Source organism: Bombina bombina, chromosome 1 (genome assembly GCF_027579735.1).
Source record: "Bombina bombina isolate aBomBom1 chromosome 1, aBomBom1.pri, whole genome shotgun sequence".
Taxonomy (NCBI): domain Eukaryota; kingdom Metazoa; phylum Chordata; class Amphibia; order Anura; family Bombinatoridae; genus Bombina; species Bombina bombina.
Genome location: NC_069499.1, coordinates 1,215,065,104 through 1,215,209,282, shown reverse-complemented (window position 1 = coordinate 1,215,209,282; position 144,179 = coordinate 1,215,065,104). Strand labels below are relative to the sequence as shown.

General features: G+C 40.0%; 1 protein-coding gene across 1 annotated transcript; it reads right to left on the bottom strand.

The window, feature by feature from the left end:
• Positions 1 to 49,246: 49,246 nt before the first annotated feature.
• On the bottom strand, positions 49,247 to 116,015 carry LOC128642042 (protein NLRC5). Its single transcript, XM_053694693.1, has 5 exons — positions 115,936 to 116,015; positions 107,513 to 107,596; positions 97,566 to 97,649; positions 70,902 to 70,985; positions 49,247 to 50,252 (listed from the first exon to the last, which is right to left on the bottom strand). Exons 1-5 carry the CDS (start codon positions 115,968 to 115,970, stop codon positions 50,180 to 50,182), a joined length of 360 nt encoding a protein of 119 aa, XP_053550668.1. The 5' UTR covers positions 115,971 to 116,015; the 3' UTR covers positions 49,247 to 50,179.
• Positions 116,016 to 144,179: the final 28,164 nt, after the last annotated feature.

The following is a 144,179-nucleotide window of genomic DNA, read 5'->3' as shown; positions in this document are numbered from 1 at the left end:
AGGCGGATTAGGGGTTAATAACTTTATTATAGTAGCGCTCAGGTCCGGTCGGCAGATTAGGGGTTAATAAGTGTAGGCAGGTGGAGGCGACGTTGTGGGGGGCAGATTAGGGGTTAATAAATATAATATAGGGGTTGGCGGTGTTAGGGGCAGCAGATTAGGGGTACATAGGGATAATGTAAGTAGCGGCGGTTTACGGAGCGGCAGATTAGGGGTTAAAAATAATATGCAGGGGTCAGCTATAGCGGGGGCGGCAGATTAGGGGTTAATAAGTGTAAGGTTAGGGGTGTTTAGACTCGGGGTACATGTTAGAGTGTTAGGTGCAGACGTAGGAAGTATTTCCCCATAGCAAACAATGGGGCTGCGTTAGGAGCTGAACGCGGCTTTTTTGCAGGTGTTAGGTTTTTTTTCAGCTCAAACAGCCCCATTGTTTTCTATGGGGGAATCGTGCACGAGCACGTTTTTTAAGCTGGCCGCGTCCGAAAGCACCGCTGGTATCGAGAGTTGAAGTTGCGGTAAATATGCTCTACGCTCCTTTTTTGGAGCCTAACGCAGCCATTCTGTGAACTCTAAATACCAGCGGTATTTAAAAGGTGCACCCAGAAAAAAGCACGCGTAGCTAACGCACCCCTTTGGCCGCAAAACTCTAAATCTAGGCCAAATAAAATTAAATAAAATGATCTAAAGTACAAAAAAACAAACACTAAATTACAGAAAATAATAAAATAATTACAAGATTTTTAAACTAATTACACCTACTCTAATCCCCCTAATAAAATAAAAAAGCCCCCCAAAATAATAAAAAGCCCTACCCTATACTAAATTACAAATAGATCACTCTACCTTGAAAAGTCTTCACCCAACCGGGCCGAAGTCCTCAACGAAGCCGGGCGAAGTGGTTCTCCAGATGGGCAGAAGTCTTCATCCAAGCCGGGCAGAAGAGGTCCTCCAGACGGGCAGAAGTCTTCATCCAGACGGCATCTTCTATCTTCATCCATTCGGTGCAGAGCGTCCATCTTCAAGACATCTGACGCGGAGCATCCTCTTCTTTCGACGTCTTCAAACAGAATGAAGGTTCCTTTAAATGACGTCATCCAAGATGGCGTCCCTTCAATTCCGATTGGCATCAGCCAATCGGAATTAGGGTAGGAAAAATCCTATTGGTTGATGCAATCAGCCAATAGGATTGAGATTGCATTCTATTGGCTGATTGGAACAGCCAATAGAATGAAAGCTCAATCCTATTGTCTGATTGGATCAGCCAATAGGATTGAACTTCAATCCTATTGGCTGATTGCATCAACCAATAAGATTTTTCCTACCTTAATTACGATTGGCTGATAGAATTCTATCAGCCAATCGGAATTGAAGGGACGCCATCTTGGATGACGTCATTTAAAGGAACCTTCATTCTGTTTGAAGACGTCGAAAGAAGAGGATGCTCCGCGTCGGATGTCTTGAAGATGGAGCCGCTCTCCGCGCCGTATGGATGAAGATAGAAGATGCCGTCTGGATGAAGACTTCTGCCCGTCTGGAGGACCTCTTCTGCCCGGCTTGGATGAAGACTTCTGCCCGTCTGGAGGACCACTTCGCCCGGCTTCGTTGAGGATTTCGGCCCGGTTGGGTGAAGACTTCTCGAAGTAGGGTGATCTTCAATGGGTTAGTGTTAGGTTTTTTAAGGGGGGATTGTGTGGGTTTTAGAGTAGGGTTGGGTGTGTGGGTGGTAGGTTTTAATGTTGGAGCGGTATTGTACTTTTTTTTTCAGGTAAAAGAGCTGATTACTTTGGGGCAATGCCTCGCAAAAAGCTCTTTTAAGGGCTATTTGTAATTTAGTGTAGGGTAGGGCTTTTTACTATTTTCGGGGGCTTTTTTATTTTATTAGGGGATTAGAGTAGGTGTAATTAGTTTAAAAATCTTGTAATTATTGTATTATTTTCTGTAATTTAGTGGGGTTTTTTTGTACTTTAGATAATTTTATTTAATTTTATTTAATTGCAGTTAATTGTAATTATTGTAGGTAATTAATTTAATTATAGTGTAGTGTTAGGTGTAATTGTAACTTAAGTTTTATTTTATAGGTACTTTTGTATTTATTTTAACTAGGAAGTTATTAAATAGTTAATAACTATTTAATAACTATTGTACCTAGTTAAAATAAATACAAAGTTGCCTGTAAAATAAAAATAAATCCTAAGCTAGCTACAATGTAACTATTTGTTATATTGTAGCTATCTTAGGGTTTATTTTATAGGTAAGTATTTAGTTTTAAATAGGAATAATTTATTTGGTATTTAAATTATATTTAAGTTAGGGGGTGTTAGGGTTAGACTTAGGTTTAGGGGTTAATAAATTTAATATAGTGGCGGTGGCATAGGGGGGGCAGATTAGGGGTTAATAAATATAATGTAGGTGGCGGCGGTGTAGGGGGGAGCAGATTAGGGATTAATAAATATAATGTAGGCGGCGGCAGTGTAGGGGGGGGCAGATTAGGGGTTAATAAATATAATGTAGGTGGCGGCGGTGTAGGGGGGCAGATTAGGGGTTAATAAATATAATGTAGGTGGCGGCGGTGTAGGGTGCGGCAGATTAGGGGTTAAACACTTTAATTAGTTGCGGCGGGGTCCGTGAGCAGTGGTTTAGGGGTTAATACATATAATGTAGGTGGCGGTGAGCTCTAAGGGTTAATACATTTATTAGAGTTGTGGTGGGCTCCGGGAGCGGCAGTATAGGGGTAAACAGTATAGTAAGTGTGGGTGTTTAGTGACAGGGTAGCAAAAAAGCTGTGAAAAAGCAGAAGAGCAGCGAGATCGATGACTGTTAGTAAACAACAGTCCGCTGCTCATCACCCCGTACTTGGTGCGTGGCTTTTTGACAGCTTTTTTGATAATTTTGGAGAACGTATTCAGGTCCACGGCAGCGATGTTAGGCGATCTTAGGCGAGCGTATTGGTGCTGTTGAATGCAGGTAAGTTGACGGCTTGATAAATAGAGGCCATAGAGTCACCCACAGAAAGCACACAAAGACATACATAAACACACCCTCACTGAGACATCCACAGAAAACACACACACACACTCATAGAGACACCCACATAAAATGCACAGACACACACACCCTCACAGAGACACCACAGAAAATGCACAAAGACATACACACACATACACCCTCACTGAGACATCTATAGAAAACACACACAAAGACATACACACACACCCTCACAGAGAAACCCACAGAAAACACACAGACATATGCACACACCATCAGAGACACCCACATAAAACACAAAGACATATGCACACACCCTCACAAAGACACCCACAGAAAACACACAGACATATGCACACACCCTCACAGAGACATCCACAGATAACACACAGACATACATACACATACACACCCTCACAGAGACACCCACAGAAAATGCACAAAGACATATGCATATATCCTCATAGAGACATCCACAGAACACACAGACATACATACACACACACACACTCACAGAGACATCCATAGAAAACACACAGACATACACATGACCGCTGCTTCCTAACTTTTGTTTCAGAAACAGCTTTTGTTTCAGAAACACACATACCCTCACAGAGACACCAACATAAAACACACAGAAATATATACACACACCTTAACAGAAACACCCACAGAAAAAAGACATATGCACACACCATCAGAGACACCCACATAAAACACAAAGACATATGCACACACCCTCACAAAGACACCCACAGAAAACACACAGACATATGCACACACCCTCACAGAGACATCCACAGATAACACACAGACATACATACACATACACACCCTCACAGAGACACCCACAGAAAATGCACAAAGACATATGCAAATACCCTCATAGAGACATCCACAGAACACACAGACATACATACACAAACACACACACTCACAGAGACATCCATAGAAACCACACAGACATACACACCCACCCACCCTCACAGAGGCATTCACAGAAAATACACAAATACATACATACACACACACACACACACACCCTCACATACACCCACAGAAAATGCACAAAGAAATACGCACACACCCTCACAGATACACCCACAAAAGATGCACAAAGGCATATGAACATACCCTCACAAAGACATCCACAGAAAACACACAAAGACATATGCACACACCCTCACAGAGACACCCACAGAAAACTGCACAAAGACATACGTACATACCCTCAGAAAGTCATCCATGGAAAACACATACATACATACAAACACCCACCCTCACAGAGGCATCCACAGAAAATACACAGATATACAAACACACACATCCTCACAAAGTCACCCACAGAAAATGCACAAAGACATATGTACACACCCTCTCAGAGACATCCACAGAAAATGCACAAAGACACTCATAGAGACACCAACAAAAGCACAAAAACATAAACACAGACACCCACAGAAACACTCACAGGAGGTAAAATTTCTGCACATTGCCAACCCCTAAATCAACAGTGTGTGACATGCATGATAAAAAAAAATAGCAGAAATTAAGAGATCACTTTTGGAAGAATCATATTTGTAAATGTGCAAATAAAAATAATTCTGTGAATTCAAAATTGTACATTTATGATCTGTCAGAATGGGTAGATAAAGAAAAGTACTTTTCAAAGTTTGACATACTGTATGTTTGGGGGTTTTTATTCCATCATTTTCCTCAACCAAGAGCACCATTTCAAATCTGTCAGCTGTACTTATGGATTTTGAAAATGCTGTACTCTATATGGTCTTGGTGGAACAATAAGCTGTGGTACTCAGTCTAATACCATTAGATCGGGTTAAATGTAGGATTTAGGCTTGTTTGTACAGGGAGTGCAGAATTATTAGGCAAATGAGTATTTTGACCACATCATCCTCTTTATGCATGTTGTCTTACTCCAAGCTGTATAGGCTCGAAAGCCTACTACCAATTAAGCATATTAGGTGATGTGCATCTCTGTAATGAGAAGGGGTGTGGTCTAATGACATCAACACCCTATATCAGGTGTGCATAATTATTAGGCAACTTCCTTTCCTTTGGCAAAATGGGTCAAAAGAAGGACTTGACAGGCTCAGAAAAGTCAAAAATAGTGAGATATCTTGCAGAGGGATGCAGCACTCTTAAAATTGCAAAGCTTCTGAAGCGTGATCATCTAACAATCAAGCGTTTCATTCAAAATAGTCAACAGGGTCGCAAGAAGCGTGTGGAAAAACCAAGGCACAAAATAACTGCCCATGAACTGAGAAAAGTCAAGCGTGCAGCTGCCAAGATGCCACTTGCCACCAGTTTGGCCATATTTCAGAGCTGCAACATCACTGGAGTGCCCAAAAGCACAAGGTGTGCAATACTCAGAGACATGGCCAAGGTAAGAAAGGCTGAAAGACGACCACCACTGAACAAGACACACAAGCTGAAACGTCAAGACTGGGCCAAGAAATATCTCAAGACTGATTTTTCTAAGGTTTTATGGACTGATGAAATGAGAGTGAGTCTTGATGGGCCAGATGGATGGGCCCGTGGCTGGATTGGTAAAGGGCAGAGAGCTCCAGTCCGACTCAGACGCCAGCAAGGTGGAGGTGGAGTACTGGTTTGGGCTGGTATCATCAAAGATGAGCTTGTGGGGCCTTTTCGGGTTGAGGATGGAGTCAAGCTCAACTCCCAGTCCTACTGCTAGTTTCTGGAAGACACCTTCTTCAAGCAGTGGTACAGGAAGAAGTCTGCATCCTTCAAGAAAAACATGATTTTCATGCAGGACAATGCTCCATCACACGCGTCCAAGTACTCCACAGCGTGGCTGGCAAGAAAGGGTATAAAAGAAGAAAATCTAATGACATGGCCTCCTTGTTCACCTGATCTGAACCCCATTGAGAACCTGTGGTCCATCATCAAATGTGAGATTTACAAGGAGGGAAAACAGTACACCTCTCTGAACAGTGTCTGGGAGGCTGTGCTTGCTGCTGCACGCAATGTTGATGGTGAACAGATCAAAACACTGACAGAATCCATGGATGGCAGGCTTTTGAGTGTCCTTGCAAAGAAAGGTGGCTATATTGGTCACTGATTTGTTTTTGTTTTGTTTTTGAATGTCAGAAATGTATATTTGTGAATGTTGAGATGTTATATTGGTTTCACTGGTAAAAATAAATAATTGAAATGGGTATATATTTGTTTTTTGTTAAGTTGCCTAATAATTATGCACAGTAATAGTCACCTGCACACACAGATATCCCCCTAAAATACCTATAACTAAAAACAAACTAAAAACTACTTCCAAAACTATTCAGCTTTGATATTAATGAGTTTTTTGGGTTCATTGAGAACATGGTTGTTGTTCAATAATAAAATTAATCCTCAAAAATAATAATTCTGCACTCCCTGTATGTATCTCAAAATTAAGTCAGCTGTAGTGTAAACTGAACAGTGTTAAGTTAACCTGTCTTATTTCAAACACTGAGCATTCTTAGCCTGACAGTATAACGTTTTATGCTGATGTAAAAATCTTAGATAAAATGCCTCTTGGCAAATGGGAAGTCTCTGCATAACGGGGCACTAAACTGTAATGTAATAAAAATATATATATATATATATATATATAATATCTGCCAAAAGGGCACCTACCATTTGTGTATTGAGGAGGAAACATTTATGCATTTGTTTTAAATATAGAATTTCTACAGCATTGTCAAATAATAATAAATACACTGCTGCATATTGCTAAAAAAATAGTTTTTATGGACCCCTGGCACCACCATACAACTACCACATTAAAGTTACAATCCGAAATTGCAAAAAGAAATAAAAAACATTTACCAAGTAAGTCCTACATCCTCTGCCATCTGACTCAGGCACACACTGTAGAAACTGAAGTGCCAAGTCTGTCTCACACTGTGCATAGAGATTTAGTGCACACTCACAAATCATCTCAAATGCTAAAGCTTTACAGTACTCCTTGTAATGACAATTCCCATGCTCAATAGCACTCTGCTGTAGTGCCCTCTGGTGGCTGTCAAAATGTACATTATTTTTTTTTTTAATAATAGCTGTGCTTGCCTCATGGGCCCCCCTGGTGGGCATGGTAAATCCAAGTTAATAGTTAAAACCCCTTAATCCATGAGTGAAGGTTATTTCTTTCACACTATTTGATTTATTATGTGTTAAAATGGCCTCTGTCTCATGATATTAAGGGTTATCCTTGATTTTTTTTTGTGTCAGACATCAGACCTCCCAATGATATTTGAGAAACCGTGTACTATAAGAATAGTTTAAGTTTAATTTTGCTGCTATTTACCATTACTACATTTTTATACAATGTGTGTTATCCTGTCTATACAAATTAAATGTTTTTTGTTGCATCAGATTTGAAAGCATATTTAAATAGGACGTCCTTTATGATCTGGTATTTAGCAGATGTAAATAACCTGTTGATGAGTTTATTGGGCAAAATATAATACTCTCTTCTCAATAATAATACTTCCCTCAGTAGACAAATCAGCCATATTTGAAGCATTTCATAACCCCCATGAGACACATAACAAGTGTTGGAACACTAGCATGAAATATACATAGAGACATTTTTATACTTATTATGGTAATTTATATAGTTTCATACAACAGTGTTTAATATATTCCAGTTAGAGTGTTTTCAGCGCATCTTGTAATCCTTACCTGGGGATTTGTTAATGTTCCTAGCAATGTTTACTGTAAATCCAGATCTCATTTAAACTCTCCTCATACCACACGATTATCTGAATTTCTGAACAGATTAGAAATAAATGAAGACCCTAAAAATATGTTTCAATTTGAGATCAGAAAGTAATCAGAGCTATTTTGGATTACAAGTGCTATGGCTGGATGCTTTGCAGGCTGCAGATCCTAGTCTCTGTATTATTAATTTTTCATAATTTTATCAAGTATTAAAAATACATAATCCATTATTAAAGGGACATTAATGTACTTATAGGACCTTTCAGCAAAATAACAACAAAATATATGCAGGTCTCCCGTATTACAAGTCTCCATTTCATTGTGCCTGTATTACAGGTTGTGCGGTCCGGCTATTACACTAGCGTTATAGCTTATACCGCCGCGATCGATTCCGCTATCTGAGACCAGTAGTTATGGATTTTGCGAAACAAAAATATTTCACAAAACTTATAACAAAAATGTTACAAAGTACACTAACACCCATAAACTACACTATTTACCCCTAAACCGCCATCCCCAGCATCACAAATACTATATAAAACCTATTAACCCCTAAACCACTGCCCACCCACATAGCCAACACTAAATAAACCTATTAACCCCTAAACCACCGGCCCCCCACATTGCTACTACAATAAACCTATTAACCCCTAAACCGCCGGCCCCCACATCGCTACTACTATAATAAATCTATTAACCCCTAAACCGCTGGCCCCCCACATCGCTAATACTATAATACATCTATTAACCCCTAAACTGCCAGCCCCCTCATTGCTACTACTATAATAAATCTATCAACCCCTAAACCGCCGGCCCCCCACACCGCTACTACTATAATAAATCTATTTATCCTCTAAACCGCCTGCCCCCCACATTGCTACTACTAAATTAAATCTATTAAACCTTTTACCGCCGACCCCACACATCGCAAAACACTAAATTAAACTATTATTACCTAAACCTAAACCCCCCACTAATTTTAAATTAAAAATACAATATAACTACCTTAAAATAAATAAAAACTTACCTGTGAAATTAAACTATAAATGAACCTAACATTACTATTTAAAAAAATAAAAATAAACTAAAAATAAAAAAACCTAAATTGCAATATTAAAAAATCCTAACACTACGAAAAAAACAACAACCTAACATTACATAACAAACAAACACTAAATTACGAAAATGAAAAATAATCTAACATTACAAAAAACACTAAAATTACAAAAAATAAAAAAACACTAAGATTACAAAAAATAATAAACTAAATTATCCAAAATAATAAAAATTAAATCTAATCTAATAGCCCTATAAAAACAAAAAAGCTACCCCAAAATTAAGCACCCCTTAACCTATCAATAAACTACCAATAGCCCTAAAAAAGGGCCTTTTGTAGGGCATTGCCCTAAGTTTTTTACCTACAAAAATTACAAAGTACCCACTAACAATAACCCCCCACCCAAACAACCCCCCAAAATAAAGAAAACCTAAGACTAAAAAAACCTAAGCTACCCATTGCCCCTAAAGGGGCATTTGTATGGGCATTGCCCTTAAAAGGGCAATTGGTTCTTTTGTGTCCATTAAAATAAAAAAAAGCCCTAATCTAAAAATCAAACCCACCCCAAAAAACTAACACTAATCCCAGAAAATCTAATCCGGACATCCATCTTCATCCAGGCGGCGACATCTTCCTCCATCGTGGGGACATCTTCTATCTTCATCCCGGTGGCGCAGAGCTGTGGTGGCACGGAGCTGACCAGGACCAGCGGCGGCTACGACGACATCAAGAGAAAAGCCTCCTTTTCATGCGATCACCGCCACACACTAATGCTTAAATGCAAGGTACCCCTTTTATATTGGGGTACCATTACATTCCTATTGGCTGAAAAATTCAAATCAGCCAATAGGATGAGAGTTGCTTAAATTCTATTGGCTGTTCAATTAACTTGTAAACTTGCTGTAAGTGATTTATTAGTACAGTTTCAGGACCTTGTCTTCTTTCCTCAAACAGTATTCCAGCAACTGTATTCTTCTTACCCATAAGAAAAACATAGTATCCTAGATTACAAGTGGAGTGATAATTTTTTTGCATTCAAGATAAAAAAATATCACTCTCTGGCTATTGCTGGTATTACAAGTTCAAAGTAATAAGTTAGCTAGTGAGCAAAAGACAGGAACGCTAACTTCAGGACATCGGATAGCTTGACTGCTCTAACTCCCTCTCCCCAAAGACTGCTAGACCAACTGCGCTAAAGCTGAAGGTGCGTAAGGAATACTATAAATACCTTTTTTCTTCACTTAGATATAGACATAAAAAGAACCTATTTTTCTAAGTGAAGAACTTACAAATTTAAAGTATTTCTATTAAAAAACAAAAACATTTGAAAATTGATTTAAAATGATATTGCATGTTTCAAGGTATTTGACTTGAAAGGTCTCAAATGTATATAAAAGAAACATAGAGCTAGATTACAAGTGGAGCTGTATTTTGCATTTTCGCTATTGCGAAAACTCTGCTTGGATTATCATTTTTGCGCTAGTCGGGTTGCGCTGGTATTACAAGTTTAAAGTAAACTGTTTTAAAATCGCAAATAAAGTCGTAATCCAAAAAACGTGATTGTGTTTACACATTCGCCCATAACTTAAAGGGATACTGTAACGGAAGCTTCCAATACTTTTGTACTTGGAGAGGACTGCAGGCCAGCCTCCTCCCCACCGACTATGGACCCAGGAACTTGAGGGGATTCTATGATTTGGGAGGCGGGTGTCCAGGGTACATTTGGGGTACTTTTTCCCAGAGACTCTAAGAACTGAAGGGCCTTGAAGATTCCTGTGTTTTGTTGGAGTATAAGGTGACAGCCCAATCCAGCATTGTCTGCTACAACCCCCCCCCCCCCCCCCAGACTCAGAATGTTTGAGCTAATTGAAACCTCCTGCTCTAATGCTGGGACCCCCTGTTGTTATCTAGTCTAGGTGTGAAGTGTCTTTCTGTTATTGTGTGAGTCATCCATTGTCCTTTTGTAAGTCAGGATGTGATTAGAATCTTGTTTAACTAACCATTGTCTGATGTTCTCTCATTGTATAATATTTGTTTCTATTGATTATGTAGCAACTATCCCCATTTGTTGGAAATGTATAAAAGCTGTTTTTTCTGTGCAATAAAGCAGTTCCTATTTTGACCCTCAAGCATTCAGACTTGGCTAATGTTCTTGGGGGTAGCTATAACAACTTGCAGCGGCCGTTACTCTAATAGCGGAAAGTATTCAGTGGAGGTTCATGGGTTGGCGTTTGGTGGGAGGAAGCTGACTTTACTGGGTATACTCAGTCTTGGGTACCGAGACCCGCTACAATTGGCTGGCAGCGGTGGGATCTGCTTCCTCCTTACGGAGCAGTTCCAAACTTCCAGTTTGACCTTGATGGAAATGGAGGCTGAATTCCAGTGGAGTTTGCAGGCAGTGCTGGCCCAGTTTGATGGCCCTGTCTTGGCAGAGGGCAAACTGGCCTGGAAGGATATAGTTTGACGGAAACTCTGGCACAAGGCTCTCCAGTTCGAACAAGACTACCAGGGGAAGCCACGGGAAGAATGGATGGCCGAATTGGACAGATTGGTCCACACAGAGATGGAGGTGGATGAAGGGTACCGGGCACTGCGGTGGTATGTGGCCCAGGTGTGTCCGGAGATGGAGACGGATGATCCTACAGAGGGCTATGACTACGGTAGCCCAGGAATGCTATTTGAAAGTCTCACACAGGACCCCCACTGCGGGAGTACGGCAGAGTGGCGTCAGGAGGACATACTGGAACACAGAGAGCTGAGGCTGAACCTTACAGAAGTACCCGGACTGAGAGACGATCTTTATTACCTAGCTGCCCACGAGTGGGAGATAGAAAAGGCATATAAAAGGCTGTTAGATCTCGTTCAGCAGCCTGCCTCAGAGCCTGAAGAGGGCTATGGTGCAGCGATCAGGGATTTATTGGACTTTTTCTCAGAGGAGTGGCAACCGGTAATGAGCTACCATGAGCTGCTAGACCACAATCAGCAGCCTGGCCCTGAGCTTGCCACACCATTAGAAGCACTGACAACAGGGCAGGGCACCAATGGCCTCTGTCCAGCACCTGTGATATCTCTGGAGTCCCATGGAGAGGAGGTAGTCGATTTCTCTACACAGCCACAGGCTCAAAAGATTGATAATTTAATAGACTTTTCCTCTGAGTAGGGACAGACTGGTGAGCCTCCAGCAGAAGAGGTGGCCACAGGGCAGAGCACCCCTGGCCTCTGCCCCGCACCTGCAGCAGCTCCGGGAAGCCAGGGAGAGGAGGTAGCCAACCTCTCTCCACAGCAGCAGAGTCAGTTCCAGGGAGAGGAGGTAGCTGACCTATCTCCCCAGCGGCAGAGCGGTTTCCAGGGAGAGGAGGTAGCCAACCTCTCTCCACAGTGGCAGAGCGGTTTTCAGGGAGAGGAGGTAGCCGACCTCTCTCCCCTGCGGCAGAACCAGTTCCAGGGAGAGGAGGTAGTGACCTCTCTCCACAGCAGCAGAGTCAGTTCCAGGGAGAGGAGGTAGCTGACCTATCTCCCCAGCGTCAAAGCAGTTTCCAGGGAAATGAGGTAGCCGACCTCTCTCCACAGCAGCAGAGTCAGTTCCAGGAAGAGGAGGTAGGTGACCTATCTCCCCAGCGGCAGAGCGGTTTCCAGGGAGAGAAGGTAGCTGACCTCTCTCCACAGTGGCAGAGTGGTTTTCAGGGAGAGGAGGTAGCCAACCTCTCTCCCCATCGCCAGAACCAGTTCCAGGGAGAGGAGGTAGCCAACCTCTCTCCCCAGTGGTAGAGCGGTTTCCAGGGAGAAGAGGTAGCCTTCCTTTCTCCCCAGAGGCAGAGCAGTTTCCAGGGAGAGGAGGTAGCCAGCCTCTCTACCCAGCAACAAAGCAGGTCCAAGGGAGATGAGGTAGCTGACCTCTCTCCCGAGCAGCTTAGCATGTTCCAGGAAGAGGAGGTCAGCATTCTCACTCCCCGGTGGCAGTGGCCAAAAACAAAAATGGAAGAAAGGTTTGGGCTGGGCCATCCGACTAACTCAGGTCCAAACCAGTGGGAGGTCTGGTACCTGGTTAGTCTACCCCAGGGGGGGGGAGAAATGTAATGGAAGTTTCCGTTACTTTTGTACTTGGAGAGGACTGCAGGCCAGCCTCCTCCTCACTGACTATGGACCCAGGAACTTGAGGGGATTCTATGATTTGGGAGGCTGGTGTCCAGGGTACATTTGGGGTACTTTTACCCTGGAATCAGGTTTACACAGTTTCCATGAATTCCCAGAGACTCTAAGAACTGAAGGGCGTTGAAGATTCCTGTGTTTTGTTGGAGTATAAGGTGACAGCCCAATCCCCCCCCTAGACTCAGAATGTTTGAGCTAATTGAAAATTCCTGCTCTAATGCTGGGACCCCCTGTTATTATCTAGTCTAGGTGTGAAGTGTCTTTCTGTTATTGTGTGAGTCATCCATTGTCCTTTTGTAAGTCAGGTTGTGATTAGAATCTTGTTTAACTAACCATTGTCTGATGTTTGTCTCATAATATTTGTTTCTATTGATTATGTAGTAACTACCCACATTTGTTGGAAATGTATGAAAGCTGTGTTTTCTGTGCAATAAAGCAGTTCCTATTTTGACCCTCAAGCATTCAGACTTAGCTAATGTTCTTGGGGGTAGCTATAACAACTTGCAGCGGCCGTTACTCTAATAGCGGAAGGTATCCAGTGGAGGTTCATGGGTTGGTGTTTGGTGGGAGGAAGCTGACTTTAGCGGGTATACCCAGTCTGGGGTACCGAGAACTGCTACAGATACAAAACCCAATTTTTTTATTTTATGATTCGGATAGAGCATTCAATTTTAAGTTACTTTCTGATTTTCTCCTATTATCAATTTTTCTTTTTCTCTAGGTATCTTTATTTTTGGTTCAGTTCCCCGAATAGCGCTTGCTGATTGGTGGCTACATTTAGCTTTTAAAATACATGCAAAATGTGTCACATAGACCCTTGGGATTGCCCCTAATATGCTTTAAAATATGTTACATAGACCGCTGGGATTGCCCATAATATGCTATAAAATGTGTGACATAGAACCCTAGGATTGTCCCTAATATGCTATAAAATGTGTTACATAAACCCCTGGGATTGCCCCTTATATGCTATAAAATGTGTCACATAGACCCTGGGATTGCCTATAATATGCTATAAAATGTGTCACATAGATTCCTGGCAGGGGCGAAACTACAGGGGATGCAGAAGTCGCAATTGCGACTGGGCCCCCAAGGGTGGGGGCCCAGCTTTTAAAAAATAAAAAACATTGACCTGCCACTGCCTGCACTGATATCATGTGAGTGTGACATGATGCTTGACTAGTGTCTCTGACTACAGGGGTTAGTGTTTCTGTTTTACCCATTGGTGTTTATGTGTGTGTATGTGTGTATGTATGTATGTGACTGTGTGTATTCATGCATGTATGTGTGTGTGTGTATATTTGTGGAACAAGCAAATTACAGACCTTGCTACTACAGCATGGGGGGGGGGGCGGGGGTAAACAGTGTCACTATCCAGTACCACTATATACAGTACGGGGGGGCTGGGCCATGTCACCGGCTACTGTGGTCACTTTATAAAGTACTGGGGCGGGTAGGGTCAGGCCAGCCATTTCACTGGCAGAATACAGACTGTGTCACTGACTCACTATATACAGTACTGGTGGGTTAAACAGTGCCACTATATACAGTAATAGGGGGTCATACCATCTCACAGACTGTGGGCACAGGGTACCTCCTTTTGCAGACATGTAATCTGATTCACATTCTTTTTCTGTGTTAAATGTAAAAAAAAAAGAAGAAGATATGTATCAAATTCACTTTTTTGGGGGGTGAGGGTGGGGGGTGCCTTCTTAGATTCTTGGATCTGGGCCCTGTGGTTTCTAGTTATGCCTCTGACCCCTGGGATTGCCCCTAATATGCTATAAAATGTGTCACATAGACTCCATGGATTGCCCATAATAAGCTATAATAAAGAATCATACCTTTCTTTAGGCAAGATTACAAGTGGAGTGCAATCGATAGCGCATAGTGCGTTATGTTGCATTGGGCCACACGCTAAAAATAGCTTACAATTTTGTATTACAAGTGGATAGATAAAAACCTTACACAGAACATCTTAGATTAATTTTAGCTAAAAAATAGAAGCGCTATTGATTGCACTCAAGAGATGTGAACAAACAATAGCACTAATATTTTGGTGCTCCACATTTCTAAATCTTCCATGTAGTCTAGTCATCTGTGCCTCTGGTTTTATTTTTTATTAATGAACAGCAATCAATAGTAGGTATTTAATTTTCTTGTTCAACATTATGGAACTCTCATTGGAATGGAGCATATGAGTAAAATTCCTTAGTCTTTGGACAGCACCATGGGAGAAAAACCTGAAGGAATAAGAACGAGAAGTCTGAAAAAAAATCTTTTTTTTAAGTTGACTGAGTGGAGAAAAACAAAACTGTACATGTTGACAAGGAAAGTTAGGAGCTGCTTAATAAAACACTGGAGGGTTCATACTTTCTAGCTCAAGAAGAAGCCACAGATCTAGTGGACTATTTTGTAACCTTAAAGGTTTGTGTCTCAGCTCATATGCCACAATGATGGCTGAGTGAAACCACGTAGTCATTCAGTCCCTTCAAAGGATTATAATATAGAATTAACTATTCATTTTCCTAATATGCTTTGTAGGCTCATGACCATATTTCATAGAATTTCCTGAAAGATTGAATCATAGTATTTTATGTACTGAGCTGACCACCTTTGGGGGGAAAAAGATAACTGTTCTGAGAACTGCTTTATCCTTATAAAAATCACAAAAGAACAAAGAAAGGCTGGAGCTTCTGTTTATAGCTTATTCATGTTTTTGGACGAGGCTATAATTGTGCAGCTGTGAAAGTTAACAGCTTCAAAGACAGATTGTTCTTTGGTACAGATGTAAACTGCAGAACTCGGAAGACTAAATTCAGATTTGCAAACCCTTATTAAAAGACAAGGCATCTGGTTGAAGAGCTTCTTTCCTCTAAAGTAACACTGCAAGAACTCAAATTTAAACATTTAGAGATAGAAGGTAATTGTTTTCATTGGCATAATCAAGTGATTCCCACATATGCTGAGTGGATATAAGGGAGCCTAATTAAGATTCTTCTCTTTTCACCATTTGGAAATACAAACTTAAAGGGACATCATTAAGAAGTCAAAAATATTTTGTGATATAGCAAGACTGTAAACTTGACTAATGTAATGAATATTGTTACCTTTGTGGATATTTGCAATGTTTGTCTAAACACTTCAATAAAAAATTATTTTGAAAAAAAAGTCAAAATTATATATTTATGAATCCAATAGAGCGTACAGTTTTAAAAGCTATCCACTTTAATTCTTTCTCTTGATCTTCTTTGTTGAAATGTAGCCCTTTACCATAAAAGCATACTGCGGTAGACACAGGACACATGTCTTGAGACCTTTATGTATCAGTGTTACAAATATTAGGGTTCATTCCAATCTAATAGATCGTGTTTTTACGGCTTCTCAACATCAGAATGATCACACCGCAAACAGCTACACCATTCTCATATTAGGAAAATATCAGATAGATGCAAGGACAGCATCAAATTCAGCCATCTCAATCCACATGACCACCTGAATAAAGATCGACAACATAATGGACACTTAATTCAACACCAAAAGGCACTTGCTCAACACCCACAGATCAATCACACACCGAATAACTAATAAAATATATCAGCCATCATTCTGTGCATGCTAAGACCTGAACATGTGTTGTTCAAGCCACCAAAAGAGAACTTTTTAATGACGCCTGAACTGTGCCAAATAACAAACAACAATAAATATAACATAATTATCAATTAAATGTAACAATGCAAAGAAAACATATCTACAATATACCACCAGTTGTGTCGTGCAAAGAGATCCTTTTTTCATAGTAAATGAGAATTTAGCCATTATAGTAAACACAGTTCCCATATAGTGCTCAAAACACTCCTAAGCCTATCTATATATGTTCCTGTGGAAAGCTTTAACAAAGGATACCAAGAGAAAGAGGTTAATTAGATATTAGAATTAACTTCTTTTTTTTTAATTCTATACTCTGCATGTATCATGGAAGTGTAACTTTTATTTTAATATTTACTTAACACCCATTGTAAACCTTAGTAAAAGTATAAATCATTAGTTTTTCAGGGAACTTGTAACAAGGCCATCGGTGCAAACACTTTCAGACCTTGGTAATAAAGTGAACTCTGGCATCAAAGCCTGCGAAATGAAAGAAGTATTCAAAGCTTGTACCATGATAAGGATACTAGTTTATGCTGTCAGGCAGGAATGATCCTTCTCCCCCCCAATTAAAAAGGTATAGAAAAGTCAAAATGAAACTTGCATGATTTAGATAGAGCTTGTCATTTTAAGACACTTTTAAATTCACTTCTATTTTCAAATATACTTTGTACACAGTATCCTTTGCTGTAAACTACCAGCTAGATTACGAGTTTGGCGTTATGAGTGAAAAAGCATTGTTATGCTTCATAACGCTGCTTTTTCCCTAGCGCCGCTATTACAAGTCTTGTAGGTATAGGTGTACCGCACACATTTTTGGCCGTCACGCAACGTCAGTACCGCACTTTTAAAAAAGTCCTTTTTCAATGGGACTTCCATAGCGCCAGTATTACGAGTTTGCCTGGGAGGCCAAAAAGTGAACGGTAAACCCTATACTGACAAGATCCGTTCCGCCATCTAAAGTCAGTACTTATGAGTTTTATGTTACAAAGCTGTAGCATAAAACTCATAACTAAAGTGTCACAAAGTACACTAAACACCCATAAACTACATATTAACCCCTAAACCGAGGCCCTCCCGCATCGCAAACACTATAATAAATTTATTAACCCCTAATCTGCCGCTCCGGACATCACCGCCACTTAAAAAATGTATTAACCCCTATTCCACCGCTCCCCGACATCATCGCCACTATAATAAACCTATTAACCCCTAAACCACCGCCCTCCCGCATCGCAAACACTATTTAAATATTATTAACCCCTAATCTGCCATCCGCGCACACTGCCACTATAATAAACCTATTAACCACTAAACCGCAAGCCCCCCACAACAAAATATATTAAAAAAAAATAATTAACTCCTAAACCTCTGGCCTAATATCACTACATAAATATATTAACCCTATCCCTAACACCCCCTAACTTAAATATAATTAAAATAAATCTAAATAAAATGTAAAATTATTACCTAAATAATTCCTATTTAAAATTAAATACTTACCTATAAAATAAACCCTAAGCTAGCTACAATATTACTAATAGTTATATTGTAGCTATCTTAGGTTTTATTTTTATTTCACAGGTAAGTTTGTATTTATTTTAACTAGGTAGACTAGTTTGTAAATAGTTATTAACTATTTACTAACTACCTAGTTAAAATAAATACAAAGTTACCTGTAAAATAAAACCTAACCTGCCTTACACTAAAACATTACAATAAAATTAAATAAATTAAATTAATAAAATACAATTATCTAAATTACAAAAAATAAAAATAAACACTAAATTACACGAAATAAAAAACAAAATTACCAAAAATAAAAACGAATTACTCCTAATTTAATAGCCCTATCAAAGTAAAAAACCCCTAGCCTACACTAAACTGCCAATGGCCCTTAAAGGCTGATTGGAATAGCCAATAGAATGCAAGCTCAATCCTATTGGCTGATTGGATCAGCCAATAGGATGAAAGCTCAATCCTATTGGCTGATTGCAACAGCCAATAGGATTGTGTCCCCTTTAATTCCTATTGGCTGATAGAATTCTATCAGCCAATTGGAATGTAAGGGACGCCATCTTGGATGACATCACTTAAAGAGAACTTCATTTTCCAGCGGCGATAGGAAAAAGAGGATGCTCCGCGCCGGATGTCTTGAAGATGGACCCGCTCTGCGCTGGATGGATAAAGATAGAATATGCCGTCTGGATGAAGACTTTTGTCCGCTTCCATGAGGACTTCTGCCCTTTTAAGGTCAAAGCCCATCCAAATGCACTTTTCAGGGCAATGGTTAGCTTAGGTTTATTTAGATGGAATTTTATTTGGGGGGTTTGGTTGTGTGGGTGGTGGGTTTTACTGTTGGGGGGATGTTTGTATTTTTAATTGCTATGTAAAAGAGCTGATTTCTTTGAGGCAATGCCCAGCAAAAGGCCCTTTTAAGGGCCATTGGCAGTTTAGTGTAGACTTATTTTGGGGGGCTTTTTTATTTTGATAGGGCAATTAGATTAGGAGTAATTCTTTTTTATTTTTGATAATTTCCTTTTTTATTTTGTGTAATTTAGTGTTTATTTTTTTTGTAATTTAGATAATTGTATTTTATTAATTTCATTTACTTCATTTTATTGTAATGTTAGATTTTAGTGTAAGGCAGGATAGGTTTTATTTGACAGGTAAGTTTGTATTTATTTTAACTAGGTAGCTAGTAAATATATAATAACTATTTACTAACTAGTCTACCTAGTTAAGATAAATATAAATTTACCTGTGAAATAAAAATAAAACCTAAAATAGCTACAATATAACTATTAGTAATATTGTAGCTAGCTTAGGTTTTATTTTATAGGTAAGTTTGTATTTAGTTTTAAATAGGAATTATTTATGAATATTTTAATCATATTTAAGTAAGGGGGTGTTAGGCTTAGGGTTACGTTAGGGTTCGGGTTAGGTTTAGGGGTTAATATATTTATGTAGTGTTAGTGATGTGGGAGGCCAGAAGTTTAGGGGTTAATAACTTTAGTATAGTGGCGACGACATTGGGGGCGGCAGATTAGGGGCTAATAAGTGTAGGTAGGTGGCAGCAATGTTAGGGCCAACAGATTAGGGGTTAATACATTTAGGTAGGTGGCGGCGATGTTGGGGGCGGCAGATTAGGGGTTAATAACTGTAATGTAGGTGGCGGCGATGTCAGGGGCAGCATATGGCAGATTAGGGGTTAATAACATTATGTAGGTTGCGGCGATGTCGGGGGTGACAGATTAGAAGTGTTTAGAAGTGGTTTTTATTTTAGGGTGTTAGGTTTAAACGTAACTTTTTCTTTTCCCCATAGACTTCAATAGGGCTGCGTTACGGAGCTTTTCATTCCGCGATCGCAGGTGTTAGGCTTTTTTTGTTGCTGGCTCTCCCCATTTATGTCTATGGGGAAATTGTGCACGAGCACGTCAAAACACTGCTTGTATTTGGGTGAGGTAAGGAGCTCAACACCACCAGATCGCCCGCACAAGCCAGGTTTTTTCAAACCTGTAATAGCAGCGCTATAGGGAGGTGAAATACTGCCGCTTTGGTGGCGGTCGTTAATTTCCCTATAGCGCTCAAAACTCGTAATCTAGCTGTATATGTACATATCATTAGCTAGCTAGCTACACACATTTGTCTCTTGTAATTCGCTCACCAGATGTATTAAGCTAGCTACAAGTAGTGCATTGCTGCTCTGGAGCTGACTTTAACCTTGTGTTTAATCCCTTTGCAGGGGTTAAACACACAGTTATGTACAAGCAATAGTATACTAATAAAATGCTCTAAACATTCTTTTTGCACTTTTATATCCCTTTAAGCAGTAGGAAACTTCTCCATCTAATAGCAATGCATCTACAATTATTGCTATAGGATCACTGTCCCCAGAAAAAATATCTACCCACCTAACAATTATTTGTGAATGCAATGAGATCTCTTTTTGGGAGGGTTCAGTTTTTACAGTGAGCGTTTCTGCAATCCTGATCAGTTAACCTGAGTAATAAAATATATTTTAATTCAAGCCATTGAATCTGCTAGAGACTGTGATAGCCATATTTCTTACAACAGCATGTTATATAGATGGTGGGAGTGATTTACACACACATAGAATTCCAGCTTTCATTTGACCGAAATGGCGTAGCCCTTTTTATACACAGTCCTCATGTTTTGCTTTTCATGATGGGGAAGGTGTGTTCCTGTCTAACAATAGTTACAAAATCTACACAAAGCTAGGTCAGACCTCTGGTTAATTAAAAAAATGTCCCCCTATTGCCCCCCAAATAAAGTGTACAGTACTTTTATTCCAATAAAAAATCTGAGCATCTTTTTAAAAAAGCAGTTATAAAGGGTTAAAGTGAGGGGATGTGGGGTGTTTGAAAAAAAGTGCCTTTACATTGCAGCCTATGAGGACTGTGTTCATACTGTTAATATATATGTATATGCTTATATGCATATATATTTATGTGTTAATAAGTGTATATACACATATAAACACATAAATATATACAGTATGTATATAGTCATAAACACATAAATATATACAGTATGTATATAGTCATAAACACATAAATATATACAGTATGTATATAGTCATAAACACATAAATATATACAGTATGTATATAGTCATAAACACATAAATATATACAGTATGTATATAGTCATAAACACATAAATATATACAGTATGTATATAGTCATAAACACATAAATATATACAGCATGTATATAGTCATAAACACATAAATATATACAGCATGTATATAGTCATAAACACATAAATATATACAGCATGTATATAGTCATAAACACATAAATATATACAGTATGTATATAGTCATAAACACATAAATATATACAGCATGTATATAGTCATAAACACATAAATATATACAGCATGTATATAGTCATAAACACATAAATATATACAGCATGTATATAGTCATAAACACATAAATATATACAGTATGTATATAGTCATAAACACATAAATATATACAGTATGTATATAGTCATAAACACATAAATATATACAGTATGTATATAGTCATAAACACATAAATATATACAGTATGTATATAGTCATAAACACATAAATATATACAGTATGTATATAGTCATAAACACATATTTTGAATTTGTAGCCCAACGCTGCGTGATTTACCCCCTGCGTTGCACTAGGTGTTTTGCAGTGTCTCATGGCATCCGAACGAGGCTCCCATTAGAGCCTATGGAAGCGCATTTGCATTGCGCTTAACTTGTAACACCAGCGCACATTTGTGTGCACTGGTATTACTGAGCAGAGCGCAAATATAATTTTGCACTCCACTCGTAATCTGGCCCTTAATCATTTTAATGTAAAACTAATTTGTCCACATTAAATTGCTGCTTTTCATATGTATGAGATAAATGTCTGTCTAAAGCTCACTGTGATTCAAACTAATGCTGACTACAGCTGAACAATATTCAACCTCTTCATAGTTTTTCACCTCATTTAACTTCCACAAACTTCACATATTTCTGAAGCAGTTCGCTAAACTCAGTATTTGTATTTTTCAATAAAACATATCAAATGTTTTCTTTAACCGCAGGCATCCTCTGTGCAGAAGCTACAAAAATATTCCTCATGTCAGATTAGCTTAGAGCTTGACTCCCAGGGCCTCTTGGGCGCTCTGGCTGTGCAATGCGGATCATTCTTCAAGGTCGCTCTCACCTACATATTCTCATATTCTATGTACTTCTATTGTAGAAAACAAATTCCTGCTGTCTGTCCTCTAACCTGTTTGATACAAATACTCAGATTTTTTTGGCAGCCACTGTCTCTCTGGACTTTTTTCATTCCAACAAATTCACATAGTACCCTAGTAGCAGAGGTGCGTAAAATACAAAACCCCCCCCAAAAAAATAAAATTAAAAAAAGTAGGAATTTTTGTCTTTAGGACATAGAATCCTTTTCAATGGCACCCACAACTGATGTCAAGGTATTCAGTTATTGGCTAGGAATACCAGAGGTACCGCACTTTAGTCATATTCTTGTGCTTTAATCTTTCTCTCTTCTTTTCGGCTAGCATGGCTATTGGCTAAGAGGTGAATACGTCACCTCACTGAGGCCTAGATTTAGGCCTAGATTTAGAGTTTGGCGGTAGCCGTCAAAACCAGCGTTAGAGGCTCCTAACGCTGGTTTTAGGCTACCGCCGGTATTTGGAGTCAGTCAGGAAAGGGTCTAACGCTCACTTTCCAGCCACGACTTTTCCATACCGCAGATCCCCTTACATCAGTTGCGTATCCTATCTTTTCAATGGGATCTTTCTAACTCCGGTATATAGAGTCGTGTCTGAAGTGAGCGTTAGAAATCTAACGACAAAACTCCAGCCGCAGAAAAAAGTCAGTAGTTAAGAGCTTTCTGGGCTAACACCGGTTTATAAAGCTCTTAACTACTGTGCTCTAAAGTACACTAACACCCATAAACTACCTATGCACCCCTAAACCGAGGTCCCCCCACATCGCCGCCACTCGATTACATTTTTTTAACCCCTAATCTGCCGACCGCCACCTACGTTATACTTATGTACCCCTAATCTGCTGCCCCTAACACCGCCGACCCCTATATTATATTTATTAACCACTAACCTGCCCCCCACAACATCGCCGCCAGCTACCTACAAAAATTAACCCCTAATCTGCCGACCGCAAAGCGCCGCCACCTACATTATAGCTATGTACCCCTAATCTGCTGCCCCTAACACCGCCGACCCCTATATTATATTTATTAACCCCTAATCTGCCCCCCACAACGTCGCCTCCACCTGCCTACACTTATTAACCCCTAATCTGCCAAGCGGACCGCACCGCTATTATAATAAAGTTATTAACCCCTAATCCGCCTCACTCCCGCCTCAATAACCCTATAATAAATAGTATTAACCCCTAATCTGCCCTCCCTAACATCGGCGACACCTAACTTCAAGTATTAACCCCTAATCTGCCGATCGGAGCTCACCGCTACTCTAATAAATTTTTTAACCCCTAAAGCTAATATTAACCCTAAGTTAAATATTATTTTATTCTAACGAAATAAATTAACTCTTATTAAATAAATTATTCCTATTTAAAGCTAAATACTTACCTGTAAAATAAACCCTAATATAGCTACAATATAAATTATAATTATATTATAGCTATTTTAGGATTAAAATTTATTTTACAGGCAGCTTTGTATTTATTTTAACCAGGTACAATAGCTATTAAATAGTTAAGAACTATTTAATAGCTAAAATAGTTAAAATAATTACAAAATTACCTGTAAAATAAATCCTAACCTAAGTTACAATTAAACCTAACACTACGCTATCAATAAATTAATTAAATACAATATCTACAATTATCTACAATTAAACCTAACACTACACTATCAATAAATTAATTAAATACAATACCTACAAATAACTACAATTAAATACAATTAAATAAACTAACTAAAGTACAAAAAATAAAAAAGAACTAAGTTACAAAAAATTAAAAAGTATTTACAAACATTAGAAAAATATTACAACAATTTTAAACTAATTACACCTACTCTAAGCCCCCTAATAAAATAACAAAGCCCCCCAAAATAAAAAATGCCCTACCCTATTCTAAATTAAAAAAGTTCAAAGCTCTTTTACCTTACCAGCCCTGAACAGGGCCCTTTGCGGGGCATGCCCCAAAGAATTCAGCTCTTTTGCCTGTAAAAAAAACACATACAATACCCCCCCCCAACATTACAACCCACCACCCACATACCCCTAATCTAACCCAAACCCCCCTTAAATAAACCTAACACTAAGCCCCTGAAGATCTTCCTACCTTATCTTCACCATACCAGGTTCACCGATCGGTCCTCGGAAGTCTTGATCCAAGCCCAAGCGGGGGGCTGAAGAGTGACGTCCATCCTCGGGCTGAAGTCTGGATCCAAGCGGTGGCTGAAGAAATCCATCATCGGGCTGAAGTCGGAAGTCCATCATCGGGATGAAGTCTTCTATCAAGCCGCATCTTCAATCTTCTTTCTTCTGGAGCGGAGCGGAGCCATCTTCTTCCAAGCCGACGCGGAACATCCTCTTCAAGCGACGCCTACTCGCCGAATGACGGTTCCTTTAAATGACGTCATCCAAGATGGCGTCCCTCGAATTCCGATTGACTGATAGGATTCTATCAGCCAATCGGAATTAAGGTAGGAATATTCTGATTGGCTGATGGAATCAGCCAATCAGAATCAAGTTCAATCCGATTGGCTGAACCAATCAGCCAATCAGATTGAGCTCGCATTCTATTGGCTGATCGGAACAGCCAATAGAATGCGAGCTCAATCTGATTGGCTGATTGAATCAGCCAATCGGATTGAACTTGATTCTGATTGGCTGATTCCATCAGCCAATCAGAATTTTCCTACCTTAATTCCGATTGGCTGATAGAATCCTATCAGCCAATTGGAATTCGAGGGACGCCATCTTGGATGACGTCCCTTAAAGGAACCGTCATTCGTCGGGAAGTCGTCGGAGAAGAAGGATGGATCCGCGATGGAGGTCTTGAAGATCAGCGGGTCGTCATCGGATTGAAGAACATAGAAGATGCGGCTTGGATGAAGATGTTTGCCGGTCCAGATGTCCTCTTCTGCCCGCTTGGATCAAGACTTCAGCCGGAGGATGGACGTCACTCTTCAGCCCCCCGCTTGGGCTTGGATCAAGACATCGGAGGCTCTTCTGGATCGATCAGTGAACCTGGCATGGTGAAGACAAGGTAGGAAGATCTTCAGGGGCTTAGTGTTAGGTTTATTTAAGGGGGGTTTGGGTTAGATTAGGGGTATGTGGGTGGTGGGTTGTAATGTTGGGGGGGGTATTGTATGTTTTTTTTTACAGGCAAAAGAGCTGAATTCTTTGGGGCATGCCCCGCAAAGGGCCCTGTTCAGGGCTGGTAAGGTAAAAGAGCTTTGAACTTTTGTAATTTAGAATAGGGTAGGGCATTTTTTTATTTTGGGGGTCTTTGTTATTTTATTAGGGGGCTTAGAGTAGGTGTAATTAGTTTAAAATTGTTGTAATTTTTTTCTAATGTTTGTAAATATTTTTTTATTTTTTGTAACTTAGTTTTTTTATTTTTTGTACTTTAGTTAGTTTATTTAATTGTATTTATTTGTAGGAATTGTATTTAATTTATTTATTGATAGTGTAGTGTTAGGTTTAATTGTAGATAATTGTAGGTAGTTAATTTAATTAATTTATTGATAGTGTAGTGTTAGGTTTAATTGTAACTTAGGTTAGGATTTATTTTACAGGTAATTTTGTAATTATTTTAACTATTTTAGCTATTAAATAGTTCTTAACTATTTAATAGCTATTGTACCTGGTTAAAATAAATACAAAGTTACCTGTAAAATAAATATAAATAATAAAATAGCTATAATATAATTATAATTTATATTGTAGCTATATTAGGGTTTATTTTACAGGTAAGTATTTAGCTTTAAATAGGAATAATTTATTTAATAAGAGTTAATTTATTTCGTTAGATTTAAATTATATTTAATTTAGGGGGGTGTTAGGGTTAAAGATAGACTTAGCTTTAGGGGTTAATAAATTTATTAGAGTAGCGGTGAGCTCCTGTCGGCAGATTAGGGGTTAATACTTGAAGTTAGGTGTCGGCAATGTTAGGGAGGGCAGATTAGGGGTTAATACTATTTATTATAGGGTTATTGAGGCGGGAGTGAGGCGGATTAGGGGTTAATACATTTATTATAGTAGCGCTCAGGTCCAGTCGGTAGATTAGGGGTTAATAAGTGTAGTTAGGTGGAGGCGACGTTGGGGGCGGCAGATTAGGGGTTAATAAATATAATATAGGGGTCGGCGATGTTAGGGCAGCAGATTAGGGGTACATAGGGATAATGTAGGTGGCGGGGGTGTACGGAGCGGCAGATTAGGGGTTAAAAATAATATGCAGGGGTCAGCGATAGTGGGGGCGGCAGAATAGGGGTTAATAAGTGTAAGGTTAGGGGTGTTTAGACTCGGGGTACATGTTAGAGTGTTAGGTGCAGACGTAGGAAGTGTTTCCCCATAGCAAACAATGGGGCTGCGTTAGGAGCTGAACGCAGCTTTTTTGCAGGTGTTAGGTTTTTTTCAGCTCAAACAGCCCCATTGTTTTCTATGGGGGAATCGTGCACGAGCATGTTTTTGAAGCTGGCCGCGTCCGTAAGCACCGCTGGTATCGAGAGTTGAAGTTGCGTTAAATATGCTCTACGCTCCTTTTTTGGAGCCTAACGCAGCCCTTCTGTGAACTCTCAATACCAGCGGTATTTAAAAGGTGCGGCCAGAAAAAAGCCAGCGTTAGCTACGCACCCCTTTGGCCGCAGAACTCTAAATCTAGGTGTGAGAAAATAGCGGTTTGCCATGGGTCGCCGGAGGCACTCAGCTTTGCATAAACCCTCGAGCAAATAAAGGTACTTTCAGCATGAAGTTTTTTATACTTCATGACTAAAAGTCCCCTTTATTTATAGCACTGTAAGTCAAAGGGTTTCAAAAAGCAAATGGGTTTGCTAAAGCACAAACTAAATTAGTGTGCATTGGGTTTATGTGAGTGGAGACCTAGGCCTCTAGTTATCAACATGTTTACTTACCTGTCTTCGCTGGCCCAATACGCCCGCCTAAGCTCGCCTACCATCGCCGCTGTGGACCTGAAAAATCTCGACAAAGTTATCAATAAATCTGTCAAAAAGCCGCGCACCAAGTACGGGGCGATGAGCAGCGGACTGTGATAGTTATCACTCATCCGATCTCGCTGCTCTTCGGCTTTTTGACAGCTTTATTGACAAGCTGTCACTAAGCACCCACACTAACTATACTGTTCTACCCCCTATACCGGCGCCCCCGGAGCCCCCCGCAACTAAATAAAGTTATTAACCCCTAAACCGCCGCTCCTAGACCCCGCCGCAACTATAATAAATGTATTAACCCCTAAACCGCCGCTCCCGGACACCGCCGCAACTATAATAAATGTATTAACCCCTAAACCGCCGCTCCCGGAGCCCACCGCCACCTACATTATACCTAGTAACCCCTATCCTGCCCCCCTATAATGCCGCAACCTATAATAAATTTATTAACCCCTATCCTGCCGATCCCGGACCCCGCCGCAACTAAATAAATTGTTTAACCCCTAAACTGCCGCTACCGGACCCCGCCGCCACCTTTATTAAACGTATTAACCCCCACACCGTCGCCACCTATAATACATTTATTAACCCCTATCCTGCCCCCCCTACACCGCCGCAACTATAATAAAATTATTAACCCCTAAACCTAAGTCTAACCCTAACCCTAACACCCCCCTAACTTAAATATTAATTAAATACATCTAAATAAATTTAACTCTTATTAAATTAATTATTCCTATTTAAAACAAAATACTTACCTTTAAAATAAACCCTAATATAGCTACAATATAAATAATAATTTTATTGTAGCTATCTTAGGATTTATTTTTATTTTACAGGCAAATTTCAATTTATTTTAACTAGGCACAATAGCTATTAAATAGTTATTAACTATTTAATAGCTACCTAGTTAAAAGAAATACAAAATTACCTGTAAAATAAATCCTAACCTAAGTTACAATTAAACCTAACACTACACTATCATTAAATAAATTAAATAAATTACCTACAAATAACTACAATTAATTACAATTAAATAAACTAACTAAAGTACAAAAAATAAAAAAGCTAAGTTTCAAAAATTAAAAAATTAAGTTACAAACATTTCAAAAATATTACAATTTTAAGATACTTACACCTAATCTAAGCCCCCTAATAAAATAACAAAGCCCCCCAAAATAAAAAAATGCCCTACCCTATTCTACATTAAAAAGTTACCAGCTCAATTACCTTACCAGCCCTTAAAAGGGCCTTTTGCGGGGCATGCCCCAAAGAAAACAGCTCTTTTGCCTGTAAAATAAAAATAAACCCCCCCTACATTAAAACCCACCACCCACATACCCCTACTCTAACCCAAACCCCCCTTAAATAAACCTAACACTACCCCCTGAAGATCATCCTACCTTTAGCCATCTTCAGCCAGCCAACCACCGATGGAACCGAAGAGGTTCATGACTGAACGACGAATGGCGGTTCCTTTAAGTGTCGTCATCCAAGATGGCGTCCCTCGAATTCCGATTGGCTGATAGGGTTCTATCAGCCAATCGGAATTAAGGTAGGAAAAATCTGATTGGCTGATCCAATCAGCCAATCAGATTGAGCTTGCATTCTATTGGCTGTCCCGATCAGCCAATAGAATGCAAGCTCAATCTGATTACCTGATTGGATCAGCCAATCAGATTTTTCCTACCTTAATTCCGATTGGCTGATAGAATCCTATAAGCCATTCGGAATTCGAGGGACGCCATCTTGGATGACGTCACTTAAAGGAACCATCATTCGTCGTTCAGTCATGGGTGGAAGAAGATGGCTCCCCGTAGGCTCGTCTGAAGATGGCTCCACTCCGCTCCGGATGGATAAAGATTGAAGACGCCGCCTGAATGATGACTTCAATCGGATGGAAGACTTCTTCAGCGCCCCTTGGATGATGACTTCAGTCGGATGGAAGACTTCTTCAGCGCCGCCTGGATGATGACTTCAATCGGATGGAAGACTTCTTCAGCGCCCCTTGGATGATGACTTCTGCCACTCCAGATCTCCTCTTCGGTTCCATCGGTGGTTGGCTGGCTGAAGACGGCTAAAGGTAGGATGATCTTCAGGGGGGTAGTGTTAGGTTTATTTAAGGAGGGTTTGGGTTAGAGTAGGGGTATGTGGGTGGTGGGTTTTAATGTTGGGGGGGTTGTATTTTTATTTTACAGGTAAAAGAGCTGTTTTCTTTGGGGCATGCCCCGCAAAAGGCCCTTTTAAGGGCTGGTAAGGTTTTTGAGCTGGTAACTTTTTAATGTAGAATAGGGTAGGGCATTTTTTATTTTGGGGGGCTTTGTTATTTTATTAGGGGGCCTAGATTAGGTGTAAGTAGCTTAAAATTGTTATATTTTTTAAATGTTTGTAACTTATTTTTTTTATTTTTTTGTACTTTAGTTAGTTTATTTAATTGTATTTAATTGTAGTTATTTGTAGGTAATTTATTTAATAATAGTGTAGTGTTAGGTTTAATTGTAACTTAGGTTAGGATTTATTTTACAGGTAATTTTGTATTTCTTTTAGCTAGGTAGTTATTAAATAGTTAATAACTATTTAATAACTATTCTAACTAGCTAAAATAAATACAAAATTACCTGTAAAATGAATATAAATCCTAAAATAGCTACAATGTAATTATTAATTACATTGTAGCTATCTTAGGGTTTATTTTACAGGTAAGTATTTAGTTTTAAATAGGAATAATTAATTTAAGTATAGTGTAGTGTTAGGTGTAATTGTAGCTTAGGTTAGTTTTTATTTTACAGGTTAATTTCTCTTTATTTTAACTAGGTAGCTATTAAATAGTTAATAACTATTTAATAGCTATTGTGCCTAGTTAAAATAAATTGAAATTTGCCTGTAAAATAAAAATAAATCCTAAGATAGCTACAATAAAATTATTATTTATATTGTAGCTATATTAGGGTTTATTTTAAAGGTAAGTATTTAGTTTTAAATAGGAATAATTAATTTAATAAGAGTTAAATTTATTAAGATGTATTTAATTAATATTTAAGTTAGGGGGGTGTTAGGGTTAGACTTAGGTTTAGGGGTTAATAATTTTATTATAGTTGCGGCAGTGTAGGGGGGGCAGGATAGGGGTTAATAAATTTATTATAGGTGGCGGCGGTGTAGGGGCGCAGGATAGGGGTTAATAAATGTATTATAGGTGGCGACGGTGTAGGGGGGGCAGATTAGGGGTTAATAAGTTTAATATAGGTGGCAACGGGGTCCGGGAGCGGCGGTTTAGGGGTTAATACATTTATTATAATTGCGGCGGGGTCTAGGAGCGGCGGTTTAGGGGTTAATAACTTTATTTAGTTGCGGCGGTGTAGGGGGGGACAGATTAGGGGTTAATATGTATAATGTAGCTTGCGGTGGGCTCCGGGAGCGGCGGTTTAGGGGGTAATAACTTTATTTAGTTGCGGCGATGTAGGGGGGCAGATTAGGGGTGTTTAGACTCGGGGAAAACACACAAGGACATTACCTTTGTCACTGACTTTAGCTCCCAATATGAAGAAGTATGCAATATAGTTAAAAATCATTTCAAGATGCTTGTTGCGGATGACAGACTGATAGATTGTGTACAAGAGGGGGTTAGATGTTCCTATCGTAGGAATCGGACACTGGGCAACATTTTGTCACCCACGGTCCTTAAGAAGCCACCACTACAAAATAGTTCATGGCTTACCCATAAAGGGTCATACAGGTGCGACAGCTCCAGATGTGGGGCATGCGAGTACCTGATAGTATCTGATACCTTTAGATCTTCTAAAACTGGTAAAGTATATGATATTAACTTCTGTCTCAACTGCACCTCTACATGTTATATATTGTATAACGTGCACAGCCTGTGGCAAACAATACACTGGACTTACGACGAGGGATGTTAGATCTCGAGTGAGAGAACATCTCTCTACCATTAGAGTGGGCAAAGCATCTACCCCACTGGTACACCACTTTTCAGTGGTTCACAATAAAGAATTGTCCTGCTTCTCCTGGCAACCCATTGACATGGTCCCTTATCCCAAAAGGGGAGGAGATAGGGATACTATCTTGGGGAAGCGGGAGATGCTGTGGATTTTTAAATAGGAGACCAAAATTCCGTATGGACTGAACTCCGAATTCGACCTTATTAATTATTGGGAATAAATATCCCATTTCTAGCGTGTAGAAATTACATTATTTCTAAGCGAATTGAGCATATTTCCAAAGCAAATATTTCTGCTCCTTCGCTTATTTCTATGTTCCCCAGTTATACACATATTCCTCTCAGCGTGAGATATTTTGTACACAATGCAGTACACTTATCAGATACTATAGGTATTCACTTTAGTTACCGACCTGGTTGTTATAGCCTAGAGAGGGCATCTCTATCCCTAACAAGGATTTATAGACATGTTTAGGTTAACTATACCTTAGCTTTATCTTGGGCTAGGTTCTATGATATATGGCATCACTAGAGAATACCCCTATATATATATTTAACTTTAATTATCATTTTTGCAGAGTTCTATACATGCCAAATGCTTTTGGATTTGTTCTTACACTCCATAGGGGTACCATGCTGAACATACATCTGGTATAGTGTCATACATATTTACATTCATATGCCTTTGAATTTATGGTACCAATGATAATATTGCAGCCCTGATATTAGTATATATGTGTACTGCTCACTTACTATCAATCTTGTGCATACTTACTAGGGACCTATATACATATACATTTAGCTGTACCTTTACCATAATTTATTTTAATCTATTATAGGGCCGTTATAACCATGCTGTTTTACTTTGTAAAATGTCCTATAATATCTACATTACAATGTTTTCATTCATTGATTATTGACCATTTCATTTCTCAATTATGTAACTAATATTTTATATTACTTGTTCTAAGACCGGTTTCTGGCACACTAAATGTTAATTCACCAAGGGGAGTTGTTTTAACCTTTAACCTGTGATGTTTATTAATTATGTGTGTATATAAGCATCACCTGGTATAGGCTACCTCATGCTATGATTACGGCCTAACAGCCAAAACGCGTAAGCTTGCCTACCCCAGGTGCTTGTGTGCAACTTTCTTTGCTGTTTGTACCATCAGCTTTTAACTTTTGGACTATTAAAGACATGGTTTTAATTTACCCTGCCGTTCGCTCTCACAGTTTCTTTATGGTGAAGGTGTAGACAGCTCCCATAGGAATCAATGGGATGTCGGGCAGCAGCGAACATGAACTTTCGCTATGGTCAGACTCCCATTGATTCCTATGGGATCCGCCGCCTCCAGGGCGGCGGTTTGAAAACCAGGTACGCTGGGCCGGAAAAGTGCGTACCTGCTAGTTTTTTGATAACTAGCAAAAGTAGTCAGATTGTGCCAAACTTGTGTGTGGAACATCTGGAGTGACGTAAGAATCGATCTGTGTCGGACTGAGTCCGGCGGATCGAAGCTTACGTCACAAAATTCTACTTTTGCCGGTGTAAAGGGCTTGATAACTAAGGCGAATCAGCCTCGCCACAAATACGCTGCGGAATTCCAGCGTATTTGAGGTTGACGGCTCGATAACTAGAGGCCCTAGTGTAAAATATAAGAGTTAAAAAAAGGGGCAACAAACACAACATAAATACATTAAATGAAAGTGTTACACTCATATATACACTATCAGATACAAATTATTCATATAAATATTAATAAAAAATGTATAACGTTTAAAAGGTATATAGTATATGACAAGGTGTTTGAATGGAAAAGGCTATAGTGTATATGCAGTATATATATATATATATATATATATATATATGTCTAAATATGTGTATTGGTGTGTATATATATATATATATATATATATATATATATATATGTGTGTGTGTATATACTGTGTATATAATATATATATATATGTATACATACAACACACAGAGAAAGTCCAGCAGTCACTTACAAGCTCTCAGCTAAGATTTAAAAGCAAAAATGGAAAGGTTAGTTACCGCATTTGGCCAAATGGGACAAGCCCAGGTACCACATCAAGGTCCTTTCCAATACCTAGGACCCTAAAACACACAATGCAAGCTCTCAAATCCAAACAAACTGGGAACAAGAGAAGGGTGCACAGGCTTATGTAATCACCCTAGACATATACAAAACACGGAAGGGCCAAATGCAGTAACTAACCTTTCCATTTTTGCTTTTAAATCTTAGCTGAGAGCTTGTAAGTGAGTGCTGGAATTTCTTTATGTGTTGTATTAATTTGTTTTGTAATTGTCCCTATGGTGCTTGCACCCAGACCTGTCTGGGGTTAACTGCTTGTGACTCTGGGGACAGCACAGCTTCCTGTGAGTGCCTGTGAGCACCCAGGGCTGAGCATGTTGCAGGGTTATAGGATGTGTACCCGGTCTGGTATGAGAGTGCAGTCCCCTTCCGTGTTTTGTATATGTCTAGGGTGATTACATAAGCCTGTGCACCCTTCCCTTGTTCCCAGTTTGTTTGGATTTGAGAGCTTGCATTGTGTGGCTGTTTTAGGGTCCCAGGTATTGGAAAGGACTTTGATGTGGTACCTGGGCTTGTCCCATTTGGCCAAATGCAGTAACTAACCTTTCCATTTTTGCTTTTAAATCTTAGCTGAGAGCTTGTGAGTGCTGGACTTTCTCTGTGTGTTGTATTAATTTGTTTTGTAATTTTCCCTATGGTTCTTGCACCCAGACCTGTCTGGGGTTAACTGTCTGTGACTCTGGGGACAGCACAGATTCCTGTGAGTGCCCGTGAGCACCCAGGGCTGAGCATGTTGCAAGGTCATGGGATGTGTACCCGGTCCGATATGAGAGTGCAGTCCCCTTCCGTGTTTTATATGTATACATATATATATGTGTGTGTGTGTGTGTATTTTTGTGTTTATATATGTATATACATACATACATACACATGTATATAAGCAAAATAGAAGGAAGCACTCACTGGACTTCAGTTAAGATCCAACATAAATTTATAAATTTATGTTGGATCTTAACTGAAGTCCAGTGAGTGCTTCTTTCTATTTTGCTTATGACTTTTCCTGCATAGCACCCTGGCAGTCGATGGAAGTTGGTGAGAGTGCATATACCCCTCCTTTTGTAATTTTGGCTGTGTACACATGTATATACATATATACACTTTGGAGCCCTTTCCAATCAAATACCTTAAACGCTGAAAATCATTTTAACAATTTTAATATTTAGTAATGTGTTTCACTGGGTTTTTAATGTTTAATATTTAACATTACACTCTTCTTCATTTAGAAGAATTTTTTTTAAACTATATATATATATATATACAGGTATACCCCGCTCATACAGCGGGTTAGGGACCGGAGCCCCGCTGTAAAGTGAAAACCGCCTTAAAGTGAAACAAGGCAGTTTTAGCTTACTATTCACTTGCCAGTTTGTTTAAAAACTTAAAAACATGTTTGAACTAACATATATTAGGGGTGCAATAGGGCTAAGTTTAGTTTAACACTGGCACAGAACAGAATTCAATAAATACTGTACTTGTAAAATAGTGACAATTACTGTAGTAAAATTTGCCAAACTATAGCAGTGAGACACAGATTGCACTGTAATGCTATAAACAGAGTGAACTGCGCATAACAAAATGGTGCCAGTCACTTTTCTCGCAAACTCACAATGATTACAGCACTGTTTCATAATCCTTGGAGTTTGAACTTCAGCTCCACAAAGCGCTGTATTAGCGAATCGCTGTAAAGTGAAGCGCTGTAAAGTGAGGTATACCTGTATATATATATATATATATATATATATATACAGTATCTCACAAAAGTGAGTACATCCCTCACATTTTTGTAAATATTTTATTATATCTTTTCATGTGACAACACTAAAGAAATTACACGTTGCTACAATGTAAAGTAGTGAGTGTACAGTCTGTATAACAGTGTAAATTTAAATAGATACTATATTTATATCGACTTCTAAGATTCCTCAGCTTTAATTAGCGCCACTCATTCAATCTATATTCTTTTACATAAGCCTGTGCACCCTTCCCTTGTTCCCAGTTTGTTTGGATTTGAGAGCTTGCATTGTGTGGCTGTTTTAGGGTCCCAGGTATTGGAAAGGACTTTGATGTGGTACCTGGGCTTGTCCCATTTGGCCAAATGCAGTAACTAACCTTTCCATTTTTGCTTTTAAATCTTAGCTGAGAGCTTGTGAGTGCTGGACTTTCTCTGTGTGTTGTATTAATTTGTTTTGTAATTTTCCCTATGGTTCTTGCACCCAGACCTGTCTGGGGTTAACTGTCTGTGACTCTGGGGACAGCACAGATTCCTGTGAGTGCCCGTGAGCACCCAGGGCTGAGCATGTTGCAAGGTCATGGGATGTGTACCCGGTCCGATATGAGAGTGCAGTCCCCTTCCGTGTTTTATATGTATACATATATATATGTGTGTGTGTGTGTGTATTTTTGTGTTTATATATGTATATACATACATACATACACATGTATATAAGCAAAATAGAAGGAAGCACTCACTGGACTTCAGTTAAGATAAAACATAAATTTATAAATTTATGTTGGATCTTAACTGAAGTCCAGTGAGTGCTTCTTTCTATTTTGCTTATGACTTTTCCTGCATAGCACCCTGGCAGTCGATGGAAGTTGGTGAGAGTGCATATACCCCTCCTTTTGTAATTTTGGCTGTGTACACATGTATATACATATATACACTTTGGAGCCCTTTCCAATCAAATACCTTAAACGTTGAAAATCATTTTAACAATTTTAATATTTAGTAATGTGTTTCACTGGGTTTTTAATGTTTAATATTTAACATTACACTCTTCTTCATTTAGAAGAATTTTTTTTTTAACTATATATATATATATATATATATATATATATATATATATATATATATATATATATATACAGTATCTCACAAAAGTGAGTACATCCCTCACATTTTTGTAAATATTTTATTATATCTTTTCATGTGACAACACTAAAGAAATTACACGTTGCTACAATGTAAATTAGTGAGTGTACAGTCTGTATAACAGTGTAAATTTAAATAGATACTATATTTATATCGACTTCTAAGATTCCTCAGCTTTAATTAGCGCCACTCATTCAATCTATATTCTTTGCTGAACTATTTTCCAACCGTGTAGAGAGATCACAGTATAATTTGTGAGTAGGCTAGGAGGAACTGACTAGGTCCAAGTTTTCCTTGCTTTTTAATTAGTGTAAATTTGCTCTCCCCTCAAAATATCTCAACACACAGACATTAATGTCTAAACCATTAGCAACAAAAGTGAGCACACCCCTAAGTGGAAATGTCCAAATTGGGCCCAAAGTGTCAATATTTCGTGTGGCCACCATTATTTTCCAGCACTGCCTTAACCCTCTTGGGCATGGAGTTCACCAGAGCCCCACAGGTTGCCACTGGATTCCTCTTCCACTCCTCCATGACAAAATCATGGAGCTGGTGGATGTTAGAGACCTTGCGCTCCTCCACCTTCCGTTTGAGGATGCCCCACAGATGCTCAATAGGGTTTACATCTGGAGACATGCTTGGCCAGTCCATCACCTTTACCCTCAGATTCTTTAGCAAGGCAGTGGTCTTCTTGGAGGTGTGTTTGGGGTTGTTATCATGTTGCAATACTGCCCTGCGGCCCAGTCTCCAAAGGGAGGGGATCATGCTCTGCTTCAGCATGTCACAGTACATGTTGGCATTCATGTTTCCCTCAATGAACTGTAGCTCCCCAGTGCCGCACTCATGCAGGCCCTGACCCTTAAACTCCCACCACCATGCTTGACTGTAGGCAAGACACACTTGTCTTTGTTCTCCTCACCTGGTTGCCGCGACACACGCTTGACACCATCTGAACCAAATAATTTTATCTTGGTCTCATCAGACCACAGGACATGGTTCCAGTAAACCATGTCCTTAGTCTGCTTGTCTTCAGCAAACTGTGGGCTTTCTTGTGCATCATCTTTAGAAGAGGCTTCCTTCTGGGACAACAGCCATGCAGACCAATTTGATGCAGTGTGCAGCGTATGGTGTGAGCACTGACAGGCTAACCCCCCAACCCTTCAACCTCTGCAGCAATGCTGGCAGCACTCATACGTATATTTCCCAAAGACCACCTCTGGATATGATGCTGAGCACGTGCACTCAATTTCTTGGTCGACCATGGCGAGGACTGTTCTGAGTAGAACCTGTCCAGTGAAACTGCTGTATGGTCTTGCCCACTGTGCTTCAGCTCAGTTTCAGAATCTTGGCAATCTTTTTTATGTAGAGCAGCAATTCTATCTTTCATATCCTCTCCTTCTGTCAATTCTTACATCAGTGACTGCTTATCTGGCATTTCCTCCTGAATGGCTTCTCACCACCTAAAAATAAACATGTCCAAGACCGAACTACTTCTAATTCCCCCCTCTAACTCTACTCAAGTTTCTAATTTTTTCATCACTGTTGGCGGCACCACTATCTCCCCATCACCCCAAGTTCGCTGCCTCAGATCAATGCTTGACTCAAATCTGTCCTTCATTCCCCACATCCAATTGCTCTCTTCATCCTGCCGCAACCACCTATGCAATATCTCCAAAATGTGTCCGTTTCTGAGTGCTGAAACTACTAAACAGCTAATCCACTCCCTGGTAATTTTCCGACTTGACTACTGTAACAACTTACTAACTGGTCTCCCTTTCTCCCGCCTCTCTCCCCTCCAATCCATCCTAAATGCATCTGCCAGGCTAATCCACCTCTCTCGACACTCTGTTTCTGCTGCACCTCTCTGTGAGTCCCTTCACTGGGTCCCCATTCACCAGCAGAGTTAAATTCAAAATTCTCACCCTGACCTACAAAGCCCTCACCAAAACTTCCCCACCCTACCTGTCCTCACTCATCAACAAATATACTCCTGCCAACCCTCTAAGATCCAACAATGACCTAATTCTTGCATTCTCTACCATCACCTCCTCTCATGTTAGACTACAGGACTTCTCTCGTGCGGCACCAACCCTCTGGAATGCACTTCCTCGAGCTGTCAGACTTCCCCTAACCTCTTCTCCTTTAAATGATCCCTTAAGACCTTTCTGTTCAGGGAAGCTTATCACCCAACTCATTAACAAATTAACTTCACTTAACTAACAGTTATCCTCATCTATATCCTCACTAATTTCATTCTCATCTTTGCAGTCCCCACCTCCTGTTTCCCATTCTCCTACCCATTTAGATTGTAAGTTCCCACGGGATTAGGGCCCTCAATTCCCCCTGTATCTGTCTGTAAAATTGTTTTTTTTTATTGTTTCTCCATTGAACTGTTATCCTTGTACCCATGGGCAGCGCTGCAGAATCTGTTGGCGCTTTATAAATAAAGAATAAAAATATCCTCAGAGAGCTATTTGCCATGAGGTGCCTTGTTGAACTTCGAGTGACCAGTATGAGAGAGTGTGAGAGCGATAACACCAAATTTAACACAGCTGCTCCCCATTCACACCTGAGACCTTGCAACACTAACGAGTCACATGACACCGGGGAGGGAAAATGGCTAATTGGGCCCAATTTGGACATCTCAACTTAGGGGTGTACTCACTTTTGTTGCCAACGGTTTAGACATTAATGGCTGTGTGTTGAATTATTTTGAGGGGACAGCAAATTTACACTGTTATACAGGCTGTACACTCACTACGTTACATTGTAGCAAAGTGTCATTTCTTTAGTGTTGTCACATAAAAAGATATAATAAAATATTTACAAAAATGTGAGGGGTGTATTCACTTTTGTGAAATACTGTATATATATATATATATATATATATATATATATATATATACCTGTATACATTCATATAGATTTATAGGTATAGATATGTATTTACCATTTTTTTTTATCAGATATACATATAGAAATAAATATTTAAAAATAAAAACATTTTCTTCTATGTGAAGAACATTGGAATGCAAATATTTATAACTACCTACGGGTTTATTGTTGGTAGTGCTGCAGGTCTAAAGTGGTGTTGTTTCCCCCCCCCCCGTCAGGGCTCTCTATTGAAGTCTAGGAGAAGAAGTTAATGAGGTACTGAAGTTATCATGCTTTGGGTTTCGCTCGTGCGCAATTTACTTTCAACTTGTAATACCCACATATCTCTGCATTGGCTTATAATCTTTTGTATATTCACCATTTATTGCTTTCTCATTGCCCAGCTATATTCCAGTCTTGTATATAAAGAATTGTAATTAGTAATAATAATAATAACAAAATACACAGCTTTTATAACCTTACATACAATCTTACACATGGACTAGTAATCAAGCTCAGAGCAGCAGTGTATTGTGTCTGTGAAGACTACATTTGTGTCACTCAAACCACTGCTGACTCTCTGAGAATGCTGGTGCACAAGGAACTCACAGCATATGTGCGTATGTAGTAACTTACTAGAAGCATTTTTGCTAATGGAAGTAAAATGCAAAAATTCTGATATTTAAAAGTGAAATATGCCCATTTACATATCAGTTTTGACCTTTCTCTCGGCTAGATTTGGAGTTTTGTCGGTAACGACCCGAAAAACTAACGCCGGCTTTTTTCTGGCCGCACCATAAAAATAACTCTGGTATCGAGAGTCCACATAAAGGCTGCGTTAGGCTCCAAAAAAGGAGCGTAGAGCATTTTTAACGCGGCTTCAACTCTCGATACCAGAGTTGCTTACGCAAGCGGCCAGCCTCAAAAACGCGCTCGTGCACGATTCTCCCATAGGAAACAATGGGGCTGTTTGAGCTGAAAAAAAACCTAACACCTGCAAAAAAGCCGCGTTCAGCTCTTAACGCAGCCCCATTGTTTGCTATGCGGTAACCCTTCCTACGTCTGCACCTAACACTCTAACATGTACCCCGAGTCTAAACACCCCTAACCTTACACTTATTAACCCCTAATCTGCCGCCCCCGCTATCGCTGACCCCTGCATATTATTATTAACCCCTAATCTTCCGCTCCGTAAACCGCCGCTACTTAAATTATCCCTATGTACCCCTAATCTGCTGCCCTAACATCGCCGACCCCTATATTATATTTATTAACCCCTAATCTGCCCCCCACAACGTCGCCTCCACCTGCCTACACTTATTAACCCCTAATCTGCCGAGCGGACCGCACCGCTACTATAATAAAGTTATTAACCCCTAATCCGCCTCACTAACCCTATAATAAATAGTATTAACCCCTAATCTGCCCTCCCTAACATCGCCGACACCTAACTTCAATTATTAACCCCTAATCTGCCGACCGGAGCTCACCACTATTCTAATAAATGTATTAACCCCTAAAGCTAAGTCTAACCCTAACACCCCCCTAAGTTAAATATAATTTACATCTAACAAAATTAATTAACTCTTATTAAATAAATTATTCCTATTTAAAGCTAAATACTTACCTGTAAAATAAACCCTAATATAGCTACAATATAAATTATAATTATATTATAGATATTTTAGGATTTATATTTATTTTACAGGTAACTTTGAATTTATTTTAACCAGGTACAATAGCTATTAAATAGTTAAGAACTATTTAATAGCTAAAATAGTTAAAATAATTACAAATTTACCTGTAAAATAAATCATAACCTAAGTTACAATTAAACCTAACACTACACTATCAATAAATTAATTAAATAAACTACCTACAATTACCTACAATTAACCTAACACTACACTATCAATAAATTAATTAAATACAATTCCTACAAATAAATACAATTAAATAAACTAACTAAAGTACAAAAAATAAAAAAGAACTAAGTTACAAAAAATAAAAAAATATTTACAAACATAAGAAAAATATTACAACAATTTTAAACTAATTACACCTACTCTAAGCCCCCTAATAAAATAACAAAGCCCCCCAAAATAACAAAATGCCCTACCCTATTCTAAATTACTACATTTCAAAGCTCTTTTACCTTACCAGCCCTGAACAGGGCCCTTTGCGGGGCATGCCCCAAGAAATTCAGCTCTTTTGCCTGTAAAAAAAAACATACAATACCCCCCCCAACATTACAACCCACCACCCACATACCCCTAATCTAACCCAAACCCCCCTTAAATAAACCTAACACTAAGCCCCTGAAGATCTTCCTACCTTGTCTTCACCCTACCAGGTTCACCGATCCGTCCTGAAGAGCTCCTCCGATGTCCTGATCCAAGCCCAAGCGGGGGGCTGAAGAGGTCCATGATCCGGCTGAAGTCTTCATCCAAGCGGGGCAGAAGAGGTCTTCCATCCGATTGAAGTCTTCATTCAAGCGGCATCCATCCGGAGCGAAGCGGCAGCATCCTGAAGACCTCCACCGCGGAACATCCATCCTGGCCGACGACTGAACGACGAATGACGGTTCCTTTAAATGACGTCATCCAAGATGGCGTCCCTCGAATTCCGATTGGCTGAAAGGATTCTATCAGCCAATCGGAATTAAGGTAGGAATATTCTGATTGGCTGTTCCGATCAGCCAATAGAATGCAAGCTCAATCTGATTGGCTGATTGGATCAGCCAATCGGATTGAACTTGATTCTGATTGGCTGATTCCATCAGCCAATCAGAATATTCCTACCTTAATTCCGATTGGCTGATAGAATCCTATCAGCCATTCGGAATTCGAGGGACGCCATCTTGGATGACGTCATTTAAAGGAACCGTCATTCGTCGTTCAGTCGTCGGCCAGGATGGATGTTCCGCGGTGGAGGTCTTCAGGATGCTGCCGCTTCGCTCCGGATGGATGCCGCTTGGATGAAGACTTCAATTGGATGGAAGACCTCTTCTGCCCCGCTTGGATGAAGACTTCAGCCGGATCATGGACCTCTTCAGCCCCCCGCTTGGGCTTGGATCAGGACATCGGAGGAGCTCTTCAGGATGGATCGGTGAACCTGGTAGGGTGAAGACAAGGTAGGAAGATCTTCAGGGGCTTAGTGTTAGGTTTATTTAAGGGGGGTTTGGGTTAGATTAGGGGTATGTGGGTGGTGGGTTGTAATGTTGGGGGGGGGTATTGTATGTTTTTTTTTACAGGCAAAAGAGCTGAATTTCTTGGGGCATGCCCCGCAAAAGGCCCTGTTCAGGGCTGGTAAGGTAAAAGAGCTTTGAAATGTAGTAATTTAGAATAGGGTAGGGCATTTTGTTATTTTGGGGGGCTTTGTTATTTTATTAGGGGGCTTAGAGTAGGTGTAATTAGTTTAAAATTGTTGTAATATTTTTCTTATGTTTGTAAATATTTTTTTATTTTTTGTAACTTCGTTCTTTTTTATTTTTTGTACTTTAGCTAGTTTATTTAATTGTATTTATTTGTAAGAATTGTATTTAATTAATTTATTGATAGTGTAGTGTTAGGTTAATTGTAGGTAATTGTAGGTAGTTTATTTAATTAATTTATTGATAGTGTAGTGTTAGGTTTAATTGTAACTTAGGTTATGATTTATTTTACAGGTAAATTTGTAATTATTTTAACTATTTTAGCTATTAAATAGTTCTTAACTATTTAATAGCTATTGTACCTGGTTAAAATAAATACAAAGTTACCTGTAAAATAAATATAAATCCTAAAATAGCTATAATATAATTATAATTTATATTGTAGCTATATTAGGATTTATTTTACAGGTAAGTATTTATCTTTAAATAGGAATAATTTATTTAATAAGAGTTAATTAATTTCGTTAGATGTAAATTATATTTAATTTAGGGGGGTGTTAGTGTTAGGGTTAGACTTAGCTTTAGGGGTTAATACATTTATTAGAATAGCGGTGAGCTCCGGTCGGCAGATTAGGGGTTAATAATTGAAGTTAGGTGTCGGCGATGTTAGGGAGGGCAGATTAGGGGTTAATACTATTTATTATAGGGTTAGTGAGGCGGATTAGGGGTTAATAACTTTATTATAGTAGCGGTGCGGTCCGCTCGGCAGATTAGGGGTTAATAAGTGTAGGCAGGTGTCGGCGACGTTGAGGGGGGCAGATTAGGGGTTAATAAATATAATATAGGGGTCGGCGGTGTTAGGGGCAGCAGATTTGGGGTACATAAGGATAACGTAGGTGGCGGCGCTTTGCGGTCGGCAGATTAGGTGTTAATAAGTGTAGTTAGGTGGAGGCGACGTTGTGGGGGGCAGGTTAGGGGTTAATAAATATAATACAGGGGTCGGCGGTGTTAGGGGCAGCAGATTAGGGGTACATAAGGATAACGTAGGTGGCGGTCGGCAGATTAGGGGTTAAAAAAAATTATTCGAATGTCAGCGATGTGGGGGGACCTCGGTTTAGGGGTACATAGGTAGTTTATGGGTGTTAGTGTACTTTAGAGTACAGTAGTTAAGAGCTTTATAAACCGGCGTTAGCCCAGAAAGCTCTTAACTACTGACTTTTTTCCTGCGGCTGGAGTTTTGTCGTTAGATGTCTAACGCTCACTTCAGACACGACTCTAAATACCGGAGTTAGAAAGATCCCATTGAAAAGATAGGATACGCAATTTACGTAAGGGGATCTGCGGTATGGAAAAGTCGCGGATGAAAAGTGAGCGTTAGACCCTATTTTGAGTGACTCCAAATACCGGCGGTAGCCTAAAACCAGCGTTAGGAGCCTCTAACGCTGGTTTTCACGGCTAACGCCAAACTCCAAATCTAGGTCTCTCTCTTTAATAAAAACTACATTTATTAAAAAAAAACAGTGTGATAAGCTCGAACTATCCTTTTAAAAAGTATTGACATAACAAAAACCAGCCATTTAAATGAAAGTTTTGCTTATGTAAAAACGACTGTTTAAACAAATTCTGAAAAGTATTTTTATTGTAAACTTTAAATACTAGAGTGCAGATCTTTTAAAAATATAACAGAGCATATTTATACCAGATTTACATTATATACATCACATTTAAAACCTATTCTTATTTACATATAATTTAATTTAAATAGTAACAGATTTATGAAGCTAGCTGCCATGGAGTGAAAACTATAACTTTATCACAATTTATCAACTGATTTACTTACAAAAAAAATACCATACACTTTAGTAGAAAAGTCAGTAGTTAAAGGGACAGTCAAGTCCAAAAAAAACTTTCTTGATTTAAATTGGGAATATAATATTAAACAACTTTCCAATTTACTTTTATCACCAATTTTGCTTTGTTCTCTTGGTATTCTTAGTTGAAAGCTAAAACTAGGAGGTTCATATGCAAATTTCTTAGACCTTGAATACTGTCTCTAATCTGAATGTATTTTGACCACTAGAAGGCATTAGTTCATGTGTTTCATATAGATAACATTGAGCTCATGCATGTGAAGTTACCCTAGAGTGAGCACTGATTGACTAAAATGCAAGTCTGTCAAAAGAACTGAAATAAGGTGGTAGTTTGCAGAAGCATAGATACAAGGTAATCACAGAACTGTATTTCTATAACAGTGTTGGTTGTGCAAAACTGGGGAATGGGTAATAAAGGCATTATCTTTCTTTTTAAACAACAAAAATTCTGGTGTTGACTGTCCCTTTAAGCTATTAAGGATTAGATGATGGACACCTAAATAATTCCAGTGAATCAGCAAATGCACAGTGCATCAAGCAGCATTCAACTTGATGGGATTCTTCTCTGGCTTCTGTAGTTCAATAAAGCATTCAAATTTGTGATCAGGCCCCATACAGGAATTTATATTGCAAAAATTCTGATATTTAAAAGTGAAATATGCCCATTTACATATCAGTTTTGACCTTTCTCTCGGCTAGATTTGGAGTTTTGTCGGTAACGACCCGAAAAACTAACGCCGGCTTTTTTCTGGCCGCACCATAAAAATAACTCTGGTATCGAGAGTCCACATAAAGGCTGCGTTAGGCTCCAAAAAAGGAGCGTAGAGCATTTTTAACGCAGCTTCAACTCTCGATACCAGAGTTGCTTACGCAAGCGGCCAGCCTCAAAAACGTGCTCGTGCACGATTCTCCCATAGGAAACAATGGGGCTGTTTGAGCTGGAAAAAAACCTAACACCTGCAAAAAAGCAGCGTTCAGCTCTTAACGCAGCCCCATTGTTTGCTATGCGGTAACCCTTCCTACGTCTGCACCTAACACTCTAACATGTACCCCGAGTCTAAACACCCCTAACCTTACACTTATTAACCCCTAATCTGCCGCCCCCGCTATCGCTGACCCCTGCATATTATTATTAACCCCTAATCTTCCGCTCCGTAAACCGCTGCTACTTAAATTATCCCTATGTACCCCTAATCTGCTGCCCTAACATCGCCGACCCCTATATTATATTTATTAACCCCTAATCTGCCCCCCACAACGTCGCCTCCACCTGCCTACACTTATTAACCCCTAATCTGCCGAGCGGACCGCACCGCTACTATAATAAAGTTATTAACCCCTAATCCGCCTCACTAACCCTATAATAAATAGTATTAACCCCTAATCTGCCCTCCCTAACATCGCCGACACCTAACTTCAATTATTAACCCCTAATCTGCCGACCGGAGCTCACCACTATTCTAATAAATGTATTAACCCCTAAAGCTAAGTCTAACCCTAACACCCCCCTAAATTAAATATAATTTACATCTAACAAAATTAATTAACTCTTATTAAATAAATTATTCCTATTTAAAGCTAAATACTTACCTGTAAAATAAACCCTAATATAGCTACAATATAAATTATAATTATATTATAGATATTTTAGGATTTATATTTATTTTACAGGTAACTTTGAATTTATTTTAACCAGGTACAATAGCTATTAAATAGTTAAGAACTATTTAATAGCTAAAATAGTTAAAATAATTACAAATTTACCTGTAAAATATATCATAACCTAAGTTACAATTAAACCTAACACTACACTATCAATAAATTAATTAAATAAACTACCTACAATTACCTACAATTAACCTAACACTACACTATCAATAAATTAATTAAATACAATTCCTACAAATAAATACAATTAAATAAACTAACTAAAGTACAAAAAATAAAAAAGAACTAAGCTACAAAAAATAAAAAAATATTTACAAACATAAGAAAAATATTACAACAATTTTAAACTAATTACACCTACTCTAAGCCCCCTAATAAAATAACAAAGCCCCCCAAAATAACAAAATGCCCTACCCTATTCTAAATTACTACATTTCAAAGCTCTTTTACCTTACCAGCCCTGAACAGGGCCTTTTGCGGGGCATGCCCCAAGAAATTCAGCTCTTTTGCCTGTAAAAAAAAACATACAATACCCCCCCCAACATTACAACCCACCACCCACATACCCCTAATCTAACCCAAACCCCCCTTAAATAAACCTAACACTAAGCCCCTGAAGATCTTCCTACCTTGTCTTCACCCTACCAGGTTCACCGATCCGTCCTGAAGAGCTCCTCCGATGTCCTGATCCAAGCCCAAGCGGGGGGCTGAAGAGGTCCATGATCCGGCTGAAGTCTTCATCCAAGCGGGGCAGAAGAGGTCTTCCATCCGATTGAAGTCTTCATTCAAGCGGCATCCATCCGGAGCGAAGCGGCAGCATCCTGAAGACCTCCACCGCGGAACATCCATCCTGGCCGACGACTGAACGACGAATGACGGTTCCTTTAAATGACGTCATCCAAGATGGCGTCCCTCGAATTCCGATTGGCTGATAGGATTCTATCAGCCAATCGGAATTAAGGTAGGAATATTCTGATTGGCTGTTCCGATCAGCCAATAGAATGCAAGCTCAATCTGATTGGCTGATTGGATCAGCCAATCGGATTGAACTTGATTCTGATTGGCTGATTCCATCAGCCAATCAGAATATTCCTACCTTAATTCCGATTGGCTGATAGAATCCTATCAGCCATTCGGAATTCGAGGGACGCCATCTTGGATGACGTCATTTAAAGGAACCGTCATTCGTCGTTCAGTCGTCGGCCAGGATGGATGTTCCGCGGTGGAGGTCTTCAGGATGCTGCCGCTTCGCTCCGGATGGATGCCGCTTGGATGAAGACTTCAATTGGATGGAAGACCTCTTCTGCCCCGCTTGGATGAAGACTTCAGCCGGATCATGGACCTCTTCAGCCCCCCGCTTGGGCTTGGATCAGGACATCGGAGGAGCTCTTCAGGACGGATCGGTGAACCTGGTAGGGTGAAGACAAGGTAGGAAGATCTTCAGGGGCTTAGTGTTAGGTTTATTTAAGGGGGGTTTGGGTTAGATTAGGGGTATGTGGGTGGTGGGTTGTAATGTTGGGGGGGGGGGTATTGTATGTTTTTTTTTACAGGCAAAAGAGCTGAATTTCTTGGGGCATGCCCCGCAAAGGGCCCTGTTCAGGGCTGGTAAGGTAAAAGAGCTTTGAAATGTAGTAATTTAGAATAGGGTAGGGCATTTTGTTATTTTGGGGGGCTTTGTTATTTTATTAGGGGGCTTAGAGTAGGTGTAATTAGTTTAAAATTGTTGTAATATTTTTCTTATGTTTGTAAATATTTTTTTATTTTTTGTAACTTAGTTCTTTTTTATTTTTTGTACTTTAGCTAGTTTATTTAATTGTATTTATTTGTAGGAATTGTATTTAATTAATTTATTGATAGTGTAGTGTTAGGTTAATTGTAGGTAATTGTAGGTAGTTTATTTAATTAATTTATTGATAGTGTAGTGTTAGGTTTAATTGTAACTTAGGTTATGATTTATTTTACAGGTAAATTTGTAATTATTTTAACTATTTTAGCTATTAAATAGTTCTTAACTATGTAAAATAAATATAAATCCTAAAATAGCTATAATATAATTATAATTTATATTGTAGCTATATTAGGATTTATTTTACAGGTAAGTATTTATCTTTAAATAGGAATAATTTATTTAATAAGAGTTAATTAATTTCGTTAGATGTAAATTATATTTAATTTAGGGGGGGTGTTAGTGTTAGGGTTAGACTTAGCTTTAGGGGTTAATACATTTATTAGAATAGCGGTGAGCTCCGGTCGGCAGATTAGGGGTTAATAATTGAAGTTAGGTGTCGGCGATGTTAGGGAGGGCAGATTAGGGGTTAATACTATTTATTATAGGGTTAGTGAGGCGGATTAGGGGTTAATAACTTTATTATAGTAGCGGTGCGGTCCGCTCGGCAGATTAGGGGTTAATAAGTGTAGGCAGGTGTCGGCGACGTTGAGGGGGGCAGATTAGGGGTTAATAAATATAATATAGGGGTCGGCGGTGTTAGGGGCAGCAGATTAGGGGTACATAAGGATAACGTAGGTGGCGGCGCTTTGCGGTCGGCAGATTAGGTGTTAATAAGTGTAGTTAGGTGGAGGCGACGTTGTGGGGGGCAGGTTAGGGGTTAATAAATATAATACAGGGGTCGGCGGTGTTAGGGGCAGCAGATTAGGGGTACATAAGGATAACGTAGGTGGCGGTCGGCAGATTAGGGGTTAAAAAAAATTATTCGAGTGTCAGCGATGTGGGGGGACCTCGGTTTAGGGGTACATAGGTAGTTTATGGGTGTTAGTGTACTTTAGAGTACAGTAGTTAAGAGCTTTATAAACCGGCGTTAGCCCAGAAAGCTCTTAACTACTGACTTTTTTCCTGCGGCTGGAGTTTTGTCGTTAGATGTCTAACGCTCACTTCAGACACGACTCTAAATACCGGAGTTAGAAAGATCCCATTGAAAAGATAGGATACGCAATTTACGTAAGGGGATCTGCGGTATGGAAAAGTCGCGGATGAAAAGTGAGCGTTAGACCCTATTTTGAGTGACTCCAAATACCGGCGGTAGCCTAAAACCAGCGTTAGGAGCCTCTAACGCTGGTTTTCACGGCTAACGCCAAACTCCAAATCTAGGTCTCTCTCTTTAATAAAAACTACATTTATTAAAAAAAAACAGTGTGATAAGCTCGAACTATCCTTTTAAAAAGTATTGACATAACAAAAACCAGCCATTTAAATGAAAGTTTTGCTTATGTAAAAACGACTGTTTAAACAAATTCTGAAAAGTATTTTTATTGTAAACTTTAAATACTAGAGTGCAGATCTTTTAAAAATATAACAGAGCATATTTATACCAGATTTACATTATATACATCACATTTAAAACCTATTCTTATTTACATATAATTTAATTTAAATAGTAACAGATTTATGAAGCTTGCTGCCATGGAGTGAAAACTATAACTTTATCACAATTTATCAACTGATTTACTTACAAAAAAAATACCATACACTTTAGTAGAAAAGTCAGTAGTTAAAGGGACAGTCAAGTCCAAAAAAAACTTTCTTGATTTAAATTGGGAATATAATATTAAACAACTTTCCAATTTACTTTTATCACCAATTTTGCTTTGTTCTCTTGGTATTCTTAGTTGAAAGCTAAAACTAGGAGGTTCATATGCAAATTTCTTAGACCTTGAATACTGTCTCTAATCTGAATGTATTTTGACCACTAGAGGGCATTAGTTCATGTGTTTCATATAGATAACATTGAGCTCATGCATGTGAAGTTACCCTAGAGTGAGCACTGATTGACTAAAATGCAAGTCTGTCAAAAGAACTGAAATAAGGTGGTAGTTTGCAGAAGCATAGATACAAGGTAATCACAGAACTGTATTTCTATAACAGTGTTGGTTGTGCAAAACTGGGGAATGGGTAATAAAGGCATTATCTTTCTTTTTAAACAACAAAAATTCTGGTGTTGACTGTCCCTTTAAGCTATTAAGGATTAGATGATGGACACCTAAATAATTCCAGTGAATCAGCAAATGCACAGTGCATCAAGCAGCATTCAACTTGATGGGATTCTTCTCTGGCTTCTGTAGTTCAATAAAGCATTCAAATTTGTGATCAGGCCCCATACAGGAATTTATATTGAACGGTTTCCCTCATTGGAAGCCAAGAATGCTGACCTATTATATTAGAGTTAATCAAAATGTTATCCTTGGCTCTTGTTCCAGTAGTCTCTCTTCATCATCCTTCGAAATCTTATTGCCCCATAAACTGTAAAACAAAAAATAGTTTAGGTGTCTGCAGTTGCATTGCTACATTGTTTTGAAATCATGGTCATGTCCTTTTAAAGGTATGTTAGCCATTTTGTTCTCATTTATTTATTTACTTTATTTATGATTTTACTCTTACATTTTTATTCCCTTCATTGGTTTTAGGCAGAGTGGGCATTTCCCAATATACGACTGATTTGTGGTAGGTGAGGAGCCATATTACATTATCTCATTTTAAACAGGTAGCTACAGAATTATAGGACAAGACATAACGCAAAGAGAAGAAATGGGCATTTTGCTGCTAACACAGCTGAGGAAATATACATGTTTCATACAAGTAATGAACAACCCACCAGAAATCCTCAAAAACTTAAAGCCACCTCATATCATCCTGGAGAAATATGACTAAGTGTAACCTTAACTCATGCCGTAGATGGTTTGCTACTAACTTGATACTCTACTTGGGGGATATTTATCAAGCCGTCAACCTGAAATACGCTGGAATTCTGCAGCGTAATTGTGGCAAGCTTGATTCGACCTAGTTATGAAAGCCTACAGACCGGCAAAAGTTGAAATCTGTGACGTAAAATACGATCCCAATCCGACACAGATCGATGCTTACGTCATTACAGATGTTCCGAATACACATTCGGCACTAAATGACACTTTTTAGAAGTTTTTCAAATAGTTAATCGGTACGCTCACGACTATTCCGGCCCAGCATACCTGGATTTCAATCCGCCACCCTGGAGGCCGCAGATGCCATAGGAATTAATGGGAGTCTGAAAGCAGCGAAAGCTTATGTTCGATGCTGCCAGATATCCCATTGATTTCTATGGTAGAAAACCAGTTACTTTTACACCTAACACCCTAACATAAACCCTGAGTCTAAACACCCCTAATCTGCTGCCCGACATCGCCGCCACCTACATAATGTTATTAACCCCTATCCCGCTGCTCCTGGACCCCACCGCAACTAAATAAATATATCCTCGGTGCTCCTCGCCGGATGGATGAATATAATAGAGGCCGCCCGGATGAAGACTTCTTGCCGGCTGGATGGATCCTTCAAGCGGAACTTCAAAAACTGTAAGTGGATCGTCGGGGGTTAGTGTTAGATTTATTTAAGGTTTTTTTGGGTGGGTTTTATTTTTAGAGTAGGGTCTGGGCAGTGAAAGAGCTAAATGCCCTTTTAAGGGCAATGCCCATACAAATGCCCTTTTTAGGGCAATGGGGAGCTTAGGTTTTTTAGATAGGGTTTTTATTTGGGGGGTTGGTTGTGTGGGTGGTGGGTTTTACTGTTGGGGGGTGTTCGTATTGTTTTTTACAGGTAAAAGAGCTGATTTCTTTGGGGCAATGCCCCACAAAAGGCCATTTTAAGGGCCATTGGTAGTTTATTGTAGGCTAGGGTTTTTTTTATTTTGGGGGGGCTTTTTTATTTTGATAGGGCTATTAGATTAGGTGTAATTCTTTTTATTTTTGATACTGTGTTTTTTTATTTTTTGTAACTTAGTGTTTTTTATTTTTGAACATAGCGTTTATTTAGTAATTTTTAATTGTAGATTTAAATCATTTGTGTAGGGTTAGGTTTTTAAATATGTAATACAGTTCATTTAATTGGTAGTTTAATGTTTTTTTTTTTTTTTTCAATAATCTTTTTATTGAAGACAAAGAAAAAGCAATAAGGTTACATGCATATTATAACGAAGCCATATAAACATAAGAATATACGGAGATGTAAAGTTATACATAGGCTAGATCTGTAGGAATGTTTATAATACACAGACTTGTCAATGAAATGCATTCAAAATTCTCAAAGTAAGTCAAGTATAAACAATAGTTATGGCATACGCTACACAGCATGTAAACAGCAAATGGTCTTCATGTGTCTTCCTTATTTATTTATTTTTTGCTTATAACACAGCAAAACAAGTTTTTGTAATATATAAGTAGTATGGTGAAATTGAACATGCTAAACTCAAAACTTGTAACTCAATTTGTAAGTGAAGCTTAACAATTTCGCTTGGCAAGGTAGTAGAAATAAAGTCCATTTTATGACAGAGTGAAAAGCTACACATAAAAACATAGAAAATAGATGGGGTAAATTGCGGTACTGGTTAGAAAAACCGCATAGGTAGTCCTCCTTACCTAGGAGGTACATTATGAGATGGGGGGGGGGAGGTGGTCATTGAAATGTGAATGGAAATTAAGACTAAAAACCATGGCTAGAGGATAATTGTTAATAGTGAGGAATAACATAGGAGTAGCTGGGCATTTGAATAAGGTGGGTATGATAGAATGTACTTCACATTATTATAATATCTGGTTAGAGACTAGGAGTCAGAGGAAGTGTATAAAATGTAGGGCATCCAATAGATAATGTTGTTATGCTGAGGAGGGGACCAAGTGGAGCTGCTAAGAAGGCAAGGTATGGCTAAGGGTTATAGATTTAGCTAATTAGTATTATTGTTGATCAGACCTGCTGACCTATAAAATTTAGGTAAAGTCCATACCATGGTACTATGGGTAAATACTGAGAGAGTAAATTGGTTACAGTATGGCCACAAAGAACCACACATGTCGCCCTTCTGATCCGGAGGGTTCATTTTGTTGCAGGGGAAAGAAGTGATGTCTTATGAAGGCAATAGGTTATAAGAATTCCTTTATATCTAGAGTCAAAGGGGTTTACTAGGGAGACTGTGCTATTGATAGATGGTTGATCTATGATGCTAAATGTATACATTAATAGACTGTGGGGGGGATCAAAGTTGCTGTTGTTGTGGAGCTGAAGCAAATATCGCTGGGCATTTTTAAATCTGAAGGTCAGTCTAGCGGAGCAAAAAATGGGGAGCTAAGCTTAACAAGGAAGCTAAAGGTTGTGTAAATCATTCTGGGCAGTAAGATAATGCTTGGTATTAGGGAAATATAGCTGCGTACATATAGTATAGACCAGAATGTATCTACAGTGTCACTGCGTCTGTGGGAGTGTGGAGTAGGGGCAAAGATCAGCTGTTGTGACAGTGATGTATTTTAACAGCCTTGCTAGTTGGATACGGGCCCTATACCCAACCGCAGGCTGGCATGACAGAAAGTAGAAGTCTACCCCATCATAAAACAGTGTACACAAATCAGTTGCCTCCCTCCAGCACATATAACATGTAGGTAGTCATTTAAGTCTCAACATGTCTATAGTACTTAGTCCTGGCATGATATATAAAGATTACACTATTATCTAGAAGAAGCTTTTGTAATTAATATCTGTCAAAATAAACTTATATCTTGGTAATCAGGGATTAAAAGATACCATGGCTTTCACTCAAAATACTCATGAACGCAACATATATTCTTGCAGAGATAGGCCTACAATAACAATGCGAAGCAGCAAATTTATAAACTAGTAATGCTTCATGATATTTCAGGAATTGTTACTTAGGGTGCTTTTAGGGAATTGAGAAATATTTTTATTTAATACTGACTGCTAAAGATGCCACAAAAACATACTGTTATTTGAATAGGTCACACCAAATACTTAACACCCTGTAGGCTTAACATAGCAGAACAAACAAATTATAACATAAAAAATGTATGTTGACTTTATAACAGAATAGTCGCAACAAGACCAAAATGAGTATGGAGAGGAGTCATAGCGAAGTTATAACTCCGGTTCGCACGTAGACTCCCCAAGGAGCTCACATGATAACCGGGGCTTTTCAAAGAGCTATATACATCTGTTGGGCTAGAGTCAGTTAGCTCTTTGACTATATACATATTTTTATGAGAAGTGACAGGCTGCTAAATACAGTATTGGAGACATAATAAGATAGCAAGTACAGAAAAAAAAACGACTAAACCATGCAAATAGAATAGGATGAAACAATGAAGATAGCAATCACAGTATTCTAACAGTAAGTCAGTTCAAGCAGCTGCAAGTGTACTGTCAGTGTAGAATTCGACTATTTCTATCCCACTCCGGTTTTAGATTGATGAGGAGAGTCTCCCCAGACATCCTCACCCCGGAGCAACCGATCTCCAAAGCCAGCTGATCTAGATGGTGGGAGCAGGTTCCATAGCTGTCCAGAGTGGCAGATATCGCTAGTGGCACTATGTCCCTTTATACTTGCTTGGATTCTCAGACTTACTTTCTCCGTCAAGACGGCCATGCGGGTAAGATCCTCAATTAGAAAGTGCTGTATGGCCGCGTTGGTAACTAAGGGCTCACAGTTGATCTCCTCTGCCTCCCGGAACATCACGGATGCGGCTGATACAAAGCTAGTGACCCGTGGAGAGTGCCGGGTCCCCGGAGCTGCTCTCCAGATAGTGTTAGTCTCTTCTGGGCTTGGCAGCGACGCTGTCTGTGTTGTGCACAGCTCCGCCGACTCAACATCCCCAGCGAGAGCGGCAGCCAGCTTATTGTGGTGTCGGATTAGAAGTTTGTTAAGCTCCACAAGTAGCTGGCGGGCATCAGCCATAACGAAAGTGGTAAGATGGCCGCCGTCTTTTAGAAAGGCAGAGTAGGTTTATTAAGGGTGAACCACATCCGGCAGTGAAATTACAGAGGCAAGCGACCTCTAAACAGCAGTTAAAAAAGATTGTCGAAGTCGGCTCACAGTGGTAAAGGTTCCCCTTGTGTACTAATACAAGCGGTTTTAGATGCCGCGTGGATGGAGGTAACAGTCATGGCCGCTATCAATGGGTTGTATTCTAACTCTTAGACTCACTTTTGAGTTGCTGCGCTGATAAGGAGATGCGATCCTCTCATCGTTCTGTAGTCAGGTAGTTAACCCATAGCTTCTCAGACTGTAATTTACACTTTGATAGCTATTTTAGTGTAGTTTGTGTGCATTTAGAGTCAGAGCTCCATGAACATGCGACTGCTCCTCTAGGCTGCTGGCTCCGCCCCCCGGTAGTTTAATGTTTAATTGGTAGTTTAATGTTTAATTGGTAGTTTAATGTAATTTTAGTATAATAGTTAGGGTAGGTTAATTAATAGTTTAATATAGTTTAATTTAATTTTAGTATAATAGTTATGGTAGGTTAAATAATAGTTTAATATAGTTTCATTTAATTTTATTATAATAGTTATGATAGGTTATTTAATAGTTTAATATAGTTTAATTTAATTCTACAGGTAAGTTTAAATTTATTATAGGATAGGGATGTTGTAATTTTAATGTAAAGTTAGCGGGTTGTTAGGTTAAGGGGTTAATAGCTTAATTTAGTTTATGGCGATGTGAAGGGCTGGCGGTTTAGGGGTTAATAGGTTTAGTAAGTGGTAGTGATGTGGGAGGCCAGGGGTTTAGGGGTTATAACATTTATTTAGTTGCGGTGGGGTCCGGGAGCAGCGGAATGGGGGTTAATACTTTTATTTAGTTGCGGTGGAGTCCGGGAGCGGTGGGATAGGGGTTAATAACTTTATTAAAGTTGCGACGGGGTCCAGGAGCGGCGGGATAGGGGTTAAACAATTTAGTATAGTGGCGGTGTTTAGTGACAGGGTATAAATAAAGTTGGTAAAAAGCCGAATAGCAGCGAGATTGATGACTGCTAGTTAACAACAGTCCACTGCTCATCGCCCCGTACTTGGTGCGTGGCTTTTTTAATAAATATGGAGATCCTATTCAGGTCCACGGCTGCAATGTTAGGCGAGTGTATTGGTGCCATCGAATGCAAGAAAGTTGACGGCTTGATAGATAGGACTCTTGGATTGAGCTTAAAAAATACCTGAGTTGGTATGTACATTAAAGGGACACTAATGTACATACTTACTCAGGTATTGTTTATTTAATGAATCAGATACGGCATACAATTTTAAGCAACTTTCTAATTTAATCCCATTATCAATTTGTCTCCGTTCTCTTGCTATCTTTATTTGAAAAACAGAAATGTAAGTGTGACGGATACCCTGGCTACCCCGACTGGGTAGCTCCCGCCAAACGGGTCCTGCTTTCTCCCTGCCAACTGCAGCTATGTAGCTGGCAAGTGACCACAGCCTGTAGCCACCCCTGATGCCCGACAGCATCAGTACCCAGGGTCCCACCCTGTGGCAGACTCCAGTTACTCAGACTGGGTAGCAATGCCTGATGATCCTTTCTCTGCCTGGAACAGGCTGCTATGTAGCCCAGGAAAGTGATTTTAGCTGGAGCCAACCCAAATAACTAGACAGACTAGCATTCAGGTTAAACAAGAACTGACTTTATTGTAAAACATACACTCCTTTTATACACACAGTTCATCTTGATAACACAAAGGATATTCCCACAATTGTCCCGCCATTCCCGCCCCTCAAGACTGATCGGCGCCTCCATAGGAGCCACAGTCCCACATAATCTCAATACTTAGGGGTGGCAGTTTCGGGATTATCCCTGTGGAGCGGCGGCACTTCCAGGGTGTCATTTTAAAGCTCTCGGTCCCCAGATTTCACAGTCCAAAACTCAGCATGATTCGTTACTGGGGACCAAAGTTACAGTGCGTTGAAGTTATGGGGTTAGGGGTGTCCAAAACCCCTGATTTCCAAATGAGCTCCCCTCCGGTAATTCCCCCACCTCTTGTCCTCCCTAGGAGCTACTAATCCCCAAAAGAGCGAAGCTCTGGGGCACATGGTTGCTGGAGCGACCAGGGGTAAAGTTAGCGGGTGTCCTGCTGTCCTGTTGCCGACCGGGAGTTCCAGGAGCCTGGACAGCCTGAGAGGGGTTAGGCGGGTGTCCATTGTGAGGAGGCCGACCCGGAGTTTAAGGAGCCCGGCCAGCCTAGGAGGGTTTTCCTGGTCATACACCAGCTCTTTTCTAAACAAGTTTGGAACACAAAACCATGCAACCAAAAGCTTCCAGAGATTGTGGTTGCTCTGAGGAGCCCCAAACCACTGAGATACAACAGGGGTGAGGTTGTAAGCGGGTGGAGGGTAGCCTTAGCTGTCTGGTATCTGTGACATCTCCCCCCCTCCAGTTCGGCAGACCCGGCTAGACCCTTAACGGGTCAGCCTGGGGCTGTCCAACGGTGGCCCTCCACTTCTCGGTTGCAGGGAGAGGTAATCCCATCTCTCCAGAACTTGGGGCATCCTGGGGGGTTCCTGCTGGCATTTAAACCCTGCGCCCTGGGCGCAGGGATAGTCACATAATGCAAAGTCCCAAACAAGTTTGCTAAGGCTGGCTCCCAAACAATTGCTGCTCCACAAGTTCCAGTGTCCTTAAGTTCCATGGCCAAACTGTCTCCCTTTGTGATACTCTGTTGAGTACTGGCTGACCCACCCACAAACAAAGCTAGTGCCAGTTTCCCAGCTGTATTCCCACCCCAGACCAGAGGGGGAGGTTGCTCCATGGTGGGGCAGGTAAAGCTCGGGTGCCCAAACATGTGGCACCAACTGTATACACTTTTATCCTCCTTGCCCAATGCAACGCCTGCCCTTGGTGAAAAATACTCCGGGACAAGAAAAGGGTAGAGACCCTGCCAAGCTACTGAGGGGAGAGTCTGTCTCTTCTCCCGAGAAGGAGATCTACCGCTGGGGAGGGAGGTCTGCTACCTCCGCTCCATGGGAAACTGTGCTGCCGCTGGGGAGAGAGACCAACTGTCTCCTCTCCCAGAAAGGGATTTGGCCGCTGGGGAGAGATATCGATACCCGTCTCTCCCTGCAAGGGCTTCTCTGTAAGGGGAGGGAGAACGACTACCTCCGCTCCTGAAGGATGGATCTGCCGCTGGGGAGAGAGACCGACTGTCTCCTCTCCCAGAAAGGGGTTATGCTTACGGGGAGGGAGGACTACTACCTCTGCTCCCAGGGGATGGCTCTGCCGCTGGGGAGAGAGACCGACTGTCTCCTCTCCCCGGAAGGGGTTCTGTTTACGGGGAGGGAGGACGACTACCTCCACTCCCAGGGGATGGCTCTGCCACTGGGGAGAGAGACCGACTGTCTTCTCTCCCGGCTCCTGGCTCTGCCGCTGGGGAGAGAGACCGACTGTCTCCTCTCCCCGAAAGGGGTTCTGTTTACGGGGAGGGAGAACAACTACCTCTACTCCCAGGGTATGGCTCTGCCGCTGGGGAGAGAGACCGACTGTCTTCTCTCCTGGCTCCTGACTCTGCCGCTGGGGAGAGTTATCAACATCCATCTCTCCCTGCAAAGGGTTCTCTGTAAGGGGAGGGAGGACGACTACATCTGCTCTCAAGTTTCCTGGAGCCGTTACAGGTGCTGGGCAGAGGCCGGCGGCTCTCTGCCCTGTTGTCAGCGCTTCTGCTGGGGTGCCTCCCTTGTCCAAGTCTATAAGCTCAGAGCCAGACTGCTGATCAGGATCCCGCAGCCCTGGTACCCTTTTTCTTTGCTGCCACTCCTCCACGGTCGAGCTCCATGAATCCCAGAGGGCTGCACCCCAGATCTGTATGCACCTGGCACGCTGCTTAGCGAGATCCAGCAGCCTCTTTTATTCCTTGACCAGTGCCTCTTCCTGGTCAATTATAAAATCCAGATCGTCCAGCAGCCAGGTCTCCTCCAAGAGATCCAGCAGTTCCTCTTGGAGCCCAGAGATATCCTCCAGACCCTGGTCTGTCTCGCTCCCAAACTGTGGGTCCTCTGTCCTTTTTGTAAACAGCAATCCAGGGCCGCCGAAGCCAAAGCCCTCTGTGGGGGAGCCTTCCTCCAGCCATGGCTGCGCTTAAATAGCGAGCCATTGGAGGGCTTGATAGCCATCCTCCACCCACATCTCTTGCTGGATCAGTCTATGTAGAACCGCTAGCCATTCCTTCTTTGGCTGTTCTCCCAGGAAAGGCACTCTCACGGTCCACCGAACCTGGAATCTCGTGTCATTCGTGGGGAGGACCTTTCCATTTTCCTGCTCCTGTTGAAGAGCCTCCCACCAGAGGTCTCGGAGGACAAGGTTCCTCCATGCCAGAACATCATGTTCTGAACAAGGATCATTTGTTCCGGTCAGCATCTTTTGTACTCTACCTAGGAACTCTGCCTCCATATTTACCGGCTACTGTGGTACGTCGCCTCTGTCAGTAGAAACCGTGTGAAAAAAGCAGATCCCACCGCTGCCAGCCAATGTGACCGATACCCCGGCTACTCCGACTGGGTAGCTCCGCCAAACAGGTCCTGCTTCCTCCCTGCCAACTGCAGCTATGTAGCTGGCAAGTGACCACAGCCTGTAGCCACCCCTGATGCCCGACAGCATCAGTACCCAGGGTCCCACCCTGTGGCAGACTCCAGCTACCCAGACTGGGTAGCTCTGCCTGATGATCCTTTCTCTGCCTGGAACAGGCTGCTATGTAGCCCAGGAAAGTGATATGATCTGGAGCCAACCCAAATAACTAGACAGACTAGCATTCAGGTTAAACAAGAACTGACTTTATTGTAAAACATACACTCCTTTTATACACACAGCTCATCTTGATAACACAAAGGACATTCCCACAATTTTCCCGCCATTCCCGCCCCTCCAGACTGACCGGCACCTCCATAGGAGCCACAGTCCCACATAATCTCAATACTTAGGGGTGGCAGTTTCGGGATGATCCCGGTGGAGCGGTGGCACTTCCAGGGTGTCCCCAGATTTCACAGTCCAAAAATCAGCATGATTCGTTACTGGGGACCGGAGTTACAGTCCGTTGAAGTTATGGGGTTAGGGGTGTCCAAAACCCCAGGTTTCCAAAGTAGTTCCCCTCCGGTAATTCCCCCACCTCTTGTCCTCCCTAGGGGCTACTAATCCCCAAAAGAGCGGAGCTCTGGGGCACATGGTTGCTGGAGCGACCAGGGGTAAAGTTAGCGGGTGTCCTGCTGTCCTGTTGCCGACCGGGAGTTCCAGGAGCCTGGACAGCCTGAGAGGGGTTAGGCGGGTGTCCGTTGTGAGGCGGCCGACCGGGAGTTCCAGGAGCCCGGCCAGCCTAGGAGGGTTTTCCTGGTCATACACCAGCTCTTTTCTAAAAAAGTTTTGAACACAAAACCATGCAACCAAAAGCTTCCAAAGATTGTGGTTGCTCTGAGGATCCCAAAACCACTGAGAAACAACAGGGGTGAGGTTGTAGGGGGTGGGGGGTAGCCTTAGCTGTCTGGTATCTGTGACAGTAAGCTTAGGAGCCGGCTCATTAGGAAATAGGAATAAATCAGAAAGGTGCTTAAAATTGTATGCTTTATCTGAATCATTAAAGAAAAAATGTGGGTAGTATCCCTTTAATTCACATCTATATGCATAACTTAGGGGCCAATTACCTAAAGGTCTCTGGGCTCATGAGATTTCATAAGAATACTTGCCAGTCTCTATTTTTCCCTGGTAGAATTATATAAAGACACTTTTTACCCTGAAAACAGGGTGTCTCGCAAAGGGGCGTATACTGCATTTTCGTAAAGGAAGGAGAGACATACATTACAAAACTGCGCAATTAAATTCATAATTCAAAAATCATACAAAACAAATAACTGAACTATTCACACAAAAATACACCGGAACAAAAATGTATTGTTAAGGTGAATAAAAAATCATAACAAAATTGTTTGCCAAAAAACGTATTTTATTGAAACCGTAAAATTTGTATTTAAATTACTCAGGAATAAATTTTATTAAACATGCACAGCGTAAACCATAATTCAAGTGCTCTGGACGCGTAAAACACAAACAAAAATTTGTACTAAGTACAAAATACAAAGCATAATTGTTGTTTGTTCGCAAAATGGGCTGAACATGGGCGTTCCATAGGCGTAATTCTCGAAACATTTCTGCCCTATAGTTCTCACTGTTTGTCACAACCTCGTCACCTTTTCATTTGTAAGAAAAAAGTACTCAAAATACTTAATACTCTAATAGGAAAACACATGCATACTAAAAAAAAAATAGAAGAAGTCTAATGTGATTTTTATTGGCTGAAGGATTTAATTTTTATTTTTTTTTAAATGATTTTTATTGAGACTTTCAAAAAGCAAAGGTACAAGTGTAAACCATTACAACAATAAGAGCTAACATCATTATGGATACATGGTTTAGGTTGAGAGATGAATCTTAAACCGTGAGGGATATGTTATTCAACATTCTACATTCTGATATAGAGGTCAGTCTTATCCTGAACTCTAAAAGAATATTGATCCATTACTCTAGTTTGTTTGACTATGGACAGAATTTGTGTGAATGATGGTGGAATTTTGTTCCTCCATGTTCTGGCTATAGCTAACTTCGTAGCCATCAAGAGATAAATCGTAAGTGCGTCTGTGGGATTGTCTAGGTTAGATATTGGCATGTGCAAAAGGGCAATTTCCGGTAGATAAGAGGGTCTGATATTGAGGTTGCTAAGTGTGTTATATAACTTCTTCCAAAGAGGTTGAATTTTAGGGCAAGACCACCAAATGTGAATGTGAGTTCCTGGTAAGCCGCAGAGTCTCCAGCAGAGAGGGGATTGGGAATTATAGGTTTTATGTAGGTTAGTGGGAACTAAATGCCATCTAACTGTGATTTTGTAGTATAACTCCCACAAAGTAGCACAGTGAAGTCATTTTCTAGTTAGCTGCATTCTGATATTCCAGATACTAGTGTCTACTATAAATCCAATCTCCTTCTCCCAGGCACGGTGTTGAGAGATTTTGTGAAGTGGCTTAGCGTTGGAAAGCAAGTTATAATGTAGGGATAAAGGGTGTTTTATAGTGTGTGCTTTGTTCCATGTGTGTTCCCATAATTATGTTTTCCGGAGGGCTCTCTTTGGGTAGCCCAGAGCTAATACGAAAAGCTTCAAACTGTAGTCTAGGGGTATATTAAATTTAGCGCAGAGTTGCGGGTGAGAGATCCAGATATCGGATTCATAGAAGTCAGTGATGGTTTTTATTTGTAGATTCTGCCATAAGTCTGGGTGTGCGTCCGGCAACGAGAACAGGACCCCTGTTAAGGTAAGGGTGGGAGATGGGTGAGGGGAAATGTTGGGATTGTGTCGAATGGAGTCTCAAAATTTTAGTGCGTCTTGAATTATGGGATGTAGGTGTCCTAGTTTTTGTCTGTGGTGAGAGGGTATCCACAAAAGGTCAGCTAGGGTTAGATTTGGAGGGAGCAACGAGGATTCAACCTGATACCAGCCCGGGGAGTTTATTTTATTATTCCACCCTAGTATGTTTTCAGGGCTGTTGAAAGAAATGTTTTGTATAAGAACCCTGACATATGTGTTTTTCATATGTGTCCCTTTTTAAAGCGGAAATATGGTCACCGTATTTATTTCACAGCTTGATAACCAATGTTAAAAACATAATTTATGCCTACCAGCAAAATTCCTTTCCTTCCTGGCAGGGAGAGTCCACAACTTAATTCCTAACTGTTGGGAAATACAACACCTGGTCACCAGGAAGTGGCAAAGACACCCCAGCCAAAGGCTTAAATATTCTTTCCACTTCCCCTATACCCCCAGTCATTCTGCCAAGGGAACAAGGAAAAGTAGGATAAACATCAGGGTATAAAGGTGCCAGAAGAAATAATATAAAAAGGGAGCCGCCCAACAAAAATAAATTACAGGCGGGTCGTGGAGTCTCCCTGCCAGGAAGGAAAGGAATTTATCTGGTAAGCATACATTATGTTTTCTTTTCATAAGGCAGGGAGAGTCCACGACTTTATTCCTTACTGTTGGGAAAACTATACCCAAGCTCCAGAGGACACTGAAGGAATAATGGGAGGGAACAAAAGAGAGGCACCACAGCCTGTAAAACCTTTCTCCTTAAAGCTGCTTCGGCCGAAGCAAACACATCAAACTTGTAAAATTTAGAAAAAGTTTGTAAGGAGGACCAGGTAGCCACCTTACAAATCTGATCCATAGAGGCTTGGTTCTTAAAAGCCCAGGAGGAAGCTACTGCTCTAGTGGAATAAGCTGTTATCCTCTGCTGTCTCGTAAGCTAAGCGGATGATACTCCTCAACTAAAAAGGTAGGGAAGTCGTCATAGCCTTCTGCCCCCTACGCTTCCCCGAATAGATGACAAACAGAGGAAGATTGTCTGAACTCCTTAGTAGCCAGAAGATGAAACTTCAAGGCACGATCCACATCTAGATTATGAAGCAAACGTTCCTTCGCTGAAGAAGCATTAGGAAACAAAGAAGGAACAGCAACCTCTTGATTAATGTTACTATCAGAGACCACCTTAGGGAGAAACCCTAATTTAGTACGTAAAACCGCCTTAGCATGGAAAAAAAGATAATGGGGGTCACATTGCAAAGCTGAAATCTCAGAAACTCTGTGCGCAGCGGCAATAGCCAACAAAAAAAGAACCTTCCAAAATAACAATGTAATGTCAACAGTATGCATAGGCTCAAACGGAGCTTGCTGCAAAACATGAATAACAAGATTGGGGCTCCAAGGCAAAGCCCCAGATCTAAACACAGGACTGATCCTAGTCAGATCCTTAATGAAGGACTGCACATCCGGAAGCTCGGCCAATCTTCTGTGCAGTAACACCGACAGGGCCAATATCTTTCCCTTCAGGGAACTAACAGATAGACCCTTCTCCAGTCCATCCTGGAGAAAAGACAAAATTCTGGCAACCTTAACTTTATGCCAGGAAAAGCCACGCACTTCACACCAGTACAAGTAAGTCCTCTACACTTTATGATAGATACGACGAGTAACTGGCTTACGAGCTTGAATCAGAGTGTCGATAACACTCTCAGAAACACTCTTGGCTAAGACTAAACGTTCAATCTCCACGCAGTCAGCCTCAGAGAATCTAGATTTTGATGAACGAAGGGACCCTGTATCAGCATATCTCTGTGACAAGGTAACCTCCATTGAGGAGATGAGGACATCCCCACCAGATCCGCAAACCACCTCCTTTGAGGCCACAATGGAGCAATCAGAATCACTGATGCATGCTCCTGTTTGATGCAGGCCACCACACAAGGGAGAAGCGGTAATGAAGGAAAAATATATATGAGTCTAAAACTCCATGGCACTGCTAGGGCATCTATCAGTTCCGTCTGAGGATCCCTCGACCCGTACCTGGGTAGCTTGGTAATGAGGCGGCATGCCATGAGATCTATCTCCGGCGTCCCCCACTCGCTGCATACCTCTGCAAGCACCTCGTGGTGGAGAGACCATTCCCCTAGGTGAAGAGATTGCCTGCTGAGGAAGTCCGCTTCCCAGTTGTCCACACCCGGAATGTGGATTGCTGACAGTGTACAGCTGTGAGTTTCTGCCCACTCCAGTATCTAAGATACTTCTCTCATCGCCATGGAACTTCTCGTTCCCCCGTGATGGTTGATGTAGGCAACCAAAGTTATATGGTCTGATTGGAATCTGATAAACTGGGACGAACCCAGAAGGGGGCCAAGCCTTCAGAGCATTGAAGATTGCCTGGAGTTCCAATATATTGATCGGGAGGACTCCTCCTGAGTCCACAGCCCTTGTGCCTTCTTGGCACCCCAAACGGCTCCCCAACCGGAAAGGCTTGCGTCCGTAGTCACAATCTCCCAGGATGGTCTCAAGAAGCACGTGCCTTGGGAAAGATGATCTGGACAGAGCCACTAAGAGAGCGAGTCTCTTGACAGGTTGTCCAACACAATTTGTTGAGACAGATCTGAATGGTCGCCATTCCATTGTCTCAGCATGCATAGTTCTAAGGGTCTGAGATTGAATCTGGCAAAGGGAATGATATCCATACAGGACACCTTGAGTCCAATCACCTCCATACACTGGGCCACTGAGGGTCTCAAGGAGGCCTGGAGGGCAAGACATGCAGTAGTTAGCTTGCAACGTCTCTGATCTGTGAGAAATATTCTCATGGATATGGAGTCTATTATTGTCCCCAGAAAATTCACCCTGGTATTTTAGAGTAAGAGAACTCTTTTCCAAGTTTATCTTCCATCCATGTGATCAAAGAAGACTGAGAAGGGACTCAGAGTGTTCTCCCGCTAAACGAAAAGATGGTTCCTGAACCAAGATATTGTCCAGGTAGGGCGCTACTGCAATACCTCATGTTCTGGCAATGGCTAGAAGCGCCCCCAGAACATTTGTAAATATCCTTGGAGCAGTAGCTAGGCCAAACAGAAGAGCTATGAACTGGAAGTGCTGGTCCAGAAAAGCAAACGTGCTGGTCCAGAAAAGCAAACCTCAGGAACTTAAAATCTTCCCTGTGTATCGGAACGTGAAGGTATGCATCCTTCAGGTCTATGTGGGTCATAAACTGTCCTTCCTGAACCAGAGGACGGATTGACCGTATTGTCTTGTTTAGACACTTTAAGTCCAGAATTGGACAAAAAGTTCCCTCCTTTTATGGAACCACGAAAAGATTTGAATAAAACCCCAAACCTCTTTCTGCTGTAGGTACCGGGACAATTACTCCTAGAGAGGAGAACGCAACCTAAAAAGGCAGTCCCCTTTTCTGGTCTTGAGTCTGGAGAATAGGAATCTGCCCCTGGGCAGATGAGATTTTAATCCTATCTGGTATACCTGAGATACAACCTCCAGGACCCATGGATCCTGTACATCCTGGAACCAATCGTCTGAAAAATCGTCTGAAGAATCGTCTGCCTCCTACTCGATCCGATCCTGGATCCGGGGCCGCTTGGATTTGTTCTCGGTGGGCTTCTTAGTCTGTTTGGACTAATTCTAGGACTGAGCCAGCTTCCAAATACTCTTGGGCTGCTCTGACTTGGATGTGGATTGCTGTCATTGTGATTTGTCAGGACGAAAGGAATGAAAATTAAACGATTGCCGTCCCTTAAGCCTATTCTACTTATCCTGTGGTAGGAACGCACCCTTACCTCTGGTAACCGCAGAAATAATGGAGTCCTGCCCTGGACCGAATAAAATCTTCCCCTTCAATGGAAGAGAAAGGAGTCTGGATATAGAAGTCATATCCGCAGACCAGAGAGCCTGGCGGCCTAGGACCGCAAAGTCAGAAGTCTTTGGATTTAGGTGAATAATCTGCATATTCACGTCACAGATGGAGTTAGCAATTTTATTCTCTCCAGAATATCCTCGAAGGGAGTTTCCACTTCAATTAGCTCAGACAGAGTGTCGCACCAGTAGGTAGCTGCTCCAGCAACCGCGGCTACAGCTGCTACCGGTTGAAATAAAAACCCTGTATGTTGAAACATCTTCCTCAGAAAAGTTTCCATTTTCTTATCCATAGGTTCTCTAAAAGAAGAACTATCCTCCAGGGGGATAGAGTACACTTAGTTAGAGTAGAAATAGCACCATCCACCTTAGGGATGAAGCCCACAATTTCAATTGAGGGACCGGGAATAATTTTTTGAAAGTAGACGAGGGGGAAAAAGAAGATCCTATTCTTTCCCATTTGTTACTAATAATGTTTGCTATTTTAATGGGCACAGAAAAAGTCAGAGGGACCTTCCTGTCTTCATAAACCCTGTCTAATTTAGGGATCTTAGGTTCCTCATGTAGTTTAGCCTCTATAACCTCTAGCGTAGACAGAATCTCCTTTAAAACCCCCCGCAGATGTTCAATTTTAAATCTAAAGGAGGGTTTCTCCGCTGAAGGAGGTTTAGAAACTGAAGTTTCCGATTCACCATCTGAAGCTACAGAGGTTAACTCATCCGGGGATAGCTGGGACATAGTAGCTAAATCCGACAAATATTTAGATGACTCTAGATCAGGAGAACTATGTTTAACCTTGCTCTTATGTTTGCTAGAGGGAGGTAAGGCACTCAGGGCTGCAGACACCGCCGATTTTAACTGCGCTGTAAAGTCCGCAGGAAAAAAGTCTCCTCCAGATGGAGGATTAGTTGAGCTGCGGGGAACTGCATTTGGAGCAGGTAGCATAGAAAGGGTAGTAATCTCTCGGAACATAGATTCCTGAGAGATAGACAGCTCAGAGGGGCTAATAGCGCTATGATTATTAGTAGGCTTGTCTCTCTTCTTAGACTTTAGAACAGTGCTTAGGCAAATGGAACAAAATTGAGCAGACGGGCTCCTCACAATCTAAACAGGAATTATTAATCAGTACAAAAGGAGCAGAACCTTCTAATGTAGTATCAGAGTCCTTCATAGCTAGCTAAGTGAATATCCACAGAAGGACAAACAAAAAAAACGCTTTTATTTAAAAACGGCACTTTTATAAAACCAATGGCTGGGGCACTCACCACCTCCTAGACTCAGACAGCTAACAGTCAAAACGCTCTCCTTAGGAGAGATGTCCGCAGCAGGATCGTAGGAAAATTAAAAGACTGCACCCGGTCAGGTGGTGCATAGAACAGGACTTCCCCTGCTATGAAAAAGGTGCTAAGCTATTCTGAGCTGCGCAACACTCAAAAAACGAAAGTGAAACCTGTTTGTTCCAAGCCAAAAGTACACAGTCTATGAGCCCAAAAACTCTCACATTAAAGCAGTTTTAAATAACCCCTAGCTGTACCATAATCTCCCTGAAGGAGATATTAACCCTTGATCCTATTGAAGCATAAAGGAGCCAGACTGTGACCCTGTATAGCTAAAGTGTATATATAAAACGATCTTTCCCTCCAGGATCCATGCTGTGGAACAGGCACAGCCTCTCAAGTGTGACAGTCTTGCAGCGAAGCTCTGACATGGACTTGAGTGTGTAACAGCAAGCAGTGAAACTCGTCAAAACACTGATTGCTCAGGAGCTGTTAGGCGACAATCTGAATGGGTTTGCAGAAAAACTTTCCCTGTATCTCCAGACTCAAACTTTCATCAATACTCTCACTGAGAGGTTGACACGTTTACTTAAAACTCCAGTCCTTTCTTGAAGGGAACATACCCATTACAGGACTATCCAAAATCTTATGACACTTCTCTGCCACCTCCTATAGTGACGAAAGGCAAAGAATGACTGGGGGGAGATAGGGGAAGTGGGAGGTATATTTAAGCCTTTGGCTGGGGTGTATTTGCCTCCTCCTGGTGGCCAGGTGTTGTATTTCCCAACAGTAAGGAATGAAATCGTGGACTCTCTGTGCCTTATGGAAGGACATCACATATATGTTTGTGCTAAAAACTAAGGGATAGATTACGTGTGGTGCGCTAACTGTTGTGTGTGAGTGAAAAGGGGTTTATTGTTGGGTTTTTCTTTTGTATTACAGGTTGAAAATAAACTTGAGCGCAATTTAAGTTAACGTGCGTTGGGTTAGTGCAACCTCAGAGCTCTGTTAAACTATTTCTCAAAACAAAAAGCTGCACAAAACACATCAAAAATACATTACAAAGAACAGTTACACTCATAATAGCACCATCTAATAAAAATTATTTTAAAAACAAATTGCACAAAAAAGGCAGACGAAGGTCTTTAACATAGAGATACATACATATACATGTCTAAAAATGCTTGTGGCTCTGTGGACAGCACAGCTTCCTGTGAGTGCCAGTGGCACCCAGGGCTGAGCATGTTGCAGGGTCATCGGATGTGTACCCGGTCCGGTATGAGAGTGCAGTTCCCTTCCGTGTTTTGTATATGTCTAGGGTGGTTACATATTCCTGTGCACCCTTCCCTTGTTTTCAGTTTGTTTGGATTTGAAAGCTTGCATTGTGTGGCTGTTTTAGGGTCTCAGGTATTGGAGAGGACCTTGACGTGGTACCTGAGCTTGTCCCATTTGGCCAGATGCGGTGACTAACCTTTCCATTTTTGCTTTTAAATCTTAGCTGAGAGCTTGTAAGTGAGTGCTGGGTTTTCTCTGTGTGTTGTATTAATTTGTTTTGTAATTTTCCCTATGGTTCTTGCACCCAGACCTGTCTGGGGTTAACTGCTTGTGGCTCTGTGGACAGCACAGCTTCCTGTGAGTGCCAGTGGCACCCAGGGCTGAGCATGTTGCAGGGTCATGGGATGTGTACCCGGTCTGGTATGAGAGTGCAGTTCCCTTCCGTGTTTTGTATATGTCTAGGGTGGTTACATATTCCTGTGCACCCTTCCCTTGTTTTCAGTTTGTTTGGATTTGAAAGCTTGCATTGTGTGGCTGTTTTAGGGTCTCAGGTATTGGAGAGGACCTTGACGTGGTACCTGAGCTTGTCCCATTTGGCCAGATGCGGTGACTAACCTTTCCATTTTTGCTTTTAAATCTTAGCTGAGAGCTTGTAAGTGAGTGCTGGGTTTTCTCTGTGTGTTGTATTAATTTGTTTTGTAATTTTCCCTATGGTTCTTGCACCCAGACCTGTCTGGGGTTAACTGCTTGTGGCTCTGTGGACAGCACAGCTTCCTGTGAGTGCCAGTGGCACCCAGGGCTGAGCATGTTGCAGGGTCATGGGATGTGTACCCGGTCCGGTATGAGAGTGCAGTTCCCTTCCGTGTTTTGTATATGTCTAGGGTGGTTACATATTCCTGTGCACCCTTCCCTTGTTTTCAGTTTGTTTGGATTTGAAAGCTTGCATTGTGTGGCTGTTTTAGGGTCTCAGGTATTGGAGAGGACCTTGACGTGGTACCTGAGCTTGTCCCATTTGGCCAGATGCGGTGACTAACCTTTCCATTTTTGCTTTTAAATCTTAGCTGAGAGCTTGTAAGTGAGTGCTGGGTTTTCTCTGTGTGTTGTATTAATTTGTTTTGTAATTTTCCCTATGGTTCTTGCACCCAGACCTGTCTGGGGTTAACTGCTTGTGGCTCTGTGGACAGCACAGCTTCCTGTGAGTGCCAGTGGCACCCAGGGCTGAGCATGTTGCAGGGTCATGGGATGTGTACCCGGTCCGGTATGAGAGTGCAGTTCCCTTCCGTGTTTTGTATATGTCTAGGGTGGTTACATATTCCTGTGCACCCTTCCCTTGTTTTCAGTTTGTTTGGATTTGAAAGCTTGCATTGTGTGGCTGTTTTAGGGTCTCAGGTATTGGAGAGGACCTTGACGTGGTACCTGAGCTTGTCCCATTTGGCCAGATGCGGTGACTAACCTTTCCATTTTTGCTTTTAAATCTTAGCTGAGAGCTTGTAAGTGAGTGCTGTGTTTTCTCTGTGTGTTGTCTAAAAATGTATATATATATATATACATATATATGTGTGTGTGTGTGTACATATGTATTTATATGTGTATATATGTATTTACAGACATATATACACATATAAATACATATGTTTATATATATATATATACACTATAATACATATATATATATATATATATATATATATATATATATATATATATATATATATATGCATTGGAGTTAAGTAGATGAAAACATGAAAAATCATATTTATCCAAAATTCATATTTAATAAAGTTTTATACTGTGTATTTACTTATTTCACATCCCAATGTTCTGCACATAGCAGAATATGTTCTATGTATTTATAAATAGATATATTCCTATATATATATCTGTATATAGCTATACCTACATATAATCCTATTTATATATATAAATATATATATATAGGTATAGATATATATTGTAGCAAAGTGCCATTAGATATATGTAGAAATAGCTATTTATGAATAAATAGAACACATTCTGCTATGTGAAGAACATTGGAATGTGAACTATTCATATTTTCATGTCGGGTTAGCGCAATATGTGAATACTTTTGTTTGCTCCATTGACTTCCATGGGGGAATACATTATCGAGTGCGCGATATTCTAATTTCGTCTTTTTAAGTGTGTTGGGTTAGCACGCAAGCAAAAACAGTTTACTTTCAACTTGTAATATGATCACTACCCAACACACGCAAAAAGCTTACTTCTAGCGCAGTTAACCCTCAAGCGGCAATGTTACATAGAGCTCCACTTGTAATCTGGCCCAAACTGTTAATCTCATGATTAAATCTTACCGAACAACTTGTATCCTGAGGCAGCTGATCAGAGCCTGGGTAACTGATTCTGCCCCTTGTTTTGTAATCTGGTTCTTCTCCAGACTTTCAGGAGAAAACAAGAAGAATAAAAACAGTAAAGTTAGACTTGTCACATATGTAGAACATCACATGCAAGGCTGCATACTTTTTTACATTTCTACTTCTAAAGCTAAGGCTGGTCTTTAAGGGGTGGGTGCTTAATTAGTAGCAGGTATTTGTGCATTGGTGACCCAGAGCTGGATGCAATGTTAGGGTTAAAACTGGAGAGTTTTTTGACAGGGTTTGAAACACTAGCAAATGGCTGCTAGGGCTACCTAGGCATGCCCTGCAAACTAAGTGGTAATTAGTCAAGTTCCTGCTTGTTTGACAAAAGTGTAATATATATTTAGACTAGACCACTTTAAAAAATTCAAACTTTTATCTCTCGCTATATATATTGTCATGAAGACCTCATGATTTTAGGATGTTGGGGTTAATTTTCTTGCTGCTATTTACAACTTCTTATCAGAACCATCTAAATAAAGGCAATCGGCTAGATAACGAGTCTTGCGTTATGAGTAAAAAAGCAGCGTTAAGCCTCATAACACTGCTTTTTTACTCGTACCTGCTATTACGAGTCTTGTAGGTACAGCTGTCCCGCACACTTTTTTTGCCTTACCGCAAATCAAGTTACGCAATTTGCGTATGGTCTATTTTCAATGGGACTTCCATAGCTCGGGTATTATTAGCTTTTTTTTTTGTGGCCAAAAAGTGAGCGGTACAACCTATCCCGCAAGATTCGTAAATGTATTCTAAAGTCAGTAGTTATGAGTTTTACACTACAAAGCCGTAGCATAAAAATAAAATAAAATTACCTAAATATCAAGAAAACCAAACACTAAATTACACAAAATAAAAAAACAAATTACAAGATATTTAAACTAATTACACCTAATCTAATAGCCCTATCAAAATAAAAAAAGCCCCCCCCAAAATAAAAAAACCCCTAGCCTAAACTAAACTACCAATAGCCCTTAAAAGGGCCTTTTGCGGGGCATTGCCCAAAATAAATCAGCTCTTTTACCTGAAAAAAAATACAAACAACTCCCCAACAGTAAAACCCACCACCCACACAACCAACCCCCCAAATATAACCCTAACGAAAAAAACTAAGCTCGCCATTGCCCTGAAAAGGGCATTTGGATGGGCATTGCCCTTAAAAGGGCATTTAGCTCTACTGCTGCCCAAAGCCCTAACCTAAAAATAAAACCCACCCAATAAACCCTTAAAAAAACCTAACACTAACCCCTGAAAATCCACTTACAGTTTTGAAGATCTGACATCCATCCTCAACGAAGCCGGGAGAAGTCCTCATCGAAGCGGCAAGAAGTCCTCAACGAAGCCGGGAGAAGTCTTCATCCAAGCCGGAAGAAGTGGTCCCCCAGACGGGCAGATGTCTTCATCCAGACAGCATCTTCTATCTTCATCCATCCGGCACGGAGCGGCTCCATCTTCAAGACATCCGTCGCGGAGCATCCTCTTCTTTCTGACGACTAATGACGAATGAAGGTTCTTTTAAGTGACGTCATCCAAGATGGCGTCCCTTAGATTCCGATTGGCTGATAGAATTCTATCAACCAATCGGAATTAAGGTTGAAAAAATCCTATTGGCTGATGCAATCAGCCAATAGGATTTAAATTCAATCCTATTGGCTGATCCAATCAGCCAATAGGATTGAGCTGGCATTCTATTGGCTGATTGGAACAGCCAATAGAATGCGAGCTCAATCCTATTGGCTGATTTTTTCAACCTTAATTCCGACTGGCTGATAGAATTCTATCAGCCAATCGGAATCTAAGGGACGCCATCTTGGATGACGTAATTTAAAGGAACCTTCATTCGTATTTAGTCGTCGTAAAGAGGATGCTCCGCGTCCGATGTCTTGAAGATGGAGCCGCTCCGCACCGTATGGATGAAGATAGAAGATGCCGTCTGGATGAAGATTTCTGTCCGTCTGGAGGACCACTTCACCCGACTTGGATGAAGACTTCTCCCGGCTTCGTTGAGGACTTTCTTGCCACTTCGATGAGGACTTCTCCCGGCTTCGTTGAGGATGGATGTCGGATCTTCAAAACTGTAAGTGGATCTTCAGGAGTTAGTGTTTGGTTTTTTTAAGAGTTTATTGGGTGGGTTTCATTTTTAGGTTAGGGCTTTGGGCTGCAATAGAGCTAAATACCCTTTTAAGGGCGATGCCCATCCAAATGCCCTTTTCAGGGCAATGGGGAGCTAAGGTTTTTTTAGTTAGGGTTTTATTTGGGGAGTTGGTTGTGTGGGTGGTGGGTTTTACTGTTGGGGGTTGTTTGTATTTTTTTTCAGGTAAAAGAGCTGATTTCTTTGGGGCAATGCCCTGCAAAAGGCCCTTTTAAGGGCTATTGGTAGTTTAGTTTAGGCTAGGGTTTTTTTTTATTTTAGGGGGCTTTTTTTATTTTGATAGGGCTATTAGTAGGTGTAATTAGTTTAAATATCTTGTAAATTTTTTATTTTGTGTAATTTAGTGTTTTTGTTTTTGTAATTTTGGTTATTGTATTTAATTTATTTAATTGTATTTAATTTAGGTAATTTATTTAATTGTAGTGTAGTATTAGGTGATAGTGTAACTTAGGTTAGGTTTTATTTTACAGGTAAATGTGTATTTATTTTAGCTAGATAGTTAGTAAATAGTTAATAACTATTTAGTAACTATTCTACCTAGTTAAAATAAATACAAACTTGCCTGTAAAATAAAAATAAATCCTAAGATAGCTACAATGTAACTATTAGTTATATTGTAGCTAGCTTAGGGTTTATTTTATAGGTAAGTATTTATTTTTAAATAGGAATTATTTAGTTAGCAATAGTAGGTTTGATTTAGATTTAATTTAATTATTTTTTTTTTTTTTTTAGTTTTAAATGCTTTATAGAAACATTCACAATACAGTCATAATTAAGAACATCAGTTATCAAGGTTATAGGAACAGTAGTCATATCCAGCGAATTTTGCATTATGGTAAGGTGCACGGAGCAGAGTTCACAAAATGTAATGAGAGAACTGAGCTCTCAAAGTTCTCAGCGAGGTATAAAGTCCTTCAACATAATAAGGAACTGGCATCCATGTTCAGCATTGACATGTAATTATGACAGTATGATAACCATTGAACAACAAATAATTAACAGACATTTCAGGTTTAACTCACAGATAGTACATATATATCAGCAAGATAGAGCGCTCTGCGAGTTAGTCTATATTTAGGTCTCAACAATAGATGATATCTCCAGATAGAAATAGGAGGAGGACAGAAAGAAGAGAAGTAGAGTATATTAAAAGAGGAGAGAGGGGAAGAAGAAGAAAAAAAAAAAAAAAAAAAAAAAGGGGGGGGGGGAGGGGAAAGAAGTGGGTGGTAGGCGGAGGGAAAGGGGAAAAAAGGGAAAGGGGAAAAAAGGGATAGGAAGGCATCATTTTAAGGGCAGATAAATGCAGGTAGGTGGTGGGAAGCGGATCAAAATCCTAAGGACCAGGAGGGTCAAGCCGTAGGTATACAGAGTCTAATTTAATTAATTTAAGTTATTGGGTGTTAGGGTTAGGATTAGATTTAGGTTTAGGGGTTAATAAATTTGGTATAGTGGCGGGGACGTTGGGGGCGGCAGATTAGGGGTTAATAAATGTAGGTAGGTGGTGGTGATGTTAGGGATGGCAGATTAGGGGTTAATACTATATAACTAGTGTTTGCGATGCGGGAGTGCGGCGGTTTAGGGGTTAATATGTTTATTATAGTGGCGGCGATGTCCGGAGCGGCAGATTAGGGGTTAATAAGTATAATGTAGGTTTCGGCGATGTCGGGGCGGCAGATTAGGGGTTAATAAGTGTAAGATTAGGGGTGTTTAGACTCTGGGTTCATGTTAGGGTGTTAGGTGTAAACATAAATTTTGTTTCCTCATAGGAATCAATGGGGCTGCGTTACTAAGCTTTACGCTGCTTTATAGCAGGTGTTAGACATTTCTCAGCCGATTCTCCCCTTTGATGTCTATGGGGAAATTGTGCACGAGCACGTACAACCAGCTTACAACTGACTTAAGCAGCGCTGGTATTGGAGTGAGGTATGGAGCACAATTTTGCTCTACGCTCACTTCTTGCCTAATAACGCCGGGTTTATAAAAGCTTGTAATACCAGCGCTGTAGGTAAGTGAGTGGTGACAATAACGTGTAAGTTAGTACCACACCCCTCATAATGCAAAGTGAGCCGTAATCCTCTCAGGAGGCTGTTGTCCCACTATCTCATAATCTAGGTGGATGACACTCCTCAACCAAAAAGACAGAGAAGATGTAGTGACTTTCTGACCCCTACGCTTACCCGCATAGATGACAAACAAAGATGAAGATTGTCTAAACTCCTTAGTAGGTAAAACTTCAAGGCACAAACCACATCTAAGTTGTGAAGCAAATGCTCCTTCATCGAGGAAGGATAGGGCACAAGGAAGGAAAAAAAATCTCTTGATTAATGTTACGATCTGACACCACCTTAGGAAGGAAACCTAACTTAGTACGTAAAACCGCCTTATCGGCATGAAAAACTAGGTAAGGGGGTGTCACATTGCAAAGAAGAAATCTCAGAGACTCAGCGAGCTGAGGCAATAGCCAATAGAAATAGAACCTTCCAAGATAACATGCATGGGGTCAAACGGAGCCTGCTGCAACAGACAAAGAACAAGATTGAGGCTCCAAGGCGGAGCCATCCTTTGAAACATAGGTCTGGTCCTAGTCAGGGCCTTAAAGGGCTGCACATCCGGAATCTCAGCTAATCTCTTGTACAGCAACACTGACAGGGCCGATATCTGCCCTTCAGGGAACTAGCAGATAGACCCTTCTCCAGTCCCTCCTGGAGAAAAGATAAAATTCTGGCAACTTTAATCCTAATGCCAAGAAAAACTACGCTTCTCACACCAGTGCAGGTAAGTCCACCACACCTTATGGTAGAAGCATTGAGTCACTGGCTTACGAGCCTGAATCAAAATGTCAATGACACTCTCAGAGAAACCTCTCTTGGCTAAGACTAAAAGTTCAATCTCCATGCAGTCAGCCTCAGAGAATCTAGATTTTGATGTAGAAATGGACCCTGTAGCAGCAAGTCCCTGTGACAGGGTAACTTCCAAAGAGGAGGTGAGGACATCCCCACTAGATCCGCGAACCAAGTACTTCGCAGCCAGGATGGAGCAATTAGAATCACTGATGCTTGCTCCTGATTGATGCGGGCCACTACCTGAGGAAGAAGAGGTAATGGAGGAAACAGATATATGAGTCTGAACCTCCAAGGAACAGCTAGAGCATCTATTAGTTCTGCTTGAGGATCCCTTAATCTCGATCTGTACCTGGGTAGTTTGGCATTTAGACGGGAGGTCTTTCTCTGGCATCTCCCATCTGATGCATATCACTGCAAATACCTTGGTGGAGAGATCATTTCCCGGGTGAAAGGATTGCCTGCTGAGGAAGTCTGCTTCCCAGTTGTCCACATTCGGAATGTAGATCGCAGACAGTATACAATTGTGGGGCTCCACCCATTCTAGAATTTGAGATACTTCTCTCATCGCTAAGGAACTTCTCGTTCCCCCCTGATGGTTGATGTAGGCTATCAAAGTTATATTGTCTGATTGGAATCTGATAAACTGGGATGAACCCAGAAGGGGCCGAGCCTTCAGAGCATTGAAGATTGCCCAGAGTTCCAAGATATTGATCAGTAGAGAGAACTCCTTCTGAGTCCATGGCCTTGTGCCCTCCTGGCACCCCAAACGGCTCCCCAGCTAGATAGACTTGCGTCTGTAGTCATAATCTCCCAGGACGGTCTCAAGAAGCGCGTGCCTTGGGACAGGTGGTCTTGACAGAGCCAGGCAAGAGAGCAAATCTCTCGAGCTGTCCATTACTATCTGTTGGGACAGATCAGAACAGTCGCCATTCCATTGCCTCAGCATGCATAGCTGTAAGGGTCTGAGATGGAATTTGGCAAAGGGAATGATGTCCATACAAGACACCATGAGTCTAATTACCTCCATACACTGGGCCACCGAAGGTCTCAAGAAGGCCTGGAGGGCAAGACATGCTGATGTTAGCTTGCAACATCTCTGATCTGTTAGAAAGATCTTCATGAATATAGAGTCTATCACCATACCTAGGAAATTCACCCTGGTATTTGGAGTAAGAGAACTCGTTTCCAAGTTTATCTTCCATCCATGTGATCGAAGAAGAATGAAGGAATTCCGAGTGCTCCCTTGCTAGACAAAAAGATGGTGCTTGTACCAAGATATCGTCCAGGTAAGGTGCTACTACAATACCTCTTGTTCTGGGAACCGCTAAAAGAGCCTCCAGAACCTTCTTAAATATCCTTGAAGCAGTAACTAAGCCAAACAGAAGTGCTATGAACTGGAAGTGCTGGTCCAGAAACCTCAGGAACTGAAAATGTTCCTCGTGTATCGGAACATGAAGGTATACATCCTTCAGGTCTATGGTGGTCATAAACTGTCCTTCCTGAACCAGGGGAAGAATTAAAGTATTGTCTCCATTTTGAAAGAGGGGACACTCAAAACTTGTTTAGGCACTTCAGGTCCAGAATTGAATGAAAAGTTCCCTCCTTTTTGGGACCCACAAAGAGGTTTGAATAGAACCCCAGACCTCTTTCTGATGTAGGTACTGGGACAGTTACTCCTAAAGAGGCTAGATCCCGAATGCAAACTAAAAAGGCAGTCCTCTTTTCTGGTCTTGTAGACAGTCTGGAGAGTAGGAATCTGCCCCTTGGGGGAAGAGATTTGAATCCTATCCAGTATCCCTGAAATACGACCTCCAGAACCCAAGGATCCTGAATATCCTGAAACCATGCATCTGAGAAAAGCGACAATCTGCCCCCTTCTCGATCCGATCCCGAATCGGGGGCTGCCCCTTCATGCCGATTTTTTTTCGGCGGGCTTCTTTGTCTGTTTGGACTTGTTCCAGGACTGAGCCGGCTTCCAAGTACTCTTGGGCTGCTCGGGCTTGGATGAAGGTTGAGATCATTGCGACTTGTCTGCATGAAAGGAACAAAACTTAGATGATTACCGTCCCTTAGGGCTGTTCTTCTTATCCTGTGGTAGGAAGGCACCCTTCCCTCCAGTAACCGTAGAAATAATCAAGTCCAGCCCTGGACTGAATAATATCTTCCCCTTGAAGGGAAGAGAAAGGAGTCTGGATTTAGAAGAAATATCCGAAGACCAAGACTTCAACCAGAGAGCCCGGTGGGCTAGGACAGTGAAACCTAAAGACTTTGCATTTAGGCGTATAATCTGCATATTCGCATCACAAATGAAGGAGTTTATCTAAAGGAGGGTTCCTCCGCTGGAGGAAATTTAGTAACAGACTCAGAAAGTTCACCCTCTGAAGCTATAGAGGTTAACTCATCCTCGGATAGCTGGGAAATACAAGCTAGATCCGACAGAAATTTAGATGACTCTAAGTCAGGAGAACTATGTTTGACCTTTCTCTTGTGTTTTCCCAGAGATAGTTAGGGCACTCAGGTTCGCAGACACCGCCGAGTGTAGCTGCACGGTAAAGTCAGCAGGAAAAAGGCCCCCTCCAGATGGAGAATTAGTTGTGCCGAGGGGGATTGCATGTGAAGCAGTTTAAGTAGAAAGGGTAGTAATCTCTCGAGACATAGAATCCTGAGAGGTTGATGGCTCAGAGGGACTAATTGCACTAAGTGTATTAGCAGACTTAGCTCCCTTTTTAGACTTTAAAACATGCCCAGGCAAATGGAACAAAATTGAGCAGGTGGGAAAACCATAGCCTCCTCACAGTATAAACAGGTATTATTATTCACAACAGAAGGAGCGGAACCTTCTAATGTAGTATCAGAGCCCTCCATATCTTTGGTATGTACTCTCACTGATGGAATAAAAAAATGAACACAATAAAGCACTTTATATATAAAACGGCACCTTTATATTCCCAATAGCTGGGGCACTCACTACCTCCTAGACCCAGACAGGCTATCAGTGAAACCGCTCTCCTCAAGGAGCGATGTCTGCTGCAGGATCGTAAGGAAGTGAAAGAGACTGCACCCAGTCACGTGGTGCGCAAGACAGGACTTTACCTGCTATGAAAAAGGGCACTAAGATAATATAAGCTGCACAACTCCTTTAAAATTTGGTAGCCTGGAAATCATGATTCAAGATATTTGTTAAATAATGAAAGCGTTTTGTTCCAAGCCAAAAGCACACAGTCTTAAACCCTCACAAAGTGAAAGCAGTACATAAAAATCCCCCAAACTGTTCCAAATAATCTCCCTGAAGGAAATATTAACCCTTGATCCTATTGAGGTATACAGGGAGTGCAGAATTATTAGGCAAGTTGTATTTTTGAGGATTAATTTTATTATTGAACAACAACCATGTTCTCAATGAACCCAAAAAACTCATTAATATCAAAGCTGAATAGTTTTGGAAGTAGTTTTTAGTTTGTTTTTAGTTATAGCTATTTTAGGGGGATATCTGTGTGTGCAGGTGACTATTACTGTGCATAATTATTAGGCAACTTAACAAAAAACAAATATATACCTATTTCAATTATTTATTTTTACCAGTGAAACCAATATAACATCTCAACATTCACAAATATACATTTCTGACATTCAAAAACAAAACAAAAACAAATCAGTGACCAATATAGCCACCTTTCTTTGCAAGGACACTCAAAAGCCTGCCATCCATGGATTTTGTCAGTGTTTTGATCTGTTCACCATCAACATTGCATGCAGCAGCAACCACAGCCTTCCAGACACTGTTCAGAGAGGTGTACTGTTTTCCCTCCTTGTAAATCTCACATTTGATGATGGACCACAGGTTCTCAATGGGGTTCAGATCAGGTGAACAAGGAGGCCATGTCATTAGATTTTCTTCTTTTATACCCTTTCTTGCCAGCCACGCTGTGGAGTACTTGGACGCGTGTGATGGAGCATTGTCCTGCATGAAAATCATGTTTTTCTTGAAGGATGCAGACTTCTTCCTGTACCACTGCTTGAAGAAGGTGTCTTCCAGAAACTGGCAGTAGGACTGGGAGTTGAGCTTGACTCCATCCTCAACCCAAAAAGGCCCCACAAGCTCATCTTTGATGATACCAGCCCAAACCAGTACTCCACCTCCACCTTGCTGGCGTCTGAGTCGGACTGGAGCTCTCTGCCCTTTACCAATCCAGCCACGGGCCCATCCATCTGGCCCATCAAGACTCACTCTCATTTCATCAGTCCATAAAACCTTAGAAAATCAGTCTTGAGATATTTCTTGGCCCAGTCTTGACGTTTCAGCTTGTGTGTCTTGTTCAGTGGTGGTCGTCTTTCAGCCTTTCTTACCTTGGCCATGTCTCTGAGTATTGCACACCTTGTGCTTTTGGGCACTCCAGTGATGTTGCAGCTCTGAAATATGGCCAAACTGGTGGCAAGTGGCATCTTGGCAGCTGCACGCTTGACTTTTCTCAGTTCATGGGAAGTTATTTTGCGCCTTGGTTTTTTCCACACGCTTCTTGCGACCCTGTTGACTATTTTGAATGAAACGCTTGATTGTTCGATGATCACGCTTCAGAAGCTTTGCAATTTTAAGAGTGCTGCATCCCTCTGCAAGATATCTCACTATTTTTGACTTTTCTGAGCCTGTCAAGTCCTTCTTTTGACCCATTTTGCCAAAGGAAAGGAAGTTGCCTAATAATTATGCACACCTGATATAGGGTGTTGATGTCATTAGACCACACCCCTTCTCATTACAGAGATGCACATCACCTAATATGCTTAATTGGTAGTAGGCTTTCGAGCCTATACAGCTTGGAGTAAGACAACATGCATAAAGAGGATGATGTGGTCAAAATACTCATTTGCCTAATAATTCTGCACTCCCTGTAAAGAAGCCACACACACTGTGACCCTATATTAGAATCCCTGCTATATATAATAAAGCGGTATTACCCTCCAGGATCCATGCTGTGGAACAGATACAGCCTCTCAAGTGTGACAGTCTGTGTGTAAAAGCAAGCAGTGAAACTTGTCAACACTGATTGCTCAGGGGTTGTTAGTCAACAGTTTGGATGGATTCGCAGAAAAACTTTCCCTGCATCTCCAGACTCTAACTTTCATCAATATTCTCACTGAGAGGTTGACATTATTACTTAAAACTCCAGTCCTCTCTTGAAGGGAACATACTCATTACAGGACTATCCAAAATCTTCTGACACTTCTCTGCCATCCCAATCTGCCCCTCCTCTTGTAACGAAAGGCAAAGAATGATTGGGAGGATAGGGGAAGTGGGAGAGATATTTAAGCATTTGGCTGGTGTGTGCTTGCCTCCTCCTGGTGGCCGGGTGTTGTATTTCTCAACAGTAAGGAATGAAGTTGTGGACTCTCTCTGCCTTATAGATAGAAACATAATTTATGCTTACCAGATAAATTCCTTTCCTTCATGGCAGGGAGAGTCCACGACTTCTTTCCTTACTGTTGGGAAATACAACACCTGGCCACCAGGACGAGGCATAGACACCCCAGCCAAAGGCTTAAATATCCCTCCCACTTCTCCTATCCCCCAGTCATTCTGCCGAGGGAACAAGGAAAAGTAGGAGAAACATCAGGGAATAAAAGGTGCCAGAAGAAATAATATAAAAAGGTAGCCGCACATAAAAAAAAAAAAATTAAGGGCGGGGCCGTGGAAAGTAATTTATCTGGTAAGCATAAATTATGTTTTCCTTCCATAAGGCAGGGAAAGTCCACAACTTCATTCTTTACTGTTGGGAAAATGATATCCAAGCTCCAGAGGACACTGAATGAATAAGGGGAGGGAACAGAAAAAAAAGAGACAACCCCTATTCGGAGCGCACCACAGCCTGCAAAACGTTTCTCCCAAAAGCTGCTTCACCCGAAGCAAAAACATCAAACTTGTAAAATTTAGAAAAAGTGTGTAAGGAGGACCAGGTAGCCGCCTTACAAATCTGATCCATTGAGACTTTGTTCTTAAAAGCCCAAGAGGAAGCCACTGCTCTAGTGGAATAAGCTGTTATCCTCTCAGGAGGCTGTCATCCCGCTGTCTTATAAGCTAAGCGGATGACACTCCTCAACAAGAAAGATAGATAAGACGTAGTAGCAGTCTGCCTTCTGACACTTCTCTGCCACCTCCAATAGTGACGAAAGGCAAAGAATGACTGGTGGATAGGGGAAGTTGGAGGGATATTTAAGCCTTTAGCTGGGGTGTCTTTGCCTCCTCCTGGTGGCCAGGAGTTGTATTTCCCAATATTAAGGAATGAAGTTGTGAACTCTGATCTCCCTGCCTTATGGAAGAAAAAGGTCTATATAGTGAGCCAATGACATGAGGCATTCACGAGTAGCCACCAATCATTAGCTTGCTCCCAGCTAGCCTACCTAGATATATTTTAGCAAAATATGCCAAGAGAACTAAGTTATTTTGAAGATGTAATTAAATTAAAAAGTATTTTTTTCATGTACCTTTGAGCTCTCATTTAAATGCCCAAAGGCCAGTTAATAATTGGGTTCCAGTGCTTAAGTAAGCAAACATTTAACTCCTAACAACAAGCCTGTTAAAATTAATATAAAATAAACAAAAAAGAGCTTTTAAAGCCTCCTACCTCCCCGTGCTACTCAGTTTAGCATATAGCCGAGCAGAAGGAAGGTTAACAGAAAGGTAGGAAAGAAAAATCAGGGGGTGATGAGGTGTAAATTAAACTGCCACCAAAAATAAAAATGTAAGAAGGTGAGGTCTTGTAGACCCTCACCATCATGAAAGAAAGGAATTTATCAGGTAAGCATCAATTTAGTTTTCTTTAATAGGATTGTGAAAGTCCATGAGCCTGGACGTGCAGGCTCTAATACCCAACCTGTGGGGTCCACGAAAGAATGGGTGGGACAAAAAGAAGGCAGTTACTATTTGCCAGACACTTGCAGAGGAGGCAAAAACATTGAAATGAAAAATTTGGTAAATGTATGTAAAGAAGACCAAGTTGCAGCCTTGCAAATCTGTTCCATTGAAGTTTAATTTTTGAACTCCCAAGAAGTAGAAACTGATCCAGTATAATTGGCAGTAATCCATTTAGGGGGCACCTGCCCCGCCACCAAGTAAGCTTTGTTAAAATACTTGTGTTAACTAAGAGGCAAAAGCAACTGAATTAGCCTTTTGTCCTCTAAAAGAATTAGAAAAATAGACAAATAGACTGGACTTCTGCTCATTTAAATTTGCTGAAGAAACAATTTCTTAAAAAAATAAATAAAAATAGGTGAGTTTATGGTGGATAAATGGGCTTTATCACAGATGAAATTCTAACCAAAGGTTTGAACATCAGGAAACTTTGCTAGTTTACGGTGAAATAAGACAGAAAGAGCTGATATTTGACCCTTTAAGGAATGTACTGACACATTCTTGTCTAACTCATATTAACCCTGTGAGTGCCCAGAGCCGTCGCTAGCACTCACCCACCTTGAGGGCAATCGTGGGCTACCATTGACTCCCACCCCGGGGACATGGCCTGTATAGTGACAGGCATCGCCGGGGCTTCACATTTTGCACGGTGATGTCACGTGCAATGACGTCACTGCACAACTTTATTTAAAATTTACAATGTACAATATAGGTAAATGGGGGCATGCTGCTTAGAAGCCTGCATATCAGGCATCTAAGCAGCTACAGACCCCCAAGACCCACCGCTGGAAAGGTATTAGCCTAACCTTTCAAATGTATAAGTCTTGGGGATTCCGCTCCCCGACATCGCCGCCACTATAATAAAGTTATTAACCCTATTCACCCACACCCCAACATCGCTGACACTTTAATAAAGCTATTAACCCCTATTCCGCCGCTCCCTGCCACAGCCGCCACCACTAAATAAAGTTATTAACCCCTAAACCTCTGGCCTCCCACATCACCGCTACGAAATAAACCTATTAACCCCTAAACCGCCAGCCCCCCACATCGCAAAAAACTAAACTAAACTATAAACCCCTAAACCTATTACCCCCTAACTTTATATTAAAATTACAATATCCCTATCTTAAAATAAATAAAATCTTACCTGTGAAATAAAAAAAACTAAGTTTAAACTGAAAATTAACCTAACATAATTATTATACTAAAATGAAAATAACTACCAATTAAAGAAACTAAATTACACATAAAAAAAACGAACACTACTAAAAAAAATAATCTAAAATTACAACAAATAAACAATATTAAATTACAAAAAATAAAAAACTAACGGCCAGATTATGAGTTTTGCATTATGAGGGGTGCGGTACGTTATATTGGGGGGGGCTTTTTTTATTTTAATAGGGCTATTAGATTAGGTGTAATTAGTTTGAAGATATTGTAATTTGTTTTTTATTTTCTGTAATTTAGTGTTTTGTTATGTTTTTAATTTAGCTAATTGTTTTGAATTTAGTTAATTGTATTTAATTTAGGGAATTTATTTAATTGTAGGGTTAGGTTAGGTGTTAGTGTAATTTAGGTTAGTTTTGATTTTACAGGTAAATTTGTATTTATTTTAGCTAGGTAGTTAGTAAATAGTTAATAACTATTTAGTAACTATTCTACCTAGTTAAAATAAATACAAACTTGACTGTAAAATAAAAATAAACCCTAAGCTAGCTACAATGTAACTATTAGTTATATTGTAGCTAGCTTAGGGTTAATTTTATAGGTAAGTATTTAGTTTTAAACAGGAATTATTTAGGTAATGATAGTAAGTTTTATTTAGATTTATTTTAATTATATGTAAGTTAGGGGGTGTTAGGGTTAGACTTAGATTTAGGGGTTAATAAATGTAATATAGTGGCGGTGACGCTGGGGGCGGAAGATTAGGGGTTAATAAATGTAGGTAGGTGGTGGCGATGTTAGGGATGGCAGATTATGGGTTAATAATATTTTACTAATGTTTGTGATGCAGAAGTGCGGCGGTTTAGGTGTTAATATATTTATTATAGTGGCAGCGATGTTCAGAGCGGCAGATTAGGGGTTAATAATTTTATTTTAGTGTTTGCGATGCGGGAGGGCCTCGGTTTAGGGGTTAATAGGTAGTTTATGGGTGTTAGTGTACTTTTTAGCACTTTAGTTATGAGTTTTATGCTACGGCTTTGTAGTGTAAAACTCATAACTACTGACTTTAAAATGCGGTACGAATCTTGACGGGATAGGGTGAACCGCTCACTTTTTGGCCTCCGAGGTCAAGCTCGTAATACCGGCGCTATGGAAGTCCCATAGAAAAAAGACTATACGCAATTTGCGTAAGTTGATTTGTGGTAAGGCCAAAAAAATTGTGCCGGTGCCCCTAAATCCGAAAGACTTTAACGCTGCTTTTTTACTCATAACGCAAGACTCGTAATCTAGCCGTAAATTACAAAAAATAACAAACACTAAATTACAAAAAATAACAAACGAAATTATCAAAAATAAAATCAATTACACCTAATCTAATAGCCCTATAAAAATAAAAAAGCCTTTCAAAATAAAAAAAAAACTCTAGCCTACAATAAGCCCCTAAAGCAATCAGCTCTTTTACATGAAAACAAAATACAAAGACCCCCCAACAGTAAAACCCACCACCCAACCAACCCCCCAAAATAAAAAACCTAACTCTAACAAAAACCTAAGCTACCCATTGCTTCGAAAAGGGCATTTGTATGGGCATTGCCCTTAAAAGGGCATTTATCTCTTTTGCATTGCCCTTAAAAAGGCATTTAGCTCTTTTAAAAAAGCCAAAACCCTAATCTTAAAAAAAAAAACAACCCAAAAAAGTAAAAAAAAACTAACACTAACCCCCGAAGATCCACTCACAGTTTCTGAAGTCCGGACATCCAGGCGCCGAGAAGCCTTTATCCAGGCAGCGAGGTGTTCATCCATCCAGACGGCATCTTCTATCTTCATCCCGGTAGGGTCTTCTATCTTCATCCCAGCGGCGTGGAGCGTGTCCATCCTTTAAGACATCCAGCGCGGAGTGTCCTCTTCATACGGTCGCCGCCATACACTGTGTCTTCAAGGCAGGAGAGCCTTTTCAAAATGGCTTCCCCTTGCATTCCTATTGGATGATTTGATTTTGAAATTCAAATCAGCCAATAGGATGAGAGCTACTGAAATCCTATTGGCTGTTCAAATCAGCCAATAGGATGAGAGCTACTGAAATTCTATTGGCTGATTTGAATAGCCAATAGAATTTCAGTAGCTCTCATCCTATTCTCTGATTTTAACAGCTAATAGGATTTCAGTAGCTCTCATCCTATTGGCTGATTTGAATTTAAAAAATCAAATCAGCCAATAGGAATGCAAGGGATGCCATTTTGAAAAGGCTCCCTTGCATTGAAGATTCAGTGTACGGCGGCGACCGTATGAAGAGGACCCTCCGTGCCGGATGTCTTGAAGGATGGACCCGCTTCACTGGGATGAAGATAGAAGACGACCCCAGGATAAAGATAGAAGTTGCAACCTGGATGAAGATAGAAGACGCCACCTGGATGGATGAAGACCTCGCCGCCTGGATGTCCGGACTTCAGAAACTGTAAGTGGATCGTCAGGGTTTTTTGTTATTTATTTTTTTTAAACTTTTTTTGGGTGTTTTTTTTTTTATATTAGGTTTTGGGCTTTTTTTAAAGAGCTAATGCCCTTTAAAGGGCAATGCAAAAGAGCTAAATGCAATTTTAAGGGCAATGCCCATACAAATGCCCTTTTCAGGGAAATGGGTAGCTTAGGTTTTTGTTAAGAGTTTTTTAGGTTAGTTTTTTTATTTTGGGGGGTTGGTTGGGTGGTGGGTTTTACTGTTAGGGGTTTTTTGTATTTTTTTCAGGTAAAAGAGCTGATTTCTTTAGGGCAATGCCCTACAAAAGGCCCTTTTAAAGGCTATTGTAGTTTATTGTAGCCTAGGGTTTTTTATTTTGGGGGGGCTTTTTTATTTTTATAGGGCTATTAGATTAGGTGTAATTGTTTTTATTTTGAATAATTTAGTTTGTTATTTTTTGTAATTTAGTGTTTGTTATTTTTTGCAATCTTAGATTTTTTTTTTAGGGTTAATAACTTTATTATAGTGGCGGGGATGTGGGTGGACGGCAGATTAGGAGTTAATAACTTTAATATAGTGTTTGCGATGCGGGAGGGCCTCGGTTTAGGGGTTAATAGGTAGTTTATGGGTGTTAGTGTACTTTGTAACATTTTAGTTATGAGTTTTGTGTAACAGTTTTGTTGCGCAAAACTCATAACTACTGGTCTCAGACAGTGGAACGGATCGTGTTGGTATAGGCTGGAACGCAAGCATTATAGCCTCATTGCACAACTTGTAATACCGGCGCTATGGAAATCCCACGCAAAAACGTCATTTTTTTTGAGTGCGGGATTGATGTTGCATTGGCTAAAATGCTTGCGGTACAGCTATACCGACACGACTCGTAATGACTGCTTTATGGTTTTTAAAACCGTAAAGTAAAACTCGTAATCTAGGTGCTTGTGCTCACCCCAGTCGAGTTATTAAAGAGTCAGCACTAATTGCCTGAAATGCATTTATGTCAAAAGTTCTGAGATAAGGAGGCTGTCTGCAGAAGCTTAGATACAAGATAATCATAGAGGTAAAAAGTATATTAACCCCTTAATGACCACAATGTACCCTGTATGTCACTGGTCATTAAGGGTTTTTTCAGGACATAATAGCACAAGTCTAGCAAGAACACACTATTAATGCACTCCCTCCAGCAGGCTTTGTGGAATAGAGCAGTCTCAACGCTGGTAGCAAGACCGCGCTATAAAACAATCAAGTCCCAAAAAAAGGCCAGCGACATACAGGGTACGTCTCTGGTCCTTAAGGGGTTAATATAACAGTGTTAGCAATGCAAAACTAGGGAATGGTAAATAAAGGGGATTATCTAACTTTTTAAACAATAACAATTTTTTGGTGTTTACTGTCCCTTTAAAAGATGCATTAAGATCATTTAGCAGTGGTGCAGATGAAATGTATTTTTTACAATAGGTTCCTACGAAAGTCGCAATTAAGCAAAAAAATATTTTAATAACACCAGTACTGTTATTGTATTATATTGATAGTGAATATTATAGTTGACAGCGCCAAATTGCACATAGAAGCTCACTATTTTAGATCACCTAACGGGATCTAGGTAAAGGATATTGTAGACCAGAGCTTTCCAAACTTTTCATGTTGGTGACACACTTTTTAAACCTACATCATTTCGCGACACAGTAATTCAGTTGTACTAGCAAAAAGGAGGTTAAACTAACTTGTTTTAAGAGATACGGACACATACATGAATCATATAATAATGAAATGTATTTACAAGTAACAGTATGTATGTACAAGAATTAAAAAAAGTTTAATAACACCAATAGCTACTTGATATTTTAATGGGATGTATGAGGTTAATGGGATGTATGAGGTTGATGGGATGAACACAGTTTCTGAATATTTGGTGGAATATTAGATAAAGACACTCGCATTTCATCATCAAGCATTTCTTAAGCTTCCACTTCCTATCTATATATCAAGAGCAGGAGCAGCAATGCACTACTGAGAGCTAGCTGCAAAAAAAAACAACACTGACTTCAGCTCAGCGTTTAAGCTACCGCCCTCAGAGCTCTGTAAGTCTGACTGACTACAAACACACTGCTGTCCCACTCACTGACTACACATGTAGTCACAAGCCGATTGAGGAGACTACACGTGCAGTCAGGGGCCAATGTGCCGCCAATGGGAATAGTTTCAGTTCCCGCTGTGCTGCGCTAATAGGTTAAGATGATCTGTGTCCCCCTAGGTATCAATCACGTGTCAACCATGTGATATGCGTAGCAGGCAGGCGGAAAGTCAGAAACCAAAAAAAAAAAAAAATTTTACAAAATTGTGCTGAAGCAGGGACACACCTACACACTGCTGCCGACACACTAGTGTGTCCCGACACACAGTTTGGAAAGCACTGTTGTAGACAAATAATAGGCGCGCTTGCAGGCTAAAGTATGATATCAGGCAATTACTGTTATATGTAAAATGAGTACATTTATTATTGCAAATGAAAACATATAATGATCAATGGGTTAAGCAAATCCCAATGGTGGAATAGAAAATTTATAGAAAATCCCAATATAGGGTATAGTCCAAAATTTCCAAGATGTAAAATGTGAAATATTCTTGGTAAAGTCCTGAGAGTAAATGAAATGATGATCTTCAAATAGTGTTGTGATGTGATAATCCAAAAAAGGCGTTAATCCATTATGAAAAAAATGGAAAAATAAATGTAGTGCACTATAAAAAACAGAATCAAAAATAAAAAAAATATTTTTTAGGTTATTCACAGTGGACTTGCACCTTATTATCAGAAACCCCATAGGTTTTCATTATTATTGCTATTCTTATTTTATTTTTAAATATTTTTTTATTGAAAAATGTTCATAGGGTTACAGGTGAATAGAGGAAACATTTTATACATAATATCTCATGGTGAGAGATAGGTGTCATAACAATAATGCAATAGTCTAGGTTGTACAGTCCATATCCTCAGAGAGTGGTTAACATAATATTGTCTGTTAGATGTCTGTTCCTCTATATGAGACACATTGTAATTGTAGATGAAGAATACATTCGGTGAAATAGCATTAACAATCACCTAAAATACGAGTTTTGAGCGCTATAAGGAAAGTAAAGAACGCAACAAAAGTGGCGTTATTTAACCCCCTATAGTGCTGCCATTACAAGTTTTGAAAAACACTGCTTGCGCTTGCGATATGGACATACTGCACACAAAACAAGCGGTGTTTTGACGTGCTCGTGCACACTTTCCCCATAGACATCACTGGAGAGAGCCGGCTAAAAAAAAGTCTAACACCTGCGATCGCGGAAACAAAAGCTCCGTAACGCAGCCCCATTAATGTCTATGGGGAAAAAGAAAAGACAGTTTAAACCTAACACCCTAACATAAACCCTGAGTCTAAACACGCCTAATCTGCTGCCCCCGACATCGCCGACGCTTGCCTACGGTTATTAACCCCTAATCTACCGCTCCCGATATCGCCACCACCTAAATAACATTATTGACCCCTAATCTGCCGCTCCCGATATCGCCGCCACTATACTAAAGTTATTAACCCCTTATCCACCGCACTCCAACATTGCCAAACTATATTAAAGTTATTAACCCCTATTCCACCGCTCCCGATATCGCCACCTCCTAAATAAAGCTATTAACCCCTAAACCTCTGACCTCCCACATCACTACCACTAAATAAACATATTAACCCCTAAACCACCAGCCCCCCACATCGCAACAACCTAAATTAAACTATTAATCCCTATCCCTAACGTAACCCTAACACCCCCCAACTTTAACATAATTAAAATAGATCTAAATTAAACTTACAAATATTAACTAAATAAACCTATTAACCCCTAAACCACCACCCCCCCACATAGCAACAACCTAAATTAAACTATATTAACCTCTAAATCTAACACTATCCCTAATGTAACCATAACCCTAACGTAACCCTAACCCCCCCTAACTTTAACATAATGAAATTAGATCTAAATTAAAGTTACTATTTTAACTAAATAATACAGTAATAATACTTACCTGTGAAATAAAACCTAAAGTAGCTACAATATAACTAATAGTTACATTGTAGCTAGCTTAGGTTTCTTTTTATTCACAGTTAAGTTTGTATTTATTTTAACTAGGTCGACTAGTTAGTAAATAGTTATTAACTATTTACTAACCACCTAGTTAAATACAAACTTGGCCTTTGAAAAAACAGTTGGCAAAACGCACATCAGGCGTTCGCACTGCTTCTCCTGCCTTAATTTAATTTTGTTTAAAAACGAGCATAATACTTTTTTAATGTTGGCCTTATATGGCATTCAGTCTCTTATCTTTAGGCTTTAATCTAACTTGTTACCTCTCTAACGTAGCTGGCTACACTATAAATGAGCGACCTCCTAACAGGATATAAAAGCAGAGGTTTTAAGTGCTAAATCAGCAACGTGTGAGACAATCACTGGTACTCTTTCCCAACCTAGCTTTTTCTATTTGGGGTCTGAGGTAGATGCCCATTGGTGAGAGTGATTACATTTTACTTATGCTACTTTGTTGATAATAGGGTTTATAGAGATATAGGTAATAACTACCGCATTTCAGGAGAAGTATGTGTACAACACACCCCTGTGTTTTCCTTTGAACACAATTTTACATAACGATATATTATCTCTCACATTCCGTGAATGGATGATCTTTTAATTCTTACTTTTAACTAAAAGTAGATGTATGGGGTCACAGTAATAGTTAGCTTATTTACGTATTTATTGATCCTGACAGACCCTGGATATAATTTGTGGTGAGGTACGATGATATATTGTAACTGAACGTACCATTTGGGACTCTATGTAACATTTTTGATACAAAACTTATTGAACTCTCATCCCCTTACCACCTCCTATTAACAGTGGTCTCAGAAACAGGGAAATCCCATCACTACACATATAGATATTTAGCCCATCATCTACCTAACCCTTTTGTATATTATATGTGTTTGTAAAGTGTATAACAATATTTTTTTAATTTATTACTTAATAAAAGTTACATTTTATTAGCTACTCGCATCCTCTCTATCCATTATCATATGGTCAATTTAGTCTCTTATTTCAGTGTGCCACACTATACCTTTCTTTCCTTTCCCTTTTATTCTTTTGGATAATTATTATTTTGGTATTTAGGCACTGCCTTTGTAGGGATACGTGGGTTTACCCTCCTAGGATATTCTAAGAGACTTCATATTTTCTCCTTTACCTCTAATTTTAGAGGTTTCCTCAGACTTAAAGGGCCATTAAACCCAAATATTTTCTTTCATGATTCAGATAGAAAATACAATTTTAAACAACATTCCTATTTACTTCTGTTATCTAATTTGCTTAATTCTTTAGATATCTTTTGTTAAAGAAATAGCAATACACATGGGTGAGCCAATCACATGAGGCATCTATGTGCATCCACCAATCAGAAGCTACTGAGCCTATCTAGATATGCTTTTCAGGAAATAATATCAAGAGAATGAAGCAAATTAGATAATAGAAGTAAATTAGAAAGTTCTTTAAAATGGTATTCTCCATCTGAATCATGAAAGAAAAAAATGTAGGTTTAATGCCCCTTTAAATACAAACTTACCTGTGAAATAGAACCTAAGATACCTTACACTAAAACCTACCATTACAAAAAATAAAAAAAACACTAAAATCACAAAAAATAAAAAAACCTACCATTACAAAAAAATTAAGATTATTCCTATTCTAATACCCTTTAAAAAATAAAATAAAAACACCCCAAAATAAAAAAGCATAATCTGGAATAAACTACCAAGAACACTTAAAAGGGCCTTTTGGGGGGCCCTTAAAAGGACCTTTTGTAGGGTATTTCCCTGAGATAAACAGCTCTTTTGCTCCAAAAAAAATACAAACACCGCCTAACACTATACAAACCCCCAACCCCCCAAACTAGCAAGAGCCCTTAAAAGGGCCTTTTGGGGGGGCCATTAAAAGGGCCTTTTGTATGGCATTGCCCTGAGATAAACAGCTCTTTTGCTTCAAAAAATACAAACATCCCTTAACACTATACAACCCCCACCCTCCAAACTACCAAGGGCCCTTTAAAGGGCCTTTTGTAGGGCATTGCCCTAAGTTAAACAGCTCTTTTGCCCCCTAAAAATATACATTACACAAAATAACAAACAAATGATCAAAAATAAAAAAAAATATTCCTATTCTAATACCCATAAAAAAACACCCAAAAATAAAAAACCTAATCTAGAATAAACTAGATCTAAATGTCCTTTTAAGGGCAATGCCCATACAAATGCCCTTTTCAGGGCAAAGCGTAGCTTAGGTTTTTTAGAATGAGGTTTTTAATTTTGGGGGGTTGGTTGGGTGGTGGGTTTTACTGTTGGGGGGTCTTTGTGTTTTTTTACAGGTAAAAGAGCTGATATATTTGGGGCAATGCCCCACAATAAGGACCATTGGTAGTTTATTGCAGGCTAGGGTTTTTTTTTTTTGGTGGGCTTTTTTATTTTGATAGGGCTATTAGATTAGGTGTAATTCTTTTTTATTTTGGATAATTTCGTTTGTTATTTTCCGTAATTTAGTGTTTGTTATTTTTTGTAACTTAGTATTTTTTTGTTTTTGTATTTAGATATTTTGTAATTTTTAGAGTAGTGTTAGGATTTTTTTAATGTGTAGTTTAGTTTAATTTAATTGGTAGTTAGTTTAATTTTAGTTTAATCATTATATTAGTTTAATTGTTAGTTTGAACTTAGTTTTTTTAATTTGACAGGTAAGTTTAAATATAATTTAAGATAGCTAAATTGTAATTTTAATATAAAGTTAGGGGGTTGTTATGTTTAGGGGTAAATCGTTTATTTTAGTTTATTTCGATGTGGGGGGCTTTCGGTTTAGGGGTTAATAGGTTTAGTATAGTGGCGGCGGTGTAGGGCTTAATAACTTTAGTATAGTGGGGCAATGTGGGTGGAAGGCAGATAAGGGGTTAATGATATTACAATAGTTTTTGTGATGCGGGAGGGCTGTGGTTTAGGGGTTAATAAGTTTATTATAGTGGTGAGGATTTCAGGGAGAGGCGGAATAGGGGTTAATATTTTTTGAAAGTGGCGGAGATATCGAGAGTGGCAGATTAGGGGTTAATAAATTTATTATAGTGTTTGCGATGCGGGAGGGCCTCGGTTTAGGGGTTAATAGGTAGTTTATGGGTGTTAGTGTACTTTTTAACACTTTAGTTATGAGTTTTATGTTATAGCTTTGTAGCGTAAAACTCATAACTACTGTAACTACTGTAAGGCTCGCTTTTTAGCCAGAATGCAAAACGTAATTTTTACAAGTACGGTACTGACGTTGCGTTACAGGCTAAAAGGCTTGCGGTACACCTATACCGACAAGACTTGTAATGGCTGCGTTAGGGAAAATTATGCATTAGGAGCCACAACACTGCTATTTGACTCATAACGCAAAACTTGTAATCTAGGTGAATGCGTTTAATAAAATAAGCATAATAACATAAAAATCTGTTGAACCTTGTAATTTTTAGCTCATATAAGAATGTAGTATATGGCATATTTACTATTTTAGATTAAAGATATCTGTTGTGTATCGTTGGAGTGTAGATCAGTGGTTTCATATCTCCGTGTGCAGGGTCAAGGCTATACTATAATATAGATCCATCTGGCTAATTAATTGATTGTGAAGTTTTTCAAGTTTGACAGTGGAGTGTACTTAAGATCGCCATTCAGGGATAGAAGGGACAGACTTTTGTTTCCAATATCTAGGGATGACTTGTTTAGCGCTGTTTAGAAAGATAAGTAGGGCATGTTGATATGTTTTGGATAATTTTGGGACAGGTTTGTGTAACAATAAAATAGCAGGGTCAAATGGTATCTGTGTGGAGAGTAGTTAATTTATTTCTTCCAATACGGAGGACCAAAAATTGGAGATAATTGGACAGGACCACCATATGTGGATAAGGGTGCCCTTTTCCCCACATTCCCTCCAGCATCTATCTGATGCATTAGGATAAATTGCTTTAATTTTATTGGGGGTCAGGTACCATCTTAATAAGGCTTTGTAATTAGTTTCTAGAATTGATGCGGATATACAGGGAGTGCAGAATTATTAGGCAAATGAGTATTTTGACCACATCATCCTCTTTATGCATGTTGTCTTACTCCAAGCTGTATAGGCTCGAAAGCCTACTACCAATTAAGCATATTAGGTGATGTGCATCTCTGTAATGAGAAGGGGTGTGGTCTAATGACATCAACACCCTATATCAGGTGTGCATAATTATTAGGCAACTTCCTTTCCTTTGGCAAAATGGGTCAAAAGAAGGACTTGACAGGCTTAGAAAAGTCAAAAATAGTGAGATATCTTGCAGAGGGATGCAGCACTCTTAAAATTGCAAAGCTTCTGAAGCGTGATCATCGAACAATCAATCGTTTCATTCAAAATAGTCAACAGGGTCGCAAGAAGCGTGTGGAAAAACCAAGGCGCAAAATAACTGCCCATGAACTGAGAAAAGTCAAGCGTGCAGCTGCCAAGATGCCACTTGCCACCAGTTTGGCCATATTTCAGAGCTGCAACATCACTGGAGTGCCTAAAAGCACAAGGTGTGCAATACTCAGAGACATGGCCAAGGTAAGAAAGGCTGAAAGACGACCACCACTGAACAAGACACACAAGCTGAAACGTCAAGACTGGGCCAAGAAATATCTCAAGACTGATTTTTCTAAGGTTTTATGGACTGATGAAATGAGAGTGAGTCTTGATGGGCCAGATGGATGGGCCCGTGGCTGGATTGGTAAAGGGCAGAGAGCTCCAGTCCGACTCAGACGCCAGCAAGGTGGAGGTGGAGTACTGGTTTGGGCTGGTATCATCAAAGATGAGCTTGTGGGGCCTTTTCGGGTTGAGGATGGAGTCAAGCTCAACTCCCAGTCCTACTGCCAGTTTCTGGAAGACACCTTCTTCAAGCAGTGGTACAGGAAGAAGTCTGCATCCTTCAAGAAAAACATGATTTTCATGCAGGACAATGCTCCATCACACACGTCCAAGTACTCCACAGCGTGGGCTGGCAAGAAAGGGTATAAAAGAAGAAAATCTAATGACATGGCCTCCTTGTTCACCTGATCTGAACCCCATTGAGAACCTGTGGTCCATCATCAAATGTGAGATTTACAAGGAGGGAAAACAGTACACCTCTCTGAACAGTGTATGGGAGGCTGTGGTTGCTGCTGCACGCAATGTTGATGGTGAACAGATCAAAACACTGACAGAATCCATGGATGGCAGGCTTTTGAGTGTCCTTGCAAAGAAAGGTGGCTATATTGGTCACTGATTTGTTTTTGTTTTGTTTTTGAATGTCAGAAATGTATATTTGTGAATGTTGAGATGTTATATTGGTTTCACTGGTAAAAATAAATAATTGAAATGGGTATATAATTGTTTTTTGTTAAGTTGCCTAATAATTATGCACAGTAATAGTCACCTGCACACACAGATATCCCCCTAAAATAGCTAAAACTAAAAACAAACTAAAAACTACTTCCAAAAATATTCAGCTTTGATATTAATGAGTTTTTTGGGTTCATTGAGAACATGGTTGTTGTTCAATAATAAAATTAATCCTCAAAAATACAACTTGCCTAATAATTCTGCACTCCCTGTAGATGCTTTTGCAGTTCGTAGGAAATTGGCATTCCATTCTTCTTTAGATGGTGGGGGGGGACATGAGGTCACGTGACCAGGTGTTGGTGTAGGTAGGTAATAAAGGAGGATTTAATGAAATTAGTAATTTATAAATTAGTGATAATGTGCATTTAATTGTTAGATTCCCTGAACATAGAATTTCAAATGGTAGTCTTTGCCTGAAGAGGTTATGTTTGTTAGGATGTGTGAATGTGAACTGTTGTAGTTGGAGATAGGTGAGCCAGTTCTTGAAAGATTCTAGGCAATTCTCAATTAGTTCTATATTTGTTTTCAGTCTTTCTCCATTTGAGATTGTGTAGAATGGTATAGTGTCATTTAATGTTGTCATTGGGGAGTGGCGGAAGAATTGTATAAATGGCAGAGAGTTGTCTAGTAATATGGGTGTCAGTGGGGAGGGTACAGCTTTTTATTTTTATTTTTATTCAGTTTTTTATAGTACACTATGTTATTTTCCATTTTTTTTATTATGGATTAATGGCTTTTTTGGATTATCACATCACGAAACTATTTGAGGATCGTCATTTTGTTTACTCTCAGGACTTTACCAAGAATATTTCAGATTTCACATCTTAGACATTTTGGACTATACCCTATATTGGGATTTTCTATACATTTTCTATTCCACCATTGGAATTTGCTTAACTCATTGATCATTATATGTTTTTATTTGTAATAATACATTTACTAATTTTATACATAACATTGCCTGAGATCATACTTTAGCCTGTAGGTGCTCCTATTATTTGTCTACTTTATTATAATGATAATCAAGACAGTGTGAGTGTGAGTTTTTTAGTCAAATATTAATTTTTTTAATTAAAAACATGTATTTGTAGATGTCTGAAGTGACTGTATAACTATGCCCATCATGCCAAGATACCTATAGAATTCATATGGTAAATGAGTGTTGCGGATGTATTCTGAGGACAATAAGTTAATGTCACGTGCAAATAAGTATCTTCCTTGCTGAGTGAACAAAGGGGTTACATAAATACATATATCTTTTAACCTTAAAAGGTATGAATGGGCTATTGTATGAGTCAGTTTTGGGGGACCTCCCAGTTTCTATTTCGAGAAGAAGTATTCAAACACATTAACAGTCTTTTTCGGGAGCTTTTCTGTTAAAACTCACTTGCGGCAACAAGGTTTTAACAAACTAAAGGATATAGCATTGTGATCACTCAAGAAACTCAGTGACCAATTCAGTCGGAAATGAAAAAGCCTTTTTAGGAACAAATCGCCGATAGATTGCAATAGAAACCATTGTCAGTTAGGTAAATATTATATTTATAAAACATAAGTCTAACAATTACAATAATTTGTGTGAGTGCTTTACACTTACTCCAAAATCCTTAGTTTCCGCATGTGATTTAACTCAGTAGCTAGAGCACAGGCCCCTTCATCACCAATACTATTCCAAGACAATCTAAAACAAAAAAGATTGCTGTTATAATTGACTTTTAAATGATTATCCTAAATATATTTTAAAGGTTAAACACTACATTTGTAAGATTATTGTTTACCAGACAATGAGTAGACTCGGTTGTATTGAAAAGTGTAGCAATATGTTGTCTATTAAAGTGTATTAAAGTATAATGGAATTTTATGACAATAAATTATTAGATTTTCAAAAGGAACAAAACCTACTCCTGTGTTATGTGAAATCCAGATAGTTTGTGTAACTGTAGTTCAACAAGAAATCCCCCCCCCCACTTTGTGGAATGTAATATATATCTAGAAAAATCAGTTTTAGAGAGTAGATTATATTGTTCTAGAAAGAAGTGAATTCATAATGGCTGAGAAATGATACTTTCTGAGTTCTTATAAGGGTTTATGAATTCCTTGGGAGCTATTTTGAGTTACTGTGGGTACGTCAATAATTTTTAAGTCATAAGAGTGTTCCATAGCTGAAAGAATTTGGGAAACACCAAGCAAAATTAATTAAGAGGCATCTACTTATACAACAATGTTTATATTACTCAAGGCAGTGGATTCACTAATGATAGTTTATTTATCAACTAGTGTTAAAGCCCAAGTACACGGGCCAAAACGGTAAAGGAAATAAATATACCTATCCCTCTATCTTTATCCCTATCCCTCTATCTATCTAGCCCTCTATCCATTTATCCCTATCCCTCTCCCGCTATCCCTCTAACTCTATCCATCTATCTCTATCATCTATTCCTCTATCCCTATCCTTTTATCCCTATCCCTCTATATCTATCCATCTATCCCTCTATTTCTCTATCCCTATATCTCTATCCCTTTATCCCCATCCCTCTATCTATATCCCTATCCCTCTATTGCTTTATTTTTCTGAAGTGTAGGATCCCCCTAACCCTCTGACCTCCCCTCCCCCCCCAAACGGCTCTCTAACCCTCCCCCCCTCTAAGTATTGCCACCATTTTAGTTACTGGCAGCTGTCTGCCAGTACCTATAAACCCCCTTTTTTTAAAAAACATTTTTTTAATTTATATATTTTAAAAAAAAAATCTGTAGTGTAGTGGTCCCACCACCTCCCCCTCCTGTTATCGCCATTTAGTAACCCCCCTGCAATCCCCTTTTCTGTAGAGTAGCTGCCCCATCCCTCCCTGTTTCTTTAAAAAAAAAAATCTGTAGCGTAGGGCCCTCCCACTCCCTCCACTGCTGAGTCGCCCACCGGCAAAACCCGCCACACGCCGGCACCAGCACACAGTGTCACCGTCTGTAACGATCAGGCATCTGCCCTCATAAGGAGGCAGAACACCGATCACACTCCGGCTCCATATGCAGCAGATGCCTAGAGCTTTAGGAGCTCCAGCTCTCCGCTCTAAATTAAAGGGATAGTAAACCCAAAAAATTTCTTTTATGATTCAGATATAACATACAAATTTAAACAACTTTCAATTTAATTCTATTATCAAATTTTCTTTATTATCTTGTTATCCATTGCTGAAGGGACAGCATTGCACTACTGACAGGAAGCTGAAAATATCTATTTAGCCAATCACAAGAGACAGATGTGTGTAGGCACCAATTAGCAGCAGCTCCCACTAGTGTATATGTGCGTATTCATTTTTTAACAAGGGATACTAAGAGAACGAAGCACATTTGAAAATAGAAGTGTCTTAAAGGGACATTAAACACTAAATACATGCTAGATAGAATGATGCATTCAAAGAAAAGATTAGTCCATGACTAACATGTAGATGTATTTTTTAAAGTTTCATTAGTTGTTTAAAAAGTGACAAATAAGTGTAAAGTTTTAGTGTCTATAAAACACTGGGAGCTGCCATGTTGTAACTTGTGTTACCTTCTCTGCTGTGGCCAATTAGGGACAGTTATAAATAGGTCACTAGAGTGTGCAGCCAATGGTTGTGCTGGATTTAACAGTGTTCTGCACTTCCATTTCTAACAGGAACTGAAAAGCTCACAATTTCAGAATGGAATTACAGGCAAAGAGGACAAAATAAATAATGAAAGTATATTGCAGAGTTGTGTTATTATATACAATTTATCATTTTATATTACCATCTCAAAGTGTTTAATGTCCCTTTAATATTACATGCTCTATCTGAATCATGCAAGTTTAATTTTGACTTTCCTATCCGTTTAACAGCTGAGAGTGCTGGAGCTTTCTGAAGCTATCTCGCACCTGTGGTTAAGGCAAGGTATGTTTGTCCTCACGCAGTTTCTACTGTGCATGACTGTATCGGACAAACGTACCTGGCCTTTTATAATATAGGATTTTTCCATCTATCTATTCAGCAAGAGATAGAAAACTAGAGAAGCTGGAGAGGCTGGTAAGACGAATAAAGCTGGACAGCCTGAAGAGGCCTCATATTTTGCCCATTGTAGATTAATGCTATTACATTCACAAAAACAACAGAAAGCTTTAAAGCCAAAAACAAAATTTATGCTTACCTGATAAATTAATTTATTTTATGGTGGCGAGAGTCTTTGAGCAATTACTTTTGAGATTCAACTCCTGGCCACTAGGAGGAGACAAAAATTCCCAAAGCTCTAAAAGCACTAAATACTAAATACCTCCCACCTCTCTGATATTCTAGTCTGATGTATAACAAAGAAAGGAGAAGTAGAAAGACAGGAAAGGACAAATTAGGGAAAATGAGGTACAATCTAGAACTGCCCCCAGAAAAAAAAAAGTAAAAAATGTAAATGGGCGGGTATCTTGGACTCTCACCACCATGAATGAAATTAATTTAACAGGTAAGCATACATTTTGTTTCCTTTCATAAGGTGGTGAGAGTCCACAAGCCATTTTTTCTTGGGAACTAATACCCAAGTTGTGGAGTCCACGAGTAATTGGGCAGGACATATAATGTTTAAGGAAGGCACCTACTTGCCAGGCAGAGCTGCCTTAAGAACTTTTCTACCAAACACATTAAAGTGGTAGAATTTAGAGAAAGTATGTTGCTGCCTTGCAAATGTATACAATATAATCCTCATTCTTGAAAACCCAAGAAGTAACTGATCTAGAAAAAGGGCAATAATACATTTGGAAAAATACTATCCCACCTCCACATAAACCTTGGTAATCAGGAGATTTAGTCAAAAAGCTAAAGAAACTGATATGGCCCTGTGACTTTTATGTGGACCAATGAACTAACAAATTAAAGGATTGTCTAAAAACCTTTGTAATTTTTAAGTAGAATTCTAATGCTCTTACAATAAGAGACCATCAAATGAATTATTTGGATTAGGACAAGAAGATGGGCTATAATCTCCTTACTAATGATATCCGAAAAATCACTCTAGTTAAAAAACAAAACAAAACACAGTCTTCCAGCAGAAGATATTGCTAAAAACAACAAAAACTTTCAAGACAATCAAATTGTCCAAAGCATGCAGGTTTGAAAAGAGAAACCTGAAAAGCTTGTAAACAAAAACAAATTACTTTTTCAAAGAGGAGAAGTTGGTTTAGGCACTGAATATATCCTGACTAAGCCAGAAAAAAAACCTGGATGTCATAACACTTAGCAGTTTACCTGTAGCATGAAACAGAAAAAGCAGAAATATGACTCTTTAAAGAGTTACTCATTATCCAAAATGACTTGCCATAAGAAGAATTCTTGGAATTCTAAAAGAATGCCAGCTAAAACCCTGGTTTTCAAAATCTTTAATCCATCAAGCTGAGAGACTTGAGGTCTTGATGATTGGAAAAAGCTTGACATCTAAATAAGATTCACAAACCAAGTTCTGCGTGACCTGACTGGATTAAGAATTAATGAAGAATGCTCTATTCAGTTCGAACTAAGACTCTTGGAAACAGAAGCCATCAGGTCTATCTCTGAGTGTTTGTTGGGGTGTGTGTATGTAACACTATCTAATACTCCATGTACCAATTTACACAGTCAGCCCCTACTTCAAAATAAATACATACATAAATATGTACAGCACATATACAGTAAAAGACAGATACTAAAATACATCTGTACACACCTATAAAAAAAAAAATAAAAAAAAAAAAATATATATATATATATATATACATACATAGAGATACATATATGAATGTTAAAGCCCTTTGCATGCTTTCCCCCCCCCCTAATACCTGAAACCTTATATCTTTGAGCCCTTTGTAATGCAATATTTTTTTTAAATAATTTTTTATCAGACAGTGTAAATATGAGTGTGACTGTACTGTTAAATGTATTTTTTTTTGTGTCTTATGTAATATTTAACCAGAGCTCTGAAGTCACACTAACTAGCTATTTCCGTTGCATGGTAAAAGCAGAGAAATAACATTGCATGCTACAGTTAGCGCACCACTTGTAATCTAGCCCACAGCTTGTAAAAAAAATTAAAAATCCTTCAGTAATAAGACCTTTGAAAATTGTCTGTTGCACTCAGAAACAAAGGACCAGTTGAGGAATTAGTTGAGGAAAATAGGCCAGTTACTAAATGTAACTGCAGTGCTATTTCAGTGCACGGAAAACATAGAATACACAAAGAGCCTCCCCCCTCACACTGGCAAACAGTTAAATCCTTTTTACTGTGTATATAACAGAGGGTATAAGGTTGCATTGAGATGTAACTCCCAGGTGAATTATCTGAATAGTAAATATCAGATATTATCAGATAATAAAGTTTCCATAATTACTAGACTAAAGGGCCAAATTATCAAGCTACGAATGGAGCATGATGCCCCTGGTTCCGCACGAGCCTTCAGGCTTCCTGGAAACAGCAGTTATGAAGCAGCGGTCTAAAGACTGCTGCTCCATATCTTGTCTGCCTGCTCTGAGGCTGCGGACATCAATCTGCCCAATCCTATGCGATCTGGCTGATTGACACCCCCTGCTAGCGGCCGATTGTCTGCGAATCTGCAGGGGGCCGCATTGCACAAGCAGTTCACAAGAACTGCTTGTGCAATGATAAATGCCAACAGCGTATGCTGTCGGCATTTATCGATGTGCGGTGGACATGACACGCTTCATCATATCATGTCCGTCCGCACTGTAATAAATCGACCCCTAAGTATGAAAATTCTAAGTAATAAAGGTGTAATTAGTCTGTTACATGCGTTTGTCCCCTGGCTCCCTACCAATAGCCTGTGGGCTATATGAGTGTAAGAAATGGCTGCACTTTGCTCAGATGCACCCATTATACTGTGCATACTGGCTGCAGGCAAGACTGCCCATACAATGAGAGCCCACCCAGTGCTGTGTACATCACAGCAGAGAATCTATGTGTGGAGTATATTGATGACCCAACAGGAGGAGGATAAGGGACCGGTCCCCGCAACATCTGTGGCAGGCTTGTGACTAACCTTCACTGGGAGTAACCAATACTCCAAACTACCCCCTGTCTCTCAGTAGCAGCTCTCTGAGGAGAAAATGGGCCTCAAATTGGTCTGAGGACCCCTCTCAACGAAGAATCTGGAGCATCTCAATTCTTCACCTTCCTCCTGTGAGGCAAATAAAAGTCTAGAGTTGGAGGGATTAAGTGCTCTTAGAGCTTTGGAAATCTTTTCCTCCTCTTACTGGCCAGGAGTTGAATCCCAGGAGTAATGGCTCATAGACTCTCACCACCTTATGAAAGAAAATTAATTTTAAATACATTTCTTACTTTTCTCAGCAATTTAATCTTGAAGTTAAACTAGTCATAATTGATCAGTCCCTAATTAATGCATTCCATCTAAATGACAGAGGATTTCAATGAATTTTTGTATTACCATTTTTTTTAAAATCTTTATTTATTTCCAGCACTGGTTACATTAATTAATAATCAGAATTTACAAAAAGTGATATGACATACAAGAATATAAAGCAATCACTGCAACAATGCTGGGGCTTTGTCTTTTTGTTCTTCCCCTCCCCATTCCCTACTCCCTCCTTGTTCCCTATCTTCAATCTAGTGAAACCTTCTAGGTTGCTGGTAAGCTAACTAGCCAGGATCGGCGTTGTAAACTCCACCCTTTCTTCTTCCCTAGTTTCCGGGTTGCTGTTGATGCTGGATGGTGTATAAATATCTGTCCATGTTACTGGTTTTTATTCTGTAGAATTTTACATATTAGTGCTCAGCTGGTGATTGGGACAATGTTTAGCCCTATACTGCCATTCACAACAGTTCATGATAGGGATGTGTAACTGAGTATCTTTTTATGAGCACAGCTATTTTGGTGCCGAGAGTCTCTCACAATGACCCAAAAAAGAAATCTCTGGAGGGGTCAACCTCAATTACAAAGGGAGAAGTCTCTGTTTGGAAAAATAGGACCTCTCATCCATCATCTCTCCCCTTGTTTAACAATCGATGTAATCCAGCTATAATTATAATAATATCTAAAATATTACCCCAGAGGTGTCACTCCTGGTTCCCCCTTCTTCCCCCTCGTCTAATTGTTTTCTCAGTAGATCTGTCATTTACTGTGCCTATTGGTCTCTTAAAATGTCAGCTGCCATTTTCCATTTAGTTGGGCACTAAGTATATACTCTGAGTCTTTAAAGGGGTAGATAATCTGTTTCTGATGTGTTAAGTCAAGGCTGCATATGAGGGCTTCCTGTTTGGTCATAAAATGTTTTGTCCTCATTGTTATGTCTCCCTGAGTATCTATTTGTTCATAGATCATTTGTTTCATTAGTGTTTCTTTGAGTTGAAGTAGACTAGGTGGTTTTGTCGTCAGCCATTGTTTGAGAATAAGCTCTCTAGCCTGTAGTATTAAATTGTGTATAAACTTTGCGTGAGTTTTAGGAGTTAACTGCGTGTGCAGAAAGATTACCATCTTTAATGATAGTCTTACCTTTTCAGTAGTTATGGACTCAATCCTTTTTTGTGTCATGCCCCAGAATTTTGTCAATCGTGGGCATTCCCATATCATATGTGTAATGTTTGGCTTGGGGTACAAGCATTTTGGGCACAGGCCAGAAGCATCTGGGTTCCACTTGTGGAACATTCTAGGTGTCACATACGCTTTGTGCTTATGTTTAATTAATGTATTTCAGCTGATAGAGTAGCGTTCCTTACCTTTGTGAAGCTTTGGATAATGCATGAATCCGGAATTATCTGTCCTGACAATGTATTCCGTGTGTTTTGGAGGTGGGTTTTGGTAGAAGTATTAGATATAGATTGAAGGGTGTTATATGTGTGTAAGATAGATGTCATCCCACCTTTCGTTAATATCAGTAGTCTGTAAATTTCACAGTTTGTGTTTGGCATGTCTTTTGCTTTTAGGAGATCTGTAACATAATGTCTCATCTGGAGGAAAGCAAAGTGGTGACTGTTGGGTATGTTAAAGTCTGTTTGTAGTTCTCTAAAGGATCGGATCGTTCTCCGATCCCCTGACAACACTTGTCGGAGTGTCATCACCCCCTCTCTTCCCACTGTTTGAAGGGTTTTGTAGTGAATCCCGTCGGAAAGTCTGGATTGCCCTAGAGGGATAAATATAAGGTGTGTCGGTGTGAAAGTCCTAGAGTTTTGCATAGCTTCCACCAAGCCCTTATAGGATTATATAGAAGAGGGGCATCTCCAACTATATCCTCAGCTTGTGCAGGTGTCATATGTAGGAGCATCTGTAGGGACCATGGCCTAATGATTTCTGTTTCAAGTGTGTAATCTGTGAAGTGGTTTTTATGTAACAACCAATCCATAACATACTTAGCTAGGGCTGCCCAGTTATAATGTTCTATATTTGGGAGGCCAAAACCTTCTAATGCTGTCGGGCAAGTCAATTTTGAGTAACTTAATCTGTGTTTCTTCTTGTTCCACAGAAATGTTAAGATGTCTTTGTTTAATAGTTTGAGGTCCTGTTTATGTAACAGCTCAGGGAGCATTTGAAGTGTATATAAAAGCTTGGGGAACAAGATCATCTTCACCAGACCCACTCTTCCCAACAGAGTCTAAGGGAAACCAGACCAGCTTACCAGTTTTTGTCTTAAATCGTTTAGCAGTGGTCTGAAGTTACACTCATACCATTGTTTATGATTGCTAGTCAGGGTAATTATTAGGTATATGGTAGAGGGAGAGGAGGGTTCTGGTTTCAGTAGCCACAAGAGCTCAGATTTATCATTATTGATCTGATATCCAGAGATCTCACCAAACTCAGCGATAATCTGCATTGTTTTAGGGCTATTTCTCTTGGTTCCTGTGTATACAGAACCATATCGTCTGCAAAAAGAGATAGGTGGATAGTTTCTTTACCTATTTGTAAGCCTTCTGTGTCTCTTCTTATTTTGCATGCTAGGGGCTCTAGTGTTAGATCAAAAAGGAGTGGGGAAAGGGGGCATCACTGTCTTGTGCCTCTTAGGAGTGTGAATGGTTTAGAGGGTGTACCATTAATTAAAATCGCTGCCTTGGGTTCTCTATAAATGGTGTGTATGGCTCTTAAGAATGATCCCTGTATACCAAATTTCCTGAGTGTAGTGAACAGAGGATCCCATAAAATCTTGTTGAATGTTTTTTCAGCATCCACAAGTAGCAAACAAGCTTCCTCAGGGTTAACTTGGTGGTCACTGTTACTACCTTTCCAATAATGTGTTAGAATCAACTGTAGCTTTCTCATATTTTTGACTGAGGAGCTACCCTTTACAAATCCCGTTTGATCCTCATGTATCAAGAGGGGAAGTATGTCCGCTAGTCTGTTAGCCAGTATTTTTGTGAACAATTTATAATCGGGATTCAGTAGGAATATCGGTTGGTATGAGGAGGTAAGTAATGGGTCTCTGTCAGGTTTAGGGATAACAGTCACATTTGCTTCAGAGAATCTGTTGGATAGCCTTGCCCCCCTCCAAGATCGCATTACATAGGAGTGTAAGTGTGTCCAAGGTCTCTATTTTCAATAGTTTATAGAATTCCCCTGGTAAACCTGCCAGGTCCTGGGGTCTTCTCCAGGGGAAGTGCCTCGATCGAATTGATTACTTCTAGAGGTTGGATTGGGGCATTTAGCTTCTGTATCTGTTCTTTGTCTAGCTGTGGGAGGTGTAAATCCTCCCAAAAGTTTTGCTTTTTCCCTACATCTACCTGTTGGTCACTGTATAGCTTGGAGTAGTAATCGCTTTGTGTATATCTGTCTCTTGTGTGTATATTTTCCCTCTCTCTCTAATTGCCACTACAATATTAGGTTTTCTGTCCAGTGGTGATTCTCGCGAGTAGCTTGCCTGTGCGATTCCTATAATGGTAAAATTTGGCTTGTAGTCTATTTCGGGGACTATGTGAGGTTTGTAAGATATGTGTGTCTCTAAGGGTTTTAATGTCCCTGTAATTTTCCCGGTTTGTCTGTGTTGGATTACGTAGATAACGATTTCTAGTGTTTAGGAGTTGACGCAGTAACAGCTCTCCACTTAGCCTGCGTTTTTTCGTTAGTTTAGCTGCGTACACTGTCACCACCACACTAAACACTGCTTTTGATGACTCCCAGAAAAGTGAGACGTCGTTCAAGTGTTGAATATTTAGCTCCTTATAAGTGAGACATTCCCCTTTCAAGTGATTGCGTAGTTTTAGGTCATGATAGAGGTAAGTAGGGATCATGTTTTTGTCTATTCTAAAGGAGACTGGAGCATGATCTGAAATAGTGATGGGGTCAATTTTTGCGTCTCTGATACGGTGCAGATGGGAGTCGAGAACAAGAAGAAGTTTGTACGAGATAATGTATTTTTGGATGGGTGTAAGCATGTATGGTTCCTAGCCTCTGGATTCCTCTCCCTCCAGAAATCAGTCAAAAACAGTGTGTTTTTAAAATTTTGTAATATTAGTGTTTCCCTTTTTAACCCTGCCCATGGATAATGTTGTGTAGTGTTATGTTCTGGGTTGCGGAATCTGTCTGCTGGCATACAGGACCATATTTTTTATACGTACATGATCTCCTCAAGGTGTTGACAAGATCTAAACCCATGTGCAAGAGTTTTAAAAATGTTGTCCAAGATTCCACATAGTTTTAAACTACAAAAAAGAAAAAAAAAGGACATCATTATAAGTATGAATAATTTGAGATGTAGAGGGAAAAAAAAAGAGTATAATTCCTATGCTTTTAAATTTTACCTATGATGATTTTTAAAAAGCAGCATTAGTGTGCATATATTGTGTGTGTAAACAAAGCTGTCAACATAATAAGGATGGACAAATGTTACAGAAACTTGCATACTTTTTTTATTCTCTCAAAAATATTTGATAACATATAATGGATTACAGTATAAACAAAGCTAACAATAGGTACAGTGTACTAATGTATAACAATAAACATTTTTTATACCCTTTACCAAATCAATATATATATATATGGGGCCAATTTATCATGCTGCAAAAGTTAAGAAGCAGCGGTCATAAGACCACCGCTGCTCCTTAACTCATCCGCCACCTCTGAGGTGACGGATAGCAATCATCCCAATCAGATATATTATCGGGTTGATTGACATCCCCAACTAGCGGCTGATTGGCCGCGAATGTGCAGGGGGCGGCATTGCACAAGCATTTCACACAAAATGCTTGTGCAATGATAAATGCCGACAGCGTATGCTGTTGGCATTTATCGATGTTGGGCGGACATGATCCTCCACCCAACACTTGATAAATCGGCCCCATACTTTGAGAAATATCAAATTCCTATGTCATTATGTGAGAAAAACATAAATTATGCTTACCTGATAATTTCATTTCCATCTGTGGGAGGAGAGTCCACGGCCTCATTCATTACTTGTGGGAATTAAGAACCTGGCCACCAGGAGGAGGAAAAGACACCCCAGCCAAAGGCTTAAATACCTTCCCCACTTCCCTCCTCCCCCAGTCATTCTGTCAAGGGAACAAGGAACAGTAGGAGAAATATCAGGGTATAAATGGTGCCAGAAGAACAAAAATAAATTTAGCTCCTCCCACAGATGGAAATGAAATTATCAGGTAAGCATAATTTATGTTTTCCATCTTAATGGGAGGAGAGTCCACGGCTTCATTCATTACTTGTGGGAAACAAATATCCAAGCTCTAGAGGACACTGAATGAAAAAAACGGGAGGGCAAAAGAGGCGGACACTAATCTGAGGGCACCACAGCCTGCTTATGCCAAAGCTAAAACATCAAATTTGTAAAACTTTGTAAAAGTATGTAAGGAGGACCAAGTAGCCGCCTTACAAATCTGCTCCATAGAGGCCTCATTTTTAAAGGCCTATGAAGAGGCCACAGCCCTAGTTGAGTGAGCCGTAATCCTCTGAGGAGGCTTATGTCCCGCTGTCTCATAGGCAAAGCGAATCAAGCTCCTCATACCAAAATGATAGGGAAATGGAAGAGGCATTCTGCCCCCCTGCGCTTCCCTGAATACACAACAAATAAAGATGAAGTCTGTCGGAATTCCTTTATGGCCCGAAGGCTCTAACCACATCCAAATTATAAAGCAACCTTTCCTTTGAAGAAGAAGGGTTAGGACACAAGGAAGGAACCACTATCTCCTGATTGATGTTACGACTTGACACAACCTTGGGAAGAAACCCGAACCCAGTGCGAAGAACAGCCTTATCGGCGTGAAAAAACAAATAAGTAGGCTCACATTGCAAGGCCGCCAACTCAGAGACCCTGCGTGCAACAGCCAGTAGGAATAGAACTTTCCAAGAAAGAGTTTTAATGTCAAGCGAATGCATAGGTTCAAAAGGAGCCTTCTGCAAAATCTTAAGTACCAAGTTTAAGCTTCAAGGGTTAGAGGAATTTCTAAAGACAGGCCTGATCCTAGACATAGCCTGAACGAAGGACTGAATATCAGGGAGCTCTGCAAGCTTCTTGTGTAACAGTACTGATAAAGCCGAAATCAGTCCTTTTAAGGAACTGGTGGCAAGTCCCTTTTCAAACCCATCCTGAAGGAAGGACAGGATCCTGGATATAATAACCTTATGCCAGGGATATCCACGTTCCTCACACCAGGACAAGTAGGTCCTCCACACCTTATAATAGATGTGACAAGTGACCGGCTTCCTGGCTTGAATGAGAGTATCAATCACTCTCTCAGAAAATCCTCTCTTGGCTAGGACTAAGTGTTCAATCTGCATTCAGTCAGCCTCAGAGAATCGAGATTTTGATGTAGAAAGGGACCCTGAACTAGCAGATCTCTGCGACAAGGTAACCTCCATGGAGAAGATGATGACATCCCCACCAGATCCGCAAACCACATCCTCCGTGGCCACGACAGAGCAATCAGAATAGCCGAAGCTTGCTCCTGCTTGATGCGGGCCACTACTCTAGGTAGAAGTGGCCACGGTGGAAATATGTAGACTGGATTGAACTCCCAAGGCACCGCTAAGGCATCAATTTGTGCTCTGTGCTGGACTTTACTCTCTTTACTATATTCCTAAAGGATTACCCTCTTCCATTTGGAATTTGTGCTCTGTGCTGGACTTTACTCTCTTTACCGCTAAGGCATCTATCAGCTCTGCTTGGGTATCCCTGGACCATGACACGTATATGGGTAGCTTGAAGTTGAGTCTGGACGCCATGAGATCTATCTCCAGCGTCCCCCATCTGTTGCAGATCTGTGCAAACACCTCAGGATGGAGAGACCATTCCCCCGGATGAAACAATTGTCTGCTGAGAAAATCCGCTACCCAGTTGTCCACACCCAGAATGTGGACCACTGATAGCGAACAGTAGTGGGTCTCCGGCCATTCCAGAATCCGAGAAACTTCCCTCATGGCTAGGGAGCTTCTCGTTTCCCCCTGATGGTTGATGTAAGCCACCGAGGTAACGTTGTCCGATTGGAATCTGATGAATCGAGACGACCCCAGGAGGGGCCAAGCCCTCAGAGCATTGAAGATCGCTCGAAGTTCCAGAATATTGATCGGGAGAAGCGACTCCTCTTGAGTCCACCTGCCCTGTGCCTTGCTGGCACCCCAAACAGCTCCCCATCCTGACAGACTTGTGTCCGTGGTCACAATCTCCCAGGATGGTCTCAAGAAGGATGTCCCCTGGGACAGCATTGAAGATCGCTCGAAGTTCCAGAATATTGATCGGGAGAAGCGACTCCTCTTGAGTCCACCTGCCCTGTGCCTTGCTGGCACCCCAAACAGCTCCCCATCCTGACAGACTTGTGTCCGTGGTCACAATCTCCCAGGATGGTCTCAAGAAGGATGTCCCCTGGGACAGTTAGCCCGGGCAGATCCACCAAGAGAGGGATTCCCTCGTTTGGTTGTCCAGGGAGATCTGTTGGGATAGATCTGACTGATCGCCATTCCATTGTCTCAACATGCACAACTGAAGAGTTCTGAGATGGAACCTGGCGTATGGAATGACATCTATGCTGGATACCATGAGCCCAATCACCTCCATGCACCGGGCAGCAGATGGCCTTAAGGAGGTCTGGAGGGCAAGACATCTGGACGCAATCTTGCAACGTCTCTGATCTGTAAGGAATATCTTCATGGATATGGAATCTATGATCGTGACCAGAAATTCCACTCTGTTGCTGGGAACCAGGGATCTCTTTCCTTCGTTTATCTTCCATCCATGGGATCGAAGGAGAAGAAGAGTCCTCGAATGGTCCTCTGCTAGACTGCATGACGAAGCCTGGACCAGGATGTCGCCCAGATAAGGTGCCATTGCAATACCACTGGCTCTCGCTACCGCGAGCAGCGCTCCCAGAATCTTCGTAAAGACTATTAGGGCAGTTGTCAGACCGAACGGTAGGGCCACACACTAGAAGTGTTGGTCTAGAAATGTGAATCTTAGGAATCTGAAGTGATCCCTGTGGATTGGCACATGAAGGTAAGCATCCTTCAAATCTATTGTAGTCATAAACTGTCCCTCTCGAACTAGGGGCAGAATAGACCTGATCGTCTCCATCTTGAATGATGGGACTAACAGAAATTTGTTTAGGCACTTTAGGGCTAGAATCGGGCAAAACATGCCCTCCTTCTTTAAGACCACGAAAAGGTTTGAATAATACCCCAGACCTCTTTCCGCTAGAGGTACTGGTACGATTACTCCGAGAGAGGAGAGATCCCTCACGCACTCAAGAAAGGCATCTCTCTTCTCTGGACTTGAAAATAGGTTTGACAGAAGTAATCTGCCCCTGGGCGGATGAGTCTTGAACCCTATCCTGTATCCCTGGGCGATGACCTCCAGAACCCAAGGATCCTGAACATCTCTCATCCAAGCCTCTGTGAAAAGCAATAGTCTGCCCCCTACGCAATCATGAGACGGATCGGGGGCCGCCCCTTCATGCCGATTTTGTCTCGACGGGCTTCTTGCTCTGTTTGGCTTTGTTCCAAGATTGAGCAGGTTTCCAAGATCCCTTGGACTGCTCGGGTTTCGCGGCAGGTTGCTGGCATTGGGACTTGTCCGAATGAAAGGGATGAAAAGTAGACCCCTTAGGCTTATTTTTCTTATCCTGCGGTAGGAAAGCACCCTTGCCTTCTGTGAACGTGGATATAATAGAGTCTAGGCCTGGATCAAAAAGAACTTTCCCCTGAAATGGGAGGGAAAGTAATCTAGACTTGGAAGTCATGTCAGCAGACCAAGACTTTAACCACAAAGCCCTACGGGCTAGAACAGAGAACCCTGATGTCTTGGCATTCAGGTGAATAATCTGCATATTTGCATCACAGATAAACGAATTAGCCACCCTTAAAGGGCCACTAAACCCAAACTCTTTCTTTCATGATTCAGATAGACAATACAAATTTAAACAACATTACAAATTACTTCTATTATTTATTTTGCTTCATTTTTTAAATATCCTTAGTTGAAGAAAAAGCAATGCACATGTGTGAGCCAATCACACGAGGCTTCTATGAGCAGCAACCAATCAGCAGCTACTGAGCATATCTAGATATGCTTTTCAGCAAAGAATATCAAGAGAAAAAAAACAAATTAGATAATAGAAGTAAATTAGAAAGATGTTTAAAATTGCATTCTCTTTCTAAATCATGAAAGAAAAAAATGTGGGTTTCATGTCCCTTTAAGACCATAGCTGACAGAGTGTCACACCAGTAGGTAGCAGCTCCAGCCACCGCAGCGACCGCCGCTGCCGGTTGAAATACAAACCCCGAGAACATCTTTCTCAACGTGGATTGTATTTTTTTATCGATGGGCTCTTTGAACAATGAACTATCCTCGAGTGGGATAGTTGTATGCTTAGTGAGCATGGATATTGCTCCATCCACTTTAGAAATGGCCCCCCCACAGTTCAAGCTGAGAGTCCGTAATGGGGAACAGTTTTTTAAAAGAAGTAGAGGGAGAAAAGGATGAACCAAGTTTCTCCCATTCATTCTTAATAATATTAGCCATCTTAACGGGAACCGGGGAGGTCTGAGGCACCACCCTGTCCTCGTAGACCCTATCTAGCTTAGGGATCGAAGGTTCCTCCGGAAGTTTTGGTTCCCGAACCTCCAACGTAGCAAGCACCTCTTTCAGCAAGAAGCACAAATGCTCCATTTTAAACTTAAAGTCTGGCTCCTCCGCAGCCGGAGGTCTAGATGTCGCCAATTCTAACCCAGAGAAAGCGTCCTCTGAGGAGTCAGAATCGTCTTCATCAGAGAATAATCTGTCAGAGACATCCAATGGAGTAGATGACGGATAGCTATGTTTCACCTTTCGCTTACGCTTAGCAGGGCGTGGTAAGGCATTGAAGGCTGCAGTGACTGTTGTTTGCAACTGATCAGCGAAATCTGGCGGCCAAAGGGCCCCTCCCGCGGGAGGATTAGTAGTGCCCTGGGGAGCTGCATGTGTAATCCGAGATGAATGTAGGGAAGGCACCTCGCGGGACGGAGAACCCTCAGAGGTGGACGGCTCGGTTATACTAAATATCTTATTCTTTTTAGATATTGCAATTTTATCAAAGCATGTGGAACATAGTTGAATAGGTGTATCTACCAGAACCTCCTCACAATAAACACAGGTATTAGATCTGGTTAAGGAGGAAGTACCCTCTAATAGTAGTCCTCTATAGCTTGCGCCTTTATTACGGACTAGATAGAATTAAATGGCACCTTTATATCCCAATGGCCGGAGCACTCACCACCTCTTATGACCCGGACCACAGAGAAACAGTTTTGTCTCCTGCAACCGCCGATCAAGAAAGAGGAAGTTTAAAAAGGCCACACCCGGTCACATGGAGTGCCATGCAGGATCTCCCCTGCACTATAGAGAAAACGCGCCAAAAAGAGGACGTGCCGAAATCTCTCAAGAAAACCTGACTGTTCGCAGATTACCAGAGCCTCATCTCACACATGTCGTAGCATCAAACACAATAAAGAATATTATGCATAAATCCCCCCTGTTCAAATAACCCCCTTTCCGGGGATATTAACCCTTGATTCTATACAGATAAAAGGAGACACACTGTGATCCTGTCTTCTTGCGTTATCATATGTATATAAATTAAACGATCTTACCAGAATCTAGACTGTGGAACAGGAACATGGCCTTTCAAGTGTGACAGGTTAGTAGCATCACTCCTGACATGGACTTGAGTTCAGAAAGCAGGCAGCAAAACTCGTCAACGTTGATTGCTTACGGAGCTGTTAATCTGAGTCGGGATGGTTTCGCAGAAACACTCTCCCTGCATCGATGGACTCTAACTTTCACCCATGCTCTCACTGAGAGGCTGACAGGACTACTTAAAACTCCAGTCCCATTCTGAAGAGTACTACCCTCCATAAGAGACTACTCCGAATCTTCCAACACTTCTCTGCCAACCTCCTGTGATGAAAGGCAAAGAATGACTGGGGGATGAGGGGAGTGGGGGAGGTATTGAAGCCTTTGGTTGGGGTGTCTTTGCCTCCTCCTGGTGCTCAGGTTCTTAATTCCCACAAGTAATGAATGAGGCCATGGACTCTCCTATCATAAAGATGGAAAATATAGCACACTCAAGTGAGGAAATACCTGCTGGTGTCTTGGATTCTTGATGTGTCTCTGATACAAATGAATAATCTTAACATTTAGTTCACAGTTTTTATTTCAGCTAGAAAACTTTTGTGTCATACGTGTATTAGAGAGCATAGTATACATATGGACAGTTACCTATGTATCACTGATTCATGTACTATCATTGGCAGACATTGTTTTTCAATAAATGTATTCAAATGTTGTTAGTGTATATGTATCACTGTTTTTCAAACCTCAGACCTCCCTAACAGGCCAGATTTTGAGGATATCTGAACTGGAGTACAGGTGAAATAATCAGCTGATTAGTAAACATGGTTATTTTACCTGCTCTCACCCAAGGTTATCCTGAAAACCTGGCCTGTTGGAGAGGCTTGATGACAGGTTTGAAAACCAGTGGTGTAGATCTTTGCTTATAATTGAACACCAAGTTTAATTCAAATGAAACAGCTAATTTACAGTATATAGTAGCAAAATTGGGAACCTAGTGCACTGCAATAACATGACATCATTATGACATCAATACTTGCTAGTAGGGGCGTAAATACAGGAGTCTCAGAGGTCTCAATTGAGACCAGGTCAATACCTCTGGGAGGCCCATGTGGGCCTTGCAATCAGTAGTGGCATCACTCCACCTGCATCATATATGGCCCCTCTATGTGCCTTACTGCAAACCATTCTCACTGTTTAAATAAAGTAGGGATTTGCTAGTACAATATGGTGGCAGGTTTTCCAAGATAGCCAGCAGAGTATTGCTGTATAAAAAAAAACTGCCACCATATTTGTACAGAAAGGCTGTGTATATCTTCTGGGGCAGACTAACCAAGGAGGAAGGATAACTCACTGGCATAGAGAAGCAGCTCATCTTTCTCCTATGTGGTTGCTGTTCAGCTTCTACTGATTGCAAACAGCCAGAAATGGCACTGTTGAAATGAGGGCCCCATCACATGATGCCCAGCTACCCCCCACTTGCTAGTTGTAATGTACAGCACATTTTACAAGCTCTAAAAAAATTCTGGAAGCAATTTGACAATACTACCTAATAGAAAAAATGTTTAATATCTGATGTTATCTGTTCTTAACTTGGACATTTTTGTGTTATATGTTGTGTTGCTTTTTATTTGTGTAAAAGTGCTCACTAATACTTTTTATTTAACAAGGCAGTAGCTGGTAATGTGCCCTCTGGGGCTTTATCAACTACTTAGCTGTAGAATTCGAAAAGTCAAAAACAGCTGAAAAAAAAAGTTTGATTGTGAAATGTATAGAGACATTTTTCAGAATAAAAGCAGAGTTGTTAAAAACTGTTTCTAATATGTTTCTAATTGATTTTATGGGGATTTCTGTAGATAAATAATTAGATAATCCTTTCGTAAGGATTGTGATTAAACCCCATAGTGTTTAGAGCAATAAAAAAAAAAAACTTACTCTAGGTTTCTCAGATGTTTCAACCGCGGAAGCATTTGTGCAAAATGCAAGAAGGATATTTCATCAAAGGTGTTTTCTGCTAAGCTGTGAAATAAATAACAAAAAACATAAAGTTCATAAAGACACAGCAGGAATTAAAAGGTATGAACACATAGGGATTTGTAGAATTAAGCAAGCAGTTCCCAAGTGACAGACAGCACACACCTGATGCTCGTGGTAGAGGGCCACTGCACACACCTGATGCTCGTGGTAGAGGGCCACTGCACACACCTGATGCTCGTGGAAGAGGGTCACTGCACACACCTCTCTGTAATATGTAGACAACTGATTTCCACAGCACCAGAAATGATAGGAAAATTGTTGAACAAACTTAGCTTTTATTATTCCATTTCAGCACTTGGCACACAGCAGCAAAAAGCGACATTTCGGGCTGTTAACCCTTACTCATGCTTATTCAGAACACCTGTTAGCTGCTCCTTAAATACCATATGACATTAACCCTTAACACACCAAATAACATTGTGTTACCTAAACAACTACAAAATAATTGGAAGATAAAGATACATATTTGGTTCTCCCTTATAACCCTCTCATTAATATACAAAAAGAAATTAAGGGTATAATTGACAAAGCTCTTACTAAGGGTGTTATAGATAAAAAATTGGCTAAATATCTATACATTGAGTGGCCAAAAAACCCTATTATATACACAGTACCAAAGGTACATAAAGACCCCCATAGACCACCTGGTCGTCCAATAGTTGCTGGCATACAATCTGTATTTAGTCATATAGCGGTATATCTTGATAAAATCTTACAGCCTGAAGTTATGAAAGCAACTTCTTACATTAAAGATACTAGCGACTTCATTTTGAAGCTGAAAGATTTGCCGCTAAATGACACAAAGTATATACTCTTCTCACTTGATGTTTGTAGCTTATACACATCCATCAAGCATGAAAGTGGAATTGGACCTGTTATGACCACTATGACTAAAACCAATAAATATAGCTTCATACAATTGAAATTTATTGAAGATCTGCTTAGAGTGGTATTATATTGCAATTATTTTTTATTTGGTGAAACATGGTACCTGCAATTGAAGGGGACAGCCATGGGGTCCAATGTTGCCCCATCATACGCCAACATGTTCATGAGTTGTTTTGAAGACAAATTTGTCTATGAAAATGCTTTATTCTTACAGTATGGGGCAGCCTGGTGGCGCTTCATAGATGACGTGTTTGGCGTGTGGTGGGGTGACATTGGTTCCCTTTTGGCTTTTGTAGATCAGTTGAATAGTGCAGTGCAGGGACTAAAATTTACACTTAATTTCAGCGAGACAAATATTGTATTCTTGGATACTGAAGTGCACAAGGATGTCATGACTGGCAATTTAAAAATTGACATGTACAGGAAGAGTATAGACAGAAATTCCCTACTTAAATATGATAGCTTCCATCATGAGTCTTTGAAAAATTCCCTACCAAAAAGCCAGATGCTCAGAGTTCATAAAATAGTAAGTGACAGCCATGTGAAAGAGATAAGACTTAGAGAGATGACTGAGAGATTTGTACAAAGGGGTTATCCTTCTAAATTAGTGGAAAGAGAGAAACAAAAAGCCAATAGTGTCAGTGAAAATAGGCACAGAATTAGGAATAAACAGGATAGAATAGTGTGTGTAACACAGTACAATCCATATAGTGCTGAAATTGCCCAATACCTTAAAAAACATTGGCACATTATAAAAAATTGTAATACAGATATTACTGAGTTTCAAAACTATCCACTAATGGCATATAGGAGAGTGCCCAATATTAAAGATCTAGTGGTTAAGAATGACATTGGGGCCAAGGTAAAAAAACAGACATACATATCATCTAAATCATGTGGTACCTATCCTTGCTTAAACTGTGCCAGCTGCCATTCGGTCATAAAGGGTAGAGAGTTTGTACACCCCCAAACAGGTAAGAAGTTTAACATCAACAAATTTTATGCATGTGAGTCTACGCATGTAATTTACCTTATTAAGTGTCCATGCTCCAAAATCTATTTGGGCGAGACTGTTAGAAAAATACGTGATCGCCTCAGTCAACACAGATCAAATATAAGATGTGGGGACATGAAAGCCCCGGTAGCCTGTCACTTTATTGAAGCTGGTCACAATATCTCACAACTGAGGTGGCAAGTCATTGATAGTGTTGAACCCCATAGAAGGGGTGGGAATAGGGAAACACAACTAAAGAGGAAAGAATCCTTCTGGATACACAAGTTAGATGCTTTAGTTCCCAAAGGGATTAATAGAGAAATAGACATGACAGTATTCTTGTGAGTAAAATTTGTAATACAAACAATATTGAATTCTCTGTGAATAAGTAAACTGTAGCAAAGATAATAATATTATCATATGATGAATTTGTAAGATATATATCTGGAAATTATAACTACTAACAGCAGATTGTTTTTAACTATGTATTTAACAATTTTTATAGGAATAATGAGTCTTGACCACTAGGTGGCGATATTTTGTAGTTGTTTAGGTAACACAATGTTATTTGGTGTGTTAAGGGTTAATGTCATATGGTATTTAAGGAGCAGCTAACAGGTGTTCTGAATAAGCATGAGTAAGGGTTAACAGCCCGAAACGTCGCTTTTTGCTGCTGTGTGCCAAGTGCTGAAATGGAATAATAAAAGCTAAGTTTGTTCAACAATTTTCCTATCATTTCTGGTGCTGTGGAAATCAGTTGTCTAGAATTAAGCAAGGAGTGGATCATGAGAATTAAAAAAGGATACTGTAGTCAATGTTTTTCTCTGAACAGTTTAGTTTTCTGGGAACAAAAGTAAAAGTTACCAAACTACAAACAGGAGATAGAAGGCCCCAGATAAGGCCTCATGGAAACAACCTGTCCTAAGCATGCAAATTCATGTACATGCAGAGTAATGAACAGTACGCATAATTTATATACAGATGAAAAAGAGATAGACCTAATTTGTAAGTTACTCTGGGTTGCCTGAGGTCTGACTTCATTAAATGGGAAATGAATGCCCAGCACAGTAGTAAATGCTATCTGATAGCAGCTTCGGAGCACCATCGGTTGCAGGCTTGTTTGAGTGAGTCTGTAGCCTAAAGTCATGAGACTGCGGCTTCTTAACCTATTACACCAACTGTTATGTGGTGTATCTCAATCCCTATTGACTTTTCCGACGTGGAAGATTGACAGGCCCTGCTTGCTTGCTATTGGCGCTAGACGCAATGCCCGGCAGACAAGGGCGAAGATGTCTGCCCGCACATCGTTAAATCTGGGCCATAGTACGAGGATGAAAAAAGAAACCTTACAGATCTTCTGTATTTTTTTCACTTAACCATTAATATCAGTTAATGTGTGCAATTAATTATTAGACATCAAACTGATAATTATTGTTTATTTTCATTGGAACCATAAATGAATGCTGAAATTGATTGAATGATGAAATAGGCCTCTATTTATCAAGCCGTCAACCGCAAATACGCTGGAATTCCGCTGATTCGCCATAGTTATCAAGCCCTACAGACCGGCAAAAGTAGAATCTAGTGACGTAACATACGATCCGCCGGACTCAGTCCGACACAGATCGATGGTTACGTCCAGGGATAGGCAAGGTGTCCGTACACGGACACTGGTGTCTGTGACAAGCCCTTGCAGTGTCCGCCACAACCTTAGTATATCTTTTCTTTCTGATTAAATAATAGGAATAAAAAAAATATGTAGTGTGAATAAACTTAGTGACTTGTCAAGAGACTGCTAGCGATATTGGGTGATAAGTTATGGAATAAATAAAGCCTGAGTGAAATACTGGATGTGTATCTGCATCTGTATAATAACACCCAGCTCCATACAAAGACACAGTAGTGACACTGGCACATGCGTATAGCCAGACAAGGGCTGGTTATAGGGTAAGCAGTATCTGCATCAGTATAATAACACCCAGCGCTATATAATGACACAGTAGTGATACTGGTTAATGGGTGCTGGTTATAGGATCAGTGGTATCTGCATCAGTATAATAACACCAAGCACCATACAAAGACACAGTAGTGACATTGGCACATGGGTATAGCCAGATGAGGGCTGGTTATAGAATCAGTGGTATCTGCATCAGTATAATAACACCCAGCGCTATATAATGACACAGTAGTGACACTGGCTCATGGGTATAGCCAGATGAGGGCTGGTTATAGAATCAGTGGTATCTGCATCAGTATAATAACACCCAGTGCTATATAATGACACAGTAGTGACACTGGCTCATGGGTATAGCCAGAGGAGGGATGGTTATAGGATCAGTGGCATCTGCATCAGTCTAACAACACCAAGCATTATAAAATAATGTTTTTAATTTCAAATGTACCTTGGTGTCCTTCACTAAGGTCTGTACTTTGGAAAATGTCCGCCACAGCCTTTGTCTGTGCCTATCTCTGGTTACGTCACTACAGATGTTCCGAACGCAGGTTCGGCACAATCTGACTACTTTTGGAAGTTATCAAAGAAGAACCAGGTACGCTCGCCACTATTCCAACCCAGCGTACCTGGTTTTCAATCGGCCGCTGTGGAGGCGGCGGATCCCATAGGAATCAATGGGAGTCTGACAGCAGCGAAAGCTCATGTTCGATGCTGCCTGATATCCCATTGATTCCTATGGGAAGTGTCTGCACCTAACACCCTAACATGTACCCCGAGTCTAAACACCCCTAATCTGCCCCCCCTACACCACCGCCACCTACTTTATACTTATTAACCCCTAAACCGCCGCCCGACACCGCCGCCACCTACATTATACGTATTAACCCCTAAACCACCGCTCCCGGACCCCGCCACAACTAAATAAAATGTTTAACCCCTAAACCGCCGCTCCCGGACCCCGCCGCAACTATAATATATTTATTAACCCTTAAACCGCCGCTCCCGGACCCCGCCGCCACCTACATTATACCTATTAACCCCTAATCTACCGCCCCCTATTCCGACGCCACCTACATAAAGTTATTTACCCCTATCCTGCCGATAAATAAATTAATTGTTTAACCCCTAAACCGCCGCTCTCGGAGCCCATCACCACCTACATTACATTTATTAACTGCTAATCTGCCCCCCCTACACCGCCGCCACCTACATTATATCTATTAACCCCTAAACCTAAGTCTAACCCTAACCCTAACACCCCCCCAACTTAAATATTATTTAAATTAATCTAAATAAATATTCCTATAATTAAATAAATTATTCCTATTTAAAACTAAATACTTACCTATAAAATAAACCCTAACGGCTAGATTTGGAGTTTTGTCGGTAACGACCCGAAAAACTAACGCCGGCTTTTTTCTGGCCGCACCATAAAAATAACTCTGGTATTGAGAGTCCACAGAATGGCTGTGTTAGGCTCCAAAAAAGGAGCGTAGAGCATTTTTAACGCAGCTTCAACTCTCGATACCAGAGTTGCTTACGCAAGCGGCCAGCCTCAAAAACGTGCTCGTGCACGATTCTCCCATAGGAAACAATGGAGCTGTTTGAGCTGAAAAAAAAACCAAACACCTGCAAAAAAGCCGCGTTCAGCTCCTAACGCAGCCCCATTGTTTGCTATGCGGTAACCCTTCCTACGTCTGCACTTAACACTCTAACATGTACCCCGAGTCTAAACACCCCTAACCTTACACTTATTAACCCCTAATCTGCCGCCCCAGCTATCGCTGACCCCTGCATATTATTATTAACCCCTAATCTGCCGCTCCGTAAACCGCCGCTACTTACATTATCCCTATGTACCCCTAATCTGCTGCCCTAACATCGTCGACCTCTATATTATATTTATTAACCCCTAATCTGCCCCCCACAACGTCGCCTCCACCTAACTACACTTATTAACCCCTAATCTGCCGACCGGACCTGAGCGCTACTATAATAAAGTTATTAACCCCTAATCCGCCTCACTAACCCTATAATAAATAGTATTAACCCCTAATCTGCCCTCCCTAACATCGCCGACACCTAACTTCAATTATTAACCCCTAATCTGCCGACCGGAGCTCACCGCTATTCTAATAAATGTATTAACCCCTAAAGCTAAGTGTAACCCTAACACTAACACCCCCCTAAGTTAAATATAATTTACATCTAACGAAATTAATTATCTCTTATTAAATAAATTATTCCTATTTAAAGATAAATACTTACCTGTAAAATAAATCCTAATATAGCTACAATATAAATTATAATTATATTATAGCTATTTTAGGATTAATATTTATTTGACAGGCAACTTTGTAATTATTTTAACCAGGTACAATAGCTATTAAATAGTTAAGAACTATTTAATAGTTACCTAGTTAAAATAATTACAAAATTACCTGTACAATAAATCCTAACCTAAGTTACAATTAAACCTAACACTATACTATCATTAAATTAATTAAATAAACTACCTACAATTACCTACAATTAACCTAACACTACACTATCAATAAATTAATTAAATACAATTCCTACAAATAAATACAATTAAATAAACTAGCTAAAGTACAAAAAATAAAAAAGAACTAAGTTACAAAAAATAATAAAATATTTACAAACATAAGAAAAATATTACAACAATTTTAAACTAATTACACCTACTCTAAGCCCCCTAATAAAATAACAAAGACCCCCAAAATAAAAAATGCCCTACCCTATTCTAAAGCTCTTTTACCTTACCAGCCCTGAACAGGGCCCTTTGCGGGGCATGCCCCAAGAAGTTCAGCTCTTTTGCCTGTAAAAAAAAACATACAATACCCCCCCCCCAACATTACAACCCACCACCCACATACCCCTAATCTAACCCAAACCCCCCTTAAATAAACCTAACACTAAGCCCCTGAAGATCATCCTACCTTGTCTTCACCTCACCAGGTATCACCGATCCGTCCTGGCTCCAAAATCTTCATCCAACCCAAGCGGGGGCTGGCGATCCATCATCCGGTGGCTGAAGAGGTCCAGAAGAGGCTCCAAAGTCTTCATCCTATCCGGGAAGAAGAGGCGATCCGGACCGGCAACCATCTTGATCCAAGCGGCATCTTCTATCTTCATCCGATGACGACCGGCTCCATCCTGAAGACCTCCACCGCGGACCCATCTTCTTCCGACGACGTCCAACTGAAGAATGACGGTTCCTTTAAGGGACGTCATCCAAGATGGCGTCCCTCGAATTCCGATTGGCTGATAGGATTCTATCAGCCAATCGGAATTAAGGTAGGAATATTCTGATTGGCTGATGGAATCAGCCAATCAGAATCAAGTTCAATCCGATTGGCTGATCCAATCAGCCAATCAGATTGAGCTCGCATTCTATTAGCTGATCGGAACAGGGTGGGTGGTGGGTTGTAATGTTGGGGGGGGTATTGTATGTTTTTTTTTACAGGCAAAAGAGCTGAACTTCTTGGGGCATGCACCGCAAAGGGCCCTGTTCAGGGCTGGTAAGGTAAAAGAGCTTTGAACTTTAGTAATTTAGAATAGGGTAGGGCATTTTTTATTTTGGGGGTCTTTGTTATTTTATTAGGGGGCTTAGAGTAGGTGTAATTAGTTTAAAATTGTTGTAATATTTTTCTTATGTTTGTAAATATTTTATTATTTTTTGTAACTTAGTTCTTTTTTATTTTTTGTACTTTAGCTAGTTTATTTAATTGTATTTATTTGAAGGAATTGTATTTAATTAATTTATTGATAGTGTAGTGTTAGGTTAATTGTAGGTAATTGTAGGTAGTTTATTTAATTAATTTAATGATAGTATAGTGTTAGGTTTAATTGTAACTTAGGTTAGGATTTATTTTACAGGTAATTTTGTAATTATTTTAACTAGGTAACTATTAAATAGTTCTTAACTATTTAATAGCTATTGTACCTGGTTAAAATAATTACAAAGTTGCCTGTCAAATAAATATTAATCCTAAAATAGCTATAATATAATTATAATTTATATTGTAGCTATATTAGGATTTATTTTACAGGTAAGTATTTATCTTTAAATAGGAATAATTTATTTAATAAGAGATAATTAATTTCGTTAGATGTAAATTATATTTAACTTAGGGGGGTGTTAGTGTTAGGGTTACACTTAGCTTTAGGGGTTAATACATTTATTAGAATAGCGGTGAGCTCCGGTCGGCAGATTAGGGGTTAATGTTTGAAGTTAGGTGTCGGCGATGTTAGGGAGGGCAGATTAGGGGTTAATACTATTTATTATAGGGTTAGTGAGGCGGATTAGGGGTTAATAACTTTATTATAGTAGCGCTCAGGTCCGCTCGGCAGATTAGGGGTTAATAAGTGTAGGCAGGTGGAGGCGACGTTGAGGGGGGCAGATTAGGGGTTAATAAATATAATACAGGGGTCGGCGGTGTTAGGGGCAGCAGATTAGGGGTACATAAGGATAACATAGGTGGCGGCGCTTTGCGGTCGGCAGATTAGGGGTTAATAAGTGTAGGCAGGTGGAGGCGATGTTGTGGGGGGCAGATTAGGGGGTTAATAAATATAATACAGGGGTCGGCGGTGTTAGGGGCAGCAGATTAGGGGTACATAAGGATAACGTAGGTGGCGGTCGGCAGATTAGGGGTTAAAAAAAATTATTCGAGTGTCGGCGATGTGGGGGGACCTCGGTTTAGGGGTACATAGGTAGTTTATGGGTGTTAGTGTACTTTAGAGTACAGTAGTTAAGAGCTTTATAAACCGGCGTTAGCCCAGAAAGCTCTTAACTACTGACTTTTTTCCTGCGGCTGGAGTTTTGTCGTTAGATGTCTAACGCTCACTGCAGAAACGACTCGAAATACCGGAGTTAGAAAGATCCCATTGAAAAGATAGGATACGCAATTGACGTAAGGGGATCCGCGGTATGGAAAAGTCGCGGCTGAAAAGTGAGCGTTAGACCCTATTTTGAGTGACTCCAAATACCGGAGGTAGCCTAAAACCAGCGTTAGGAGCCTCTAACGCTGGTTTTCACGGCTAACGCCAAACTCCAAATCTAGGTCTAAGATAGCTACAATATAACTAATAGTTACATTGTAGCTAGCTTAGGGTTTATTTTTATTTTACAGGCAACTTTGTATTTATTTTAACTAGGTAAAATAGCTATTAAATAGTTATTAACTATTTAATAGCTACCTAGTTAAAATAACTACAAATTTACCTGTAAAATAAATCCTAACCTAAGTTACAATTACACCTAACACTATACTACAATTAAATAAATTAAATTAATTTAATACAATTACCTACAATTGAATAAAAATAACTAAAATTAACTAAAGTACAAAAAAAAAACCCTCTAAATTACAGAAAATAAAAAAAATTTACAAGAAGTTTAAACTAATTATACCTAATCTAAGCCCCCTAATAAAAAAAAAATCCCCCCAAAATAATAAAATTCCCTAACCTATACTAAATTACAAAGTTAATAACTATTTAATAGCTATTGTACCTAGTTAAAATAAATACAAAGTTGCCTGTAAAATAAATATAAATCCTAAACTAGATACAATGTAATTATTAGTTATATTGTAGCTATCTTGGGGTTTATTTTATAGCTAAGTATTTAGTTTTAAATAGGAATAATTTATTCAGATTAATTTAAATAATATTTAAGTTAGGGGGGTGTTAGGGTTAGGGTTAGACTTAGGTTTAGGGGTTAATAGATATAATGTTGGTGGCGGCAGTGTAGGGGGAGGGCAGATTAGGGGTTAATAAATGTAATGTAGGTGGCGGTTGGCTCCGGGAGCGGCGGTTTAGGGGTTTAACATTTTATTTATTTGTGGCGGGGTCCAGGATTGGCAGGATAGGGGTTAATAACTTTATGTAGGTGGCGGTGGTATAGAACGTATTCAGGTCCGCGGCGGCGATGTTAGGCGAGTTTAGGCGAGCGTATTGGGGCTGGCGAATGCAGGTAAGTAGACAGCTTGATAACTAGAGGCCATAGAGTCTACTTAACTTTTACAGTTTAATAGTTTATAATTATAAAGTGTAGTTTAAACTTTATTATTAACTGTATTAGTAAATACAAAAGTTTACATTTACTATTAATTGAACATACAAAAGAAATAAGCTATTCAAAAATCCAATTAGTTTCACTCAGAAAAGGCCAAAAGATCCAAAGTATAGATAATAATAAGTCAAAATCTCTCAGTAAAGTGTTTTTCTAATGATAATATCACAAGTGTTGTATGGTCCCCGTGCACGGTATAGGGGAAGCTTTTGTGGCATGAATGCGCTCAAACAGATTAAGAGAAATTGGGTATTGCCGAGTTTTTAAACTTATTTGAAACGTATTTAAAGTAAATAAACCCACAAAAAACATGCAATTCTAATTCGGCTAGATTACAAATGTTGCGTTATGGCTTTTAACGCTGTTTCACAAAACTCATAACTAAAGTGTTACAAAGTACATTAAAACCCATAAACTACCTATTAACCCTTAAACCGCCACCCTCCTGCATCGCAAACACTATTTAAAACGTATTAACCCCTAATCTGCCGCCCACCCACATTGTGACTATTAAATAAAGTTATTAACCTCTAATCTGCTGCCCACCCACATCGCCAACACTATTTAAATATATTAACCCCTAAACTGCTGATCCCCGATATCGCCAACACTAATAAAAGTTATTAACCCCTAATCCGCCGCTCCCTGACACCTAAATAAACATATTAACCCCTAACCACAAAAGATAGTTCAAAAGGAGCGCCTTTCTGAAGGCAAGGACTGGTACTGAGGTGTCTATACTAACCAGATATCCTAAAAGATCTGAATAAAGATACAATTGTGATATATAAGTACACAAACACAGAAGTTATATTAAATATAAAATGTAAAGAGGATATGCAAAATTAGATAGAATAAGATACTAAAATACTTAATAAAAATATTTTATATCACACAGAATATATACCATTATCCAATCCAATCTGACAACCCAGATTTTATAACCAAATGGTCTGAGATACTAATAGAAGCATCTAGAAAACTCATGCAAGCAATTATAGAACATAGAGAGTCTATACTAAGACAGGTAGATGTAGACATTAAAAAGAATGAAGATGGACTAATACTAGAAACCAAAGAGATTTTGGATAAGAAAGAAAATTTGGATAAAAGAGTAACCAAAATTAGGGATGACATTGTCAATAAGAAAAGTAAGAAATTGAACAAAGAACTAGACCTTATTAGGAGCACTGATAACATTGAGAACATTGAGAACAATACCTTAGCTGACACAAACACAAGCAGCCCCCAAATGGACAATACTGACACCAGACAACCAGTCAATGAAGGGGAGTGGACTAAGGTTACATATAAAAAGAACAGATCCAAACTAAGAGCCCCCAATAGGGGAGAATACAGTAACAATAATCACCACTATACCCAAAGAGAGAGGTATGATCAATATGATTATAGACCACCAACTAATAACTATAGGTGGGGAACAGACAGATATGACCAGTTGTATAATAGAAATAATTTTAGGGCTCCATGGAAAAGACACTATTACCCCAGACAGGACAATAGCTGGGAAGGAAATAGGAGAAATAACCCACATAATATAAATTATGAGGGATTTCATTATAACAACAGGGAGCAAGATCCACCTAGACAGAACTACAGCTCTGATAGACTATTTAATCAAAGAGAATACTTCACATCCCCACGATGGAACACTAACAATAGATTTACATATGGTAATTCTAATAACCAACAAGATAATCGCAGACATTTAAGTGAAAGATATGATGGAGACTCACATACCCCGAGGAGTCACCATAAATCACAATATCACTATAATTCCGACTATCAGAACCGATATGAAGGCGGGAGTTTCAATAATAAACATCATCAAGGGTATAAGAATATGTCCCAAACCAATAGGGACAGACCCAGTCAGGGAATACACAATAGGGTCATACCCCAATCAGATCAAAGACAGGGAAACAGAATCCCTATGAACAGGGTCATAACCCAAAACAATAATGAGAATACACAAGCCTCTACCTCAGAACATTCTTTTTTAGGGGCACACCACATAACCACCAAGGAGTTAGAAAGAACATCCATAAAGAGGAAGAATTCGAACACAGACGATCTTCAGAACCCCATAGAAAAAAGAAAAACCACAGAGGAAAGAGAGGGGGAAGGAGACTAAATAAAAATAAGAATAAATCCTCCAATACGTTGGATGACAAAGTCCCAACCAAAGGGATTTATAACTTGAGCTCAACAGTACTATCAGATAAAGAAAACTCCATTCTCAGCTATGGTCTATCATTCGCTCCATCAAAGGGTCTTAACAAATTGATACATTTATCAATGTTAAAGAATTTGTCCGAAAAATAACATTAAAACGACACTTCATGAAGATGCCTCTCGAGTACAACCAACGGGCCTCAGTACCAAGGATCAGTGCACATTCCAACACAGATATTTACCAACATTCTGATCTAAAGCCTAGATCAACTTTCTACCCTACCACAAGCAAGGGTAATGCGATAGAATCTTTTGAAACTATTGTATGCAGTGACTTAAGAAACATCAATAAGAGCAAGCTTAATAAGCATAAACATAATTTATCCAAATTGCAAATGCAAAAAATTAAAACCCTAGAGAAAAACAAAGGCTTTGTCATCAAACCAGCTGACAAGGGTGGTGGCATTGTAATCCTGAAAAAAGAGGATTACAACCTAGAATGCAATAGAATTCTATCAGATAAGGATACGTATGAAGTTCTGAGAAACAACCCTGTAGTGGGTTTTAAGAGGGAACTTGATTGGATCTTGGGTGAAGCAAGTAACAAGGATATACTTAATGTTAAAGAATTTCGATATATAGGGGTGGAACATCCAATCACCCCTCTTTTTTACTATCTCCCCAAGATCCACAAATCGCTTCACAACCCTCCAGGAAGACCGATCATTTCTGGAATTGGATCTCTCTCAAGCAATCTGTCCGAATATCTGGATAAGAACCTCCAGAAATATGTGACTAGTTTACCGTCCTATATAAAAGACTCTACCCAGGTACTTGGAGAATATAGAATGGGAAGAGGGATACTTACTAGTCACATGCGATGTCACCTCCCTCTATACAAGTATACCACACGAGGGAGGTTTGGAAGCTGTGGAATATTATCTTAATAAAGATCCAACTGTACCAGAACCACAGAAAAAGTTCATCCTAGATGGCATCAGTTACATTCTAACACATAATTACTTTTATCATGATGGGAAGTTCTATAGACAACTATGTGGCACAGCAATGGGGACCAGGTTCGCGCCTAGCTATGCAAACTTATATATGGGCAAGTGGGAACTCATTTTTTGGGAGTCCTGCCCAGCAGGCGCGGACCTGGTCTTGTATCACAGATATATAGACGACATCCTCATGATATGGAAGGGTTCCAGAGAGGATTTTTAATATACCATTGAAGTGATGAACAACAATATACATAATCTGCGGTTCACTCATGAAATCAGTAGTACAGAAATAACATTTATGGATTTGAAAAAAGAAATTGAAAATAGAAAATTAAAGACCTCGACCTTTTTCAAACCTGTAGATTGTAACAACTATATCCATAGTGACAGCTGCCATCATCCCAAATGGAAACAAAACATCCCCAAAGGGCAGTTACTCAGACTTAAGGAAAATTGTTCTGATTCCGATCATTGGGAAGAACAGGCAATGGTCCTGAAGGAACGCTTCTTGGAGAGAGGCTATAAAGAAGACAAACTTGATAAGGACATCGAAGAAGTCAGAGGAAGGGACCGAAAGGATCTCCTTAGATACAAAGACAAGAAGACAAATAACATCTACGATGGAAACACTATAAACGTTGCATTCATTACCGAATATAGCGAGAACAGATGTTTAATAGAGAAAATAATTGCAAAACACTGGCCGTTGCTGAAAAATGATGACATCATAGGAGAGACACTTTCTGAAAAACCAAAATTTATTTACCGCAAAACTGAGAATCTAAAGAGCATATTATCCCTGAGTATTCCCCGTATGAAGATAACTAGGGTGAAAGACGTATTTGGAAAGAACATCAAAGGTTTCTTCCCATGCCCCAGCTGCAAGGCGTGCAAAAGGGGTCTGAAGATCAAGGATTTTTCATCCCATAACTCCAACACCAAATATGAAATCAAAGATCTAATAAGATGCAGTAGCAAAGGTGTCATCTATGTAGTACAATGCAGCTGTGGACTACAATATATAGGCCAGACATTGAGGTGCCTGAGAGATAGAATCCGAGAACACCTACTTCAAGTTGAACATGGAAATATCGATACTGCACTATATAGACATTTCGCCATACATCACAAGGGTAATCAGAAAGAGTTCAGTTATTATGGGATACAACTAGTTAAACCCAACTGGAGGGGCGGAAACTATGAGCAGAAATTACTCATATCAGAATCCAGGTGGATATTTGAGTTAGACTGTCTCCATCCAAAAGGTCTTAATAACAAGGAGGATCTCTCCCACTTATTAAATCTAAAATGATCAGACCCCCATTAAGTTATACAATATACCACAAGTATTAGGATTACTACATTACAGATCTCTAAATTAGATATGATATTGTCTATTATACTTTAATAAGCTTATATAACATCAATTAAAAGTATTCTCATAACATCTGGCCAGAGTTCAATCACCAGTTCGTTCAGGCCTACGCCATTATTATGGTTGAATCCAACTGACAAATACTCTTGTATTCTTTAGGGGTTTGTTAACCCTATAAGCATTATTATGAATTTCATCTATTTCTAATAATGGACATTATACATCATTATTTATCTATCTGTTCATATATATAGATTCATGAACATTGTATATTATTTATTTATCCATTCTAACTCTTATCGCCATATAGTTAGTTCAGTAACCATATATTGTCACTCAATGAGCTTGATATAACTAGGAGCAGAATATCTTCAGGGAGGTACTTGTTTTATGGCATTATGGTTCCCACCTCCTTTCCAAATGTTCCGTATATGCATAATAAGACTAACCCAATATATGATATAGCGTCCATTTTTTATTTTTTCTTAACCTATTTTATACTATGGGATACTTCCCCACCCACTATAACAACGTGTTTGATTACTATCAAACAGAGTGTCTCTATCTTGTTTGTCATCGGTAGCTCCAGTTTTCATATGGCATAATATTTTAGACATGTCCTATAATCAGTTTTTTCACATGTCCCATAACCAATCTGTTAAAGAGCATATATATTGTTATATCAGGATGGACTAATATATAGATCTATATAGAGTCTATCATAGTCAATATGTCTTTTAATTATCCACATAGAGGTACTAACTCTGTGTTCTGTCATATGCAACTCCATTATCGAGTATATTCACTCACTCAAAATATCCCTTTGAAAATTCATAAACAGACATATATACACCAATATGATGTATAAGTCTATAATGGTAATGTGATATCAATCTTTCTTCTACCTATTTTTTAACATTTGAGTGTATCTGTCGTGTAATACTTATTTTATTTTATTATTCATCTTACTCAGATGGCTTTTCACATTATTGATTTCTTTGCCATTAAAAATTCCCCTGTCGTCCTTGTATACTAGATTTATATGGTATCTATTACACTGTATACATAGAACACATAGTAGTACTGCTCTCCTTTGTGCCCACATCAAACCTGACCCGGATATTATAGATGACGAAAACAAAAACGTCATGTCCGGTTCCGGTGCGGCACCGGAAGTACACGTCATATCTACTTCCGGTATGGCGAGAGCACGCGGTTACAGGATAACCACCTCCGGGGGCTAATCTGAAGAGTAATGGATAAGATATGTGAAATATGATACAATAGATAGATCTGAAACTTCAATCGGCATATAATAAGAGTAATATAAACTCGAAACAAATACCATATATTTCTGGTATATAACTTCCGGTTTGTAAGGTCATAACATCCGGTATACAATATCCGGTTTGAAAAAACTGTGATTTTTGGCACAAAAGCGCAAATATTGTGATTGGCTATTCAAAGATATTTAAGAGCAGATTCACCAGACCATATTCTAGTCTTGAAAAAGACCCTACATTGGGCTGAAACGCGTTGACATCATATGGTGAGCTCTGTTTCAATTATTTTATACCTGTTTTAAACAATACTGTGCTATGTTGTTATTGTTTTTTATTTATAGGATTTGAAGATACTCACAAGGATTATTGGATCACTATCTCCATTTCTGTACACTTCATTACACATTTTGAATTTTTTTCACTTTTTATTCATTTATTCATTTTCATCCATTTTTATTCACATTGCACAATGGCCATTTTAGATTTTTGATTTTTTTTGTATGTGTTTCATTTTTTCCATTTTTGTGTACACAAACACTATTTTGGGAATTGTTTCTGCACTAGTACTTTGGATACATTACCACTTTGGAGAACTGTATTAACTTGATGAACTATTCATTTCACTGAACTGATTTAATTTATTCCAATCCTATTGTATCTGCATGATATGTTAATACATACTACAGATTAGGACTTGAGACACTGTATATTTTTATCTATATTGTTAATAGTGCAACTATTGTTTTTTTTACTGTTTTTACTGTTTCAAAGTTGTTTATCTTTTAGTCATGGATCCATGCATGTATTTGTGATATTCAATGGTATTTTTAATGGTATATATTCTGTGTGATATAAAATATTTTTATTAAGTATTTTAGTATCTTATTCTATCTAATTTTGCATATCCTTTTTACATTTTATATTTAATATAACTTCTGTTTTTGTGTACTTATATATCACAATTGTATCTTTATTCAGATCTTTTAGGATATCTGGTTAGTATAGACACCTCAGTACCAGTCCTTGCCTTCAGAAAGGCGCTCCTTTTGAACTATCTTTTGCATTTAAACCTTATTGGGTGGCTAGGGACCCATTTCCCTTTAGGAGCTATAGGACACATTTTTCAGCGCTGTTAGATATTTGTCTCTATTAACCCCTAACCCACATCACCAACACTATAATAAAGTATTAACCCTTAAATATCCAGCCCCCCACATCATAACTACTAAACTAAACCTATTAACCCCTAGACCGCTGGTCCCCCCACATCACAAAACACTGAATTAAACCATTAACCCCTAAATCTAACACCCCCTAACTTTAAATTAAAATTACAATATAACTATCTTTAAATAAATAAAAACTTAGCTATGAAATAAAAATAACATTAAACTATAAATTAAACTAACACTACTATTCTAATAAAATAAAAAAATACTACTAATTAAAAACCTAAATTACAAATAAAAAAAAATAAAAAAAATAACACTAAGAAAATTTTAAAAAAAATCTAAAATTTCAAAAAATAATAAACACTAAATTACGAAAAATAAAAAACACTAAGCTTACAAAAAATAATAAATGAAATTATCAAAAAATAAAACAATTACACCTAATCTAATAGCTCTATAAAAATAAAAAAGCCCCCCCCCAAAAAAAAAACACCCCCTAACCTACAATAAACTGCATTTTGTAGGGAATAGCCCTAAGTTAAACAGCTCTTTTACCTGTAAAAAAAATACAAAGTCCCCCCAACAGTAAAACCCACCACCCAACAAACCCCCAAAATAAAAAAAACCTAACTCTAAAAAATCCTAAACTACCCATTGCCCCTAAAGGGGCATTTGTATGTGCATTGCCCTTAAAAGGGCATTCAGTTCTTTTTCAAGTGCCCATCCCTAATCTAAAAAAAACCCCACCCAAAAAACCCCCAAAAAACTAACACTAACCCCAGAATATCTGCTCACGGTTCCTGAAGTCCAGACATCTATCTTCATCTAGGCGGTGAGAAGTCTTCATCCAGGCGGCAACACCTCCATCCATCTCGGGGACGTCTTCTATCTTCATCCCGTCAGCACGGAGTGGAGCTATCCTGGAAGTGGATCCCATCCTGCATGGAGCGTCCTCTTCATACGGTCACCGCCGTACACTGAAGATGAATGCAAGGTAACCGTTTCAAAATGGCGTACCTTGCATTCCTAATGGCTGATTTGATCCTTCAAATTAAAATCAGCCAATAGGATGAGAGCTTCTGAAATCCTATTGGTGGTTCAATCAAAATAAGGGGGGTGTTAGGTTTTGGGGTTAATAGTTTAATTTAGTATTTTGCGATGTGGGGGAGCTGGCAGTTTAGGGGTTATTAGGTTTATTTAGTGGCAGCGATATGGGTTGCCAGAGTTTTAGGGGTTATTAGGTTTATTTAGTAGCAGCGATGCAGGGGGCCGGAGGTTTAGGGGTTAATAGGCTTATTTAGTAGCGGCGATGTGGGGGGCCGGAGGCTTAGGGGTTAATATGTTTATTTAGTAGCAGCGATATGGGAGGCCGGAGGTTTAGGGGTTAATAACTTTATTTAGGTGTTGGCGATGTCGGGAGCACCCTGTTTAGAGCAAAACTCGTAATCTAGGTGATTGTTTGGAAAGGAGAGCTAAGTGTCATCTCCAATACAGCTCAAATAACTATTTTACCTGAGATCTTCTATTGGTTGACATAACACTAACGATTCAATGAAAGTACTTCCACCGCACCCTCCAACTCCACAAGACCACAGGCTGGAAAATAACAAAAACTTAACTGATAAATTATTATTGGTGGTGAGAGTCCATGATTCTAACTGTTGGGAATTTATCACCTGGCCATCAGGAGGGGGCAAAGACACCAGTACTTTAATATCCCTCTCACTTCCCTGTACCTCCCAGTCTAGCGTATAGCCAAGAAAATAGGAGAAACAGAAAGTAGAAAAGACAGCAGGGTAAAGATGTGCAAACCAGGACTGCTGCCAACAATTTTTAATTTATGCTTACCAGATAAATTCCTTTCCTTCCTGGCAGGGAGAGTCCACGACTTCATTCCTTACTGTTGGAAAAGACAAGACACCTGGCCACCAGGAGTAGGCAAAGACACCCCAGTCAAAGGCTTAAATATCCCTCCCATTTCCCCTATCCCCCAGTCATTCTGCAGAGAAAACAAGGAAAAGTAGGAGAAACATCAGGGTACTAAGGTGCCAGAAGAAATAATATTAAAAAAAGGAGCCGCCCAACAAAAATAAATTACAAGCGGGGTTGTGGACTCACCCTGCCAGGAAGGAAAGGAATTTATCTGGTAAGCATAAATTATGTTTTCCTTCCATAAGACAGGGATAGTCCACAACTTTATTCCTTACTGTTGGGAAAACTATACCCAAGCTCCCGAGGACACTAAAGGAATAACGGGAGGGAACAAAAAAAGAGGCAGACCCTATTCTGAGGGCATCACAGCCTGCAAAACTTTTCTCCCGAAAGCTGCTTTAGCCGAAGCAAACACATTAAACTTGTAAAATTTAGAAAAAGTGTGTAAGGAGGACCAGGTAGCCGCCATACAAATCCATAGAGGATTCGTTTTTAAAAGCCCAGGAGGAAGCCACTGCTCTAGTGGAATGAGCCGTTATCCTCTCAAGAGGCTGTTGCCCGCTGTCTCATAAGCTAAGTGGATGACATTCCTCAACCAGAAAGATAGGGAAGTCGTAGTAACCTTCTGCCCCTTACGCTTTCCTGTATAGATGACAATCAAAGAAGAAGATTGTCTGAATTCCTTAGTAGCCTGAAGATAGAACTTCAAGGCATGAACCAAATCTAGATTGTGAAGTAAGCGTTCCTTCGCTGAAGAAGGATTAGGACACAAAGAAGGAACAACAATTTCTAGATTAATGTTACGATCCAACACCACCTTAGGGAGGAACCCTAATTTAGTACGTAAAACTGTCTTATCAGCATGGAAAACAAGATAAGGGGGGTTACATTGCAGAGCAGAAATCTCAGAAACTCTGCACGCAGAGGCATTAGCCAACAAAAAAAGAACATTCCAAGATAACAATTTAATGTCAACAGTATGCATAGGCTCAAACGAAGTCTGCTGCAAAACACTAAAAACAAGATTGATGCTCCAAGGCGGAGCCCCAGATCTAAACACAGGTCTGATCCTAGTCAGAACTTCAACAAAGGACTGCACATCCAGAAGCTCAGCCAATCTCTTGTGCAGTAACACCGACAGGGACGATATCTGTCCCTTCAGGGAACTAGCAGATAGACCCTTCTCCAGTCCATCCTGGAGAAAAGATAACATTCTGGCAACCTTAACCTTATGCCAGGAAAAGCCATACTCTTCACACCAGTACAAGTAAGTCCTCCACACTTTATGGTAGATACGACAAGTAACTGGCTTATGAGCTTGAATCAGAAAACCCTCTCTTGGCTAAGACTAAGTGTTCATTCTCCACTCAGTCAGCCTCAGAGAATCTAGATTTTGATGAACGAAGAGACCCTGTATCAGCAGATCTCTGTGACAAGGTAACGTCCACTGAGGAGATGAGGAAATCCCCACCAGATCCTCAAACCACGTCTGTTGCAGCCACAATGGAGCAATGAGAATCAATGATGCTCGCTCCAGCTTGATGCGAGCCACCACACGAGGGAGAAGCGGTAATGGAGGAAAAAGATATATGAGTCTGAACCTCCATGGTACTGATAGGGTATCTATTAGTTCTACCTGAGGATCCGTCGACCTCAAACCATACCTGGGTAGCTTGGTATTGAGACGGAATGCCATGAGATCTATCTCCGGCATCCCCCACTCGCTGCATTATTATGCAAACACCTTGGGTGGAGAGACCATTCCCCTGGGTGAAAGGATTGCCTGCTGAGGAAGTCCGCTTCCCAGTTGTCCACACCCGGAATGTGGCTAACAGCATACATCTGTGAGTCTCTGCCCACCCTAGTATCAGAGATACTTCTCTCATCGCCAAAGGACTTCTCGATCCCCCCCGATGGTTGGAGGTTATATTGTCTGATTGGAATCTGATAAACTGGGATGAACCCGGAAGGGGCCAAGCCTTCAAGGCATTGACAATTGCCCAGTGTTCCAATATATTAATCGGAACGGAGAACTCCCCCTGAGTCCACAGCCCTTGTGCCTTCTTGGCACCCCAAACAGCTCCCCAGCAGGAAAGGCTTGCGTCCGTAGTCACAATCTCCCAGGATGGCCTCAAGAAGCAAGTGCTTTGGGACAGATGATCTGGACAGAGCCACCAAGAGAGCGAGTCTCTCGACATGTTATCCAGCACAATCTGTTGAGACAGATCTGAATGGTTGCCGTTCCATTGTGTCAGCATGCATAGTTGTAAGGGTCTGAGATGGAATCTGGCAGTTATCTTGCAACGTCTCTGATCTGTGAGAAATATTATCATGGATATGGAGTCTATTATTGTCCCCATGTGATCCAAGAAGACTGAGAAGGGACTCTGAGTGTTCTTCCGCTAGACGAAAAGATGGTGCCTGTACCAAGATATAGTCCAGGTAAGGTGCTACTGCAATACCTTGTGTTCTGGCAATGGCCAGAAGAGCCCCCAGAACCCTTTAAAATATCCTTGGAGCAGTAGTTAGGCCAAACGGAAGAGCTATGAACTGGAACTGCTGGTCCAGAAAGGCAAACCTCAGGAACTGAAAATGTTCCCTGTGAATCGGAATGTGAAGGTATGCATCCTTCAGGTCTATAGTGGTCATAAACTGTCCTTCCTGAACCAGAGGAAGGATTGACCGTATTGTCTCCTTCTTGAAAGAGGGAACACTCAGAAACTTGTTTAGGCACTTTAAGTCCAGAATTGGACGAAAAGTTCCCTCCTTTTTTGGGACCACGAAAAGGTTTGAATAAAACCCCAAACCTCTTTCTGCTGTAGGTACCAGGACAACCACTCCTAGAGAGTAGGTAGCTGTTCCAGCAACCGCTGCTACAGCTGCCCCGTATGTTAAAACATCTTCCTCTGAAAAGTTTCCATTTTCTTATCCATAGGCTCTCTAAAAGAAGAACTATCCTCCAGGGGGGTAGTAGTACGCTTAGTCAGCGTAGAAATAGCGCTATCCACCTTAGGGATGTAGCCTCACAAATCTAATTGAGTCAGGGACCGGGAATATTTTTTTAAAAGTAGACGAGGGGGAAAAAGAAGTTCCTATTCTTTCCCATTCGATACTAATAATGTTTGCCATCTTAACAGGCACAGGAAAAGTCAGAGGGACCTTCCTGTCTTCATAAACCCTGCCTAATTTAGGGATCTTAGGTTCCTCATGGAGTTTAGCCTCTAGAACTTCTAGCGTAGACAGAACCTCCTTTAATAAAAAACGCAGATGCTTAATTTTAAATCTAAAGGAGGGTTCCTCCGCTGAAGGAGGTTTAGAAACTAAAGTTTCCGACTCAGAAAGTGCACCCTCTAAAGCTACAGAAGTTAACTCATCCTCGGATAGCTGGGACGCTAAATTCAACAAATATTTAGATGACTCTAGGCTAGGTCAGGAGAACTATGTTTAACCTTCCTCTTACGTTTACTAGAGGGAGGTAAGGCACCGTGGGCCGCAGACACTGCCGATTGTAACTGCGCGGTAAAGTCCGCAGGAAAAAATCCCCTTCCAGAGGGAGGATTATTTGTGCCGCGGGGAACTGCATGTGGAGCGGGTAGTGTAGAAAGGGTAGTAATCTCTCCGGACACAGATCCCTGAGAGGTAGACGGCTCAGAGGGGCTAATAGCGCTATGAGTATTAGCAGGCTTGTCTCCCTTCTTAGACTTTAGAACAGTGCTTAGGCAAATGGAACAAAATTGAGCAGGCGGGCAAACCACGGCCTACTCACAATATAAACAGGAATTATTAATCAGTGCAGAAGGAGCGGAACCTTCTAATGTAGTATCAGAGTCCTCCATAGCTAAGTATATATCCACAAGGACAGACATAAAAATGCTTTTATTAAAAAAAACGGCCCCTATATAATCCCAATGGCTGGGGAACTCACCACTTCCTAGACCCAGACAACTAACAGTGAAAACGCTCTCCTTAGGAGAGATGTCCACAGCAGCATCGTAGGAAAATGAAAAGACTGCACCCGGTTACTTGGTGCGTAGGACAGGACTTCCCCTGCTATGAAATTGCGCTAAGCTATGATGAGCTGCGCAACACTCAAAAACGAAAGTGAAACCTGTCTGTTCCAAGCCAAAAGCACACAGTCTATAAACCCAAAAACTCTCACATTAAAGCAGTTATAAATAACCCCTAGCTGTTCAAATAATCTCCCTGAAGGAGATATTAACCCTTGATCCTATTGAGGCTTAAAGGAGTCACACTGTGACCCTGTATAGCAAAAGTGTATATATAAAACGGTCTTACCCTCCAGGATCCATGCTGTGGAACAGGTACAGCCTCTCAAGTGTGAAAGTCTTGCAGCGACGCTCTGACATGGACTTGAGTGTGTAACAGCAAGCAGTGAAACTCGTCAACACTAATTGCACAGGAGCTGTTCTCTGTTCCCTGCATCTCCAGACGCTAACTTTCATCAATACTCTCACTGAGAGTTTGGCATGATTACTTAAAACTCCAGTCCTTTCTAGAAGGGAACATACCCATTACAGGACTATCCAAATCTTCTAAAACTTCTCTGCCAACTTCTATAGTGACAAAAGGCAAAGAATGACTGGGGGATAGGGGAAGTGGGAGGGATGTTTAAGCCTATGGCTGGGGTGTCTTTGCCTCCTCCTGGTGGCCAAGTGTTTTATTTCCCAACAGTAAGGAATTAAGTCGTGGACTCTCCCTGCCTTATGGAAGGAAAGAAATTAATTAATTTATCAGGTAAGAATAAATTATGTTTTCTTTCTTAAGGTGGTGAAATTCCACAATTCCTAACTGTTGGGAACTAATACCCTGTGGAGTCCACAAAAAAAATGGGTGGGAAAAAGAAAAAAGCAAACACTTATTTACCTCAAACGACAACCTGAAGAACTTTTCTGCCAAAAGTTGCCTCAGCCGAGGTAAGCACATAAAATTGATAAAATTTAGTAAAAATAAGACGACCAAGTTGCTGCCTTGCCAATCTGATCTACTAAAGCCTCAATTTTAAAGGAAGTAGACACTGAGAGAGTTGAATGAGCTGTAAGATGTAAATGCGGTGACTGACCCGCCTTTTGAATCACCCTTTTTAACCAGGAAGCTAAGAAAACAGTGGTTGCCTTCTGACCTTTGTGTTTGTCTGAAAACATATAAGCTAGAGGACTGACAAAATTCTTTAGTGGCTTAAAGATTTCAGAGACCTGACCACATCTAAATTGTGAAACAACCTTTTATTTAGAATTTTTTAGATTTGTACATAAGGAAGGTACCATAATTTCCCGATTAATATTCTTGGAAGAAACAACTTTTAGTAAAAAACTACAGTGGCAGAAGATATAGCTAATAGATACAAAACCTTCCAGGGCAACGATGGAAGGTCAAATATGTGCATACAGTGCCCTCCCCTAATATTGGCACCCTTGAGCAAAGAAGAATTATTGTTTAACCTTTTGATCTTTTGTTAAAAAAAATACACACACCTTATGATAAACTTTCCTCGTAAAAGGCTTAGGAGCCTGAATCAGGGTATCTACCACTGAGTCAGAAAAGCCCCTTTGAATAAAGATTAACCGTTCAACCTCCAAGATCGGCATACCAAGTCCTGCAGGGCTACGCAAAAGCTATTAGGATTTCTGAAGTACTTACCTGTTTGATCCGAGCAATCACCGTCAGAAGCAGCACAATAGGTGAAAAGAGATAAACTAGATGGAATGGCCAAGAAACTGCTAAGGCATCTATCAGTTCCGTTTGAGGATCCCTAGACCTCGCTCCATAACTTGTCAGTTTGTGATTCAGACAAGATGCAATTAAGTCTATCTCTGATAGGCCCCAATAAAAAAACCAACCTATTGAAAATGTCCTGATTGAGGGACCCTTCCCATGGATAAAGAGACTGCCGAAATGGTACACTGGTTGGATTCTGCCCAAGATAGAATGTGAGATACCTCCTTCATTGCTTGATTGGCATATTCTACTGCAGTAATGTTGTTGGATTGACACAAAATAAACCAAACTGACCTGTGAAGAGGCCAAGCCTAAAGAGTTCGGAAAATCATACACAGTTCTAATATATTGATTGGTAACCTTGCATCTTGAGAAGGTCAGACTCCCTGAGATCTCCAAAGACCCCAGACCGCAACCCAACCTGAGAGACTAATGTCTGATGTAATTATTTCCCAGGACAGATGAAGATAAGACATTCCCAGGCAAACCAGATTGGGTGACGTCTATCAAGACAGGGAGTGCATGACCAAGGAATCTAACCAAATTGACTGAGAGAGACTTGTGCAATTCCCATTCCACTGCTTTAGCATGCATAACTGAAGAGGGCAAAGGTGAAACCTCACAAATGTAATGGTGTCTCATGCTGTGACCATCACACACACACTACCTCCATACACTGAGCCACTGAAGCCAGAGGTAATGATTGAAGATTCTGGCAAGCAGACTGAAGCTTGAGCTTGCGTTGATCTGTTAGGTACAGCAGTATTGACAAAGAATCTATAATCACACCCAAGAAGGACATGCTTGTGAGAGGACTTAGAACTCTTGGTAACGTTTATCTTCCAGCCATGACTGCAAAGAACCCATAGCATTTTTTCGGTACGAACAGTAGCTAGATGTAAAGATGGCGCCTGAACCAAAATATCATCCAAGTATGATGCTACATTTATACCCTGAGCACTGACAACAGACAGCAAATCCCCCAGAACTTTGGTAAAAACTCTGGGAGCAGTAGCTAGTCTAAAGGGAAGAGCTACAAACTGAAAATGTCTGTCCAGAAAGGCAAAATGAAGGAACCGATGATGCTCCCTGTGAATAGGAATGTAAAGGTAAGCATCTTTCAAATCTAGGACTAACAAAAGGATAGTTCTGATAGTTTCCAACTTAAATGAAGGAACCCTTAAAAACGTGTTTTAAGTTTTTAGATCCAATATGGGTCTGAAGGTTCCTTCCTTCTTTGGAACAATAAAAAGGAGTAAAACCCCTTCCCCTTTTCTAACAAAAGAACAGGGATGATCAACCCCCATGTTTTCTAGATCCTGAATAAACTGAAGAAAAGCAGAAGAGACAGTAGAGACAAAAACGTGTTTTAAGTTTTTAGATCCAATATGGGTCTGAAGGTTCCTTCCTTCTTTGGAACAATAAAAAGGAGTAAAACCCCTTCCCCTTTTCTAACAAAAGAACAGGAATGATCAACCCCCATGTTTTCTAGATCCTGAATAAACTGAAGAAAAGCAGAAGAGACGTGTTTTAAGTTTTTAGATCCAATATGGGTCTGAAGGTTCCTTCCTTCTTTGGAACAATAAAAAGGAGTAAAACCCCTTCCCCTTTTCTAACAAAAGAACAGGGATGATCAACCCCCATGTTTTCTAGATCCTGAATAAACTGAAGAGACAGTAGAAACCTCCATCGAGGAGGCAGTGATGGAAAACCTATCCTGAACTCCTGAGAAATAATCTCTAGTACCCAAGGGTCCTGAACAGACTGAGACCAGGCCTTTTAGAAAAGGCTCAGCCCCCTACCAGCAATGAGTCTCGGTTATGGGCCACACCTTCATGCAAATTTTGCCTTGGAAGTAGATTTCTTAGCCTGCTTGGACTTGCTCCATACTGGATTGGGCTTTGAGGAAAACTTCGCAAGTTCTGACTTTTGAGAGAAAGACTATTTCTGGATTCTAGACCGATGAAAGGAGCTAAAATAATTATTAGATTTGGATTTCTTATCCTGGGGAAGCTCCTTTGCCTCCAGTAACAGTGGAAATACTAGTATTCAAACCTGGCCCAAGCAGGATAAGAGCCTGGTCTTCAAAACCATGACTCCAGACCATGACTTCAACCATAAGTGCCTTCTAGTAAGAACAGCTAGAGACATATTTTTTGCATTAATGCAAATAATCACATAAAAAATAAAGGAGTAGGCCATTCTTAAGAACCATATATGTTCCTGAATGTCTTCTAAGGAATATTCAACTCATACCAAGTCAGATAAGGAATCGCACCAAAGTGATGCCGCACCAGTGACACAAGCGATACCTACAGCTGGTTGAAACAAAAGCCCCTTGAAGAAAGGATTTCTAAAGAGAGCTTTCCAATTTCCTATACATAGGATCTTTGAAACAAGTGCTGCCTTCCAGAGGAATTGTGGTTCTTTTTACCAAAGCAAAAAATGTCTCTTTGCACTTTTGGAATGGTTTCCAAAAGTTCTAAATTAGAAGCTGGGACCAGAAACATCTTCTTAAATTTTGTCCTATTCCTTAAAAATAATTTCAGACAGGGAACAAGGAAAACTTCTACATACTTAGCCTTAGGTTTAAAGATTAGGTATAATTGTTTTACAGCCTTATCATCTAGCGGTGTAGGTTCCTGAACCAATGTAGTCAGTAATACTTCCTCAAGTAATTAACTCAAGTAATCAACTTTAAAGTTAAATGTCACCTCTACAGGTTCATAATCTAAAATTAAAGACAAGTCCTCAGAAGATACAGTTCACCCTAAAATTATGAAATAGAACCCTGAGTCTGAAGCAGATAAATTAAGTAAATCCCCTCTAGTAGAAGAACTAGAGGAAATACGTTTGTGCTTACTCTTACTTGAAGGCGCCATCACTGCCAAAACCTCAGATATAGTGGACCTTAGGTAGTCCTTGAAACCTGGGGAAAAGTCTGTTGGATATCCCTGAGAACAGTTCACAGGTTGAGGACAAATTGGTTTTGTGGTCATAGAAGTAGGCATTTGAGGATGCAATACTGAATTTAAACAGGTATTGCAAAGTTGAGCTGGAGGGCAGACAATTACCAATTTGCTAAACAAACATTTGTTGGCTGGAAATACAAAATCTGTAGATCTACCCTACAAGGGGTCTAATCCAGAAGGAACAGTCCAGTCTGCTTCATCTCACTAAATCAAAAGACACAGCACAGAATACAGAGTAACACACAAGAGTAGTACAACTGTCAGCAGTACACTAAATAGCACTACAGTCATTGGGGCCGATTTACCAAACCCGTATTGACCCTAATGCCTCTGTTTCCGCATGAGTCTTCAGGCAAATCTGCAGGGGGTAGCATTGCACAAACAGTTCACCAGAACTGCTGGTGCAATGTTAAATGCCGACACTATAGTGAATCATGTCCGCCCGAGGTATGATAAATCTACCCCATGGATTTAAGTTCAAATGGTATTAAAACCACTTAATACAGACAGCCAATGTCAGGCAATGCTAAATGATC

Excerpts from the sequence above, each read along its gene's own strand:
- LOC128642042 (XM_053694693.1), bottom strand. The coding sequence starts at position 115,970 with ATGCTTCCGCGGTTGAAACATCTGAGAAACCTAGA. Across the intron at positions 107,597-115,935 it reads AAACATCTGAGAAACCTAGA|TTTAAAACTATGTGGAATCT; the intron begins GTAAGTTTTTTT and ends TCTTTTTTGTAG. Across the intron at positions 50,253-70,901 it reads CTCAGGATACAAGTTGTTCG|TTTATGGGGCAATAAGATTT; the intron begins GTAAGATTTAAT and ends TTTGTTTTACAG.